The 110390-nt window shown below is 41.5% G+C and overlaps 2 protein-coding genes across 2 annotated transcripts; one reads left to right on the top strand and one right to left on the bottom strand.

The window, feature by feature from the left end:
- Positions 1-9778: 9778 nt before the first annotated feature.
- WDFY2 (WD repeat and FYVE domain containing 2) lies at positions 9779-75386 on the top strand. Its single transcript, XM_056498032.1, has 12 exons — positions 9779-10069; positions 41809-41876; positions 46930-47003; positions 53811-53865; positions 60853-61003; positions 62414-62526; positions 63423-63549; positions 65412-65517; positions 67604-67705; positions 68322-68452; positions 68784-68892; positions 69550-75386. Exons 1-12 carry the CDS (start codon positions 9933-9935, stop codon positions 69577-69579), a joined length of 1203 nt encoding a protein of 400 aa, XP_056354007.1. The 5' UTR covers positions 9779-9932; the 3' UTR covers positions 69580-75386.
- A 2949-nt stretch (positions 75387-78335) lies between these two features.
- On the bottom strand, positions 78336-105816 carry DHRS12 (dehydrogenase/reductase 12). Its single transcript, XM_056498071.1, has 10 exons — positions 105727-105816; positions 105001-105134; positions 102335-102417; positions 95962-96054; positions 95114-95195; positions 85750-85811; positions 84914-85018; positions 84273-84363; positions 82854-82991; positions 78336-80298 (listed from the first exon to the last, which is right to left on the bottom strand). Exons 1-10 carry the CDS (start codon positions 105780-105782, stop codon positions 80171-80173), a joined length of 972 nt encoding a protein of 323 aa, XP_056354046.1. The 5' UTR covers positions 105783-105816; the 3' UTR covers positions 78336-80170.
- Positions 105817-110390: the final 4574 nt, after the last annotated feature.

Below are 110390 nucleotides of genomic sequence, written 5' to 3'. Positions count from 1 at the left end.
TGAATTCCTTCCCAACTGGCAACAAGAAAGTCTTACACAGCTCTTTCTCTGCTTGAGTTCTCTGTTTTCTGGATTGTGAAATTATCCTCTGCATAATTCAAGAACAGCTTCATGATCTATGTTTGGCAGAATTTGTAACCCAACAGATGTCTGGACAGTTAATGACCTCTGTAAGTACAGCCCTGTGATTTCTTGCTACTGATGGTCCAAGAATTTTTAATCTATTCTGCTACAAGTCAGCACTTGAGCAGCATGTCATCTCTTATTATAAAAAAAAAAAAATGTAAAATGTGTATAAATTTTCTTTTCAGAAAGAAGTGGTATTTTGCCCTCACTTTCTTCTGAGTTCTTTGTTCATGTATGTGTACATGCAATGCATGTACACATAGCTCCATATTTTTCCTTGGCCAAAATCAACGGACATGAATGAAAACCCCTGAAATTAATCAAAATATAGTTTCAGAGAAAAAGTACTCCCATAAATACAAGTCAGAACTCACCTGACTTGCACATCTTTGAGTTGGGGAAAGGGCAGATACCTAAAAATGTCATGGCAGCAAAGTGGTTTTGACTGTCACATTTACACGTATGGCAAACGTAGTCTTACAAGAGAATTTGAAGGCACTGGAGTGATGTGTTCACACCATGAAATCATGCTGCAGCTGCACAACCATTCCTTCTTTCCTCTTCCCCATTCAGATCAGGTTCTAGCCCATCCCTGCACAGGAAAGTTGCCCTAGTTTCTCTTCTGGATAGTTTTATTTTCTGTTTGGTTATTGGCACTTGCAAGAGGAAAATTGTCAGGCAGGATTGTATCAAAGAGGAGGTAAGAGAGTCCCTAACATCTGGCACTCATCTCCCAGAGGAGGGAGTCAAGGAATTGAATGCTGATTGATACAGGTCCAGTCAGACATCCCTGTGGAAATATTCTGCAAGCCAGGTGCTGAAGTCCCTAGAACATAAATCTGCAGAGTGAAGTGCTTGAGAGGATGGTTTGTACTTCAATGTGTGCCACTGTGAAGGAGAGAAATTAGGCTGCCTGCATACAAGTGCTCCTCTAGCAGTCAGGGTCCTGGCAGCTGCCTGAGACACTCACCACATAGCTCCTGAAGTGCCAGGAAGTTTGCTAGATGCCTCACTGGTACCTGCTCCTGCAGCAGAAAGGTCTTTGTGGCCAAACTGCTGCATTGGAAGGTACCAAAACCCTGGAGAAAGGTTCATCAGATGGATTCACACCAGTAAGGTTCAGAAGCCAATGCTCTTGCATTCCATGCAGAGCTCTTGCAATTGATGTATAGGCAGATTACTTGGCAATTTTGGCATGAAACTCCTGGCAACCTCTCAGAGGGTACATGGATCTGGCTTGGAGGACAGCATGGAGCAGGAGTCATTTCCTCAAAAGCAATTTTACATTATCACTTTCAGGCAAAGAAGAAAATGTAATTCTGCAATGCAAGCTGGGACACACAGTTTGGCCTCAGAACTCAAAGAATAATGTCTGGTCTGTTTTTTGAGCTAGAGAGATGGAGCAGGTACCTGAATTTCTTGCTACAGTTTTGGTCCTGGTCTCTCTAGCTTTGGCAAAAGGTTTCTTTTTCAGTTTGGTGGCCGGTTTTTGTTTGGTTGGTTTTTTTGGTGGGGGAAATTTGAGGATGTTTGTTTGGTTGGTTGGTTGGTTGGTTGGTTATTTGTTTAATTTAAGTATGTGCCTACATGCATATCTACTTCTGCTTTTCTTCAGATGAAAAAACCTATTTCCAACACTCATTCAGTACAGTTTAAATGGTCTTTACATGTTCTTAATTACTACTGTCCTCTTCTCCAGTGTCTTTTCACTTGAACACTTTTGGAGACATGGCCATTTCTTATTGTTTCTTGTCATGGTTCACTGGCAAGTAAGTATTGCCCTAGTCCCCTCCTGTTACTGGGAACTGATCTAACGTGCCAAACAAGTTCTTTTGATTTCAAGAGCATCTCTTGCCCTCCTATGGAGTCTTTTGAGAACCTTTATCTTTTGGTTCTGATACCTGGTTTAGAGCCTTTATGTCCTGTGCTCATATTAAGCATACAATACAGAAGCTATTCTGGGGCTAGTTAGCCTGAATTTCAGGAGCTAATGAAAACTACTGAGAGTGTAACTTTTTTTTCTCCTCTCTCCCAGCTGGACTGACTCACAGGTTTCCTTTGCTTTCCCATTTGGAGTTTCCTCGTGCACTTTCAGAGGCACAAGATGTACACTCGTCAGTTCCTCAGTCTTCTCAGAAGTATTTCTACTATTTTGTCAGATGATATTTTTATACAAGGAGGCCACTGAGTTACAGATGAGGACATGACTGAATAATTGGTTTTGCCCTCCAAACACAAGTGGCCTCTTGTCTCTAGAGCATTTCCTATTTTACAATAAAGAATATTTCTCCCACTTTCATGAATTTTCACATTTGGTGGATGTTCTATGGTGGGCCAGTGCTTTTACACCCACTCTTGTCCCAAAGGAAGTCTCCCTAAAGCAGCTAAACTTGACTCAGATATGGTTCTCTCTTCAAAATCAAAGGGCACTCTGTACATTGTGATGATAAACATATGGGCCTACTACAGTGCAAGATGTTCAAAGCAATCAGACATTCTGGCTGCAATCTATCTAGAATAAAAATTATCAGGAGTGGCCAGGAGGTAATCAGAACGAAATGCTCTACAGCACCAGCCGTGATAGTGCCCATCTAAATGTGGCATCACTGGGATGTCTGTATGTGCTCACAGGCTGAGGAACCTCTTACCATGGTGATGGCCAGAAATGGTGACCTGCCTGCTAAAGAGAAGGTGGCACATAACGTTGGCACAGAATAAGACATTTAAAAGTTTGATTAGACAATCTGGGATGCTTCTTTAGCTCCAAACAGCCCTGCAGCAGTGAGTCATAAGTCCCTGGATACACTGAAACTTCTGCAATTCTGATCTCAAGCTGCTTCTTGGGACCTCTTTGCAAAAATCATTTTTTACAGGAGGGATGAGTTCAGCTGCCCTGCTTTAGGAATCACAAGCTTTTAAAACAATCTTTTGTCACTCAGGTTTGAGTTGACAAAACTGGTAGCTTAGCAAGGGTTCCACCTATTTTTTATGCTTTGACTCATGCTTTGTTTGTACAATATGGAGCATTCCGTGTAATTGCAGTAAGGGGTAAAAATGGCTTGAATGCAAGAAAACTGTGCAGGTCCAAAAACTTCCTATTTAAAAGTATGTATTAAAATGATGCCAGAGCACTAGCATTGCTAAGGTCTTTTGGCCATAAATTTATCAGACTTTTTGTATTTTTTAAGTTATTCCTTCGTTCCTTCTTCAAAGGTACTTTCAATATTAACAAGCAATTAACATTTTTTATATTTTTAATAATAGTTTATATTTAAATAGTAGTTTCCTTGTTTTTCTCTTTGTACACTCAGATCATAAATGGTTTAGGTTTGAAGGGACCTTAAGGATTATTGAGTTCCAGCCCCCCTGCCATGGGGAGAGACACCTTCCACTACACCAGGCTTCTCAGAGCCCTGTTCAACCTGGCCTTGAACACTTCCAGGGATGGAGCATCCCAAATTCTCTGAACAACATGTTTTTGTCTCACCACCTTCCTTGCTTAAAGTTTCTTCTTATGGCTAACCTATACCTACTTCCCTTCATTTTAAAACCCTTGCCATTTGTCCTGCTCCCAAAAGCCTTTGTAAAAAGTCTCTTTGTCTTTCTTGCAGGCTCTCTGTATATACTGAAAGACTGCAATAAGGTTTCCCTGGCATCTTCTCTTCTCTAGGCTGAACAACTCTCAGGCCCCCAACTCTCTTTGTCTTTCCTCATAGGGGAGGTGTTCAAGCCCTCTGGCCATTTTTGTTGGTCTCCTCTGGACCAGCTTTAAGAGGTCCATGTCCTTCCTGTGCTTGGGATGGCAAAGCTGGATGCAGCACTGCAGGTGGGGTCTCACAGAGGCAAAGCAGAGTGGCAGAATCACCTCCCTGGCCAAGCTGCTCTTGTTGCAGCCCAGGGTGTGACTGGTTTTCTGGGCTGTGAGTGCACATTGCTGGGTCATATCCAATTTTTCACTCACCAGTGTTCCCAAGATCTTCTCTGCAGGGCTGCTCTCAGTCTGTTCATCCCCTGGCTTGTGTTGGTAATACACTGATCTGGGTGTAGGACCTTGCACTTGGCTTTGTTGAACTTGGTGAGGTTTCAGATGGTTGAAGCATTTTGTCAGTCTAACAACATCTACTGTAGACTCATGTGTAAAGAAAGTGAGAAAAACTAAAAATTAAAGAAAAAAGCCAAATGTAAGAAAAGTTATTGTAAGAAGTTGTTCCTTGTTATTCACTGGATATGCTCTTAATTACACACTTTAGATGAAAAAAAGGAAATACTTCAAAGCTTTTGTATAGTTCATGCATCATGTAAGACAAATTTATTTACCTTTCATGAAGGTTACATAGGTGATTTTAATGCATTTTCCAGATACAAAACTGTGTTTGCTGATGATACTTTATGATTCTTCTATATCACAGAGGAAAGATTTAGGGAAGGAAAAAAAAAAAAAGATCTTAAGTCCTAAAGCCTAGAAAAATATGTGAATAATGAGCTTAGAAGAATCAGTGGTCAGAAAGTTCTACCAAAAAGGCAGTGAATTAAATTAAAGGTTTTTTTACAGAAAGTTGGGAGCCCAAAATGTGAATAATACCATAGCAGGATCAATGAGGACAAAGGAAACAGCAATAAGACTGCATACAATGCCAGAACTGCTTATGGGGCAAAATGTATGAGCCAGGAGTTCTCATTTGCAGCCCACACACTGACACAGCATCATTTTTTGTTCTCACATGTTTGCTGTCAGTTACAAAGCCAACAACAGTTGCATGGCAGCTAAAAATGAGTATATATTTTCTCGAGAAAATGCTGCACAGTGGTACTGCCATGTTTATCTTTTAATGCTAATCTTTCTCTCCATAACTTTGACCCAGAGCAGATTCAAACTCTGTTTCTCAAAAGTCCTCATTTTCTCAATGGTCACATAAATCAAAACTAATAAAATATAGAAGAAAACTGTCTCAGTAAGTATGTAGGGATTATTAATAGAAATGTGATAGGTGGTACACTATTAATTGTGTGACTAATAAATACCTGGAGCAAAATAAGGAGCAGTGATTAAATTTGAGGGTGCATTTTTGTAACAAGTTTCATATTTTAAAGCAAGGTGGACAAGCAAATTTTCCACAGAACATTTTGGTACTTTATGAAGTTTGCCTTCCTATATAAAGAGCTCATCTATATCTGTTTCCCACAGTCTTCCAAAAATGATGTAGCATCTGAAATGAAAAATACTTTTCAGTAACTATCTTATGAAGGCTGTCACTGATGACAAAATAGGAGAAGGAGAGAATTTTAAGCATGCATTTTTGCAGTTGCAAAGAAGTGCAGGTATAGAAGAAATTGTAAATACCATATATTGCAAAGCTGGAAAACATTTCATTTACAAACAAGCAGAGAAGAAAAGCAAAAGAGAGTAAAACACTGTATTCAATGACTATTGAGAGGCAACTCTACTTGTTGCCAAGTGGTTTTTCACCTTTTTTATGTGGTTATCTTTTGTGTATGTAAGTTCTTTGATTTTGTATGGGTGATTAAGGAAGAGGTCTCAGAAGCCAAAATCTGGTTTGCTGTCAACAGAGCAATTTTAAATTTAAGCACTGAATCAGTCAAAGTGCTGTTTTGCTCCCACACTAGCTCCCTTCTTACAGGGTGAGAGCAACTGGAATCAGATTACTTAATGGCTCAAAAGGACATGAATAGTTTGGGCCTAAAAATTAATTACCACAAAACAGGTTGTTTCTTTTTATTACAGACCTCTTTTCGTCACTTTTACTATTACTCTTATTATTGTTGAGCACTTTGTAAAAGGGCTGTTTTTCATAGCATCCACAAAAAGACCAATCTGTTTATTAAATTGTCCTATGCCTACTCAGCAGCCCCAGTGCTTGACAGTTTTAGTTGAAATGTACGAGAAATGTCACTTACATTGCCAGATCATGTAATGGTCCTAATTATCCAGAAAAGTACAATTACACCAAAACAGAACATGTCGCTGTGATTTTTGGTCAAAGGATTTCACCTCATTTTGTAACAGGAGTAACAACTTTGCAGAACAGGAGAATCTGTAAACACAGGGCTGACAGCAGAGCTGGAATTCCTCTCTGGGCCACTCTTTCTATCTGCAGGTCAGGATTCTCTCTGCTTTGTCTAAACTGTCACACAAGATGTGATTTACCTACTTCTTAAAACAACTTCAGTATGTAAAACAACTTTTAGTATGTAAAACTTAGAAGATCTCACCCCATATGTCAAAATAAATAAAGACTAAAAAACAATTCCATGCCCAACCAACCAAACAGAAGATGGAGCCAGAGAGCAGCTTTTAAAGCAAATTGCCAGAGAAGATGGGGAATTCACTTTGCCCCAACTCATGGATTCCAAACAAGACTGCAGATTTAGAATTCGAGGAAGCCCTTCAAGACTCTGGTGCAGTACGAGGGCATGGAAAGAGGCTCCACTGTGTGTGAACACATCAGTCCAAACCAGCACAGCTGCTTCCCTGGGGCCTTCTGTCCTCACACTGCACATGAATGACACGAGCCACCACTGCTGCTTACAGGCAGGGACCCTAATTCTGCTCTACCCCAAAAGAGGGAAAGTCAGCCTGCCCCAAGAATAGAACGGCCAAACTAACAGAAGGATGGATGTTTACTTTACTGTGGTGTCATACCAGGACACAGAGTAAGAGAAATGATGTTAAAAACCAAAGATGAGGTAATATTTATTTGATAGTAAGCTGCATTTTTCAGCTTGATTTTCATTCTGTCTTATTGGTGGACACACTCTTCCAAGAAAGTTTACATAATCCAAGCATACCTACTAGACAAAAAATAGGACCTTTAAATGATGTCATCATGTAATTTTTGCAATTTCCTGCAAAAAAAATGAAATATCAGAGCAGCATCTTATAAGTCTTAATACTATAACATTTTTGTAATGCAGAAAAATAACTGAATAAGCTTGTTTTTCTTGGCTTCAGATTCAGATACTGTTGTCCTTCTTTCAGTCCTAGCAATATTTCTAATCTATGCAATCTGATCTAAAATCTATGACAGAAAATGAAAAAATATATTCTAGGAAGTATTTATGAGATTTATTTGCTTGATTTTTCTTTTCAGCAATATGGGGAAACACTTTTCTAAAGTATCCTAGTTTTGCTTCTTTAATTCTCATTAAACTTGATGTCTACAGCAATTCTAACTTTGAATGGCCACACAAGACATGATTACCAACTTTCTGTCATTATAGGAAAATTGTTTTTGATTGTTTTGTGTGACCATGGTACACCTGGGAAAACACTCGGGTCTTGTTGGGAATTTCCACGTCTTTTCCATCATCACAATACTCTTTAAGCCTGTCGGGGAGAATGCAAGAGGAAGCTCCAGATTCTTACTTTGAAATCTTTGTATTTCTTCTCTGCCTCCCTTATTCCTCTCCCCAGGTTTCCAAACATTACTTTTTCTTCCATCAGTCATGTGTACCATAATTTCTCAACCCTATTTCCCCATCTCATCAAGGAGACTAGAGCACTGACCTCAAGTTTGCACACCTGGGAAAATGATGTAGTAGACCTCAGGACACCTTGTATTAATCAGGAACTTTCCTGGTTTTACAGAGAAAATCACCATTACAGATAAGCTTTAAAAGAATTTTAAAGCCCTTAAGAATTTTATCTTGAATAGCCACTGGAATTCTGGAATCTCTCTTGCATTGTGTTGTCTTTTTATTTTTTCCTCCTTCCTTTCTCCCCAAAGAGTAACTTATTTCCAAAGACTAACCATTTATATAAAGGATATATTTGATTTTATCACTTCACTTCAGTACAAAATGTATGCCTGCCTTTCAGTGTTTTGCTCCAAACAGTGTCTTAAACCTTGAAGGAGTAGTTGGACCTGGACAAGATAAATAGGGAAGAGTGATGTTTCAGTAGGCAACTGAGGATAATCTAGCTGCTTTGGGAGACATGTAAGACCTTCTTCCAGTCCTGTGACCTACATCTTTGCCTGTCAAGACACTCATTTCCTCAACTACTTTCTTCCTTAAAAGCCTTTTTGGGAAATGTATTCTGGGTCTCCCAAGAGCCTGCAGCCTGTCTCCAGCATCCACTCAGCCCCTGTTGATCTGTTAGTGATCCACAATGCCTAATCTTGAGAGCAAACTACTGCAAGGTCAGTACCAGTTACTAGACTTTCATTTAAAATACATTTTTAGATATATTCTGAAAACTAAGAAGTCTGTCAATCTTCAAAAAATACCTCACACCTCACCAAGTAGTGAGACAAGGATTTCTATCTGCAGGCCTAGCCTAGGACTGCAGGATCATCCATGGCATAAGAAGGTGGGTCTTTGACTCCTCAGTAGTAGCTCCCTTTTAAGAATTCTGAGGAAGATATACTAACTAGTCCAATCACATATCCTCAGGGAAATAGCCTGAGACTGCATGTTCATTTCATGTAATCCAGCTGTTGCTGACCAGACCTTTGCCTCTGCAGTACACATGTGGACCTGTCATGTTTAGTTGAGAAAGCTTAAATGTCTTGCTGTACTCCTACAGACACTGTTTGTTTGTTTAGCAGAACAGAGATTATTAAACAAGGTGAAATTTAATTTCTGTCACAAGGAATTGACTTTATTTTTCCTCTGTTGCCTCTGCCTACTACATAGGCGACAGAAGCGTGAGTGGGCAATCAGGATTTGTTCTGTTGTATATGCTGCTGTGTTCTACTCCTGGAGAAAGAATTAATTTGATCTTGGATTTTTTCATACCTTGGTTTTTTGTTTTTTGTTTTTTGTTTTTTGTTTTTTTTTTTTTTGTTTGTTTGTTTTTTTTTTTTTTTTTGTTTTTTTTTTTTTTTTTTACGAGAACTGCTGCTCAGTTCTGGGCTTAGTGTGGGTAAATTTAAAGTTACAGCTGAAATAGCGCTTTCCAATCTGCTGACAACTTCTGCAACGTAGGACAGCAGTTCAGACACTGAGCATGATTTTCCAGAATCTTTCGAGACAGATTATGAAAGTTTGGCATATGCCTCGGGAGGAAGCTGCCTGTTCACTGATTTCAGCACAGAGCTTTGGGCAAGTGATCTGACTTTCTTGGAGCTCAATGAATCTGTCAGGAAAAGTGAGTGAAAAGAAGCCGCTTGATGAAAACGAGCTGCTGGAAGTCTGCTGTGTTTCCCTTAGGAATAAGGGACAAGTCTCTTTCTGAAAGAGAACTGCTGCTGGCGCCGCGGCACAGCCCTGCCTGCCAGCGTCCCTGTCTAATGCAGCGGCAGACATCCCACGTTTACCTTCAGTCTCGGGAAAAACTAAGATAGGAAAATGCGAACAGAGGGATGCAGCTAGTTTCGCAGCAATTCTGTATAATCGTTACTCGCGCGGCGTTTTTCTGTCGGCGGGCGTCCACAGCGGTGCGGGACGGAGCCGGGCAGGGCTCGGAGAGGGACGCGCTGCCCGGGCTGGCGCTGGGCCGAGCCGGCGGCGCTGGGAGGGCGGCCCTGGCAGCAGAGGCGCGCTCGCACCTCCGCCGGACCGCAGGTTTCCCGTGGGGAAGGCGCGGCTCCACAGCCCCGCTCTGCGAGATGGCGGAGGGAGGCCGCCATTTCCCGCCCCTCAGAGCACCACGCCCCGCCCGGCCCCGCCCGGCCCCGCCCGGCCCTGCCCGCTCAGGGGCGGTGCCGCCGCCGCCGCGCTGTTCCTGCTTCCCGGGGAGCGCCCGGCTCCGGCAAGTCCCTCCTCCGGCTCGGCAGTGCGGGCCGCCTCCCTCCCTCCCCCGGCCGCAGCCTCCTCCGGCGGCAGCGGCGGTGCCCGCCGGCCCCATGGCGGCGGAGCCGCAGCCCAAGGCGCTGACTCGCAAGCCCCTCCTGCTCAACAAAGTGGAGGGCTCGCAGGAGGTGGTGAACATGGCAGCGATAGTGCCCAAGGAGGACGGGGTCATCAGCGTCTCCGAAGACAGGTACCGGGAGCGGGTGTGCGGCGCGGCCGCGGCGGTGGTCTGCCAGCTCCCGCCGCTGATGGAGGCAGTGCTGGGCCCGGGCGCGGGGTCCCGGCCGGTGCCTCCCATCGCCGGCATCACCGGCGGCGGGTGGTGGAGGCAGACCACCAGCATCCCCGTGCGACTGCAGACTCCGCCAGCCGGAGCCCGGCAAGCCTTCCAGGTGGGGTGGTGCAGCATGGGGACAGTGCTTTGGGCAGACACATCGCGTCCTGGAGGGGAAGGAGCCTGGGGCAGCGGTCTCCAGCATAGTGTCCACTCCTCCTCCTCCTCCTCCTCCTCCTCCTCCTCCTCCTCCTCCTCCCCTGCTCTGTGCATCAGGACAGTGACCGGGCTGGGGCGCCGATGAAACTTGCGGGACTTGAGTGACTTTTCTTAGCCTGGGTAAAATGGGATTTGAGATCCCCTTCATCACGAGGATTGCCGGGGGGTGTGTGGAGATCTTTGACCTTGCCTAAAGATTGTGGTGGCATTGGCTGAAACAGTAGTTTTGGTTCTCGTTTCCCCTCTCCAGACGTTTCTTGGTAATTGTTTAAAAATACCATGAATCAGTGATAAGATCTCGGAGTTAAATCCCGTGTTGAAAAGCTGCCAAGGAGGAGAATGCTTGCAGGCCCTTTTGCAGGGACTGAGGCTGCCCAGAGGCAACTCTGTCTCTTCCGAAATAGTTCAAACTTGATCAGTCTGCAGCTGGAGCTTCAAAATGCTATCTTAAAAATCTTTTATTTCAAAATAAGTGTTTATTTTTCTTGCGGTGTCCATAAATAGTTATTTTTAAGGGTTTCTTTGCAGCTCAGGTGTAACCTTTGTCCTAAGATTGAAAGACACATGTTGTTGATCATCACGTCAATATGTTTCGATACTCACGGGTATTTGGGTGGACTGCTTCTCATGGATGCCTGTTGTTCTGTTGTCTGCTTTTATGTCTCTGCAAGCTTTCTGAAAAACTGACATTATTTTCTTTCGTCTTTGTCCTCACTCCGACTTAGTTTTCACCTGTCAAATATGTGCAAATTTAAGATCATTTAAGTTCACCTAAGCTGAGGTCTCCAAGTGAACTCTCATATGCCTGGCAGCAAGAGGAGCTGAGCTACTTAAAACAAGTATACTGTCAAAGGAACTTTAAGTAGAGTTTTGCATTATTATGTGCTCAAAATGTTATTGTCTTCACATGTTTTATTTATTTAATGTGACATTGAATAAAGCTTCAGCTTGTTTTGGTTCATTGTAGCTTGTTAGGCTTACTTAGCCAATTGTTTTTACCTGTAAGAAGGTATTCCTGAAATTTATTTCCTCTCATATAGATGTCTCTCTCAATCTCGGCATCTTCCCTCACCTTTGTAAAAATAAGTAGCTTTAATCGTTGATAACAGGTTGATGCTCCAGGCTGATATTTCTACATAGGGAAAGGGATTGATGAGACACCTTTATTTTCACTAGTGACTGAGATTTCAGTTTCAAGAAACTGAAGAAGGAGCCAGGAGTTTCACACTAGGAAAGTCCAGGGTTCCCAGGCTGTTTTCTGTTCAAAGGAATTAACCAGGTAATGTGCCTGCTTTCGGGGCTTGTTTGCAGCATCCTTGACATGCTACAAGCCTGCCTTTTTTTATTTCTTTAGGCATGAAGATGTTGGTTGATGGGTCTTTCTTTCATTTTCTGGTTGCATTAGCATTTTTATTGTAATTAAAAGGTTAAGAGTCTAAAACTGACTTGGTAGGAATAGCACGTTTTAGGCTACCTGGGGTGAAAGCATAATTTGCCAGACATTCAATACCTGCATATTATGATTAGGCTTGTGCAGATCCTTATGGTACTTTTTCCTGTTTGGACCTGCCTTCCTCTGTCAGTGTTGACATGGTTGTTTAATAGCCTTGGAATGTGGAGGGCTTTTATAGCTTCATAGAAACTGTTAAGGATGATTATAGAGATGTTATCTGTTACTTTACTTGTTAAACAAATGAGTGAGTTTTGTCCACATTTCCCAGCCTATAGTATGCACTGCCCCTATGAGGAAAATGTTCTGAAACCTCCCCAGGGAACTTCAGCTGGAATGACTTGCCATCTCCAGCATTTGCTTCAGGCTGGGACATCTTCTGTAGGTGAAGGAGGAATTGCTTTGCTGATGAATGGCTGAACACATCATTATTGAAGTTGCTGGTAGTCTTTGCATACAAAACAGCTAGGTACCACTTTAAAGGTTTCCTTTGTTGCATGATATGGCTCTATACAACTAAATCTTTAAAAGCAGGAGCTAGCTTGGTCTCTGGTCTCAATTTTATATGGCACCAGTGTTGTTATCTGGTTTTAAAAGACACAAAAGTGGTTTTAGGTACAGCTTGCAGACATAGTGGTGGATTATATTAGCCCAGCATGTTTAGCACATACATGCATATATTGTAAGAAATAAAATGAAAACTATCTAATAATAGAGAGTGTGGTTATTCCTCATAAAGAAAGACAAAGCGGGGGAGGAAGGAATCTGGGGGTTGGGGGGGAAATGCGTCTACGTATTTAAATAAATTCTCAAAACTTTGTATACCCAACAAGGTTGGAGTTCCTTTTTAGTGTGTGTCATTTCTACAGAAGATTGACACAGATTTTTCTCTTATGAATCCTAGTCACTCATGGTAATTGAGTGATGTTCATTGTGTCCTAATCTTGGTGGGTTTTCTGATTCTATATGTGGGCAAAATAGACTGAGCCTGTATCTACAGTACAGCTGGTATGCGTTGGAAGGATGAGGTATTCTGTGTTTTTCTTCTAAAAGAAAAAAGGATGCACCTGTCTAGACAGCTGAGAGTTAAAGTACTGTCAAAATTTGATATCCAGGAATGTATAAGTCTAATGCAGAAGGACTTTAAGAAGTTACTAGCTTTCCTCCATGTTCTTTCCCTGCCAGCAAACATATTGAATCAACAGACATATATAGAAAAACATTTAGAGACTTGAGTGATCCACAGTATTGTATGCTCATGTGAAGCTATAGTGGGATTTTCCTAATGTGCACAGCTGATCCAAAGTTGTAATCAGCTTCCTCAGTATTAAAAGCATGTTCTACCGTTTCAAAATTATCTTTTGTTGCCTTCAGAAGGAGACGTGGATGTTGGGCATGTCTGAAAAGTAGGTCACTGGCATGTCAAGTTCAGACATATCTAACTCTGTGCTCCAGAGGAGATTTATTGTTATTAATCTTACCTGAGCATGGGATACAGTGGGACAAGTGCACTGAGTCACCCAGCTTTCAGTGCAAGCAGTTCTGCTCGCTGCTGGCACACCTGTGTGTTTCTCAAGAGGCTGCTGGTGCTGTGAGTGCTAACTCAGCTGGGTCTCCCGTGTGCTGACAGATTGTCTCACCCGAGACTGGCAGGAGGGGCTGGTTGTCCTCCTGCTAAACCTGCCCTTTGCCAATAGCCCTCTTTTTTTACCACTAGCTGGATTGCGAGGGAGGAAAACTTTCACAGGGGCTGGTAATTATTAAATATTAATTTCACAGCTTTCCTGGTAATTATGAGCTCTGGTCTGTGCCATCTTGTAGGTGGGAGTTCTGTGCTCATTTCCGTGCTACAGACCTTCTAAATGTTGGTGTTGCAGTCAAGAACTGTTCTCCGTGAAGTACTCACAAGAAGTAAAAGTTTTCACAGTCATCTGAAAATTGTCAAAATCCTTTTATTTTAAAAAATGGCCATTCTAGTCTCTTAGAAGGTGACAAGACTTAGGAAAAATATATTTATTCCTATATCCCATAGCTTTTAAAATTTTACTTAATTTTTTATATTAAGGTAGTAGAGACCTTTATCTTCTTCATTATCTTGTATTATCTTAAGTTCTTTTTAAACTCAGATGTCTCAGCTTCTTCATATGTATAAACAGTGAGCCCAGACAGCTTATCTTATTAGTGTCTTTATCTCACATAAAGAAAACTGTGCAGAGCTTGTATTGCTAAGTTTGGTTTACAGTGTGAGGGTTTTAAATACAGATGTGCACTTCAGCTGTTGTCCAAGGCTTATATTCTGGGTGTGCTAACTAGCAGGTGTTTTAGGGGGCATGACAACTTAACATGCATCTTGTATAAGTGAAAATCACTTTGCTAAACTAACAGTGTACTAGGAATGGGAATATGCATATGTGACAGAAATGTGGGAGCTGTCTTTGGCTTTGTGCTGACATGACTTCTAACATGGAGAACTGTGGTCTTTCCACCCTTAAGTATATCAGAAGCAATCTTTTTCTCCTTGTGATTTTTCTGTCCAGATCCAGAACACTGAGCATCCAGTGTCACAGTTCATGCCTGTGAAAAAGCTCTAGTGGAAAGGAGGGATTCTTCACACAGTGCTGTCTTGCTCATCTTCTCCAACAGTGCTGCATCAGGGCAGGATGCAAGGAACTGTGGCCCCATGGTAAACTGAGTTTCCTTTCTCCTGTGGTGGAGTGGTAGAAAGTGATTGCTTTGTCCAGCAGTGTGGTTGCAGTACAGGTCTGTAATTCTTATCTAAGCACAGGGTTACATCACTGATGTCTGCTCTGCCTTGCGTGTGGCTGTTGGCTGGCAGCAGAAGTGCAGGTGCTGTGAGAACTGATTTTGATGCTGTCTGTATATGTTTATCAGTCTAAGCCTGTAGGTTTCACACCCAGGTGATTGCAGCATGAGCAGTAGCTCAAGCAATGCAGAAGGTGTGGATGCTCTTCACAAGTGTAAAAGGACTTGTTCCTGCCTGGAGGTTCTTTAAATTTTGATAAAAACATCAGTCACCAGTGAAAGCGTTCATAGGAATTAAAGAGACCTAGTGCTGTAGATGCAGTTTGGTTGCTGGTTTTTTGTTTTTGTTTTTTTTTTTTTTTTTTGGTTGTTTGTTTGGTTTTTTTTTTAACTAAATTTTTTGGATATGTTGTCATTTGATGAGTGTGTGTTTGGAATAAAGGTCAGGGTGGAGGTTAGTGCTGGCTGTTTGCGAGGAAGAAGCGGATGCTGGCAGGAGGCTTAAGAGACAAGACAGAAGATCCAAAAGCACTTGGAATCAGACATTGTTGCAGAGTTGAAAAGTAATTGTTCCTGATTTGACTAACATGTATCCTGTTGAGATGCCAAAATCGGAGACAAGCACGTAAAACATGTTGCTGAGTGCTTGTTGGGAGTGATAAACTCCACTTAGTAACTTGTGGGAGACCTTGCAATGTTGTGCTTTTTTAACTCTCTGTGCCACTTTCTGCCGCTTGTTGAAGTTTGTCCAAGCTTGTGGATCCTTTGCCTTAAGATGCTCTCCTCCTGTGTGTCAGTTAAAGATTTAAAACACAAGCATTTAGTCACATCTCTCTGATTTGAGCTATCTTGAAACTACTAGGTCAATGCACAGATTGAGGAAGCTCCTGCAGTTGCATTAAGTTCATGTGTTAACTGCGAGGCGACAGCTGCATAAATGTGCTCAGATGTGACACTTGAACCACAGTTTGGATAGACCCAGCTTCAGCAGCACAGTTGGGCAGTGAAATAGAGTGGAACCTTAGGTGCTCGAGCCTTTTAAGTTAGAGGTGCAATGTCTTTTACTCCCCTCTGTGTTTTAGAGATTATTCCTTCTGTAAAAGATGTGGGTGAATATATCTTATCTTACTAGCTTTGTTTGGAATAAGAAGAGCTACTTAATACACCTTCTGTTTGCCTCCTGGTAGCCTCTTTTTCTGCCTGTTGCTGAACAGTGTTCTTGAGTTACAGCAAGTTTCGGGATGATGCATTGCTTCCCGTATTAACCAGTTCTCATTTTTCTGCTTGTCTTCCCTGACCCCATCTTAATTTCCCTGGCATCTGCTTACACAGAGACTGGTTCTCTCATCAGTGTGTCCGTCAGGCTTGGTGACTTTCCCCTGCAGTCTCTCCAGCTCTGCAGCTGAAGAGTGCTTCTCGCCAAGAGGGAACTGCACAATGCCACCTCTGTGTGTGGCCTGTGGACCCTGGAAGAAAAACAAAGGCCAGTTATGGAGTCCATGCAGTACAGAGATGGCATGTAACTAAAAATGCAGGAAACTTGCTGGTTTTTCTCCTCAAGATTGAGATGTCTAGAGGAGGCAGTGATGCTGCAACACAAAATGGCTGCAATATCTTAAACTGAAGGAATTGCAGCAGTTTTGAAGCTACTGAGCTATTTAAATAAGGCTGACCTTTCATTGTGGGTCACTTAGCAGACTGAAGGTCCTGAATAGCGTGTGACATTGTAGCACAATAGAAATATGTCAGTAGCTTGTTTGAGCTACTTTATAGTATTTTGTTTACTGAAACAGACTCTTTTCTTTCCCTCTCTCCAGCTGTGCTGGTGCCTGCATGGTATCTGCCAACACTGATCTGTGCATAGGTTTCCCAGCAACATCTTTTAACTGTGTGATACTATATGGGAGAGAATTGCTCAAAAGTGGCACAAGTTTTGTATAATGCTGTTTGTTACAGCCCTGAGAGAAGTCAGAAAATACTTGGCAGCTCAGAGATCAATGGAAAGAAGAGTAGGAGGGCATAATGCAGGCACTGTGTTGGTGCTTCTGTGCTCAGGAGCTGTAAAAGCTTCTTAAATGATGAGCAATGCCCTAAGGGGAGCAACTGGCTTTTGTACAAGTGTCTTCTGTGCATCACTGTGTTTTGTGCACTGTAACCTCTCAGGCTCTGAAAGATTATTCACACTGCTTTGCTCTTTTTGCTTCATCACACACTGCCCAAATATGAGTGGATTTGTATAAAACTTCTGGTATCTGTATGTATTTGCCCAGAGATTTGGTAAGAATTGCAGTAGTCCATAATGCAGTATATTGCAAGACCAGAAGCAAGTAAAAACACAGCTGTTTCCCTTCTAAATACAGTATGAGGAGTGATGGATGCAGCCATGCACTGCTGGATGTGGCAGGATGGGATGGGGCACCATGGGGAAGGAATAGGAGCAGCAGCCATGGAGTATTGAGAATAGGCACATACAGCAGGGCACATCCTGTTCAACAGAGATTTATCCTGCATGGGACATTTCAGGAAAGAGAAAATGAGGCTTCCTTATTTAAACTATATGAGGTAAAGAAATGATGTAAATGGGAAAATTGTAAAACAAACATCCATACAGGAATTGAAGGTACCCTTGCAAGCAGTTTGGGTGAGTGGCTGGAGCAAGCCTGGAGAAGGAAAGGGACAGTTTTGTGAAAGAAGCAGCAGAAGAGGGCAAGTTTACCAGGCAACCCTCCAGGCAGGGACCTTTGCATAATCACAAAGCCATCTGCCTCTCTTGGGGTTCTTCATGTGTCACAGTCTGCATGCCTGATGGCTCAAAATTGCCCATAAATAATAGCCAAAATTTATATTGGGCTATCAGAAAACAAATAATAAATTTTATAAATTAGACTGTGCCAAAATTTGAGATGGACAACATACTGCCTTCATCCTCATGAGAGGGAGAACAGTTGTGGAGGCTGGGCTAAAAAATGTGGTGTTTCAATTTTTCTCTTAGTCAGGCTGCAGGAAATAATGTTGTGTAACTAACCTTGGCCAGACTTCGAACATATGGGCTTTGCTTGTCACATCATGTGTATTCACCACTTAATTTAAGTTTTTCAGGGAACTCTTAAGGTTTTGAGCACTGAATCGAAGGCGCTGCCAAAGCACAGTTCTGGGTAGAAAGCACTCCTGTTCTGCTGCCAAGTTTACTGCAAAGTTTTGTCTAATGTTGTCTTTTCTTCTCCAAGTCCTGTACCATTTCCTCCTACTGTGAGGTGAAAGATCAATGTGATTAGCAGGTTTTTGCAATAACAGTAGTGATCGATTAGCCCCAGAAAGCAATGCTTTTGACCTTCACAGATCTGTAATCATGGTTTCCTTAGGAGTTGAGTCCTGTGGAGAGAAATCTGAGTAAAGGCTGTCCTAATGCGAAGTGGCCTATTTTGCCATCAGGTTGAATTATCTAGATTCAGGTGATAGAACAAGTACAGTGCTTTGTCTGGAAGGGGTATGGACAGAAAATCCTTGCCTATGTTGAGAACGTGACAGATAATGAGATTTTGCACCTCCAGCAGTGAGTGCAAATGTGGTAAATTTACCTTTGGCTTCAAATTCACTTATAATAGCAAATAAAGCTTTAATTGTATTCTTAAGCAGGAGGTGCATCTGCCTTGTGGAATACTTTGGGGCCTAAAAGTTTGCAGTCATTTTGCTTATGTGCCAAATTATCCCTACTTTATAATTTTCTCCTTGATCCTTAGTGTTATTAAGCTGTATTTTCTAATTCCCATACCCCATTCCTTTTTCCCATCAGATACAGAGAAACTCGGCCCCTCCTCTCAGCTCTGTGTTTTGCTAGAGCACATGAGTGGCTCAAATTGACATTTCAAAGGCTTCATGTTTTGCAGCACCATGTGCGTTCTGTTGGATAGAATGAAAGTAGATTTCCAAGGAGATGCTTTCAGCTTTGATGACAAGGGCATAGCCTGTTGTCCAGCCTAGCTTTTGCTGCATGCAGGGCTGGCTAAAGGCAGCTGCAGCATTTTGATGGCAGTGGAGGTCCTCTACATGTCTTATCTGGATTTAGGAATTATGCCTTGACTTCACTTGCTCTTTCAGAAGCTCCACCAACAATAAGCAGTTGTCAAGGGATGATTACCCTTCTGCAGCTACTGGAAGTCCAGCAGGAGAGGTCATGCCTGTGCTGTTCTCCAGCATCAGGTATACAGTCCTTGTGCCTGTTCTTGTCGTGTTGGTCCTGTTGCTTCAGACTCCTGTGGCACAGGAATCCTTAATCAGGCCTCAGAATAGCCTGCTTTCTCCTGGCCAGGAGCTTAGTGGGAGGTGAAAGGGTCTCTGCTGAATAGTGCTGTGTTTGTCTTGTAGAGATGAATGTTCTCTGTGCTTTTAATCTGCCATGGGAACAATTTACTTTAGCATAGGCAGAAGCAAATACTGATAAAAACTAGGGATCTAAGTAGGGCAGTGTGGTAGTACTAACATGGGGAAAAGAGGACTAAAGCAGTCTTAGTGTTAGTTGTGCTGAGGGCAGAGAGTGAAGAGAGAACATATCTGTCAAATCAAAATTGACACCTCTCACTTTGTCCCCTGATGTTATTTAATTACTGAAATTAAGAAGTTAATACTTTTTGCAGCAGTCAAGTGACGTGTTTTATTCTGTTCCGCTGAGACATATGTCCCATTCAGTCAGACCAACTGACTAAATTCAGCCTAAAAAGAGGTTTTTGGGTCTACCAAAGCCTTGCCCATGCTTGTGTGTGCAGCCTTAGCAGCCGAGACTTTCAGTGCTGTCTGATATTACCTCAAGTTTTCTAAGTTCTGTTACATCTGAAGTTTTTGAGACTGCATGAGTTGGCATTGGCAGCTAAGAATGGACCTCTGCTGGATTCCCTCAGGCAGGAGTAAGCAAGGAAATCAGCTCATGTAGGAAGATATCAGCTGCAATGGGTGGTAGACCACTACACTTAGCTCAGTGTATGACATACAGGGGTTGGTTACACAATGTATAGGCACTTATCCATTTCTGCAGAAGAATTTAGTCTCTTCCCTTCAGGAAATGAATCAGACTTCATAAACTAATCTCTTCTTGGTAACTTCTCTAACTGCCAGTAAATGAGTGGGAATAAATTAATCCATCATCATGCTTTGAAAATATTAACTGATAAATGATCCTGCCAGGTTTCCAGCAGGGACAGACTCATACAAACACTGAACTTCCAGCTTCACACTCTGATCCCTGTTGTTGCCAAGTTTATTTGTAGCCAAGAGGCCAAAGCACATAAACTTGCAGAGAGCTTGCTGTGATGCTTGGTGTACCATGGCAGTCTGAGCTGTGAAGCACCAGCAGATGAGGAGCCATGTTGGGATGGGCTGCTGTAGAGATCTTTTCTCAGTTGTTCTGCAGGCAGGATTTCTAAAGGCTGCCCAGCTGCAGGCTTTGCTCTGGGAGAATATTTGAGACCTCTGTTGTTTGGCATTTCATCTTCCCCTTTGCACACTCTTTATGGTTGCTAATATGGTTGGGGAGCACAAGACAGGGGGAAGGGAGGAAATCCCTCAGTAGCTTGTACCACTAATTCAGGTTCCAAAGTGTTGGTTTTGGAGTGGAAGATGAAAAGTAAGGGTAGGGGGTTTTTTGTTAAACAAGAAATGCTGTGAATGCTGTTGGTCACTGTCCTTTGGTTTCCAGCAATAAGCTCTTCCACAAATACTGTTGCTAACCTGTATTATATACCAGAGAAAGCAGTAGGGAAAGGGAGCTATGAATGTACTGATTGTTTAAAAAAATACATACTGTAGTGGCTGAAAAATGCATGAGTTTCAGCTGAATTCTGAAATTTCCTCTGTTCACAATCCCTCAGAACTGCGATTTTGCTCCTTCTTTCCCTCCTTTCTTCATTCTTTAGTAGATGAGAGAGAAGCCTGGTGAGGATTTCCTTAATAAGTTTTTGTGATCAGGAAACCAAGCCAAAAAGTCGCTATCCCCAACTAGTTTCGTCCACAGCACCCTTTTGATCACAGCTTGTATTTGTTCTTCTAAAAACCTTATGACCTAAGACCTCTTCTTCAAGGAAGCAGGCATGAACATTGTAGCCTGGTTTTTATGAAGTGTGAACACGCCTGAATGGATGGCCCAAAGATTGAAATTACTGAGGTCACCGAAGAGGAGCATGGGTAAACCTGACCAACAGCTTGATCTGCCTCAGTCGTTGTTTCCTGTGGTCTTTCCTGTGGTCTAAAATTGAACTTGTGTTCACATGCTCTTTATTGACACAGATATTTTTACATGGTTCTTAGGGTCAAATTCTTTTAGAAAGAAGTGTAACTGTTATACAGCTGTTAAGCACAAAACCTTGTGTAGGCAAATGTTTTGTATATAAAATGATATGGGAGAAGTAGATAAACAACCACTTTGATAAAAATCCTGGAGATAGGAAAAGCAAATGACATGGGTAATTGCTTAGTGATCTGTGTTTGTGTTTAGCATGTGGATTAAAAGGTGCAAACAGTGGTTTCAAAAAGTGATGTGTGTGCATGCATTGACACCTCAGACTCAATGGTATTTTTCCAGAAATAAATGATATTGCCTGTGTTTGAAGGCAAGCTCCTAATTTGCAAGCTGGTTGTTGTGATATTCTGAAGCCTTATCCTGGCAATGGTCATCTTTTTGTTTTGAGTTTCATTTCCCTTTATTGCTGTGTACAATAACTTCAAGCCAAAAAATGGTGTTCATTCAATTACTGACCAATGCCATTATATGGACCTCAGGCTAATAAAAATGAAGGAGGGGAAATGGGAAAATATGGACCACTTTGAGTTATTATTGTGCCATACAATGTCACAAGAAAGAAAAGCTGTTGTGAGGATAGGCAGCAAACCCCTTGTTGGTCTCACTTTCCTGTCTTTTAGACAAGCCCAGTATTGCACAAGATGGTTGGTGTATACAGGGATCAATACTGTCTGTTTCCTTTTTTTAATGCCTCCATGAACAGCTGTGAGAAACAGGCAGCTGAACCCATGGCCAGTAGCTATAGTGACTGTATTTCCAATAAATTAAGTAGTGCAAGAGTATATTTCAAGCACAGGGATCTGGCTGGCTGTGGTGTCTAGCTGTTGGTATCAGGCACTGTTTTTGCCATGAGCCAATTTGCACAGCATCAGACAGTGCCCATAATACAGAGTTTGGAAGTCAGTTTGTACCAGGGACCATTCCCAGTACATAGCTTGGATGCAGCTGCTGGTTTCCCTGCCAAGTGGCCTCTTTGCCAAAGGCTGGTCTCAGGCCTGTGCCACTTATTAGTGTAGGTGTGTTTCACATCTCTGGAGCACCCAGCTAATGTGGCTGTTCCTCCTGGTGAGAGGATTGCCTACAGCAAATTGGTTCTGTGATTTAAAGAAGAAAAACAAACCAACTAAGCCACTGATTTAAACAAGACACAGCAATTGAAACTGTCATGCCTGTAAACATTTCTGGTGGTTGGAGATCTGTAACAGTAAGTTTAAAAAAACTGAATTTGAGACCAAAGTAGTTTGAGATTCTTAAGATAACTTCAACCAGATGTCCAGAGGAGGACAGATCTCCCAGGGCCCCTGTGCTGAGCAGAAATGCATGTGCTTGCCAGATTTCTGTGTGTGACATTGGCCAGTGACCTGCAGGGCTGCAGCCAGGGCTGGAACCCAGCTGGAGCACTGAAGTTGCATTCATGGCCTCTGTGGCCAAGTTCTCCAGTTAGATATCTGTGTTCACTTCCTGCACCACAGGAGGCACAACCATCGTAGCTGTAACCAATGTGAATACATCTTCTGGCATTCCTCAGTAGCTGCCTAGGTATGTTTTCTCCATGAGCCTTTGTTTCTGACACCCAGAGATGTATCTTTGGCCAGTTTGAGCAGAGCATTGCATGTCCTGTAGGTCTAGGAGCTGGGACATGAATGCTTCCTTGCATGCCAGCTCCTTCCCTGCTTACACCATCCCAGGGTGGCATCCTTCCAGTGGGCCTGCCAATAAAAGTACCCAGCTTTGCTCTAGTAAGTGTGACAGTCCCTTCACCGTTTCAGGCCATATAGAATTTTTGGTCCTGTATTTTTGAAGCCATAGAACTGTGCTAAGCTGTAGTAATGACCAGTTCTAAAATACAAGTCACCAATCATCTGCATCTGAAACACAGACAGTTGGACGTTAGGTGCTGAAGAGAGAATTCTTCATCAGGGACATTCAAATCTAGAGCACAGCCTGAAGATCAGGGCAGTCCAGAGACCCTCTACTGTGAAGTTTTAGCTGAGCATTACATCTTCAAAAAGTCATAAAAATGACATTTGTGCTCCTTTCAAGTCTTAAAATGTGGAGAGCTAGGGCAGTGCAGGAGGGTATCTTCCCCAATAACTTGCAGCTGTGCTGATTACCAAAGAAGAAAAAACTGTGCCCTGCCAATCAGTCTAGAGAGTCTAAAGGAATAGGCCAGCCTTCTACCACACATATAGGCACTTGAGGCTGGAGATGCAGTGAGATCAGAAGGCTGCTGGCTGTGCTGTGAAGATCCAGGGGACACGTAGTGACTTAAGGGACGGATAAGGTAAGAATATGTTGTATGAGGGACGGTCCAGAGTTGGGAGGCTGAGACAGGGAGAGTTTGGACTAGCCAGCCATGCAGGAAGATAGAAGGAACCAGAGCCATGGAAACTACTCATAGGTAAAGGAATCAGTACAAGGTGCTAATAAGAGAATGGAGTCAGAATTAACAGAGAGGCCTAAAAGATAAGGAGACAGAGTTGTACAGAATTAACAGAGAGGCTTATGAGAAAAAGTGTTGTATAAGAAAAAGGTCTGTAGAAGAAAATGAGTTGAGTTCAGAGTTATATGAGAATAAGGTCTGAAGTTAAAAATATGTAGATTTTGTGTATGAGGACTGGTAAGGAATGCCAGTGAAAGGGCTGATGGTGTTTCTAGCCTATCTGTCTTGCCTTAGCCGTGACTTTAAAATACTTGAAATAAGTTGGATGTACAGTGGTCACAGACCTTACCCCAAGCAGTTTTCTGCCCATACATTTGGTATTGCTGCCAAATGATTATAGAAAACTCTAATATGTTTTGTAGGTTGTATTAAAACTTCAAGGAGGACAGAAAATAAGAAACTTCCATTTTCTAGTAAAACTGTTGATGGCACAAAGAAACTATGAAGAGTTTCTGCCTGAGGTAGTTGTGGGCTGCCTCAATAGCTTGTGAGCTCCTCTACCTTAAAAAAAGGCAAGGAAACTTCAGGCACAATAATTAAATTAATCTTCAAAGCCATTTTCAGTAGAAAGTACGTTATAGCTAGAGATCTTGTTCTGTATCTATCACATAGGTGTTTCTGCCTTGTCCAGTTTACCTTTAACAGAAGTTAAAGGTGTTGGTGGTGCAAAGTCTTGTGGAGAGTCTCTTCCATAATCTTACTGTTTTTGTACAAGCTGTTTCCATTTGAGTATCTGGTGGATGATTCACACAGTATTTCAGTCCTTCTCTTTTTTTCTTCTCCTTTACCCACTGTTTTGGGGACAGTGATGTGTCTCCTGTTAGGAAGAAATAGTAGTTTCCTTTTGCTTCAGTATGCAAACAAACAGCAAAATTGTCGTGACTGGTTTCATCCTGCTCCACTGTCACTTGAGAGTTTTGCTTCTGACCTTGTGAGTGGGATCAGCTGAGCATTTCAAAAGGACAGGTGATACTTGGATTACTGGAGGAGTGAGTGCAGGTATAGCTGCACAAGGATGATAGATTTCCCTTAGCTGTCGCTGCCACAGTAATTGGGATGGGGCAGCAACAGAGTCAGAAAATACTTGTTGGATGTAGCATCGTTATTCTGATACTCTTTGGCATGGTGCTGCCCTGTGGCAGTTGTGTTCTCTTTCTCTTCCTGAGCTTGGCCCAAGTTGCTAAGCTGGGTTTTGTGTCATGGAGCCAGGCTTTCCAGTGGCAAGGATTGTTGGACTTGACTTGTCCTCCACAGTATGTTATTGTTCCCTCTGGGATTGTGGAGGAATTTATATATTCTAGTTTTTTTTCCTTGTACAGAAAAGAAAACTTCTTAGTGTGGAGTGCCTTGTTGTAGGAGCCTTTTGTGTTTCCAATGAAACGTTTATTGTTTAATTTTTAATATTGCTTTAACTGTTCTCAAGATTGTTTTTCTGAAATGCTCTGATACAGGTCCTTTGATACTGAAGATATGGTGTCATAGTATTTTAACCCAATCCTGAGTTGTTATAAGATTATGATTGCTTTTTAAGGCACCAGAGGACTGAGAAAGCAACAAAATTTCCTTTAAATCATGTATGCCTGGAATACCCGGGGCATAAGAGTTGTTCAATAATCTTTATTGTATTTTTCTACAAACTCTGCTCCTTTTACTGTACCACAATGTTGCACTGTCTTACTTTGAACATACATAGAAATTCTACTTGGCCTTCATTTCATAAAATCTTGTAGAAACAGCAATTTTAACCATAGACTGAGAGAAGCATATTTTGAGTCAAAATTAAATTACAAATAGCTATCAATTATGTAGAGGTAACAAAAATAAGCAGAACAAGATATCTAACTTAGCTCTCTCCTTCATGTGAAACTAAATTGATATTCTTGAATCAAATCAGAGTGACACTGGTGTTGCTATTTGACAACATTATATGGTTATGTATTATCTGAAAAAATTAGGAAAAATCATCTGCTAAAGCTGAAAGTTGAAATGGAAGGACTTCTTTGTAGAGAGGAGGAATGGGATGAATGTGTGATTATCCATCCTGCCTTGCAGAGAAGTTTACTTCTTGTTCAGTCAGTGCATATTCAGTCTTGATGCTGTGAAAAAATGTAAATGCTATGAAAAAATGTAACTGCTGCATCTTTGAACTTGTCTAGTATGGGTTAGCTTGCATTGTGGTCTTTTGTGAGAATTCCATTTTTCATTACCTACCTCTATAGTGGAAGCAGAACTCTCACACCTGTGCTCTTACCTTAGACTTGTTGGTGTTTGGTATCATTGTCTTAAGCTCTCTTGTGGAACTGGGTTGTGGTGCTGCTTTCTCTACAGGTCCAGGACTGATTTAGAAGCATCTCAAACACATGGTTTTTATCTTTCACTAATTGTAATTTTTGTAAATATTTACTAAACAGGACAAAGTTTGATTCTGTGTGTTTGTTCAAAAACCAAGCTGCTTTGAACTGAAAAATATTTCATTACTGAGACCAAATAATAACTTGACCAAGTTGGAGAAGAAAAGAGAGTAGAAATTTAAGAGCCAGTGCTGAGACTTGAAATTTTCCATGAACACTGCAGAAGAAGACAACAGAAGTGGAGCTTTTTCTCTTCCTTAAAATATGTACACATTTTGCAGTATGTAGCTGGGGAAAAATACACTTGACGTTGAGTTCAGTGCAATGGTCATAACTTCCTTTTTCGAACTGTTATTTTTCTCTATGCTTATTTGACAGCAATAGATAATGAACCTTTGTTTGTCTTAAATGCAAATACCAATTCCTGTCTGTTAAAAGTAAACAGAGCCTAAAGGATTTTGTGTCCCAAGTGGCACAGCAAGAACTTTGTATGCCACCAGGCTGCTTCATAAATGCCCAATGTGGAGCTGGACTTCTCCCCTTTCTTCTGGTGAGAGATAATCAACATGCATAAAGCTGCCCTGATACCACAGTAATTGGGGTGGTGGGAGAGTCCTGGGGTTCAAAGGGTTTGTCTTCAGCCTGTTACCTCTATTTGGGCTAGAGCTGTTCTTACCAAAACACTGTGCTCTTTCAGTTTCCTTGTCTGAGTGTTACTGAAGCAGATATTTGCTGCCATCCTTACTGCAGGCTTTGTAGTGTTTGTACTTTATATTCTGTTCCCTACTGCTGTTCTTCCCATTCGTGGTCTGTCTCTAACTCCTCTCAACTCATTTTCTCATTTCCTCACCTTCCTGTTTATTAATTCTTTTAGTGACCCTCCTCTTATCAATTTGGAATTCAAAAAAGGCAGGCTGTCTCCTTCCTGCATGAACTTGGAGCAGCTGCACATCCTTGCTAATGCTGTTAAATATCAATATCCGAGTCAGCTAATATGAAAGTGAAATGGGGCAGCTTGGATCAGGAAAATTGTTGACACCAGAAAGTGGTAAAAACCACCTTGTGCATTGGTGATGTGGAAAGGCATTTAGTGTGTTTAGCTCTTTTATCTGCTGAATGTTGCCTTCTGAAAACCTGAAGAACCTCCTCTATGCTGTTGTGGTCCAGCAGCAATTCACAGTAATTCCCAGTTTATTACTAGGTTTTAAAAACCTGTTTAAATCTTATTAAAATGCATTGAATTGTTATGAGTAATTGAGAGACAGTGGATGTGTGATGCCTCCCAGGCATATGAGGGAGTGGGATGGGATGCTACAAGCAGTAGAGGAATGGAAATCAAATGGGAAAAGTTGCTTTCATTTGCAGTGGGTGGGGGGAATGGCAATATTTGCCTTTGCCTTGCTGCTTCAAAGCTGACTTGGTGAGGAAGGGAACATCAGCTGCTTGAGGAGGGATGTGGCTACCTCTGCAGTTGCTTGTGGAGGTGCAAATGCTGAAGACTTGCTTCTGCCAGGGAGAGGTGACCTTGGTAGCCTCGTACCTGCTGGTTTACAGGTGTTCCTGAAAACAGAAAAACAGGGATGCAAAGGGAGTATCTGCACCTTTCCCACAAACACATACACATCTGAAGCTTAAATTCCTGCCAATAGCATGAGTAATTTTAAAAGCCTAAGTCTAGCAGGACTTGTAAATCACTGTCAGCTCTTGTTGAACCAGATGCTGGAGGCAAAACTCTGGGGGGAGAAATAGCATGGTTGAAATGTGTGTGAAAATGAAGGGTGCCAGGGGAAGAGACAGTGTGGGAGAACTGATGGCAGTACAGAAAAATGTCTCTAAGCTTTCAACTGCATGGCTTGGAAGTAGGCTACTGGACTGTTTTCTTTGGTTCCTGTGATTTAAATAGAGTTAATGGTTGACCACTGGGAAAGGTAGAATATAGATCCTCAGCATTCACTGGCTTTTTAATTAGCATGAAGCTACCATACCATCAACCTTTATTTCCTTCTACAGAAATATTTTCCTTTCAAAAATTCATCAAACAAAACCATTAAATGCTGTGAAAAAAAGAAAAAGTGAGTAGGAAAAGCAAAGATGAATCTTGATGTTTCAGACTTAGGAGTGTGAGGCAAGTATTTTAAAGGTGCAGTGCCAGGGGACAAAGATGCATTTGTGATGTGGTTGTGCATTTCTAACAGCCTTTGTTTGTATTTATTTCCACTGTGCAATGTATATGAAGAATATGTTTGTACTTCCGAAGCAACCCATTCATACACTGCAGTGTTTGAGGTGATAACTGCTCTCAGTCTTTCTTGTAAACTTGCTGTTCCTGTCTGTTGGTGTTTTTTAGAGCAAACTGTCCATCTGATCTGTTTTAGGGACCAGATACTGTCCACAGAACAGCTCTGTCTAGTATTTTCTGCCTCCCCTCCTCCAAGTGGAATAAAAATTGATTCTTAATACCAGCCTCCATGTGCACTGCCTCCCTCTGCTCAGTAGTTGGGACATCTCTCAGTTAACTAAACTGCTTAACCTGCTGCAGATTGTTAATAATTTACATTTCTTGATAACTGCTCACAAATCAAATACATCCCTACAAAGCTCACCATGTGTACCTGATAAGAAGACACAATTTACTTCTATTAAATATGACATGTGGAAGAGACTTGCTGGACTGTCAGGTGATTGCAGCTGGTGTTTTCAGCATGTCTCAGATACCAGGACAGGAGAGTGGGAGGAGGAACTGCTTGACACAGCAGAGCATGCATGGATTTTGAAACCAACAGAGTGGGTTTTAGTCTGTGGGATATGTGTCTCGTGGCTTGAGGTAACTGGACATGTTGTCTCTTTGCATAGTCATTTAACTGTCTTTAAGAAAACCTGTTCCTCCTCTCCATGCCCTCTGTGTGAGAAGCAATCCTGTCTGACCTGTGAAAAAGTCGAGCCAGAATTACAAACATGATTTAGGTTTTCAGACAGTGCTGAGCCTGCAAGGTCACAGGGTCAGAAAGGACCCTTATTTACTGCCTTTACCCCATCTCAGCTCATTTTTTCCCCCGGCAGATGCTGTGAGCTGATTTTATGCTTTACCTAATAGCGCAAGGATTTACTAGCCCAGTGGTTTGTCTCTAGCTGTCTTCTATCTTGTATTGCCCTCTAAAATCTGGTGTCCTCTGCCAAGGTCAGCAATAAATCTGGTCTGTTTCACTCTGTTACCATTCTCTGCTTCCGATGGTCCTTGAATAGGCCACGTTATTACTTCAGACACCTTTCTTTGCACTACCCATGCCTATGCTAACTAGTAGCCTTCCACTGCAGTGCAACATCCATAGATGCAAATGCCCCATCCCTGAAAGTGTTCTAGACCAGATTGGATGGGTCCCTGAGTAGCCTGATCTAGTGGAAAGTGTCCCTGCCCATGGCAGGTGTGTTGGAAGTAGGTGGTCTGTAGCTCTCTGGTAAGGAACTTAATCTTTATTCAGGATGGGGAAAGTTGGTTATGTTTTTCCAGTGATCATGTAGAGTTGCCCACTATTTAAATCAGCAATGACTTTGCAAGTCCTTGCTTTGAAATTATTCTGTCCTGAATCCCTGTTTCCTGTAAATATATAAATACTGACACCTTTATTGTAATTACCATGTCCAGTAGCATGACCTAGTAAGTACTCACTATTTTTGAACCTGAGGTTGTTATATTTTATTTTAGCTTGAAATAAGATTTAAAAGTGAGAGGTATCAAGCAGAGGAGCAGGTCTTTAGAGAAAATTCTCACAACCTCAAATCTATTTCTTCCAAGATAATACTGATATTTCCTCTATGAATGGCCACAGTAAAAATCTGGAGGATGCATGCTGAGACAGCATCTGGTCAGGAATTGCCAAGGACTCTTCTTGTAACCCTCTAAAGAAAAATGCCAGTAAAGTAAGGTAGTAATAAAGTGCCAGAAAAGAGGTTTCTGTAATATTTCATGCTTTTGCCATGAACCAGAATTTGTCCCTTAGAGCAAAGAGGAAGTTACCTGTGAGACAGTGACCAGGTAATTGAAGTTGCTGCTTTATTGATTTGTCAGTCACCAAGGCAGTGGTATCCTATCAGGACACAGCTCCACCAGGCATCTTTACAAGACTGCACTGCAATATGTTGCACCATTTCACATATTTAGAGAATGTATTCTTTTGTACCTGAGGAGAGATGGTCTTGTGTCTTCCCTATGCTGCTGCAATAGACATGACTTTCCTGTCCTGTTTTCACAAGGAGAAAGTTTGATGCAAAGGGTCAAGGTTTTTCTTGGTATCTGATAGTCTCTGCCTATTTCTCTCCTGCCAGAGACATGTGGTTCTGGGATTGCCCTGAGAGCTGTGGCTGATGAATCCTCTGTTCCCTGCCCTTACAGTCTGGACTAGCTGTCTAACCCAAATTAGCAGATAAGCTGATTGGGTCTGGAGAGATGTGAACTGCAGGAGAACTTACTAAGTGGATAGCAGTGTATTGCAGAGAGAATCTTATATTGATAAGGGTATATTTTTTCTTTCATCCATAGTCTAAGTTTCTCAATCCTGCCAGCATGAATAAAAATTGTGTTATCACTGCTGCACACGAACACTGCTAGGGTACATACAGGAGGAAGATGCATAAAGAAAAGAATGATAATGCTCTTATAATTTAGCAGGTTTGTCTGTGTCTGGATTTAGTACAGAAGATGACTGTTCAGACAGGATATTTTCTCATTAGAGAGATTGGAAAGCAGGTAAGGGGAACAGAGCACAATAACAGTTTTTCCAAGAGACTGGAAGGATTGATTACCTTAAAGAGGAGGCATGTAAGAAATGATATGAAAATACACAGCAACTAACCAGTGGAGAAGGTAGAGACAACAGAATTTCTAGTCTTGTTAGAGGGGAGCAAGAGGGTGTTCATTGAAATTCGCTGTTTAAAATTTGAAATTTACTATTTTAAACATGATAGAATAAAATTGCTACAGTATGAAGTTGAATTGGAAAAGCTGCAACTAGGCCATATGAAAGAAGTAGCTGGATGTAAAGAGGTCCTACATGTTCGAGAGAGATATTTTTTAAAATAATAAAACTTAAAAGTTTAGGATGAAATAGTCAGTCTCGCAACACCGGTTTGAAGATGGTTTCTGTTCAACTATGCTGATTTCCATCTCCCCATACCACCCCCAGGGGAATGGAGAGGTGACAAACTGACTGGCTTTTAAGCCCTTGAAATGCCAGATCACCTCTAAATTAGTGAGTCTGAAGTTTGGGCTTTGCTGGCACCTCACAACACACTGCAGTATGCATGATAAGAAGAAATCTGAGAGCCCTTGGTAAAGTACTTCAGGGCTACAGTTCCTTTGCAGGTATTGTACAAGCCTTTCAGGAGAGGGTTTGGTTTGCATAGCTTTGTCCTGCTTTTTTCATCCTTTTTTGCTGGTGCTGATTCTGTCGACCTTGTTGGTTTCCCTCCCAGAGTGCTGAGACTCCTCAGCCAAAGTTGTCCTGCTGGGTCAGAGCACCAGAGTGGCTTCTTACCTTCTCTAGAAGAACAAAGCCTGTAAGAGTTTTCTGTTTGTGTGAGGACAGTGACAATATCTGAGTCTGGCTGCCCGGAAGGGAAAACAGCAATGAGCAGAAAAGCTGAGGGAACATTTTATCACTCATGAATCATTGTTCAAGTTCAGCTGGAGGAACTGGAAATTCCTCTGCAGAAGGTCCTTGATGCCTCAAGGAGAGCATTTGCAGAGACACCTTGGTGTGGCACAGAGCACACAAATACATTCCAAGTAGATATGTTTGCTGTCTCTGAAAAAGCAGTGTTGTAATTGTTCATCAGTGTTTAAAAACCAAAAGCCCATCTCTTCTTACAGAGGATGTTTCAATAAGCTTTCAGCATTTTCAGCTGCATGTGACAAGCTGATTGTCCTATTTATTGGCTAAGGAATTTAACTATACAGTATGGGTGTGGGAGTTGAGTTTTGGTTTGGATTTTTGTCATGTTTTACCTTCAGGCAGCAACTAGGCACCAGACAGCTGCTCACTCAGTCCCCCCATGGTGGAATGGAGGAGAGAATTGGGAGAGTAAAAGTGAGAACTCATGGCTAGAGATAAAGGTTTAACAGGCAAAGCAAAGGCACACAAGCAAAGATAAACAAGTAATTCAGACACTACTTCCCATCAGCAGGCAGGTGTTTAGCCATCTCCAGGAAGGTAGGGCTGCATTGTGTGTAGCCATTACTTGGAAGGACAAAATGTCATCACTCCAAATATCCCCCACTTCCTTTTTCCTTCCCCAGCTTTAAATGCTGAGCATGAAGCCATATAATATGGAATATCCCTTTAGTAAGATGAGGTCAGCTGTCCCAGCTGTGTCCCCCTCCCATCTTCTGGTTGACTCCCAGCCCACTCGCTGATGGGGTGGGATGAGAGGCAGGAAAAGCTTTGGCTCACTGGAAGCCCTGCTCAGCATTAACAAAAACATCTCAGTATTGTCAGCACTGTTTTCAGCACAAATCAAATCACAGTCCCATGCTAGCTACTGTGAAGAAAATTAATGCTATCCAGCAAAACCCAGTGCAGTTGTTTGGGTTTGGTTTTTTCCAAAAAGAACAAAATCAGAGAAACAATCAAAGTGATAGTTCATGTAGTAACAGAAATACATGTGCACATTGGGAGTTAATGACTTTATGGGGAATCTGTGGATGTTGAGCTGCTTGCTCCAAAAAGGGTTTATTTGCATTGGGATACAATGCTTTTTCTCAAAATCCAAGAAACCTGGGATTTCCCTTACAACTTTATTACATTAAATGTTACTTAAATGTTGACTGCTTTCTGACTGAATATGATAAATACACTGTCAAGACAAAATAACATTTTTAGAGTTTGTGCATGGTCTTCTGTCTTTGCATCTGGGAGCCTATTTTCCTCACACCAGGATTCTGAAATATCTTCAGTGAATGGTTATACTCTGTTTAATACATCAGATATCTTGCAAGAAGCAGTGAAGTAGTTAATGATTTAATTTAGCCTCTTGCAGTGAATGATGCAGATGACTTAGATCCAGAAATTAAAATGCTGAGAGAGGGCATCATCCTATACATGTGGAAATGTGGCTTCCTTCCTGTGCAGTAAAGGTATAATTTACAGGATGCTGCACTGGATAGTTAACCAAACATTTATATGAAAAATAAGTTGAGGTCTAAGGGTATGACTTAATTTAGTGCTTGGGATCAAATATCAATCTTTTCCTGTAAATTAGCCTTTATATGACTGTAATTTATTAGAAAATGCCATACTTGTGGCATGTATATTGAAAATGAGGTTGTTCAGCTTTCACTTCACAGACCCACTTTTTATCAGTTGAATAATGCATTTGTTTTTATGCAGAATGAAGCATGCATAACTTAAAAATTACTGCTAAGTTGATAGCCAATAGAAGTTGTAGAGGAAAAAAAAAATTATTTTGCTGGACAGATGTTCCAGCCAAGCAGCTGGAAGTAGGACGGTGGCCTGGTGGGTTCTCATTCTTCACCTTTGCTACATGGGCAATTTAGAGGGGTGTAGAGAGTTTCTTGCAAATTCTGGATCCACTGGGTATTTTTAGCATGGCTCCACTGAGTCACTTATTGCATAGCAGGTCTGTATTTTAATCTAATGAGGATCTTTCTAATAACTTCCATTACTGAAACATTTGAATGTGGGAAGGAGATGAAAGTAATTGGATTGCAATAATTAAATCATCCAATGCAATTATCTTCAAAAGGTTGTGTGTTTTATGGTTCCTGAATGCAAACAGGAATTGATCAGTGTAGGCAGCTCCAAAGCTGCATCCCTTCTGGAAGGGAAATCATTTGGTGGGATATGGGTGAAGGAGGTCTCTGGGTAAGGAGGAGATGAAGATCATTTTGTTACCCCAAAGATCTGTAAGGAAGACTGGTGCAGTTTTTAATGAGGGAGGTAATTTTGAAACTTTGCTTGAAAAAACTCCCAATGTGATGTAACACTTGTTTTTGAATTCTTTCCAAAGCTGTAGGTTGATGCTCATTGGGAATTACAGCCCTGCATTTACCTGCATTTGCAGAAAAAATTAGCTTCCCTACCGCTGGAATGTGATGTAGTCACTAGGCTGCTTCTTATGAAACATGGTGAAAACTGATTTTTGTGGAGCTGCTGAAGACCTGAGGCAGCTTGGTTCTCTGAACCTTGTTCTAGTAACCTCACCTTGACAGAGTATTTTTCTGTGCTTGTGACTTATGGTTCATTTTTTGGGTGTCTACTTGACCAAAGTTTCTGAAGTGGAAACTGGTCAGAATCTGGTTTTTTGCCCCGTGCCTGAGGAGCAGAGCTTGCACTGCTCTCAGGCATGTGTACTCAGGTATCTGTAAAAATCACTGAACTGCATTGCTCATTGTCCAGAAAACTGAAAAATGGCTGGAAACTGTTTAACAGCTAAGTAGTAAAGCTGTCATGTGACTATCTTTTTTTTTTAAGTAATTTAAAAAAAATTCATTTCTCCTGATATTGACTCCTGTGAATCATTGTTTTTAGTCACTTCCCACAAAATACCCAAAAAGCCTTCTATGTAAAACAAAACTGTGTTAAAATGGTATCACTTTCTCTGAGGTCTAAGCAAAACTGGTAGATATAACACCCTGAGAAGCCCATGCAATCTCCTAGCTGCATATAATCTACCAAAACTTTGGCGTTTTCCCTGTTATGCAGAGTGCATCTGCATTTAGTTACAGCAACATGAATTAAATGGGGAAACATCTTATTAAGCATGGGTTGACTGCTTAGTATGCTTTGTGTGAAAAAAACCCTGCCTTTCAGTCCATCTGCCTGCTTGCTTGGTACTCTGTTTTGTGCAATGTGATTTTTTTTCTGTCACTGGGTGGGGTTGACAGTGCACTTGAATGTTCAAGTGCTTATGGGACTCCTTCCTTCTTCACAGCTGGTGCCTGAGCTACTGCTGTGAGATCCAGCTGCCTCCATGTGGGTTTTGGTGTGCTCCCTGTGCTTTTCACATCCAGGACTGTGTGAAGTCCTTGCTTGGATCACCTCCCTTGCTGTGATCCTGTTTCTCTGCTGTTTCTGAGCTTTGTACATGAGGGTTTCTGGATTGGTGACAATAGCAGCAGCATTTTGGGTACAACAGCAGGATGTCAAAGGTGCTGGCTGTTGGGAACTGGCCCAGGTACCTCTTGAAGTCAGGTCTTACTGCTCCTATGGCTTTGTTGCAGGACTTGAGCGATATAGAGAATGCTATCATTATTCAAAATACTTTCATTTTATAGGAAGCCCTATGATGAGCTACAGACAAAGGTTACAATGAGGCTATTATATCTTCTAGAAATGCCTTTGTGTAATCACTGCTAAGAGAGAACCTCTCTAAAACAGCCCTGAAATAAAGTCTGTCATTCAGAGCTCTTAATCATTTCCCCACATATTTTGCCTCTTTCCTGAACTTGTAGTTATTGCACTTGATTTCAGAAACTGAACCTGTCCCTGCCCTTTTGTTATATCCAGATCTACAGTGGTCATAGAATCTATATCCTGGTATCCTGGCTTGGAAGGGACACACAAGGATTATCAAGTCAAACTCCTGGACCTGCAAAGGACGCTCCAAGAACTGCAACATGCCCGAGAGCTTTGTCTGAATGCTTTTTGAACTTAGGCAGGCTTGGTGGTGTGACCAGTTCCCTGGGGAGCCTGTTCCAGTGAACAACTGGAATATCCACCCTAAACTTCCTCTCACTCAGCTTTCTGTCATTCCCTCAGGTTCTGTTGCTGGCCACCTGAGAGAAGAGATCAGTACCTGCTCTTCCACTTCCCCCCAGCAGGAACCTGTAGACAGCATTATGGGCTCCCCTCAGTCTCCTCCAGGCTGAACAGGCTGAGTGACCTCAGCCACTCCTCATATGGCTTCCCCTCCAGACCCTTCACCATACTTGTGGCCCTCCATTGCATGCTCTCTAAATAGCTTTGCATCCTTCTTATACTGTGGCTCTATAGCCTCAGTCCCAGAAAGGGTCCAGTGAGTTCATCTTTGACTAGTTAAGCTTAACTCACACGTTTGTTCATCAAAACTGGGGGAAGCAAGGTAGTGCCTGGAATATGCATTTCAGGGTATATGCAGACCCCTCCATCACAGGTGTGTGATAGGCTTTGGGGGAACTGATATGGTTGAATCTGAGTGAGACAGTCATGCACTTCCCTGAGCCTTTGGTGTTGGGTTTGGTGGGGGTGCTGTGGAAGTATTGGTGTTTTGTCTTGACTTTTCTTTGGCTTTTCATTCAGGAAGACATAGGATAAGGACTGTTAGATGAAGTCATCTTGTTGCCTGAGGCTTTGACACTCTGCTATTACATTTCTGTTTGTTTTCCCTGAAACACAAGCTGGCCCAGAAACTAGTTCTGGTTTTGATTTTTGCTTTCATATACTTTCTTTCAAAATTTATTGGAGAGATTAGACTCCTCATCACTGGTTCCAGTACACTGGCAGGGTCCGTGAACTGCTACTAAGGCTCAAAGATTCTTTATTCACAGTAGGGTTCCATGTCACTAAGCAGTGGAAGTCAAAATCTCTTCCCATCTCTTGCCTGCAAAAGTCTCTGGAGACATTGGGGGATATATAGTACTGTATAAATCGGTTTAGCAGTTGATAAATAATTTTCCTTATCCTACTTCTAATGACAGTGTCGCTGCTAAAGGCAATAAAGCCATCAGTGCTGCACTTGGACTTCAAAGGCTGCTATTGTCACGTTTGGTTAATGACATCAGGTAGAGCTTTTGCTGTTGCAAATGCAGACATTTAGTTTCTAGAGAAACATGTCTTTTGAGTAATTCTGAATTTTCTGATATTGGATATTTAGGAATAGGTGGAGGTTCTTTTCAGCACTAAAGTTGTCTTCAGTGTATTGATGGTAAGAATAATGCTGATACTCCATTAGGTATGCCTGAAACCTCACTGATTGCACTAACACTTATATAATATTATCCTAATATCTTTTTGTTTCTTTTGTTAATGAGTAGGTGCAAGAGTGTTTTAAAGGACTTCCCAGAATAGGTTAGTGTACTCCTTTTCCTTTTTCAAAACTGTTCTGAACCTGTGTTAAATAATTTCTGTAGTTAGAACAGTGGACAGTAGGAAATGTTTATTTTTAACCATGTCTTTTGCACTGTAGACATATCCCCCTTTCCCAAGAAGCATTAATGTGCAAAGGGTCTCTGAATAAACCTCATGACTTTAGAAAGTGGCAGGTGAAAGTTTCTGTACCTCTGTAATTTGTGTCCTCACTACAAAGAAGAATGAAACTATAAAATAATAAAATGAAAACTTGAAAATAATTTCATGTTTCATTTGATGCTTACTGGTTTGGTCACCCAGCAAGACAATATGCACAAGACATATGCACTCTATGGTCCAAGATAGAAACAATAAGGAATACATTAAAATACCATTTAAAACAATTTCCTGAAGCCCAAGAATACCTATTAATTAATGTAGTAAATTGTATGTGTTGAGGGTTACCTCTGCTCTGTTATGCTCTGGTCCATGTCTGAGGCATGAAGGTGATAATATTACAGAAGTGCATCTCAGCAAAGAGAAACTTTTAAAAAGATAGGAGTGAGGAAGGAAAAAGTGAACAGGAGAGGAAGGGGTTTCCATTATGGGAAACAGATGTACGTATTAGATTTCCTCACTCAGACTGTGAAACTAGAACTGGTGCATTTGTGGATGTTCTGGAGAAGTGGAATGTTACAGGGATCTTGTTTCTTGAGGTACTGATCTCCCTACCACAGATTTCCCAGTATTGCAGCATACAAACATCTTGGACCAATGCTTTGACACATCAGTATGTCTGTTCTGTATTCAACACCAGTGTTTGTCTTTTGCCTTAATTTCATGCAAGGCACAAAGGAGAAAAGACAGGAGCTCTGGTATGGGTCACTCACAGAAACTCAACTCTGGCACTCCAAGGAACCCTGAGTTTTCCAGCAGTAAGGTGATTGCTCAGGCCAGAGTAGGGATAGAGTAGAGAATCTCATACAACTTGGCAGATTGTGCACATTTTCACTGCAGGCCTAAATGCACAAAATTGGGTTTGTATGAACAAATTGTTTCTATCATAATTGAGATACCAGTGAATGAATAAGTTTCTGTAGATGGTGGCACACAGAGCTGCCATGCTCTGAGCTGGCCATGCTGCAGTTGACAGGGGCACCTCCATGAGTAGTAGGTGCTCAAGTGAAGCCCACCTCCTGCACAGCCTGGCAGTGTGCTTGAGACCATCCACAGCCACCTGGACCTGTGGCAATTCTCTTCATCATAACAGAGAGAAGCAATTTTTCTTTTAAAATAGTAAATTTTCACATCCCCTTAATAGATGAAGACAGAGCCTGTCTCTTGTATGGCAGAATTATTTCTGTATAGCCTGTCTCATTTAGAAATAAATCATCTCTGTTATGAAAAGGCTAGGAGAATATCCATTGATTTGACAGCTTCTAAAAGTCTTTCCAAGTCAATTTGCTGGCAATAGAATGAAGGGACAACTCATTTCCATGATGATGCTGACTGAATCACTCTAGAGCAGCTAGAGAATGAATCCTGACCTGGGTGGATGCTGTTGAAGTCCAGTAGCCATGCAAGCAGCAAGTACTGCTCATGCTGGATATCCATTAAAAAAAGCTTATTTTCATTCATGCTTAGTTTTTTTTTCTTTGCATTCTTTAGAAGCTGCAACAGGTCTAGGTTTCACATCTAATAGTGGATAGTATTCTCTAAAGAAGTATACAGAAATGTGTGGAACTTAAGCTGAAGAAAGATGTGCTCTTCCAAGAACATCTGTCTTCTCCTAAATTGAGTAGTTGTGGTTTGTTCTTTAGCCCAAATCTACTTTGAGGAAGTGTTACCTAGAAAAGGTTACTGAACTAAAGTTGGTTTTCCTTCTTTCAATAAAATGTTTTATCTATTTCAGTGAACTTAAGAAATTTCTGTATCGTCATTTCATTTTTACAGGAGCTTATACACAGGTATTGGAATTCCATTTTAATTCTTAATATAAATTTTAAATGTTTGCTTTAAAGACATGCATAATAATCATTCTTGATTTTAAAACAAATTATTGACAAGATCTTTTATTTTCTTTTATTTCAAATCATTTACTTGGTCAATAGTTATTTCTCTAAATAGTTACATGAACTGACTTGCTGGTTATGTTCCTTTTCATACACTTTACAGTTAGATGACATCTTTTCATAGTAATTTTATTCTTAGACTGTTTTGTTTCTTATTTAGTTTTCATTTAGTCACATGATTAAGTCTTTGCATGGAAATATATTTGACTATCCAAAAAAATGAACACACTGTGTACCTATAGAAGAGGCTTATATTAGTAAAAGTAGTTTCACTCTTAACCTCCAGCAGTTTTTTTTCCTTGTTTGAGTAAAAGCTTTACTAGAAAATATGTTTTGCTTCATTATCATTCATCTAAATTGTTAAACAATTAAAATTGTTGCAATTGTCAAATTGATTAGTAATTCTGCAGAGGGTACAGTTTAATAAACAATGACAAAACCAACCCAAAGCATTCAAATTATTGCTATTTTTGCACATAAAATTCATTTTTATTTCCTGCAGCTTTTGAAAGATCTATGCAGTCCTTTCCTAGCAAGCTGAACTATTTGTAAGAAGTTGTACTGGATTTATTATTTGCCAAAGCCTCAGAGTGGAGAGGAAAGGCAATGTTGTTGAAGCCTGGGCATTTTGTAATGGATAGCACTCCAATACATAGATTGGGATGGTTAAGAAAGACAGGTCTCTCACAGGTGCATTTCCTCAGGGTAGTTTCAGATTCACTTGTTTTGGATCCCTGTGATTCATCCCATTATTTTTTTGTGCACACTCAGTCATTGCCCCAATAACCTCACTTGTCAAGGACATTTGGGAAACAGAGTGGTTGGTGTGCTTCTGGTCAACAGCTGTGGTCAGCTACAGGGAGAAATGACAAAGATTTGTCTGTCCCTCTCACAATCAAAGATATGTCAGCGTTGTTACTGGCTGGTGAATTGTGCCTTCTAAAAAGTTTTGGTGGCTTTGCTTCAGAGCTGCTGCTGTGTTCAACACAAAAAAGCCATTAGACTTTGGAGATAATTATAGTGAATGTTACATGTTTTGAGTAATTTGAGAGTGCTTTCTAACCTTGGGACTCTCTAACTCGGTGAAGTGTTAGTTTTTAGAGCAACATACCTGTCAAAGTGTGTGCTTGAGATAGTTCTACAATGATTCAGCTTGTGTAGTGCCCAAATATGTAAGGTTTCAGAATTATTTGATGTAAAAGGAGTTTGAGTGCAGGGTAAGATGAGCAGAAACCTGATTTTGGATATATGCAGTACAAGAAGACAAGATGGTGTAGCCTTTGGTTTTAAGTTTGAAGGCTAGATTACTAGTTCTTGAGTTGCTTTATTATGTATGACATCTCAAATCAGACTGTATTTGTGTATGTAATGCCTTAGATCAATTTATAATCTATTATTGTATATTTCTTGTATTTCTTATATTATGATATTGCTCTGAACTTGTACTGATTAAAGAGGGCTGCAATCTTATTTTTTAATAAAATGAAGTAACAGTAAAAATTATTATGCCATCTTTTCCATAAGCTGTATTGCCCTGCTTCATGTACTGGAAAGAGGATTGTTGCCTTTTTTTTTTTTTTTTTTTTTTTTTCCTTAATGTATCAAGTGCAAGTTATAGAACCTATAGTTTTTTAGATCCCTCCTGCATATGCTGTCGCATAATAATTTTGATGGAAAAGACTAAATGGAAGTGGGTGATGGGTCAAAATCTATTGTGCTATGCTAACATGGTGGATAACTATGGCTTATTGTTTTCTAGATAAGCTTAATAAATTCAGTATGAATCAATAAAACATGAATATAGTATTATATGAAGAGTTTTCTAGTTAGCATTAGATATAAGAATTAGTGGAACAGTAAGGGAAGTGGCAGTGGGTTATACAGGAACCAGCAAGAGGTTAATGCTGCTTTAACTGTTAACAGTGTTACTAGACATGTTTTGACAAAATTAACTGATTAACTGAAGTTAAGAAAAAGCTTCAATTACAAGGAGGCTTCAGAGACTGGGCTAAAACAAGCAATGACAATAAGGGCTGAAATGATAAATATTTAATGACCCAGATGACGCATCAGTCCAGATTCTCTGTTGTGGAAACAAGCAACAAATGTCTCAAATGTCTGAAGGGCATGGATTGAGTAACAGGGATCTGACAGTATAATTATATAATGATTATGAGAAAGCAAAAATAATCCTGAGATACATTGGGAAGATCTTCTAGTAGAGAGGAAACTGCTGATGTGTTTGTAGGGAGCACTGTGTGGTTCTAAGTGCCTCTATTCAAAGACATCAACTCCAAACTGATAAGGCAGGAGAGACTTGCAGGGCTGCTTGTCACACTGGTCATCCTCTTCAGGGAAGGATAAGAGTTTGGCTTCTTCTGTCTGGCACTTCTTGACTCAGTGGCTTCTTCTAATAGCACTCTGTGTGCATGGAGGAGAGGGAAAGGTCCTGAAGCTGAAGAGGTCATTTTTGGTACAAATGGTCATAATATTAGTAATAAGCAGCTGAAAATTTCAGACTCTCCTCCTTTTTCTTAGAGGTTTTCCTGAAGCAGAACAATGAACCACCAGGCAGCAGATGGGCCAAGGCCTGCCCTGAGAGCAGGGGGAAGATTTCTGCAGAGACTGGAAGTGCTGATACAGCAATGCTCTGCTGGGCTGCCTGTGGTGTCCCAAATTCTCCTGTGAAGTGTTGAATGAAGAGTCATGTTCAAGCCTTTGTAAAGGCAAAGAACTAAAAGCCATAGTAGTTTCCAAATACTGTTGAGATATGTTCAGCCAAGATGCTGAATACATGGAACCAAGGAGTGGTCTACCCTCATCATCTTATAGTGGTTAATCTGGGGCTGATGTATCAGGCTGGTGTAGGAGTTCACAGGTTTACTTTCCCAAAATAATTTAATTTTGAATAACATCGTGTACATTCATAATGACCACTTTGCTTTCATTCAGTCATGATTATTTTTTTAAGTCTTCCTCACATGTACATTGTATTTTTTCTTTTACAGAACAGTTCGTGTCTGGCTGAAGAGAGACAGTGGGCAATACTGGCCCAGCATATACCATGCAATGCCATGTAAGTATAAGAAGATGTTCAATATCCATATCTACTGTGGATTTGCAAAGCTATTTTGATGCAGCTTCATGCTTATTGACCATTTGCAAGCTTACTTCTCTGTATCAAATGTTATTCTTGAACAATCCTCTTGGTACCAGTGAAGCTTTATGAAGTTACATGTTAATGCTTCTGAGAGGCATCAGAGATTACAGCAGTAAAAGGATACAGACATGTTAGCAAGAGATGAACCTTTAATGCAAACATAGGTTTTAAAATGTGGGAACTCAAAATGTAGTCTTGCATTCTGCCCCTAATGGAGTCCATAAAGCTTTGTAAGTCTCTGGTATAAATCACTCTGTCCTTCCTACTGTGTGTGCTCAGTCCATTAGAGTGCAATGGTAAATGGTTTTTTTTGGTAAGAACTTAATATTCCATGGCATCTAATATGATAGAGAGGATACTAGACAGGGGGAAGGCAGCTCTTCCAGTTTAGAAGCAGAATCACTTTACCTCTGCAATTAAATGTGGAAAACCAAATTTCCCTGATGGATCCTTCCATTATGTCTCTTCTCCCAAAGAAGATGTTCATGCTTTGAGAAACTGCAGATCAATGTCCATTTTTCCAAGAGAGTTGAAGAAATTACAGCCCTTGCTGTTTGCTGTAACCCCTGTGTTGAGTGCAGGAATATAATTTTGTAGGTCATTCAGAAGCAGGCAAATGCTAATGCTCTGCAGTCAGCTTCAGTCAGATGTGCTGGGTTAGCCTGTCTTTGGAAAGCTTGTAAAGCTGACCTTAAATCCAGACTGGGGAGCACATATCAGGTCTCATGGAGGTATTCATACTGTCTGGAGAAAGGATTATTTTAAGCTAAGATAGGTAGATTTGGAAGAGACAACTGTCTGCACGATAACTAAAATATTTAATAGGTGTAAGTTTTAGTGCAAAAACATCAGTTTGGGACTTTAGGGCAGCCATGGTGTTTGCCTGCTTTAAGAAAACAATTTGGTAGAGAGGAGGACCCCTCGTCTTCCTTTGGTGATGGACTATCTCATAAGAACTGTCAATCCTCAAAGGTGCTTTCTGCTCAAGATTTTACCCAAGAAGGTATTGGGAACTAGCTAATGACATGGCAGTCTGTGGAGCTCTGTTGTGATCAACAGTGGCCTAAGTTCCTTTGACTTGTCCTAAGAGGTTTGCTTTTCCCAGCCAAACTGTTATGAAATGATATTTCTAGCTATTTGGCATTGATAATTCTCTTATTCCATGTGGTGTTTTTGCATGCATTTGCATTTTTGCATCTCATTAGGTTCTCCTCTGGTCTTAGCAATGCTGTGTTATTGCTAGTAATAACAGCTTCAGTGGAAATAATGGAGTAGATCCAGTTCCACTACAGGGGGACTATTTCAAAGCTCCTTCATGAATTTGAACACTTGACAGTGCTCCTTCACTTCAAAGGCTGATAAGCTTTTGAGGCATGAGATACTGAAATTATGTTGTGTTATTCAACAATTTCAAGAATCATCAGGTGTAATTAACAACTTTAAGCTTGGAAATAATAGAAAGGACTCTGAGTCAGAATCTGCACAAGCCTGCACTTGACTGGAAATGATGTTTTTGTCTGTTTCTGTGTTGATCACCTTTTTGATGGTGCTCTGCTTTAGGCTCATACTGGGTTTTGTTTAAAGGACAATGCTGAGAGTTTCTCTGTGTAAAATTGTAGTAGGCACAGTGGTGCTGTTGTGCTGCTTAGCAAGCTGTGAGTGGCAATCCTACCTATGGATATCCCATTAACATGACTTGTGACTGACTGTGATGATGTGTGACCCAATCAATTTTATGATTTGATATCCTTAGATAGTCTTAATAACTGAGTTTGAGACTAGGTCCTCTGGGAAATGAGAAGGATGAGGAGTTGGGTTTGTGCTTTTGTCAAGTTCTGCACCCAAACAGGGTCATCAATGCATTCTGAATGTGAAAGTCATTAAATACCTAATGGTAAAAAAGGGTCAAGATTATAGATCTCTTCTGAGTTTTAGAGGTAGGATTTCTTCTAACTGGGAAAGTTTTATGTCCTGCCTGTGGGTGATTCTATGGTCAAGAAATTCTGGGCAACACAGTGGCCATAATTTTGATCATCATCTCTAGCCCATGAGAGAGAAAAGAGCTCTAGCTGAAAACTTGCTAATCCATTTTCTTCACACCAGCATTGTCTCAACAGCTGATTAACAACAGACCTCTGTGAACATGTAACTCTGCTTAGATGTGTAACCTTGATTACACATGTAACCATGGTTAGATTTGTCACTTTGGGCACAGGATTAAAAAAACAACTTCACAGACACAAATTTATGAAAGGTAAAGAAATTTTAGTCAGGAGTCAAACAAACTTTTCCAATAAAAAAAATCAACAAAACTAAAACACACAAAAAGCTCCAAATACAACCAAAAATCCCTATTACAGATGTGGAAGGGAGTAAAGGATTTATTGTACTGGGGAACAATGGAGTATCCAGTCTTTGAGGCAGATAATACACTGCTTGTTTTATGATGGTTTTCATAACTAACACTTTGCTTTGAACAGGAGGGTAAAAAAACTGCAATGCAAAACATGTTGCTGTGGTCTTAAACTGTGTCAAGTTTAGGCCCTTCAGAATCTGCAGGGACAAAGTCTGTGTTTCTCTTCTGATTCTGTCAGCCTCTAATAAAAGTGACACACTTTTGAGAGTGTGAAATATGTAACTGGGATTTTCCTCCATGTTTCATTTTCTAAAGGCAAATATCAGTGTATATTTGCCCTATATTTAAGACAAAGACTGCAGCCAGACTTCTGCATCAGGAATATCCTGCTTGTCCTCTCTAATAGTTCAGATGAAGTTCAGTTCAGTAGTTCAAATTTTTTCAGTCTGAAATCCAAATCATAGCTAAGTACTAAAGTAGAGGGTCTTCACAGTGTTGTTTTTTCTCCTGGATATGTTTTCTAAAGGGTCTTAAGTATCTCAGAAGCGTAAAGTTTCAGGGGTTTATTTTTTGTTGGTTTTTTTCTTTTTCCCCCTCTTTTTAGTGTGTCTTAAGTGCTTAAGTACCTGAATATTGTCTTACTTTTATCAGACTAAACTGCTGCAGTCTTGTTACAAGTGACACAACTGGCTACATCAGTGTGGCTGGTACGGACATAATTTTAGTGCTGACATAATGATTTTTCCAAGTGCTCATGTTACTAAAGAGTTCCCTTGGGAAAATGATTATAGCAAAAAAAAGTATCTTTACAGTGCAGTGTACACATAGGTCTGGAATTCAGAAATTACTTCTTTTGTAATCAGATTGTGTCATGCAACTGCTTGCATCATTTGCTTCTGAAGTGTTTGGGAAAAGGAGACTTCAAATAATTAATTTGCCTGACACAACTTCTCTGTGAGCTGCTCATTGTCTTGAGAGATACTGGAAGCTCTTTCAATGTATGCACAGTGTCCAGTGTTTAAAAGCTGCTGTGTAATATGCCTGTTCTGGCATTAAGTGCTTTAAACTTATTTAGTGTTTATTATGCTTAGAAGTGGAGAGTTTTCTGTCAGTTTTTTTCCACAACTCTTATTCTGCTCTAGGCATAAAAACCTCAGTATAATAGTAATGCACCACCTTTGGAAGGGATGATTCCAGTTTGCCTTTTCTTAGGGAGAGGTGCAGAAAGGAGCAATTTTGTCACTGTTACTAGGCTTGATTTAATTGTTTCCTTTCTGTCAGTTTCCTTGAACTGAAGCCTTTTCATTGACTCAATTCAGTCAGCCCTTCCAGTAGAGGGATAAACTGAAGTGAATGCCTGTATGTGGATCTGATGGGCTTTCTGTTTATGCTTACTTGTCCTTCAGGAACCATTTCAAGAGGGAGTCAATACTGAAGGTGGAACAAGTTTTATTTGACAGTCAACATTGACTCTTTCTCTTTATATAGCTTTACTGCCAATTAAGCTATTAAGGAAGATTAGCTAAGCTCTGGGCTGTTTAGTCCTAAGAGAGACATTACACAAATTGAGAAGGTACTAGATTGCAGTACTGCAAAAGAGAGGACTTGTTAGTAACACAAACATGTGAGCAATCACAATGGAGAGTGGAAACCAAGAGGAGGGGGAAAAGTAGAACTAAAAGTGCATCTGACTGTACTCTATATTTATCATAAGAATATGGTTAATAAAACACTCTTACTGTTATCCTAGCTGCAGTTGGCAATTGCTCCTGAGAAATAATTCCTGAAGGTTTCTGCTGGGACAGCAGGATTTCCAGCTGCATGCTGCTGTGTTGGATAGTAAGAAGTAAAAGCAATTCCTGCTTTCTGAATGTAACTTCACAATTTTTCAATTAAACTAAGCACAGCTCTCAAGTACTTGCAAGAAAATCTGGTTTTACCCTTGATACAAGCTCTGCCATATTCTCGAGGGAGCACACTGTGACCATCTTGTGTGCAATTTCAGGGTAAATTCTGATATCTGTTAGAGTAATATCAATGTAATCAAGCAACGGCTAGTTTTAGATACAAACTTTTATTTTGCCCATAGTATATGATATTGTCATAATGCTGTCTGTGATGGAATTGGAGTAGGGGATAGTTGAACTCAGTCCTTAATATTAGCTGATGTGTTGATCCCTACTGGGAATTTTCTTAGTGCAGGTATAGGATGCAAGCCTTTGACATAACCTAGTGTTTTGATTTATTGTCAGCACAGTTCAGGCAAATGTGAAAAACTAAATTATTCAGCTAAGTAATCTCTGACTTAAAGTGAAATGTCAAGTGCTTCATATCAAAGCAGCACCATTGCTCTTATATGAAAGGCTTGTTTACAGATAGCTAGTAAGAAAAAAAAGGAAGGAACTGGAGCAAGAAATAGCTATTTTCCATGTCCTAATAGGATAGGGTTGAATGAATTGCAAGAACTCTTTTATTTTAATGCTTGTCTATTAGTAAGCTCAAAATGCTGCACAGCATCATAAAGCATGTTAGCTAATTTTAGGCTTTCCAGAACTTCCAAGAAAATGAGAGTCACAGTTTTGTTAACTTCATCAACATGTTCATTTTTTTCAGCTCCATGTTCATGCATGTCTTTTAACCCGGAAACCAGAAGGCTGTCCATAGGTCTAGACAATGGTACAATCTCAGTAAGTACATCTAAAGATTTCTAGTTGAAATTGCTTCCTTTTTGAGAAGTATGTGTGTGATGATGTGGTGAGAATACTTTTGCTAGTGTTTGGGAGACAGACTTTTTCATGACAGTGGAACTAAATCTGTAGTGCAGAAAATATTAGATTATTAAAAATTTTATTCCAGCTGCCACAAGGGGATTGGGTGGGGTTTACAGTATTTATTAGGTAATTTAACAAAGTGTCTTAATTTGCATATCTCTTAAAAAATAACACTAAAAACAGCTGTTGTTTTATTAAATTTAAGTGACTTGTTAATTACATGATGCCAGAGTTTTCTGAAAGCAGCAATTAGGAGGAAGAATCATCATCTTAGAGGAAAAAGGTAGATTTCTGCTCTGTGTCTATCTATCTGCTGTTCCAAACTTCAGAGTTCAGAATTTGTTTTCTTCTCTCTTCAGAGGAGTTGCTTCTAATTGCAATGAGGTTGCTGAGAGATTTGGTTCATTAACATCTGCGATGTGTGGAAAGGAAGTAGGGTATTAAAAGAGGAGTGTATTTGTTAGATCTATGATAAAGGGGAGCATCTGACATTATTAATTGGATTTTTCTTGTGGGATGATGAATAAAAAGCTGTATCACTTGGAAGTGTGGAAGAGTCATGGGTCAGAGGTATTTTTTCACCTATGCCTTATAAATAGATTCCTCTTCCAGTTCAAGGTCAGTTTACCATCACTTCAGATTTTTCTGCTGTTCTCTGTGCCTTGTGGGCCTTATAACTGGATGAGTGTTTTCAGGCTGATATAAGGGCAGCTGTCTGCACTAAAGCCAGTATGGTGTTTGGGAATGTGACCCTTTTAGCTGTTGCATGTAAGCTCTATCAAAGATGTGAAGGTTTTGACCTATAAAGCTATTAATGCCTACTAGCAGAGATTTTTTGTGTGTGTGTGCCTGTAGGACATTTTTCCTTTTGTATCTAGGAGATGGGACAGATTCCAGAGAATTCACTGCACCTCTGAAATTCTCTCCTTCCCACTCTGAAATAGCTGAAATTTGCCAGTCCTACTAGGCACTTTTGTTTTCATCAGGCCTTTGAGGAATGTGAAGGCAACTGTAAATAAGGTATTTAAATACTCTGGCATGATGGGAGATGTGTCCTTTGACTTAAGGGCATTTTATTTTGAAGAGTCAGAGGATGCTTCAGAGTAAATGGGGTCAAATACTTTCCATTCTGAAGCTAAAAAAGGTAAATGAGATATGCAGGTGATAAACCTACATGTGACTTTGGATATTTATAGGTTTATACTGCCATGTCTAAGGCAGATTCTATTTGTTGCTAAGCTGGGTTTTTCTTTTCCTAGTCTTCTGGTTACAAGTATATGGGAAGAGGGAAGTGCATGTCTGTGTTGCTTGATTTAGTCCTCTGTAGCTGCAAGCACTTGTGTGGTTGGGGAAAATGCACTCCACAGATTCGTACAAAGGATGAAATGTTTTCAACTGTAGCAAACCTAAGACTTACTTGTAAGAGAATCCAGAACTGTAATGTGCTGCAAGAAGTGGTGAAGGTGGGAATGGAAGAGAAAGGGAAGCCCCATTGTCTAATCCCAGCAATACTGGGGTGTAGAGAACATCCCCAGGTACTTGGATGTGGGTTACAACCATGTTCTGGAGGAAGGGATACATTTTCTTTCCTGGGCCCAGCTGTGATGATTAGTTTAGCACAGAAATACATAAGCAGGGGCACATTGGCCACAAAATAACAGAACTTACTGCAGCAAGGTAACCTTAGTACCCTTATTTTAATTTCCTCAAAGGGAAAGTACAGGCAATTTGCTTGAGCAGCTTGAAATATTTGGGAACTAGTCAGCTGTTCCACATTAGCACTTCTGTAATGCCCAGCACACTTGTGTATGCTGGGTGCAGGGCCAAAAAAAACACAAATAAAACCATCCAGTCATATCAATAAAACCCTGACAATTATTCTTCACCTTCACTTGTGGTAGAAAGAAAGGATTCTTGGTAAGGGCTGTGAGCTGATAGTTCATGAGAATGGCGTATAATCTCAAATGATTTTTTTTTACAGTGCAAGGAAGTACTTTCAGGTCTAAATGGAGATAAGAAAATGGAATTGGCTTTTTCTATACTGTGTGAAATTTCTATTCTGTGTGGATTTTGGCTATAAGCATGGCACTTCAGGAATGCATATGCTGCATTTTGAGCAACACTATTGGCACAGAAAGAAGTTCCAGCAAAGCCACCTGAGATGAGCTTGCATGGCCACCTCTTGTGTGAAACAAGGCAGCAACTTCTGCTTCTACAGAGGAAGAGATTTTTAATCTTTTGTCACTTCTCAGCATGAGGGCTGCACAAACATTTGTACAGCACAGCACACCATTATCTTGAGTAAAGATTGTCTAGCATCTTGCTTGAAGAGTGGTGGCTTCTAATGTAAAAAAAAAAAATTCTGCAATTTACTTCTTTTACACTTTACAAATCTCTTTTTGAGAAGAAATGACATCTTGGGAACTGCTTGAAATCCCCTTTGGGAGCCAAAAGCCTTTATCCTGGACATAAACTCCTTGCTCAGAAGTGGAAAAAGCCATACACTAATGGCTGCAAGGCTCTTGAGATATACCACAAGAAACAGAAGAAAGGTCTTCCACTTGCAATAAACAGGAGACTACCACTGCCAGGATGAGACTACTCACCTCATTTCATCCATATGAAAGCTAATTTCCTAGGTAAAGTTAAGCCTTTGGTTCTGCAGCCAGTAAAGGAGAGATGAATTGTCTTTGGATGCACCTATGTTATTTTTTCTAGAAACTGTTAAGAAATGGCATAAATATCTCTCATCATTTCTGAGGAGATTGAAACGAAGATTTTAGTTTTTAGGTAGCTGAAGATGAATTAAATTTATCTTTTTTTGCTGACCATGCCCCATGCCTAAGTCTATATGAAGCTGTTGCATACTTTGAGCAGAGCCACAAGGACAACAGGGCATCAGACTAATCCCTTCAGAATTTTTCCTTGGAGTTTGTGCTTATTAAGATGAATTAATCTTCCATCTCATCTGATCTTGCAGCTGTCTACAAGTTTGGCCATTAACAGTATTTTGAATACCTGAGACTGAGTCAGGCTCTACCTGCTGATTTACAACATTCCTCTCTGCTGAGGGGAGTTTAGTACTTTTTACCTCAAGAAACAAAATGAAATTATATAATAAATAAAGTGAAAATGTTGTCATTAGTTTAGAGGTTTGTTTTTTCTCCCAACAGATATAGATGTAGTGTCTGACAGAAGATTTAAGAGTTGTCATTCTCTTCCATTTCTGAAGCAGGTTTGTTGTTCTCTAAAAGGCCTGAGAATGCACTCAGTCACTTGTGTTAACAGGATAAAATCATTCCTATAAGGAGATTCCTAGTATGTTGTCAAAATAGCATAATCTGTCAAAGAGCAGACTGTAAATTCCCTGGGGTGGGAGCTGGCCTGTGCATGGGTAACATATAACTAATATATATAAGATTTTTAACTCAGAAGTGGATTCAGTTGCTTAAGGAGCATTCTCAATTTTGTAATACATCAGTTGGCATATACATGAAGCTCTGGGAAGGCATGGATCTTCCTTAGTTCCTGGACCATGCCACCCAGCCCCATGGCCAAGGACTCTGAATTATTTAAACTAAGATGCTGATTCTATTTCTAGGATAAGGTTTTACAGAAGTCTTTTGCTCAAGAGAAGTTTGTGGTGGATGTATGTGCTTCAGTGTGAGGGAGGTATGCTGCACAAAGGAATAGTTGGGACTCTTTGTACATCAGTGGACAGCTAGGTTTTGACAGCCTTCAAGAATTTGTGCTTTGAAGACTTTCATGGTACTGAGTTACTCTTGTAATAATAAGCTTACCTAAAACAGGCAGGACTGAGCATTAATATTAAGTATGACAAAAAGGTAGTAAAGTAGCTCCAAAACCACCTCTGAAGGATAAGGAGTGATCTTGCAAGAAAAGTTATTTTTAATCCCTGCAAGGAGGGTGTTCATCCTGAGTGCTCTGATGTGTCCCAACCCCTCCTGTGCAAAAGGGCTTACACAGGACTCAGAAGTCTCTCTCTGTTCTTTTAACAAGCACTGACTGAGCTGTGTAGGTGACCCTAGCTTTTCCAGCTCATTAAGAAGAGCCAGAAGCTGCCTAATGAGAACTGAATGTCAGCAGCTCTGAAGGAGCAAAACATCTACGTAGGCAAGGATAAAAAAAAAAAACAGCTTCTGCTGGTACAATGTTAAAGAGATGTAGTTGGTGTTTTTGTAGTGCAGATGACACACTGTATGTGCAATAGGGCATGAATTGCTTGAGCAAGATGCCCTGTGCTAAAATACCTGTCTAGGGACAAAACTAATGCATTTGGCCTGAAAGAGGGAAAGGGCCATAAGTGCAATGGAAGAACACGACAGAGTGTAAAGGGGGCAGGGAGACCTGCAGAAAGATAAGAAAATGCATCACAAATGCATTTCAAAGAAGAAAATTATATTCAAGGAGTCTTCGGGGGGGAAAAAAATTATATCCAATATTTAGGTTCATTGAAACTGTGTTTATCTTGTACTACATTTGTTTTTATTTTGGATGGAGCAGTGTATTGGTAGTAAATAGCTGTGGTCTATGTTAAAGAATACAATGGTAATCAATACTTTGATACACCTTACAAACCACACTTGTGTGATTTATTATATTATAGTGGAGATATTCAAAAGCCTTTCAGTCTTCCACTGAAACTGTGCTCTTTGGAGCACAAAACAGAACGGCCCCATCAAATTTGTTAAGAGAAAAATGCAAATAAAAGTGAGAATGCAATCCACTCTCTGCATCCCACCTGAAGTCACCAGCATCTGTGCATCACTGCAATCAGAGACAAGGACAGCCAAATTGGTGGGAAATGCAGGCATATCTTCCCATCACATGTTGCAGCAATTAGAGCAATTTCTCTTCAGGTAGCAATAGCAGAAAGTCAGCATTCTAGCACAGGGTCCTGCTTCAAATAGGCTTTGTAGTGAAGCATTTCATATGGTGATGTAGTATTCTTCAGGCCCTGGTTAACGAAAACAAGTTCCCATGTTAGTAGCTGGAAAGGTGTAACAGATTTTAAACTTTCTGTGGTTTGTAGAGCTAAGGTGACCCTGGTATAGAAATCCAGCTGACTTAATTTATTTGTTACTGCTGTTTAAATAACACTCCCCACTGTAGTCCTCAGCTGCCAGGGAAACCTACTGGGAGCTGGAGCAGATTAAGGAGAGGAAGATGAAGTAGAGCAGTTTAAGAGAGCGTATTTATAACAAATTTAGGGATAGAAACAGAGAGAAGAATACATAGCTGCCTCAAATCACTCCCAGTTGTTTTCTGGAAGCTGTGGTCTGTAGATGTTCCACAGATGAGTACTCTCCACCTTGGTGCCAAGCAGATGTGATGTGTTTGAGTAATTCTGGTGCTGAAGGCCAGGCAGATTACCTGCAGTGACTGAACCAAAAATGCAGAGTGACTTATTTTTAAATTGTGGTTTTTGGGGGGGAAATACTGGCTTGTTGGAGATTAGAATGTCTTTTGCTTTAAATGTTTTATTTGCCTTAAACAGTCGGTAGGCTTCTGAAGTCCAGTCCTCTCCAGTGCTTTTGGCATGTGCACAAGAACATTTCACAATCATATGTTTATCAAATTCACTTAGCTTGTGTTTGTAATGTTTATTTTAGTTTTCCATCCTATTTCAGGTTAAATGAGTTAGGTTTTACTTTTTCTGTCCTCCATGCAGATCAGCACAGGGAGCTTCTGTGTAGTTTGCTGTAAATTATTAAAATGATGTGGTTTACATGCCTTCATTTTTCTTTTTTTTTGTGTTTCTCTGCATATGTGATGTATGTGCATAGATACCTGATAGCTCTCTGAAAGTTAATTCATGTGGTGCTGCCACAAAGCCTACCCTTTGCTTGGGTGTTTCCTCTGAAGAGATGCTGCAGGAGTTTGGTTGTGGCCATTTCATTTCCCCAGTTTTGAGTAACTTTGCTCTTCAAAACAATCTGCAGGAGCACCTGGGTGGTCAGTGAGTTTAACCATCTGGGACTTTTCCAGAAGTCAAGGCTGCCATGCAGACTCTTAGCTGCCCATGCTCAACATTTCCCCATGCAAAAGCCACATTGGAAATTAAACAGCAGCACCAAGACAACAGAGCCTGTCCCTATAGGTGCCTGGGCACAGAAAAGTTTGGGTTTCTGTTTGTCTGAAGCACTGAGAGGCTTTTTAACAGAAACCTGAAATGCATTCCATTCCCATCATGTATTGTTGATACCTAGTCTGGGCTAAGCAATTTGGAGGGTCTCTTACATATTTATATTGCGTTTCCTGAGCATTCAGGCTGGGGTGTAGTTAGTGTGCACACACACATGGGTACATGTGTATGCACAAATGTACATGTGGGCACACAATTGCTGTGCACACATGCAGGTTTCTGCCCAGGCAGTCCTGAGCAGCTGGTGTTCACCAGATCTCAGGTTCCTTATTTTGTGGCAACTCAGCTCGCAGCCAGCCATTTCTATCCGATTATTGACTTCTTTTTTTAATGACTCCTCTTTTATCCATTCCATTCAGAAGCACTCATAATATTGTCTGAGGCAGCTTTAAAAATGAAATAATTTAGGTTTTTAGGTACTCAAAATTATTAAAAGTGTAGATAGGTGTGTGGTTGTGAAGAAGGGAGAGCTTACCTTGGTAAAGCATTCAAATGTAAATAGTCTCACTTTACATCTCTAAGCCCTGTTTCTTTTGTTTTTTCTTTCTCTCCCTCAGGAATTCATTTTATCAGAAGATTACAACAAGATGACACTAGTGAAAAGTTACCAGGGTAAGAACCATAATCCATGTTAATTGGTTTGTATTATCATTAATTTTTGTTAATGCTTTTTTAAGGAGTATGAATGGAAAACTTTTCCTTATAATTATAGATTTTTTTTTCACTAGTGTAAATCCTGGTTTTATCAATAGATCTATAATATACTTTGTTCTGAGATTACAAGATTTTTTAAAGAGCTGTTTCATGTTCTGTTTTTCCTTTCAAATGTTCCTTTGGAGTATCACAGTAGACAGCATGTTTGGGGAATAGGAGTTTTAATTTTCAATCTCCAGTAATCCAGTGTATCTATTGAAACAACTTAGGAATCTAACTCATCTTTTAAGACAAACTAACCCATCTTCTAAGACTGAACCTTTTGGGGTTAGTCTGGTTATATTTCAGTAACTGTCAGTTCTAATAACCCTAAGATTATCAGTCAATACCTCTTCTAGTAAAAGGTCAAGAAATGTCAGTCCATACTTTTTCTAATTAGAGTCTGGTGTTCACTAATGTGATGTTTTCAGAAACCTAGTTATTTATCCTTTTCAAACCTCTAAAGGACACTGTTATGGACAGGTATTCTTATAAAAGTAACAAAAACATGTGGCAATTTATTCTTATACATTTTTTTGCTGTTAGACTAAGAGGTTATATGATATTATATGGTATCATATATTATATACTATGCATTATGCTTCTGTATAAAAGCCTCTGACATGTTGGCTTGACATTTCTCACATACATTTTAAAATATATTCTTACTCATGTATTTTGAGTTTTATACCTTGAAAAATTGAGAGGATAATTTAAATCTCTAAATGGAGGTTCTGGGGACCACTTTGTATCATTTAAATTTTAAGATATGAAGAGAATCTTGATTTTTGCAGAGGATGGCTAACATGTGAGTGTTTCATGAATGTCTGGTGTGTTGTAAAATTAAGCTAGAATGCCTGCATTTTTTCTTAGCTTATAAAGAACTGAAAAAAAAATCCAATGATGGTAAAATATATATATGTGAATCTTAAATAAGATTGCTACAGTCTGACTGTACAGGTGTTAAGTATCCAAATTTGTAATTGCTCTGTAGTCACCAAAGTTTAATGCAACTAAGTTTCATATTTAAATGTTGTGGCACTAAAGAGGGTGAGCTGAGGTCTTTTCTTCTGTATATGCAGAACAACATATGCATGAGAACAACTTTCTTGATGAGTTCTTCAGGGAAAACACTAAAAATTTGGGAAAAGGGGAAATGGATTTCTTGGCAGTATTTCAGAAAAGCCAGTTGGCTGTGACAGCCCACTGAAGGTCTGGGGAAAAGCTCTCATAAAATTAAAAAAGAAAAGAAAATATGAAAATGAAAGCTGTGCTTGTGGTTTTTTGTAATGTGCCAGATGTGTTGCAAACATTAGAGGAGGCCTTTGGATAGGAAGATGTCATAGGAAGAGAACCTCCATGGGTTGTTCTGGTGGGAAACCCAAGAGCTCAGATTCCCCAAATATTGGAGAGCCAAAGATTCTAGTGAGTGTCCACTGACATCAGTGGAGAGGTGGTGCAGCTGACCACACTCCTAACTAGAGTCACCTTCTTCCTAGCCTACCTGTCCCCCCATGGGAAGGTTTTCCATAGGATCATAGAATGGTTTGGGTTGAAAGGGACCATAAAGATCAGTAAGTTCCAGCCCACCTGCCATGGGCAGGGACACCTTCCACTAGACCAGGTTCTCAAAGCTCCATCCAACCTGGCCTTGAACACTTCCAGAAATGGGACATCCACAGCTTCTCTGGACAACTTGTGCCAGTGTTTCACTGCACACACCTGCACAATCAGAATGAACAGTTTTCTGACACTGTAAGGCAGAAAAAGGAATAAAAACAAAGAGATATCCCACTGTTTTCAGGTCACCAATGACCTGGGGATGCCTGCTGCTCCACAGCACAGTGCCTCTCACCACCCCCTTCCAAAAAGACATGCTCCTGGATTCTCCACTCTTCACACAGGTGTTGGTGAAGGAGTGTAGTGCCCCATCTGCTTGGTCCTTGGGCTTGGCTGGACCCATGCTGGAGGCCTGGAGTGCTGGGGAAACATTGCAGAAGTGAGGTGCTCTGTGGGCTGCTGTCAGTCACAGGGTCCTGTAGTTCCATTGGTCCCCACAGTGTTGGGCACTTTCCTGCTCCTCTTGCTACATTTCCCTCCAACCAGAACACTGGATCTGGGCTTACCAGCAGTCTCACTGGCTCCAAAGTCCAGCTGGAACACAGCAAGGAGGAAAGAGCCCCGTTTTCAACATGCTGTCTGGGAGAATATGCAGGGAAGAGCATTGTAGTAGGTATATCAAGATCCAAAAGAGATGGACCTTCCTCACATGGCTATGCTGAGTTTTGGGGTTGACATAAGCCAAAATCTTGGTAAAACCCTTGGTAAAAAGGAAAAATTAAGAAGGAACGGGTGGTTTTGTTGGGTATGGTGACCTTCTAGTGGTTCATATGTTAAAGGTCTTACTTTTAAAAAGTTTTGCTTAAAGTTTTCAAGTAAGACCTTTATGTTCTTCAAAAGTATTTTAGGGGAGTAAATAATTTTATTTAGCCTACGAAGTGGCTTTAGCTGAATCATGCTGGCTGGTTTTGTGTTTGCTAGCTTTGTAAATAGTCAGCAGTGCTCTTGCCCAGTGGCTGGTGAGCTATTGATCATCTGCAACTACAAGGTATTATAAATAGCTGAAACTGCTGGAGTGATTAAAGAACATTTATTATGTCTTGAAAGGCTGTGACTATATTGGTGAAATGATATTCTGGTGATAAAGAACAACAGCGCATGGATAGGCTGTGCTTTGTCCTTGCTAGGAGTGTGCAGCCAGGGCTGGCTTACGGAGCCTGGCCTTGGCAGTGTACATGGCTGGACGTGCTCTGTGGAGGTTTTGAAGCAGCACTGTGTCTAGAGTTGTGAAATCTTGTTTTTTGAAAGGGATCTGAATGCAGAGATGGGGGATGTGACACAGGATTAGTCAGGACTCCGGGGTGGGTCTTGTGGCATCGGCCTCCTGCAGGCACTGACTCATTCCCTTGCATAAGGAGGAGTAGCGCAAGCATTTGATCAGTGCCATTTGGCATGCTCTGGGAAATTCATTTTTTTTCATTGTGTGTTTGTCTGTCATATCATCATCCCTTTTCTTCAGTCACAGCACCAGCTGAAGGTGTAGACAATCTCTGCTCTCTCCCTGGGCAACTCCTCCCACATTCCTGCAAGAAACCTTTCCCCCTCCATCAGCAGCCTTGGCTTCCAGCCCCTCACAGGCTGGTCCATATGGCTGTTGCTACTTCCCATTCTTTATGGCCTCCTCTACCCTGCTTCTTGCAATTGGACCATCTCACTGTGCTCCCTCTGGATGAGATAACAGCTCCTCATTTAGTGTTTTGGTTTATTTATTTATTTGACACATTTTTTCTGCCTAGCCAGATTTGTAGACCTGCTCCTGCCCCATATTTGTGCAGCCTGCCTGTTTCAAGAGTGTCCCCCTGGCCCTCTGCTTTCAGGCCAGCTCATGTCATGCCCTTCCTTCTGCTTTTCTCTAAGCACAGCCTCTTCACTTGTGCTTTTCTTGTTCATGCTAAGCTTTTTTTTCTCCCTGGCAATTTCCTCTGTTTTGGTTTTTGCTGATACTTTTTATTGTTGTAACCCCTCAGAGCAGCTTCTTACCCAGCACTGTGTGGCTGTGCACTGGCCATGCTTCTCAGACTTTTGCCTTTGTGCACAGCACTGACTCTTCACTTCCTTTGCTGACATCTTGCTGTGCACCTCCTGGCTGCAGCTTCTTTTCTTTGGGCTCAGCCTTTCCATCCTCTCCCCAACCTGCTCTTTGCATGGTGCTCACTGCTGCTTTCTCATAGAGGAGAGCAGCCACCCTGCTCCCTCCTGCCCTGCAGCTGCACATGGACCTGTCCCCTTCTCCTCCCTGCTGCTTCTCTCCCTTCTGTACATAATGATCTTTCCCCACAAATGGCTCTCTTCTCATTCTGGCTTACACAGATCTGCTCTTGCCAGGTGCCTGTTGAGAGTTTTCCTGTGCTGTGACCACATTCACACTTCATCCCCCCCTATCTCCATCCTGCTGTTATTACAAATTAGCAGCTTTGGAACTGTTTGCTCCACATTTTTTCTGCGCACAAATGGTGATCAAGTCTTCAGTAGGTGAAGGACTAGTGTTTTGTTTGGTGCTTCAAGACACTGACCCTATGTTAATCCTAGGGCCCAGACCCCTTCCTTGCTCTTCTATCAGCTTCTAATCTTCTGATATTTTGCTTCTTTAAGACTTACATGAGTCAAATTTCCTCTTAACAACAAGTGAGTTTCTATTTGCATTTGTCTTCTCTTTGCTTCTTTACTTAGATGATCTACACTGGACACTTTTACTTGTTTCAGATATATCTGCCATCAGCATGTGTGTGGTGGCACCAGCTAATATGTGCAGGTAGATAACAGAGTGCTGAATTGAAAGCTCTTTTTGGGGAGGGAGGATAAACAAAGCTGTCATACACACCCATCCACCTCTTGGCAAGTACCATTTTTTAATGTCTACTCCTTACTTGCCAGAAAGAGCTGCCTCAGCATCCACAGGCAGTACTTCTACCAAAAATTACAAACCCCATCTTTTAGAAGTTTTAGGAGGTAGAAGAAAATTTAGGAGAGCTGGGTGGTGCCAGCTAACCTCATAACCAATTCAAACCATAAGAAGCTGTCACTAGCAGTAGCATTTGCCACATTCTGAGAAAACATTCCTGGACAGGCCTTGAGCAGTCAGATCTCAGCCAGCTTTGCACATCCAATGGAAATGCATGGACGTGTCTGTGGCATTGGGGGTTCACACAAGCTCCTGGAGCATGTTTGTGAGCCCATGAGGTGCTTGTGGCAGCAGTTGTGTCCCTCTCTAAGTGCAGCACTCCACTGGCTGGTGTAGGTGTCCCAGAGGGACCAGCAGATGGGTAAAGATAAGCATGAGCCAACTAGGGGGCCGTTGAATTTCTTCCCAGAGAAAGCAAGAGTAGAGAGGAGATGGGGTCTATTTGTAAGAGTTCAGGTGACTCCTAGATGGTCCCCATTCTTTATCTGGAATGTAAAGGTGTGTGGAAATGACAGCCAAAAGCTGAGCTTTTCTAATGAGCAAGGGTGAAACATCTGGGCACAGTTCACACCTAACACTTTGGTTTAGCTGTCAATCCCCATTATGAAAAGTTGTGTCAATACATCTATTGACTTTCCTGGCTCAGGGAATCTCAGTCTGAAAAAGCAGTGTATCAGGGTTGCTGTTGGCTCTTGGGAGCCAACTTTTTTCCTACAGGTAGTTCCCCCTTGTGGGGTTTGAACACAGCTCCCATATATGCTGCATATTTGTATAGGGCAGACAGCAATCTTCCTGTAATGTTCTGAGGAGATTCTCTGCATTTCAGGAGGCTTGGGGCTGGTTTTTAAGCTTCTTAACATATTTAATCTCTTTTTGTGTCATCTTTTACACAAACAAATACAAGCAGTCTTTTTTTGTGCAACACATGTTGCTGCATCTTAGAATGGTAATAAACCAGTAGGGCTGTAGATTGAGGAATGTAGCATTCACCATTAAGTTACAGCTGGGAATAGCTCTGTATGTTTTTCCAGTCACTTGTTTTATTAAAATATCAGTTCAATCAGTACTTCATGACCAAGCCCACTGGTCATTCATGCAAAAAACAAGCATATGTTCCCTTGTTTTAATAAAAACCCTTTTTTATTGGCTTTATTTTGGTAGTTTATTCCTTCAGCTGTTTTATTCATCTACTACAGCTGTGTTTTTTTCTTCTATGTAAATTTTATTCCAGTAACCTTTTAATGCTGAAACTTCCCTTTGGTGCAGCATTAGGCCTGTGCTGTAACTCATCATTCTGTTGGAGTACCACAGCCCAGATCCACAAAACTTCACAGCAAGAGGAGCAGCAGTGTAGGCATTTTCACTGCTGTCAAAAAACTAGCTCAAAGGAGGTTTAAATAGAACCCAAAGTCCATTCCACAGTTTTGTTGGTGATGATACAATGATGGAGGGAAGATTTGTGCTGCTGTAGAAGACAAATGACTGCAATAGGCATCGAAGGAATTAAGTCTTGCTTCCAGTCTTTCTCATGCAAACGTTGAACATGCAGAGCAGGGACCTTACAAGCTTCCATGGAAGCTGATGTCAACAGGATTATTAAACACCAGCTGCTTCTGTAGGGAGAGTGGGAGAGTTGGGTGCAGTTGGTATTTGCAATGGTTGTTGTGGAAGCCCAGGGCATACCCCTGGCCTCCTTGGGGGTCTCAAAACCCCGCTGGCGAGGGTCTCTGAACCTCAGAACTCAGGGACCCCTGAGTGAGACCCTGGTGTCTCAGGCGCTGAATTCAAACCCCTGGGGGAAATTATCAACGCAGAGGGGATGGAAACAAGCCACCAAAATTAGTAAAGTGTAAATTAGGTTGTTAGAACATAGATAAATAGACTTTTGGGAATGTTTGTGATAAGGAACATGTGGCCAAGATGGAGAATTTGGGGGTGTGGATACCTCTTCCTCCTTCTTCTCCGAGTCATCCATGCTGGGTGACACGCTGGCACTTTTAGATTGGATGGGGACAGAGCTGGACCGTTTAACAAGACTGTATTGTATTGGAAAATTGTTATAAACACATAGCACGTAATTTAGACTATGTAAGATAAGCCCTGCCCTCACCAGGCAGATTCCACCCTGGATGCCCAGCTGAACAGACCGCTGTTAGCTAGGCAAAGAGTTCCTGAGACAAGAAACAATAAACAACCCTTGAAGCCTCTGAAAACCATCTCCTGCAGTCTCTCATCGGTGGCTTGGGGAAAAGTCAGGATTTACACCACTGCACGTCCTCCTGAGGTGATCTCGGGTCTAAGGAGAAACCTCGGGGAGTGACAGGTTGTCTGCCCCCATGTTCTTCTCTGCAATGTGATTGTATGTCTGTCTGCTTAACTTTCAGCTCATCAAAGCAGGGTGATCATGGTTCTGTTTGTGCTGGAGATGGAGTGGGTGCTGAGCACGGGCCAGGACAAGCACTTCACGTGGCACTGTTCGGAGAGCGGCCAGCGGCTGGGGGGGTACCGCACCAGCGCCGGCGCCTGCGGCCTGCAGTATCCTCTGCTCGGCTCTCCTGCTGCTGCTGCCCTTGGGCACGCCAACAGCCCCCCAGTTTGCTTGCCTAGCTGGCCTCCACATTTTGTGCCCTCTATGGATTCACTGCTTCGTGAGAGAAACTCTTGTTTAAAGCCAATTTAAAAAACTGTCAGTTCTCCTTGCTTTGTCTCCTTAATGTGTTGTGGCATATTTAGGTCTAACCATTTTTGAGCTCTACAATGGGCAATCTGCAACCCATTGTGGTCTGCTATTGTAATAAATATGGATAGGGCCTTCATTTAAGCATGCAGTGCATGCTTTCTTCAGAGAATTAATGGTAGCAAAAGTAGGTTGGTGATCAGGTCAGAGTGCCTGTGTGTATGCATGGTAAAAATTAAAATACTTTAATATAAAATAATGAGCACTTGTCCTTCACTCTGGAGCTGCTCACTATGTATTGGGAATTTGGGTTAACTAAAGAGTAAATGACTGCAGAAATGGCACTCAGGTGGCTTATCCATGTAGACCTGCCCCAGCTGCCTGATAATAAAAGAAATATTAATTCAGCTTTATTGAAAATGAAAAGGGAAATGGAAAGATATGAGCTCTTAAGCTGAGAACAGGGGTTAGCATAAACAGACATTTTAATGCCCCTGAGTGGATGTGGTATAGATGTGTGTTTTCCTAGTTCATGAGAAGTGATACTGACTCAAAATTATTGTTTCAAGATGGACTTGCTATATATTAGCTGGTAATTCAGTCAATCTAAATGGCAGAAAGACTGAATTTACTTTTTAATTAATTGATAAATATTTTTGAAAACATGATTTAAGAATTTTCCCTGTGTTCCCTAAATCTCTTTAGAGAACAGCCAATTTTGACTGATAAAAACTTTTGGAGGACAATTTAATTTGGGTCATCTGATTATTATGGTGGAGGGCAGTGGAAGGGAGAATCACTGGCAAATACTGAAAAAATATCTGACATAGCCAGGAACAGGTTTGGGGTTTTTATTTTGTTCTGCAGTGTCCTATGTGATTAAAATCAGTACTCCTTTGTATTTTGTATAATTTTGGGAAGGGAGAGAGTGGATACCATCCAACTCTAGCACTTAAATTACAAAGCCTGAGGAGACAATTCTTATGTTCATGGCAAAGGGCTACTTCAGTGGTGTTTCATAACAAAACCACAAATTGTGTTCTGGAATAGTCTTGTTTTTTCTCACCCAGGGATACTGCACTGTTAGTATGAACAGGTAGGAGCATTATTAAGATGAACAGGTGCCTTAAAGTATGTTCTGAATACCTCCTTGAGACTGGAGCACTGTTCACAAGATTGCAGGATACTCATGTCAAAAGAGTTAGCAAGCCATGAAAGAATGTAAAGCTTGTGTAAATAATATGTTTTCCTCAGCATCTATCCTTCAGATTTGATGTGGAAACCCGGCATGTGTTTGTTGGTGACCATTCTGGGCAAGTGACCATCCTCAAACTAGAGCAAGAGTCCTGCAGCCTTGTTACCACATTTAAGGGACACACAGGTAAGGCCTCAGGAGGAGACCCAGAAAGGTGCTCAGGGGAGTCTTCATCTGTGCTCAGCATCAAGATGGTTTACTGTCCTGTGAGACACTAGGTTGGCTTGTGTCAGTGCTTAGCATGGAAGGGACATTGCTCTTAGGCTGTCCCAGCAGTTCAGGGAAGCTGTATTGGTAAAAAGAAGAGTGATCAGAGCTCTGAGCAGAACACATCTGTAGCAGAAAATGGCACTATCAGTAGCTGTTAATTAAATCAGAGTGAGACTTGAACAAGTTGCGGTAGTTCTGGGAGGGAGAAAGGATGCTGCTAAAAGCAAGATCTGTATTGGTAGTTACTTTATCCCAAGTGGAATGGGCACAGCCTGGAGGCACTAAATGCTTGTTTCACTGCTGGCACTTGTGCCCCATCACCCTTCGAAAAGAGCAACCCTGGATATGATCCTAACATTTAACAGAAGAAATGCTGTCATTCCTCAGCAGTTTTTTTCATGTCCCTCCTCTCTAGCTAAGTGGTAATAACTCAAGATAGCACAGTGTAGTTCAGTCCTTGTGCTAGGATACTGAGAAGATGCCCATAGCATTCCACACTTTCTTCTTTTTTAATGTTCTAGAAATTATGGAGATGGAAAGTTGTGTAGCTCCCACTGTGACCATTTTTCTTCCACACTTTACTGCTCAGTGGATTCCCCCATGCAAACAGCAGTGAAGCCCTGTGCCCACAGAGGAGCAGGATTTGGTTTCAGTAGTTTTTCCAGACTATTATTTTTCCACTGGAAGGCACATGGTTGAATAGTCTTTGCTAAAGAGTTCTGCATTTTAATCACTCCATATTTTTTGTGATATCACCTTCCAATCTTCCACTTTCTGTAATAAAATTACTGTTGTGTGTGCTCCTGTTGTAGGTGGTGTGACTGCTCTCTGCTGGGACCCAATACAGCGAGTTTTATTCTCAGGCAGTTCTGATCATTCCATTATAATGTGGGATATTGGAGGAAGAAAAGGAACAGCCATTGAGCTGCAAGGACATAAGTATGTTCAAAGCCTTTCCTCCTGCTTTTATAGGAGAAAAGTTAAATGCAGAAGCCACATCTGGAAACAAGCAGCCCAAAGGTTACAGTTTTCACTAGCCTGAAGCTTGTATGTGGGACTCCCTGTGGTCTGTATCAACAACAGGGATAATTTGCTTATATTTTTCCAGTGCTGAGCCCTCAGGCTGTTTTAAGAGTCTGCAGAGGGTGGTGAAGAGGGTGCACAACATCTGTAGTCCTGAATGTGTTATGCCAGAGCCTGTGCTTTGTTGGAAAGGGGAGGCTCCTCAAATGAGAACAGCTGAAGGGAAATTCTGGGGTTTTAGGTGTCAAGATCTTTTCTTCCCCTAGAGGGAGCATCGGGCTTGGACAAATAATCCCTTTTTCCTCCATGCTCTTTCACCTACAGCCTGAATTCTAAGTGATGTGCTTTAACCTTTAACTGTAGCAGCCTTCACATCTCAGTGCAAAGAGGCATCATCTTTGCAAGTACATTTGCACAGCCACAGATGTTTTTGAAGATGGGTAAGCCCCTGCTGGGCATTGATTGTACATCAGAATGTCTCTAGGGGCAATGGCTCCTCACCTTTTAACACTGGCAATGCAACAGGTTGGTGTCAGAGTATTGGGACTGCATATATGTGGGATCTGCATGCCAGGCTCAGGTCTGGAAAGACAAAATCCCATGGTGGTTTTGAGTTAGCAGTTTCTTGCATATTCATGCATTTCTTTTGAGTGATGCTGCACTCTGCTGAGTGATTTGGTTGCCTCTGGGATTTCAGAGCACTGCAGAGCTCTAGCTGAAATTACCAGATCACCCTTATATCCTACCAGTGATGCTTGCTAATGCATCACTGCTTGATTTATTGCTGTGGAAATTAGTTCTAATATGAAGTTAGCCTCTGGACCTCAATCTGTGTGATGGCTGTCAGCTGGAACTGTGCAACACAGCATCCTACACATCCTGAGGGTGCCTCTGCTGTCAGCAGGCAGGCACTGTGAAGGGTGTCAGTGTTGTCCCAAACTATCCTGTGAATGCTTTCCCCTCTTCAGGTTCAGCCATAGGTACAAATAAATGTGTTAGCATGCATGTCCTTTTGGCAGACAAGACCAGTGGTGGTAGCAAAGGAAATCCAATGTTGTGCATGATTTCCAGTCACAGTATGTTCAGTTTCTGTGTCTTCACAACTTTGTTTTTTCCATAATGGTGTTGCACAGTCATTGTTTCCCTGGTTGTAAATAGCCTGAGATGAGGCCTGAATTTCTTTCTTTTATGAAAGACTGAGCCCTTTGAGGAGTTAAGCTGAATTGTTCCTCCCATATTTTTTTTTCATTAAAAGAAGAAACAGAAGCACCTAGCACCTTACTGTGAGAAGGCTTAGGAACAACTTAGTGATTCCTACATTATTTTTGAAACTCTTCTGCTTGTTACTGCCAAAAAAAAAACTCCAGTATTTTCTCAGTGATTCATTTCTAGATGTTGCAGAGATTTACAAAACAAAGTTGTTACTGACATTCTGCCAAGAAGGTATCTTACCAGGGCTGCATTTATGCATCCAGATGTGCCTTCAGAAGCTGCAGCCCTGTTGAGGCTTCCCATGCAGCTGGGACCTCCTATCCCAAGAGCAGCAGAAACAATTATCAGAACAGGTCTTTGCTCTTGTGCCCAGATGAGCAACACTCTCATTGTGGTCCCAGTCTGACAGCAAAGACTGATTTGCTTCTGATGAATGCCATGTGCAATGAGTGGTGGAGGGGAACATATGGGCAAACAAATGGTTTGCACTGCTTTATTGATATTCTGTGCTCACTTGTGCAGTAGCCATAGGTGGTTGATTGCTAACTGTCTTGTTTCTTTTTCAGTGATAAAGTTCAGTCTCTCTCCTATGCTCACCACACTCGGCAGCTCATCTCCTGTGGTGCAGATGGGGGAATCGTCGTCTGGAACATGGATGTTGAGAGGCAGGAGGTAAATGCTTAGTTCTTGTCAGTTTGGTCTGAAGCAGTCCTGGGAAGAAGGGGCCTTTCTAAAATGTGCAGCTATCTACCTAAACAAGATCATTCCAAGCTTTAAAAACATTTTTGGACATGCTCCAGTTGTTATACAGCAATTATGCCGTGCCTTTGATAATATGGTACAGGGGAAATTGCCTGGCAGAAAATTTGTATTAAATAGGCTGCTAAATGGCTCTTGCTCATTACATTACTGCTCTGAAAGATATTCTGTAAGGAGGGTATTGAGATGCTCTGCTGTGTTTTTCAGCATGTCATGAGATAAATCAGTTCAGATGTAAATAGATGAACTGATTGATTTATTTTAGTTTTAAAAAAGTAAAACAAGAAGGCTCTTGGTCATCTCTGGAAAAACACAACCCAGCATTTTCTTTTCCATGATAAGAAGCCATTTAACTAAGGCTTCAATCTCACCTGCTGCTCAGTCTCGCTTCTCTCTGGTGTAACCACGTAGAAGTGGGTTAAATGATGGCTTTGGCAATGCAGACAGTAAGATTTCACCCACACATTCCTGATTGCCTTTGTGCTTTGTCACCAACGAATGCGAGCGGGTGCAGAAATGCTGCCCAGGTCTTTGGCACTGCGGGAGCAGCCCCCGCTTGGCAATTTCTGAGTCCTGACTCAGAGAGGGGGGAGTGAACTCAGTGCTGGCTGAGTCAGGCACCAGCCCTGCTCAGGGGCTTGGCAAATCCTGGTGCCATGAGTCACAGCAAACCTGTGCCCTCTTCCTGCAGGGGGCAGGTCAGAGGAAGGTTTTGGCATCATGGGCTTTCACCAGCTTTGCTGGTTGTCACAAGTCGTGGCCTGCATGGATTGAGTGTGTCTCCCTTGAGGAAGAAGAAACGCTAAGTGGAAAACTTGATTTAAAAAAACTACTGAAGTTGGCAGAGGCAGAAACTGAGCTCCCTTTCTACTGGGAATTAGCATTCCAGTTGACTCTCTGTAATTGCAAATCCAGGGGCCAAGTGTGTCATCAGCTCCTAAACTGAAATGAAAGCAGAGTGGTTTCCTCCTTCCCAACAGATGTTTCCTTTTTGCTGCAACTCGAATATTCAGAAATGAAAACCTTTATTTATTTGCTGCCTTCAAAAGGCTACAGTAAGGGTTAAGATTGGCTTGTCATCAAATAGGCAGGAATGCTGTGAGAAGGCTAATTTAAAAAATAGAGGAGAAATGTTATTAGCTAAATAAAGGCCAAGCAGCAGGTGCTAATGGTGCACAGCTTTCCCAGACTATGGCTATGTGGGCTTGTTCTTGTTACCAGCAGCACAACAGGGTGTTCTTGGTGCTAAACCACCCCCAAAACATGAATCTTTGAGATGTTAATACCAAGCCTTGGGTTTGGGTCCTAGATCACTTTCTTTTGGATTTTGGATTTAGTTTCTTTGCCATTATTTAAGGATTTTTTTTTTTCTATGTGATACATGCTCAGTACTCATTTTGTTGCAATAAAACTTCCCCACATCACTGAAATTGTGTTAGAATCACTTAAGCCATTTTAGCTGTTGATTCTTTATTTTCAACTCAATTTTTAAAAAGTTGTAAGAGGACATTTGAAAGATGCTATAAATTGTCTTTCTGTTTGACTAAAAAGTGGTTACTTGCCACAAAGAAAATGTTGTCTTCATCTATAGTTTTGGGCTATTGGAAATACTAATTGACCCCAGCTCCCATCAGAAGCAATATTAGATGGTAAATACTGTCCAGACAGAACAGAACAAAATATTTTTATGTGTTTAATTTCAGAATTGGGTTGTTTCTATGGTCTTATTATCAAACTCTTCTTCATGATTTCTGTGAGAACTGTTCCTCCCACGTCCTTCAAAGCTAAGCCAAAAAAGACATCCCATGGAACACATATCATCTTGTCATCATCATCAACAATCAAAATGGCATCTTGTAAAAATGGAGATGTTAAATCAAGCTTAGCTGGACATATTGCCACACCACACCACATCTTTTTTGTCCTGCCTCTAGGCTCCATTGGAAATTTTTCTGCTTGTTGCTCACTTCCATTTTGTATTTATGTGTGTGTGTTGCAGACCCCAGAGTGGCTGGATAGTGACTCCTGTCAAAAATGTGACCAGCCCTTCTTCTGGAACTTCAAGCAAATGTGGGACAGTAAGAAAATAGGCCTCAGGCAGGTTTGTATGTGCCCTTTGGTGTGTTACCATGGTGCCATTAGGCTTTTCTCTCACAATGGATTCTGGTAACCTTTTTCCCCCTGAAGCTTTGAGAATTTGCTCAAAGAACTTTGTTCTTCCACTAATCCCTCAAGGGTTGGACAGTGGGTTCCCCTCTGTGGCTTGATTTTGTGATTGAAAGGAACACTTTTCCCAGTCAATCCCAATAGCAAATGCATGTAATAGGCCTTGGGCTGAGTAGATCTGGGGCCTTTCATGACTTAAGCCATGTAGGACTTTGCTCATTATTAGTCAAATAAGTTCCACAAAGAAATTTGCAGCTGATTTTTTGGAGATTGTGCTGGAACCAAAGCTGTTTCCAATGAGATTGGATAAACACCTGTAGCTGCTCAGGCTGCACTGGGATAGGCTGCCAGCTCTGCTTGAAACACGCTGCTGTGTTTTCCTGCCTAGCAGCAGAGGGCTGAGGTGGCAGACTTTTACTAAAGGGGTGTGGAAGTGTGTCTGGGCAGAGCTGACTGTGTCCTGCTGGAGTGAGGTGGTCGAGCCAGCGCAGCTGAGCAGTGAGCTGGTGTGGGTTTGTGCCTGAGGTGTTTTACGGCGCTGTGTCCTGCAGCACCACTGCCGGAAGTGCGGGAAAGCCGTGTGCGGGAAGTGCAGCTCCAAGCGCTCCTCCATCCCGCTGATGGGCTTCGAGTTCGAGGTCAGGGTCTGCGACAGCTGCCACGAGTCCATCACCGAGGAGGAGTAAGTGTGCTCACTCAGCTGCCTTGCACTGCCGTGGGAAAGGCTCCTGCAGCTGCACGGGCCCGGGTGGGTGCAGGGCTCCAGGAGGGAGCACTGTGGGCCCTGGGCTGTCTCAGCAGGATAAGGAGGAGATCAAGCCAGGAGGGATAGAGAGCCCCCCCACCCCTGTTCCTTTCATGCCAGAAAGGTCTCAAAGTGCAGTTTGCAGAGTGGTTGCTGAATTAATGGCTTACAGCAGCAGTCAAATACTTTTTTCCTCAATAAGAGAGCATTTTGGAGGGGGAGGAATCCTGCAGTTACAGTTCTTGCTGATTTTTGGATTTTTCTTCAGGCGGGCGCCCACAGCTACTTTCCATGACAGCAAGCACAACATTGTTCACGTGCACTTCGATGCCACCAGGGGATGGCTGCTGACCTCGGGGACAGACAAGGTTATTAAGGTAGGAGCCAGGAATGTACTCTAGCTCTCCTGCACTTCATTTCCCTTCCCCCTCCCATGTGGCTGCAGGATGTCATACCTGCCTTCTTCCACCCAGAAACTTCTCACCTGGGATTTGGATTAAGATTTCTGCCCAATAAGAACCAAGGAGGTCTTGATCTGTGAAGTTATTGCCTGAAGGGGCTGGGACAAGTGCACAGTGTAGCCTTCCCTTGAGGAAAACTAACTGTTTTTCAACATACCAAATCTCAGTGTAGCTAAATAAAGAAATAGGTAAAATACTGACTGAGTTACAACAGTTGGAATAATTTTAAAAAAACCCAAAACTCTCACAATGTGTTATGATTGTTCGGATAATTTAAGTTAGTAATGTAGTGGGAGTTTTTTTGGTTTCTTTTAAGGCCAGCTGTGAGCCTGTCTTATACAGGTGAAAGCTAGTGACATACAGAATGTCATTTCATCAACATCCACCACTCTGACAATAAGTGCTGGAAAATTAAATCAAGCTTCTTCAGACTTGTTGCATCCACCTCTAACCATATAGCCCCTCTTAATTAAAGAAAAAATGTGTAAATTATTTAAAGATTATATTTTTTTCTGTATTTGATTGTCTTTTACTATTATTCATTATGTTGTTTTATTTTATTGTATTTAACAGCTGTGGGATATGACACCAGTAGTGTCTTGATGTTACATCAGTGGAACTTGAAAGGTGATATTTACAGAAGAAACTGATTTCCTAACCCTCATTATACTGCAGAAGATAGATAACACTGGGTGCATACAGCAGATGAGAAAGGAACTAATGTGTTTACAACAACTTTATGTCCTCTGCTTGATCCAGGCTGAACATTTGCACGAAGACTCTTTCCACTTCTCAAAATATACAAGAAGGTATTTTTTTAACTAACGGTTTGTACGATCTGACTTTGGTTGTTCTGAGTTTATTTGGAAAAACCTGTGTGCAGTGCAATTTTTAGTTTTTATATTTCACTGTGTCAAGATACTTGCTGCTTTGTACAGAGAGTTCTTGGGTTGTGTCTTCCTCTGTGAGTTTTTGGTGTCAACAGACTGTGTAAGGCAATCGGCTCTCCCTGCAGCCAGCCCCTGTTGGTTTGGGATATTTCTGCTGGCCATGCTCTCGCCAGAGGAGGAAATCCAGGCACAGTCTCTGGGTGCATCACCAAGGAGCTGATGGACTATTGCAATTCCTAAAAGGGCTCTACCATCCACTTGTCCTAGTGGGCATCATCCAGAGTGCATCTATTGGTCTGTATAATCTTCCCGCCTCTTCCTTTGCTGCACAAGTCGCAGAACCAGGGGTCAGGTTATTCAGCAACTGATTTCTACACAAAACTGAAACAGTTTTCCAGCTCAGAGCATTACAAGGAGCACACAGACTTGTTTGAGTTTGATGATGCTGACAGTCTGATTCAAATGAAATTATTGGCAACAGGAACTTTTGGGAGTGTGTGGATGGAGGGGGGCAGATCTAAAACTGGTCTAGGTCTGAAAAGTCTGGTTTATCTCTACCTCTACCTTGCACAGCAACATTTCAGCATTTATGTCTATGTTGTTGAAAATTGATTTAGTTTTTCCTGTTTTCCATATGGTTAATCATATTTATTTTTTAAAACGATGATGGTTTTTATTAATTTCCTCTATAGACCCAAAAGTGATATTGCTGAATGATGCCCATTGTCCTGTTGTCATACTTTACAGTTTCTCTTAAAAATAAACAGTATTTAAAAACATGGATTGACCAAAATTACCTTTTTAGAATGACATTGTCAAGGTGAATAAACTAAAAAAGCCCTTTTTTCCAAAGGGACCATCTCTGAAAAGCCAACTCTCCATTCCATTAATCCACGGATTTTACTTTTTAGCATGGCATTACTCACACACTTCAAATAAACTGGTGTTCAGAATTGAACTGCAGACCAGACCAAAGGCTTTCCTGCATCTTCTGTTTCAGCAGGCCTTGTGGCACATTGATGGTGCTCAGTCTTGTCCTGTTTTGGACTTACCTTCTTCCCTCTGTAGTGGGGACGCCATGACATTTGCCCCTTCAGAGCACATTGCTACCTGGAGAAGCATTGTGTTCTCTCCTGAGAGAAAATGCCAGAAGAAAATAAAGCTTCTCCTTTGTTTGCCCAGCAGCAATTCACTTTTGAGGGGAAAAAAATGGTTAACTCAATCCATGGCATTAATTCTGTCCAGTGAGCTGCTGCAGTAAAAGGTGAGGGTACTTCTGTGTGCACACCACAGGACTGCTATGTATTTTCTAGGAAAAAATCTCTTTTTAAACATCCTATAACCTGTGATGAAGCATTTGCAGTCAGGTTCTGTGAAATAACATCACCTTCAGTTTCCTGATCGTACAGCCTATTGTTGGTTCCCCTCTAGACAGCATATTTTAAAGCCTATTTTCAAACATAATTCATACATTATTTTTCCAGCTTGAAAGTTGTTTTCTCAGTCCTCCCACTATCTCTCCTGGAAACTAGATGTTTGTTTCCTCTTGGAATGCTTTTCATTACACCTTGTGCATGTTTTCTGATGACTGAAGTGTTCTTGGCTGTCAAAGCTATGCAAGATGAGCAAGTGGCCTGTCATATTTCATTCCAGCTGGAGAATATGTACAAAGCTTTGCTGGACTCTGGTGTTCCATGTTCCCTTGGGCTCAGGGCCTTTTGGCCAAAGACCTGAGTTGTGCTGTGCAGGGAGTGCATCTCACAGTGACAGAAACACAGAAGTGAATTTAAATTGCTGTTTAGTGCTCGGTTTCTGAGGAGACAGCAGTGGCACCAAGCTGGGACTCCAGCATGGATTGTGCTCACACTGATGGAGTCAGCAAGCTGAGGATCTGCCCTGAATCAATACCTACTCCTGAACATGTAATGTGCAAACAAAGGTGAAGAACTGATTCCAAGGGAGACTACATTTGAGAATGACTTGTTTGGACTGTTCTGCAATGAACTCGTGGCCACTCCCCCCTTGTCTTCCAAGGAGTCATGGTTTCAGTGTTGCTTATGTGTGGGTGTGGGATATGCAAAACTGTTTTGCAGAATTTTCCTGTTCTTTCTGACTGAATGACCTGCAGGGTTACCTGGATTTAAGCTAAACATCTCCTTATCTTGCAGTCTCAGGACAAACTGCTCTGGGCTTAGAAAATTATATAAACTGCAAGTGAAGCTGAGGCAGGAAGGAAAATCTGCCCCTTTGCAATGCCCTCAAGAGCTGGAATGTAGAGATATTAAGGGAAAATAGATGTATCTAATTCAATAATTATTTTACTTTCCACAAGAAACAAGAAGGATTTGACACTGGGAGAGTTAAAATGCCTGCCTTCTTCTTCTGCTGTGTTAAGAGTAGTAATCTCAGTGTCTTCTGTCTGCTAGATCCATTTGAAAAGAGATCTCTGATGATGCCTGGTCCTTTTTTTTTCTCCATTTAACTTGCTGAATAAGAAACCTGAGCTATTTTTATGAATTGCATTATTGTAGGAAGGGAGGAGGGTGTGTTTTGATACAGATGTAAACTATACAGTGCCATATACCTACACACATCTCAAATGAAGCCAAGCCCCTCTTCCCTAGGGCTGCTGAAGGGCAGTAGCTTTCAGTGATACCTGGTGCTGTGACAAGGGGCACACAAACATTGCTGGTTTCCCTCTGCTCTGCACATCAGGAAAGGTGCTTTTACATCTCCCCCCTAGCTGGTGCTTCCTTGTGGGAAGAGGCATTGTTCTCCAGAGCATCTGCCTGCTATTCTCAGCTTTAAAATGAGCAGAGTCTGCAGGGCTTAGGCAGGTGATGGGGTCACATACACAGTGCCTGAGCAGCTTGCTAGGGTCACTTGTGTCCCAGGTGGGGCAACCTGAGCATCAAATTTCAGTCTTTTTAAGCTGAAAATATTTAAGTGATGGGAAAAGAATATAGACATCAGCTTTAATGTAGCATTGATGTTCCTCCCATCAACCAGAAAACTTAACACCATGGTTAGATGTTGAAACTGTGGTGATAGGGCTACAAGTCAGCCAGTGTGACAGGATGATCCTGAACAGTGACACAGGTGTGCTCAGCTGTGAGCACCCTTTTCTGCAGCTACTTTTTGCAGCCAAGCCCAGGTGACTCCCTGCTCTGTCCTCCAGAACTTGAGGCCATCACCTGAATGTCAGCATGTAGGCTCTTAGTACCTCAGAAGTGGTTACTGCACTTTGCCTGAGAGGGTGCATGAGTATCAGTCCTGGGAAAGGGAGGGAGGGATGTGTTCCCTCTGAGTGGGGGTTGGCTGCTGATAAGAAGGTGGATGGCTGGATGTGCAAAAAGGATGATCCAAAACAGTTGTAAGGAAAAAAAAATTGCCTTATGCCTGCTGAGGAAATAATTGCTAGAAAGGAATATTCGACTTTTTTTATTATTATTTTTTCCTGTATCTGGTTCTGTGCTTCCCAGTACAAGAGAGAAATGAAACTACTAAATGGAGTCCAGCAAAGGGCCACTGAGATTGTGAAAGGTACTGGAGCATATCTGGGAGACCTGGGACTGTTCATCTTGGAGAAAAGAAGGCTCAGAGGGATCTCATCAGTGTGTATAAATGCCTGAAGGGAGGGTGCAGAGAGAATGCAGTAGTGTCCAGTGACAGAACCAGAGGCAATGGACACAAACTGAAGCACAGATTTCCTCTGAACATCAGGAAACAATTTTTACTGTGAGGGTGACTGAGCATGGGCACAGACTGGCCAGGCAGTTAGTTTGTGGGTTCTCCATCCTTGCTTGAGCAGGACCAGATAATCTTTGAAGGTTCTCTCCCACCTCAGCCATTCTGTGATTCAAAGTCCACTTAATGCCTGTTTCTACTCTATTGTTTAGAGAAGGAAAAAAAAAAAAAAAAAGTATCTTTCCTTAAATCTAAACTGCTACCAAAATAGTCACTAACAAATTAGCAAATATTACCATATCTGTCCTTGCTGTTCCAAATAGGATTTGTGTAGCAAAAACCAAAGTTCTGTTTTGTAGCACATAGGAAATAGAGCTACAATGTGTGGTTTTACAGGCCATGTCCTTTCCAGGAGATCACACTGAGCACATGGGATGTTTCCAGTTGGGACTTAGAAGACTTTTTTCTATGTGTGGCAATTGTATGCAACAGTAACTACAAACTTGTTCCTTTTTTCAGAGTGCGCTGATGTTCTGAGTCCCTTCTGTAATGACCTTTTATGTAATGTTGAAGAAGACAGAGGTTTTTCCCTTCAAAATTGCATCTTGTGAATGTTGGCAGGAAATCTTTGCTCCTCAGATGGAAAAATGTAGTCCTGAACTTCTGGGATTTGAGATGAACTTTGTGTGATCAAATGTGACTTTTCATTGCATTTTCCCAGTTTGGGGATTTTCCCTTGTGACCAGTCTTTGGCCATCTCTGAAATTTTGTTTGCTGCAGGACACATTGTACTGATCAGAAGAGAAAGAGATTGAGTTCAATTGAAACTGCTGCCAAGCAGGGACATTGAACTCAAACCAAAATGAAAACAAGACAGCAAAGTCTGTACAAAGAGGGGATACCAAGAAAGAATGGTATCAGCATACAAACAAAACCTAAAAAAACCAAGCCAAAACAAAAAGCACTTCCAGTATAGAAATGAGTATTCATCAGAACTGTATAAAGCCAAACCATCCCCCCATGCCAGTACTGTAAGCTAGCCAGCAGCCATGGTCCAGATCCAGAAGCCACAAGGAACATAGAGTTTTTCCAGTCTACGAAGATTCGACTTCCATTTCTTGTTCTTTGGTTCAATTGCCAAATAATATTTATCTACCTCAAGTAGTTTTTTCAGAACTGTATTAAATGCATAAGCACTTCAACACTGAAAGGACAGGGAAGAGACACATCACTACTGAGATGGTACAGAAGTGTCAGGCCTTATGAAGATAGTTTTGCCTCCGATTATTTGTTCTTTAGACAATAAATAATCTGAATTTATTAAAGGGTTTATCACCTTTATACTTACATTTTGTAACAGGTCAGGGCTTCCTTCCGATGTGAAAGACCCACTGCTAACACCCCTATTTTGTCCTGTCCCAAGGAGATTCTTGGGATTGCCATGGCCAAGTAATTAAGAAATTTTCACAAATAAACAAGTACACAAACTTCCTTGCTACATCTTTGTCGTTAGCCCTAGTTTTAGCTGTGATTTTGCTTTCCAAAGGCTGAACTTTGTCAGTTCTGACTGTTCAGTAAGTTAAGTTTGTCATACTGACCAATATCTTGTGGATTTTGCTGTCTTTTTAATTAGAGGGACTTTATATGAAAAAAAAAAACGGATCTTACTGGCTCCTGTTCAGGTCAGAGTTTTGCAGGAATGCTGCTCAGCAATTTGACCACCTTTTCTACCAACTACATTGTAACATTTTCAGGTACTGTTCCATTATGTAAATAAGTATTTCTGATGTAGCTGAATAAATTGTGGTATCTTAACCCCACTAAATTAATTTCTATCAGCTTTTGGCCATTTCTTTTCTTTCTCTATGTGTGTAATGAGGAATTTGGTTTATTGAGTTGTGACTGGACCCATTCACCTGCCTGTTCTGTGAATTGCCGTAAAACTGATAGCTGTTGTATGGATGTGTCCTTTGCCAGGACAAATTCTTGCCCTGAGTGCCTGGCAGAGTGTGAGCAGCCCAAAGGAAATGGTGTGTGGGCAGTGGAGGAATTGCACTATTCTGTGCATCACTCCAAGGCTCCCTGTGGATTCTGAACTGGAAAGTAAAGGGAAGATGCTCACGATTTTTAACCATCAAAGAAAACGGCAGTTCCTGGGACTTCTCTCCCTGAAGTTTGTGCAATGCAGGTTTTACCACTCTTCCTCTGTTTGGAAAATATTATTATTTGTGAAATGGCACTGGCACTGCCAGTACAGCAAAGATTTGAGTTGTTTCTCCTGTCCTCCTGAAGACCTTTGGCCAGACTGACACTGTGTCCCTTTGTAAAGCTGAGCATTAGCTTTTGTTTTGAGAGAGCACAAACTTCCTTCAGAGGAATACATCATTTTTCTTTATGTTTGTGTAATGGCTCCCTCTAGAGAGAGGAAGATAAATACTGACATACTTCACAAATTGAAGTTCTTGGATTTGATCACTTTTAGTCCCAGAAATGTTTTTGTTGCACTTGCTCCCTATCAGATTCGGTGCCTTTTCAAAGGCTTCTTTCTCTCATTGTCTAGATCACTGCTTTCAGTGACTGCAGGCATACAGAGTTTTCGAGTCATCTAAGGTGCATTTCAAAATTATCTCCTGTAATCAGTTGCTGGCTCTGCCCAAATGTCTCCAGAACTCTCTCTCCCAACAAAGCGAGAGGTGGAAGCCTGACAGCCAAACAGGGAAATACTGTGAGCTGAGCTAGGGAGGATTTGAAGCTTTGTGCTGCCAGAGTGGAAACTGCCTATTTAAAATGACAGTGGGTGGATGTTGACCAGCACTAGTTTTAGGTAAGTATGATCCAGTGTCATGAGATGGGGTGCTGGGTTCTTTATTTTCACAGGGAGGGTGAGACAGTAACATACAGAGGAGCTTACAGATTAAACAGCTTGATAGCTGCCCCCTCCACTGTTCCATCAGGCTGTTCCCTGAAAAAATAACTCCATGAGCACTCTCCACTCACCAAGTTCAGCACTGCTTAATGAAAAGTAGTACTGCTCCAAGTGCCATGACTTTTAGAAAGGCTCTGTCATTACAAAAATACAAATTAGTGCTTGAAATTGCTGGGACTGCCCTACCAAATAAATTTATTTGGTAAATTTATTGCATTGAGGTTTGCAGGACTGACTTATCAGACTATAATGAAGGATATAGCAGAACTCCCTTTGAGCACAGGCAGTGCATGTTCAACATCCTTGTTTAACAGGAAGGGGTGGCCCTGCTCACACCTAGTTCCCACTGAGTGGAACACAGAAGCTGGAGTGTGTGTGTTACTGCAAATGCCAACAACTGGTATTTGCAGTTTACTCCAAATTTGTGAGGTATGTATGGGAGCACCCTCATTCAAAGGCAAACAATTTTTTACACCTTTACTCAATAGCAGGTTGATTTAGTTTATTGGGTTGTTTTCCTTTTTAACAATGAATAAAGATGACCCAGAAATGAAACTTAAGACAAAATGCAGTTTACAAAATTGTTTGGTATCTGTTACAGTGATCTCCTAAAATTTTCATCCAAGACAAAAAGAGAAGTTGCAGTGGCCCCTGCATCACTGCAGTCAGTCCTGCTGCACTGATGATAGGCTCTCTTTCCACTAGGATGTAGGGAAATTACCAACTCCACATGTGCTCTGTGGTGCTACATTCCTGTGCAAGATCCCTGAGAGCAAAAACTTCCCAACTAGGTGACTTCATGACATGAAGAAAATTGTGAAGCCATGTGTGAGGTCAGAGTCATAAAAGCCTCAAAGCTGCCACAAGAAGAGTTGGGCTGCACATGTGCTGTGTGCTGCGCATGTCATTCCCATGAACCAGGTGTGCTCTCGAGTTCCCCAGTGTCCACTGCACTGTGGACCTGTGCCACCTTCATTTTCTGGTCATCTGTCACTGGATGCTGTTTTTATTTTGCTCATAAAGGTTTAAAAGTGGAAGAGGAGACTGAGGGGAAACCTAATCACAGTCTACAACTTCCTTGCGAGGGGAAGAGGAGAGGCAGACACTGATTTCTTCTCTCTGGTGACCAGTGACAGGACCCAAAGCAATGGCCTGAGGCTGTCTGGGGAGGTTTAGGTTGAATATTAGAAAAAGGTTCTTCACCCAGAGAGTGATTAAGCACTGGAACAGCTCCCCAGGGAAGTGGTCACAGCACCAACCTGACAGAGTTCAAGAAGTGTTTGGACAATTCTCTCGGGCACATGGTGTGACTCTTGGGGTGTCCTGTGCAGGGCCAGGAGTTGGACTCCATGATCCTTGTAGGTCCCTTCTGACTCAGCATAATCTGGGAGTCTGTAAATGTATTCACTTACATGAAGGTGCAAGTCATTCTGGATTGCATTAACACAAATCCTCTCACTGGCTTGCAGCCACATGCCATGTTTGCTCTTGTGGAATTGGGCTGAAATAAAGCATCAACAGGACCATAATACCAAAGTGTCTGAGACTCTGGACTTTGCTTCTGGCTGCTGTTCCTGTGGTTTAGTTCTTTTTAAGTCATAAGTGCTCTTAAGCCATAGCATATTGCTCTTTGACACTGTGACCAAACTTTGATTAAAGCAGTTTTGTTAACTTTGGTTTCATTTTTAAGCTGTGAGACAAAATGAAAAATATAGGCTATTCAAACACACTAGTGCAGAATGTGGAGTAAAATGTGTTAGATATATACATATATAGTGCACTGTTTTTACTTTTATGAGCTACTTAAATACCAGTCATTAAACTTTTCTTCTGTACTACAGAGTTGAGAAGCAAACTGATATTAATATGCAAATGTTTTTCTTAGCCTTGCAGCTATTTGGTTAAGAAATGTAGTTACTATATATGCTTCCAGCCATGCTCTTGTTTTGGGTAACTGCATTTAACAGTTTAAACCATAGAAAACGTTAGTACCAGATTTGCAGGAACTAAACCTCTGTACAGTCCCTGCTGTTGTTTTCTTTCACTGTAGTGCAAGAAGGAGTTAAGTTTATAAATGAAGCAATAGTTTGAATGTTGACCCAGCCTCTTCAGGAGGAGCTGTGACAGCCTGACTTGTCTCAGCACTGCTTATCATGGGAAAATTTTTCTCAGGGCCTCTCTGACAGTAAAGTCTTTATGTCTAAGGAGATTGACACTAGGCTGAAAAAAACAGGTTTTTCTTAAACTGATAGTTAAAAAGAGATCTTTGAATAATGAGGAAATGCTATCAGCCAGGAGGAAATTAAATTACATGAAGCAGATATAAGGAGCTCTCCTCTGTCCACCAGCAGTCTTTAGCTGCCAGTCACTGCAGAGACTCAAGGACTGTGTTATATTTGTGTTTAGGTCCTTGGTCCTACCACACTGGTGTGAGCCACATGTGAAACAGTGCAGCAACCTGGCTGGTTCTGGAGGCAGTTGGTTAATAAACAAACTCAGATCAGGAGAAAAGGTGTTACCTTTGTTAACAACAGTCTTGGCTTTGCAGTAAATCTGAAATAATCAAGACAAAATGAGTCCCACTAGAATGTCTTAGTCTGAGCTGATTGTCTTCAGCACTATTAGAAAGATGCAGCACTGTAGGTGGTATTTCTTAAACTAGATCCAGTTGATCCCTGTAAAAAAGCCTGTTTTCCCCTCTACCAGTTTACAGTGAGAAACTCAGTAACTCAAATCTGCACAGATCAGGTAAGATAAATCATGTTCTCTGTGTCTGAAGTAAAGAGATCCAGACAAAATACAAGCCTCTCATCAGGAGAGGATTCTCCTCTAAAACCTGTGCCCCACCAGTGTTCCCTTCCCCTCTTAATCCATTAGCAATGATAGAACAATTCCCTTTATCTCTCACAGAAATGGCAAGCAGGTACAGCTTAGTGTGTTGTTTCTTCTTGTGCTTACAGTCATGCAGCCATTTGTCTGCTGGATCCAGCCATGTCTGGGTGTGTTGTGTTGAAACCTCCTACTTCATGATATTTTGACATAAATGGGATAATATTTAGCCCTGGCTCCATAAAGTAATGCAGAAGGCATTTGGCAGTGTTCCTAAATTCTTGCTGTTTAAACATGAGGAAGCAGATCACTTCTGCATTCCAGGACCAATTTACAGAAACTGAAGGCCATGAGGATTCCTTCACTTTAAACTAAGCAGGCTCTGCAAGAGAGTTTCTGCATTCCCAGTTACATGTTTGAGCCAAATCACCCTCATGCAATGAAGGAAACCACCAACCTGTCAAATGCAGCAGTTAAAAGTTGTTTAAAACATTCCCACTTCTTTCCTGAAGTCCTTCACAAGGACTACTGAAAGTACACTCCTCTGCATTTCTCTGTGTTGAGTGGTTTAAATTATTCTAGGTAACTTTGCAAACTTAAACAGGTTTTATTTTAATGTCTTTTGATTTTTCTTCCAATCCAAAGAGCACAACCTTAGTGTGTCTTGAGGCAGAAGCTGCATATTCACTTTGGGAGAGACTTGGCAGCAGAAAAAAATTACACAGGTGCCACTCAACCACCTCATTTTGAGAACACCTGAATCTAATTCATTTTTAACAGGCCTATGGTATCCTACTTCCCTTCAACAGCAGTGTTACTGTGTAATTAGAAGACTTGTGGTGACACTGTGTCAGCAGAGACACTAAACTCCAGGAGAAACAGATTTAAACTTCTGGGAGAACTCTTCCAGCACCTCCATTAGTTTCTCTTCATCCTCTGGTGGACTGTGGGTGTATGCTAGGGGTAAGTGTGTAGGGACTGGTTGCCTGTCTGAAAGAAAAGAAGGAAAAAAAAAAAAACAGAAAACACTTATGGGTACATTTAACTTTCTTATAGCAGAAAGGAGGTTTTTCTGATGGACTCTATACTGCCAAAATATACCTCATGAAGCCAGGAAACTTAACCCTCTAGGTACCTGTAAATAATGCTAGTTAAGCATATATTCTAAACCAAAAATTAAACCAATTCAATTTGTATTTTGGAGCTAGATTGATTCTTCTGTTGCACAATACTGTGGAGCATGCTCTCATTTGCAGCTGGGGACAGTTTAGGAAAAGGAAGGCTTCCTTGAGGGGTTATGCCTGTCACTAGTACAACACCTGCAGGCAAAGAGCAATAGCTGGAGTTTTTGCTGCAGGCAGAGGATGCTTTTGCACTTGAAGAAACCTTTTTCTTGCCTCCTGGACAATGTTTCTAATACTGTACAAATCCTCAACTGGGACTTTGTAGTTAGGATTATTTTCAATCTTAAAATGCTTACTTTCATCCTTAGAAACAATGGTTAAATTCTAAATGCAAAGGAACTTGAGCTTATTGCTCAATCGCCGTAAGTGACACGTATCCAACAAAGTTTGCTCAGTTTGATGCTTTGCTGGATTTTCCATATCTCATGCCTGTCACTCACTCTGTAAATACAGCTGTTACCTCCATCCACTCCAAGGGATTTTTCTCTCCAAAAACATGGTATCTAGAGCCTGGGAGCCTTGTGACAGTGCTGTCAGGTGTCTGTGGAACAACAGACAGAGCACTGGTGCACCACTGCTAAGTCTATTTAACGAGCCCAACTTCTGCAGCAGCCAGCTGAGACAAAAAGAACAAACTGTTGCAACCCTTGGTAGCAGATTTCCCTGAAAACCTATCAGGTTCCCACTAGGCTTCCCAGGAGAGCAGAGATATTTGCTCTCTTAAGAGCAAATGTTTACCTGACTGCACACACCACATAACTTCTGCTTATGGAAAACTGAGGAGAGAGAAGCATGCAGAGAACATTCCCTTCTCCATTATTATGAATGGCTCCCCACCCAGCCACAGTGCTTCCAGTAGCCTGTGCTAAAGTTTGGGAACTAGGTATGAAAGCCAAGTTCAGCATCACAGAGAAGATGCTTCTAATCTTTGGAAAGCAGGTCTCTGTTAAATATTTTTTATATATTTTAGCAGATATAGAGAATTCTGGTAGTACTAGTTGTGTTCTCACTTCCCTTTATTTTTTTCTCAGAAAAAGAAAAGAAGCTGGCTTTGGTTTGCTCTTGGAGGGAACAGTAAAAGAGAATGCAGAAAATGGAGGGAAACTGTAATTGTGCTGGATTTGGAAAATGGCTGCTAAGGACCAGAAGCATGGGGTTTGTGGCAAAGTGCTCCCACACCCCAAACCCTTCACTGAAAGGGCCTGAAGAGTGCCCATGGCAAGCTGTGGTCTCCAAAAGGCCATAGGAGCAAGAAATAACTGACTTCACCACTATTTGATAAGCACAAGACACAGACTCAGAACTTCTCCTGCAGCTTTAAGAGCAGTCATGCCAGAACCAAAGCTCTCTCAAGTAAGTAGCTTTAGCTAAAGAGCCAGGGCATGCTCCCCATTTACCAAAGCTGGGAGTAGACAAAGGCCAAAGGGAAGAACTTGGTGGAATTATGAAAGAAACAGAACAACTGAGCAGAAGCATTTGGACCAAAAGAAAGTGATTGGAGTAGGAAAAAGGCAAAGTCTGGTTCTACAAAGGCTGACCAGCTGGGGTGAGGGGTTTCCACATGCTGACATGAAAAATGTCGATTTAAATATCTGTCAGCCAGCCCTGTGTGACTGTCTGTGTGACAGAAGGGACAAAGTCAACCCAAATGTGGAAGTCTGAGCTTCCTGCATTCTCTGTATAGAAATTCAGTGCATCAGGATTTGAGTGCCACATCCAACAGAAACACTGAGCTTCTGTAGGAAATTACCCTGAGCTTTCTCTTTCTGGACTGACCTGCATCACCACTGAGGCATCCCTGCTTCCAGCTGCTCCTACAAAGATGCCTGTCATTTGCCTGGGAGACAAGAAAGGCTCTGCCCTACTTTTCCATTCCCTAAGCTCACAGTGCCAAAAATGCCACTGTGCTCAAGTCTCTGCCCAGTGTTATAGAAATGGAGAATTGGCAGTTTTAGCTAGCATGGAACAGTAGGAAGAAGAACCTGTCAAAGCAGAGCCAACTCCCAGTGCTCTGTAAGAAAGATGCTCCTTTCCTAGCATCATAAAAAATGCTGTTTGCTGTGATTCACCTTCCCTTGGCACAGTCCTACATGCAGCATTTTCATTACAAAAATCGCCAACCCTTCATAAAGAAATGCTTTGTAAATCTCTATCAGCTACTTTAAAGGACAAAAGCAGGAATAAAACATTCAACACAGTGTTCACTCAAACATTTAGACTTGAAACAACTTTGAGGAATGCTTTATCCTTTGCACAAGCTGCCTGGTGCAGCCTTCATCCCCTTCCAGGCCAGACAAGGATCCTAAGCTCAGGCAGGCTGGGGAATCTCCAGTCTGTGCACTGTGAGACACTGCTCCTTACCTTGGAAGAACAAGCCACTGGGCAGCTTTGTTGCTTCAGCTGACACTGCCAACCACAGGACAGTGTCAGCCCCCTGGGCCTCTGTGCGCAGCGAGTTCTTCATCCTCTCATAGAAATCAGGCATGGATGATCTCACAGCTGGAAAGGATAACAATGGAATGGTGGCCTGCCATGCCAGGCTTTTTTGATACACAAAAAAAAAAGCAAAAACCAAAACAAAAATCAAAACAAAACAAAACAGCTTCAAATTGCCATTTTGTGTGTAGGAGGCATCTCTGGAGCTTACGGAAGAAAATGAGGATTTCCTCATATCTGGGAGTAGGATGGCTTGTTGGAGAATAGCACTAAGCTGCCAGATGATCCACCACTAGTTTGTTTGGGTCAAATTACAGGGACTAAACTGACAACAGGATCTGTAAGAGGTTCCTCTGCCAATTCCATTCTAAACCATAAAGATGACAAACACAGAGGAAACACAAATTCGAAAAAATAGTATTCTAATGGGATTTTTTAGCTCTTATTTTCTCACCAGTTTTAGGAAACTGATTGCAGCACTGTATTTAAAAACTGCTTACTTCTGTCTAAATTCTGGCTTCATTTTATTTTGTCCAACAGATGATGACTGTGGACCCATCCACTGTAGGTATTTATTTCTGGAGGTTGGAGAGTCTTTGAACTTTAAGATGGGATAACTTTATGGTTCATTAAGTTTGAAATCCATAAAGGAAGTGCAAAAATAAACGTATTTTAGAGAAAAATAAATACCAGGATATTTAGGAAAGGGCTATTTTCAAGCATAAGTAGACAGGCTAAATAGTCCTGTTGTCAGAAGCAAATTTTGGAAACTGCATCCCTATAAAGACCTAGAGACATCCTAAGCTTGGGTACTAGGGCATGGAAACATTGGGGAATGCAACATGCATAGTGCATGACTGATGCTGGCCCACCTGCTCAGTCCCTGAAGAACAGCTGCAGCTCAGACAAAGGGCTGAATGGCCAAACTGCTTCTCAAGAGCAGTAAGTGCTTAGAGGAAGAGTAGAGGGCTTGCACAGTGGTGCATGCTCCTACATGTCCTCACAGATTCCCAGTGGTACTTACAGGGGCAGAAGCTCCATCTGTGTGTTAAACAATTCCACCACAAATGGAACTTAAAGGTTACCTTAAAGAACTGTGTCTCTGCTGTGCATTTGTGCAGGGCTGGAAGCATTCACTGCCCATTATTATTCTCTAGATATACACAGCTAGCAGACAGTGTGCAGAATAGAGCCACCAAGGGGATATAAAACTACTTCAAGCACTAGTCTGGAGAAACTACTGCACCTGTTGGAAAAAATATACTAGGAAGTTTCATTTCTCTTTGCTTTCAGACTAATCCTGAAAAGAAAAACATTATTGTCAGAGTGTGAAGCAGATGTTACCTGGAGTGTCTGCCCAGCCAGGGTGCATCACAGAGAAATGGATGTTTCTGTGAGCCTTTGCCCACTGTTCTGTCAGGACAACTTGCTGTCTCTAGGATAGAGCAGTAAGAGCCACACTAGCACCAAGTTCAACAGCCTGTCCACCAAATTAGTTCCCAGGGAAATAAACTACATCAAATGTGCCATAAATACCAGAGCATTTCTGTACAGAAATATTCCCTTGCTCATCCTGACTGGATTTATTGGATAATTTCATAAGAGGCTTCCACAGTCATTGCCATCCATACCCTGGCCACAAATTTACTTTGAAAGCAGCTGCACTGCTTTTATTGACCACGTCTACTTGCTGCAGACAGTGGGCAAGAACTAAGCAGGCAGACAGGGTTCATCAGCTAAAGACAGTGTTCCCCCTTGAGACTTCTCTCATACCAAAAGAAAGTCTAGCCATGCTCTCCTCCATGCAAGATGTATGCACTCCTAAGGGCATGCCATCATACTCCTGAAGATTATTGCCTGTGCATCTGAATATGGTTGGATGCAATGAGAAAGCAACAGTGACCAACAGGCTTTTTGCAAAGCAGATGGTATGAGCTAGCTAGCAAAGAAGGGCTGGGCTTTGTTTTCAATGCCATGGACTGTACCTTGTTCTGTGCATACACCATAGTTCCATCAAATGGCCCACTTCCCGACTGCAAGTCAGATATGTTTAATTTTTGAACTAGCATGCCCCCAGAAGAAACAGTTATCTGTAATTAAATGAATGAAAAACAAATGAATGAAAAACAAATGAAAAGCAAAACCAGGAACTCCCCAGAGATGCACTCATGCATGCAATGTAGTCTTCAGGCCACAGCTGGAAGTCCCAACGGAGCAGGATTCCTCTGCATACCCTTTGCATTATGCTTATGCTCATGAGTAGAGCATACCTGGAGATGAGGTGGAAGATACATAAGTTTTTAAGAAGTGATTTTCATTCAAAGTGATGTTGGGTCATTTCAGGAATTTTGTGCTTCTTCCTTTTAAAAGTAATAGGGAAAAAGAAAACAGCAGAATAGCACTATTTGCAGTTTGTATGTTTAGCATTTACTGAAGCTAATTAGAAACCATACAAAAATTGGAAAATTTCATTTTTAAAAATGTACCTGCTGTCTTATTTTACACCAAGATCTGAAAAATTCTTTTAAGCCTATATTCCTGTTGTACGTATTTTACACTCCTCTGCAGGAGCTAACTTGCCCTAGGGAATCTAAGAGGGTAATTCCCAAATGAAGTGTTTTACTCTGATTTCCAAGGAAGGGTTGAGAGCAGCAGGCAGGAGCTTTGCCTTAGAGGAGGAGGCTGTTGTTAGCAAAATCCAAGAGGATTTTAGAGATCCTTACAGTATTATAAGTAATCCCAACACAGTCAGGGAACTGCTGTCACAAGCCAGAAGGTAAAAATAGTAAAACACCCTTTTTAAACAGCATCAAAGACTCACCACTCTGGCATCAGCTGCTTTTTCCAGGAGAGGCACCAGGGCAGTTGTCATGATGTATGTACCTGGAAGACAGACAGGCACCACCATTAACTTTTCCTTTTAAAAAAAGCTTTCTTCTCTCTCCACCATCCTTAACAACCCAAAACCCAAAGTCTCTTTATCTCTGAAATCCAATCTGAATTTGACAATGAGTTTTTGTTGCTGCTTCATTTGCAGTGTGCCAACTCAACTTGTAGTGGTTCACATTGCCATATACTTAGGAAAAGGCATATATTATTTTAAGATTTTCATGCTTGTTTTACCTATAGAGAAAACAGGATCCAAAGGCAAAATGGATCAGGTATGGAATTCCTGAGTGGGGGAAGGTGATGGCAGTGAAGAAATGGGGAATGCATTTCCCCTGCAAGTCTAGCATACACACACAGATCTGAGCTGGGTCATAAGCAAGAGAAGAATACTGTGCTTCATACTTAAAGTTCTTAAGGCACTGCATATGCACTTAAGACTTGTCCATTTTTCCCTTCTCGCTATGAAATTACTCAGAGTACACTGACACTTTGTGTTGCACATAAAACCCACCCCTTAAATCCCTAGCATGACCATTATGGAAGATAAGAAATCCTTGGGGGAAAAAATATTAATGTTGCCTGCCCAAGGCTGAGCTAAGATTACTTAAAGAAACTTGATTGTGTCCTTCCCTGCTTTAATCATGTTCATTTAGCAAGGATTTTTACACACCATACAAATATATTCCATTACCATGACCAGCAAAGTTTGTTATTACAAACACTGTTCAACTGTCAGTGTATTTGATTCAGACACACAGACACGCCTAGTGATGTTTCATGCAACTGAGTGCAACACAGAGATTTTTATCTTTTCAGAGATTTTTTTTTTCTGTTTAAAATGTATTTGTAAGAAATTCCATTTAATTCAAAATTAATCTAGCCCCATTTAGTCTAGTGTTTCTGCATCTACCTTCCTCTCATGTCTTTACAAATGGCTCTAGTTCAACAGTTCTATCAGTGATAAACACATTTTTTTCCTTGAGCTACCAAGGCCATGTTTTTCACTAGACATGAAGACTTCAGCATGTCTTTATAACCTCTCTTCCACAGAGGCAATGAGATCACCCAGTTAAAGTACAGCATGTTTATAAATATGGTACCAAAATCAAACATGTTACATGCTTGGTGAACAAACTATTCAGTTCCCCTGGCAGATACAGCAGCCTTCACTTTCTCCATATAATCAGAGGTATGCCCATACACACACAATATATTTAAAGCCCTGGCAGATCAAACAAGGCAAATGCACCGCAGATGAGTAAATGCAGCCTGTCTTCAGCAGAAAATGTGAGCAAAGGCAGTTGCCAGCGAATAACGAGAGCCCGGTCGCGTCCCCTGGTAGCGGCGGGGAGACTGAGCGATGACATCATCGGTACAAGAGCTCCCGCTGACTGTCAGGGGAGGCTCCCACCATGAGGGGGAAAAAAAATCTAAAAATCACTTCAGTACAAGCTGCAAGCCTGGTTTTAATGTTGTCAGGCTGCGGATTCTTCTAAAAAAGTAACATCATGTCTTGGTTAAATAAGCTGCATCTCCTAAAGGAAAAACTGCAATGCACCAGCTCTGACGATGCTCCATTTTACTGTCCTGCAGATTAATTTACACTTTTAAGGGGCTTCATGTTGATTTGTTAATTCTAAAGAGCTGCAAAGATGAATGTACTAACGTTGCCTCATTAACAACTGAGCTTTGTTTTGTTTTCCAGCAGAATAAGAGAAATGTTCAATGCCAAAAATCCTGCTTAGAGCAACTACAGCTTGTCAGAAGTTTATGTGCTTATTTAGAACCACGAACTAACTGCAAAGCTCACATTTCCTCTATTCCTCAAGTTTATTAAGAATTCAGTAAATCCCACAAAGCCAGAGCATTCCATCTTTTTGCCCCACAAAACCACTTGCTCGTTTGCTTTGAGAAAGAGCACAAACAGCAGTTTTGATTACAGCTTCCTATGGTAAGCAACAGTATCTGAAAACACACACAGGCACAATGCATCAGGCATTAAGGTTGCAGCATTTAATTTCTCCCACTGCTAAATATTCCACCAACTACTGTCCCCATTTTAAGTGTTTGAACACAAACTCCTCATTCCTTTGACAAAAATACTTGGATATTATACATTCTTATTTTCCTGAGCTGGTCCGTCAGGCAAAACAGCCTGGAAAAGAAATTTAGAAGGTAACAGTAGAACAGATATACTTTCTTAACAATGTTTATTGCTGGTTAGAATACATCACAATCCCCATTTTTATTAGTGCAAAAGCTGGCAGTTTGATGGTGACATTCAAACAGCTTGGGAGAATGCTCAGTATGGTCACTGCAGGGCTTGGCTCAGCCATGCACCTCATGGCAGGTACTTTGTCCAGCACAGCTGTATCACAGCAAGCACTAACACAGAAATTCATTTCTGAATAAAAAGGCAAGCAGCAAATGAAGGCATTGCCTGCCACCGTCCTTATGAAGAAAAAAAAAAATAAAAAAAAAAAAGGCAAATTTTTCTTGTTGAAAAAAAACTTTACGAAGAAAACCAAGACTGATTCAGCAGAAGAAACTACATTAATCTCTGCTTCTACATAAGGAAATCAAGGCAACATCCAAACTGTATGTCCCTTTGCCAATACCTGATTATTAATACCAATGTACTGGGTATCAGCTTTTCAAAAATGGGCACTTGAGTATTCTAACACATTTACTTGACACAAAAAAAAATTTGTCTGTTAAAGGAGAAACTTCCTCACATAGAGCTGAGTTTAAAAAGGTAAAGCATATCAAATGTGGTTAATGCTTAATTATCACTGTGTTTGAACTGTACAGATTGAGTTGTTCTGGGTTTTTTTAATGGTTTAACACAGAAGTAGATGAAAGGAAAGGCAGCATTCAATAGTGTTGTGCCTTGCACTGAAAGCAGCAATTATTGTATGTTGAACATACAGCTGGTACTACCTGCATTTAGGACTGTGTGACATGGGCCAGATTTGTGCATCCCCATTTCCTGTCACTGGAAGGTACATTGTCCACATGGTCTGAAAGCTTGTCTCCCACGGGTGTAACAGGGAAAAAAAACCACAGTGAAATAAATGGTGTTTCCCTTTGATGAGAAGTATTTGCTGTGACACAATGGAGCCCAGCAAGATGAATTTGGGAGTTTGCTCAGGAGCAGCAGGAATGCAGAAGGTGAGCCCAGTCTATCACACCCATATGAAGGATTTCATCTTGCCCTCACTGAACTCTGCCAAGGTGAAGAGTTGACTTGCAAAACCTTCTGGACAAGCTACAGCCCTGTTCATTGTAATGAGGTTTGACACAGTACTGGCTGGCCATGTTTTCTCTAGTTAAAAAGGCTCCTGGGATAGATGTACAATTTATTTTAAATACAAACATTAGCTTTCTTCGGAAAAACTTCTGTAGGCTTTATGCCTTGAAGTTGATCTCCCATAATAGGAAATTGCACACCATAAACCAACTTTATCATATGGTAAAGTAGGCAGGGTAGGTTGCCAATCTGTGCATTAAACATGGTCATTCCAGTAAAAGTAATGAGCGTGGCATTTATTGAGAACATACTTTGCTCAGGCACATTAATATTTAAGTTTCATGTTAGCTTGAAAAATATAAAAACAAAACCCACAAAAAATATTGAATCACCATGCATTCCCTTGTGGCCTGTCTGGTAATTGCTTCACCTGCTCTGAGATCTTCTCAATTTAGTTGAATAATCTGATACTGTGCTTTAACTAACAACTCAAATTTTTTACTCCATACAGTGAACTCCTCTGTCAACCTGGATAAACACTAATTCAGTGGTTTCACAATCACAGAGCGAAATAGTAATGATGTATGCGTAGAAAATGAGGCATCATTATGGAGATAAACATTTGATTCATACAGTAAGTTGTTTAAAAAAAAAAAAAAAAAAAAAAGCCCAAGACCTACAAAAATCATCCTAACTGCCTCAAACTCCTAAATAAAGTTATGTTACCTTTCCCATGACATGATGCAGAAGCTGAGGGGACTCATGCATGCATGCATGTAGCTCTGCATGTTCTTGCAGCAGTTATTCCACTGTGAGTCCCATGACATGAACAAAATGAAAGCTATCCTAGCGCACAGGACAGCAGTCTCCAGTGTATTAGGCACTGGTCTTTCTCACAGAAAACTGCAAGTCTGGCTGTAGTAAAACATGAAAGCAATCAAAACACAGGATAGCCCTAACAGAAAATATAAATAAACACTGTGCATGCAGATTTTCAAACTGCTAGAGGTGTAGATCAATCTGCCAGAACCTGGAAGACTCCTTAGGATTCATATATTTCAGGCTGAAAATTAACAGGATATCACATAAACTAAAAGTACACAAACACATACTCTGATTTACTTTAGGATTTAATGTGACTTTAAAATATGTACTTTATAAATTAATTTTGAAGAAAATTATGGTTTCAGCAGAAGTAAAATTGTAAACCTACCACCTGCTTATAACAAATTAATTGATGATACAATTACTGTGAACTCGAGTGTCTTGGTGGATTCCAGAATGTTTTTTGCTTGACATTCTATCTGGCAATTAGTGGCACACTGCTGGTGAGGTTTTTGCCCTGCTAACATTTGGATAAAGGCAGGCAGCCAGGACAATACCCAGTGAAGGTTTTCATCTATCTGAGCTTTGCAGAATTATTAGAAGCAGTGTTATTTCAACTGTGAAAAAACTGAGAGCAAAAAAACCTAAACAAACAAATAAAAAAACCCAACACCACCAAAAAACCATGACTGTACAGATTCCAATAGCTCATTCATCTGGTAGAAATCAGTTAAACTGGCTCACTTTTCTTGAGTCCAAGTAAAAATAAACCACAGAAAAAAATGAAACAAAACCACCCAACAAACAAAGTGACATTCTTCATTGGCTGGATTATCTTTTCAAACTCGCAGTTTATGCAGTTCAAGTAAGATACATCCCTGAGTCTCTTTTCCTGAGTAAGAGATCAGAAGTGAAGATTTAGTATGCTGTCTCTGAGGGCCAATTCCACTGCACTAGCAATAACTGAAAGTGTATGGGGAAAGTTAATGAACATGAAACACAAAGGTTTACATTTCCCTCAAATGACAAAGCTCATCTCAATAAGGGTCCCTCTGTCTCCTGGGAACCAGGCTTCAGTACAGTTATTGCATGTGCAATTATATTCAACATTATCCTTTTATGTACCACCTCTGATCCATAGGTCTCAAAGCTCCTTAGAAAGAAAATTGGAACCACAGCCTCCTTGTCACAGATGAGGTTGTCTTGCCAAAGATCAGGCATTGAACTTACGGCAGACTGACAGCTGATAAAGTTGTTTGACTTCCAAGTAATTCAGAACACCAGGCTGCACTGTCTTCTGTGAAACACCAGCTAGATACAGTTCATGTGTAAGGAGACTGACAAACATCCACTCAGGTTAGGCAGTTTGCCACAGCTGGGCTATAGCGTCACTATGACAGATAAACATCTTATTTCTTCTGGCTCTAACTCTTGTACAAAGTGGAAGTGTATGTCTATATATTATTAAAACATGAGAGCACATTAGATTGAGGAAAAGATGCATACTGGGAGCATCATTTATCTCTTTGTGTTTTAGCATCCCCTTGGCTGGTAAGTAGAAATAAAAAAGTAACATATATGCCATTTTTCCATGTCAAGCAGCAAGATACATTGAGTAAAAGCAAAGTGAGGCAGGCGATAAAACAGAGGAAAAAGGATTGTTTCAGCTAAATGTCTAGAGTTTCAATAAGAACATGCTGATTTTGCCTTCACTTGCTTATCAATGCTGAAGCTTTTTTCCACAATGACTAAACACCATCAGCTTTGGTGGTGAGTTATACTAAAACAAGTAAAATAAAATTACATTTTAAAAAAGTTTTGACTCAGAAGTCTGCAAGACTCATCAGAAGAAATGATTGCTTGTTGCTGCCCAGCTCCTGGGTACTACCCTGAGTACATGGTCAGCCCACAAGAAGAAATATAAAGGCAATATCACACAAACTAGAGAAGAGAGAAAAAAAAGTCTGCCCATAAGGATTGGCAGGTATGCAGGAAATCTGCTCACATTACCCCAAGCAAGTCACTCAATTGGTTTATTTGAAAGAGTGTTTCAATCAGCAAAGTGCTATTCCAGACTCATGCCTGGCCAGTGCTCCCACATTACAGTCTAAGTGTTCCATTCTGCTCTCTACATTCACTGAGCTCCAGCAATCAGACAACAATCCTTGAGCATCTAGCAGGGAAAAAAGGCAAGGTGTCTCATTTGACAGCAACAACAGAACCATAATGAGCCATGCAGCACTTGTGCCTCAGACTCATTTCAAGGGTGCTACAGGCACCAGCACAGATGCAGCTGCTACCACCTGCTCAAAGCACTTTACAGTTTGAACTTGAGTATTAAACAAACCATACAAAGCCTTAACTATCAACCTGCATTTTACATTTTCCTGAACTTCATCCACATGCATATTCTGACAGCACCAGAGAGGAGGATGCACCTCTTGCTTCAGTTACCATCCTCTGAATTAGCCAGTAAGCTGTGTTTTACATTAAGGGAACTTTACTTTCTATTCTAAGTGCTGTTATTTTTGTACATATTCATACAAGAGGACTTATGCAGTCATTTTTGTCCATGTATGTCCAAGAAAAGATCAGGATATAAAGTATGATTCACAAGTCAGATCATCAATTAGAACTGAACACTGACATCCATTATGCTCAAATAATGGACTAACAGATCAGTCAAGAGGAAAATATTCCTAGACTAGATTTAAAAGCTCCACAGCATTTCAGACACATAAATGAGCAACTTTACAGCTTATAGAAATGTTAATCAGATATCAGATTCAGAATTCAAAAACTGTGTGATGCATTTAAAGCATGTTATATTTCAGTCTTGCATTTTTAGATAGTTACAACCTACACACTCCTTTACTAGACCAGAGATCCAGGGTAGGAAAAAAAAGTGAAAGAAACATGGAAGGAACACCCTACATGTAAAGACCTGCAAAAGATACTGATATTATTCTATCTTGTTAGTCAAATGAGGGGCATCTGCACATTTTCCAAACAAGGGCTTTGAGCCCATGTCACCCTTCAGGCTTTAGCATTACTGAGGCAGAGAGGGGAATTTAGTTTGTTCTTTCAGACCACATTTGAGTTTACAGCCAACCTATATACCAGCCATATCTAATTTAGCCAGGTTTTTCTCTGGGAACCTATAATCACAGGTAGTTACTGATTATCTCAAGTAAAACACACCCAAAGGCACCTAGTACTTAGGGAAATAACACAGCATTTACTCTGACAGGTGTTTCTCCACACAGCTTTCTCCTACTGTGATGCTATCATTTATTATCCTATCCCCAACTTTCAAGAAAAAAACTGTGGTTTGTAGCCTTGGTCCTTCAGGCACTTCTTGTTGCACTGCCAGCTCCTTCCAGCTCAATCAAGTCCCATTCTTTTCTAAAAGATTCAAAATTCAATCTTCATTTTTGTCTAGAGAGAAGCAATCTAAGCAAACAACCCAGTCCTTGTCTGAACTCTGAAGTTGGACAACAGAGGATGATTTACCTCCTTGAACTTCTTATACAATCATGCAGCAAGTGATACACGAATGAATAAAGGAGATCTATAAGTAACATCCACAAAAGATAATACAGGCATTTTCCTATTTGCTACAACCATAATTCAGCTTTCTCTGTGCAGCTGAATACCTCTAGTAAGGCTGATTTACAGCTGGAAAAGCAGAATTTGCTGGTTCTACTTGTGCAATAAAATATAATTCAAGTGATGCACTAGTACAGTTGCTCAGCACTTAATATCCTTAATGTATAAACTAAACCAAAACATGCCTTTGCATTCAGACTGTTGTGTTTGTTTCACTTTGCTTCTCTCTGGAAGAACTGAACCTTTGCACATTGCTGGGTTTTTGTCTGAAAGACCACAAGAGGATAAAAGCCAATTTAAGGTGAATAGATCCCTCAAGGTAGAAGTTATTGTACTTGTGCAGCCAAGAGAAATTTGATGGCCAAGTAAAACTCTTCTTGAATTTTTTGACCATGAGAAACAGAAGAATGTTAGCAGATTAGTCTGAAGCAACTTCATCTGTGCCTTTATACTTGATTTAATTGTCAGTTTAATGTATTCAGACTTGCAGAAAAAATGAGCTGTATGCACAATAACAGTGAAGTGACTTTCCACTAAAGATTTATACTAAAAATGTTGGTTTTTAAACATAAATAGAATTTAAGGAAGCAACACAGGAAAAGGCTAAGAATAAAAACCAACGATGATTTCCAGGTTGTACTAGTTCTATAAATGCTTATCTTTATAGACTAGGTTTTCCCCTTCCTCACTCCAGATACTGATGAACAGGAGGAAAACAGAAACAAAGCACCACAGCTCTTCCCTAATGTGTCACTTTTGAATATATTAAAGACAGTCTCTTGAGAAATCCACCTACCCTGCACAGAGGCAGAGGGGGAAGAGTGTCAGGACTGTTGGGTTGATGCAAGCACCATGTGCCTCTTTTCAAGAGGTGCAGCCTTACAGATATCAGCAGTATCAGACAGCTCTTCTCTGCTGGCTGGCTGTTTACTCTTTCCACTCTTTTCCTCTTTTCCACTGCTTGTGTGGGGAAACCTTTCACTTGGCTCACCATTTTCCTTGCCCTTCCACATCTCCACTTTCCCTTTTGAATTGCTTCCCATCATTTGTCCCTCTTACACCACTGCCACACAGTCCACACACAATGCCCTTTCATGTGGAGTGCCCAAGACTTGCCCATTGCTGCTCAATCCCTTTACTAGAGATTGCATCTGTTTGAGTGTCCAGGGCACCACATGCAGCGCAGGCTTCCTCCACAGCACCTCTGTCACACAGAACTGTCACATAGGGCAAGCCCACTCAAACATCTGAATGTCTCTTTAACGTGCTCCAAGCTCCATCCAAACCCCAGAAACACAATTATTACAAAGAGCATCATTAGCAGCAATGCTCAGAACAAAATTCCCAAGCATATTTCAGAATCAACCTGCAATTTTCTACTTCTGCTGTGATAAATAAAGATGCTGATATCAAAACAACTGAAAAATGGAGACATTTAAAAATGGCATTCCAAACAAGCTGTAATACTTCTTCTCCTTCCAGGCTCCTTCCCTGGCATGGCAATGCTATGATCCTTCTTCAAGCAGGAATACATACCTTACAAACTCAGCTATAAAAACACACTTCTGTGAGCAAAATAAGTATGTTCCAGAACTAAACCTTCAATACTCACCCAAAGTGTTTGTTGCAAAGTTTTTTTCAAGTCCATCTTCAGTTAACTCTCTGTTATTCACCATACATCCCGCATTGTTGATCTGTAAAACAACTCCTTTAAACAAAAACAATCTACACAAATATCTACAAGGGAATCCACACATATGAGCAGTTCATGTTAATTTGCTGTTTTCTGACACTGCAAAACAAAGATACACACTGTAGCTTTTATTTGTTCAATAACACATGATTGCAAGCTGTGTGCAGCTAGCATCATCTCTGACATTTCTTTCACTGCCAGAAAGAGCTCAGACTTTTCTTTCCCATATCAAAAAAAGAACCCCTACACACTTCATGCATGTTCACTGCCACCCCTCCAAAGTTATTTCCCCATTTTTATCAGATGTTCCTCACCCAGGTGCCTCAGTTGTAGTACAGCCCCTAAGAAAATTTTCACTGCTAAATAAAGTGGGAACTGCACTGAGCCCCTTGCCAACCATGATGATTAACTGTTTCCTCTCCCCTGGGCTCTGTTTTAATCTTTGGACTTTTTGCAAAAGTTTAATCTTTCAGAAGGTCTAGCTTTAAGAGGCACAATGTTATTAGCAATCAAAGTCAAAGAGAAGCTGTATGATGTCTCCAAAAATGCAGCTGTAAAATTAACTGCTTTTCTCTTTTTTTTGTAGCATCTGTGTTAACTGAGAAGGGAAAGAGCGAGCATATGATGGTGACACCTGAAAAAAACATTTAGAGAAAATTAAAGAGAGAATTGTGGGCCAAACTGTCAAGTCTACATGACCTGTCAGACAAATACATAAACTACACATTCCCGAGACTGACATACATGATTAAAGTACATGAACTTACCAACACATTTAATTTATGTTCATTTTGGAATTTTTCAGCAAACTTCCATATTTCCTTGGGATTAGACAGATCCACAATATGCAAGAAGATATTCTAAAGGAAAAGAAACTAAGTCACAATCAACAGGGAAAGTGAATAGAAACCCTGTTGAGGCCTGTCTATGTGAAAAGTTATTTAAGCAATGTGAAAAAAATAGTCTACAGAACACAAGTAATACAGGTTAACATGCACAATTGCAAAATTTAACTCTAGTCTTTAAAACATGTTTAGTCATCGATTCAGCTGCTTCTGAGACAGATTTTTAATGCCAAAGTTATCAAGAGAGTCCCACTTAGATAAATATATATAGATATATATGTGACAGACAGGCATAGCAGTGAACTAGAAAAGTATTGCAAAGCTTGCAAAATTTCACTTTAAACAATTTAGCAGCTTTCTCTTTGGCTGAACTTTCCAAGGAAATGTACAAGGTCACAGCATTAGAGAATAATCTGGGAAGAGACCTCTGGAGGCTGCTTGGCAAACATGGAGATTCACCAATCTGCCTGAGTCCCCTACTCTAAGCCTCCAGCATTTGGTCACCCTCATGGTACAAATATTATTCCTCCTGCCTTCTCAGAATTCCCGTTCCAATCTGTGTCAGCTGCCTCTTGTCTTTCCACTGCAGACCCCCAAGAGAAGCATGGTAGTGCCTTCCCTACACACTCCCAGCACATCTCAGCCTTCTCAACACTCAGCAAAATCAGCCTTCTCAGAGTCACTTCGTCCATGACATGTCCCATCTCCCTAGTCACCCTCTGCTGGACTCACTCCAGGACACTGATGACTTCCTCATCCTGGGGAGTCCAAAGCCAGGCACAGGACTCCTGCTGTGGCTTCACAAAGGCTTAATAGAGAGGAAGATGCACTTCCCTCAGCCCACTGGTTAGACTCATGTTCATACAACCTGGGGTATGGTTGACCTCCCTTGCCCCAGGAGGGACAACTCACAGAGGGACAACTTGTCACTCCCAGATCCCTTTCTGCCATCTGATTTCCATCCAGCTAGGCAAAGACTGCACTTCATTCTGTCACCTGTGCTCTTAAAAAGATGTCATCACGTTTTGCCCCTCTATTGACTCATGGGGGATGCCACTAAAAGTCATTAACAGATCAGCTCTGTTCTGCTGATTGTTACTTTTGAAGCCACATCTTCTGGACAGTTTTCCACCACCTTCTCATCCACCAGTGCAAACCATATCTCTCCAAACTGGACAAGGATTTCATTTCAAATCATGTAAAAGGCCTTGTCAAAGTTAAGGAGAGCACTGCCCCCTCTTGTCCACAGGCAGAGTCATCTCACCAAAGGGATCAGGGAGAGAAGGATAAAGACAGAGAACTTAACTTGTTGGCTGAGATAAAGACAGATTAATAGGGAAAGCAAAAGTCACACACAAAAGCAAAAAACCCCAAGCCTATGAGCATACCACTCTGAGAACACCCAAACATGTCTTATCTCAGAAACTAATCAGGGTTGGGCCTGGTTAGCTGGGAAACTGCCTTGGAATACCAGGTGCTTTAGGCTTTTTACAAGGAATTAATTGACTGCCTCCGATAGGCAGACAGGTATTCAGCCATCTCCAGGAGAGCAAGGCTCCATCACACATAATAGTTACATAGGAAGCCACCACTCCAAACATCTTCCCATTCCTTTTTCTTTCCCCCAGCTTCATACACTGAGCATGATGTCATATGGTCATATGGAAATATCCCTTTGGCCAGTTAGTCAACCTGTCCTGGCTGCATCTCCTCGCAACCTCCCATGCAACCCCAAATTCTTCTCCAGAGTGTCAGTACACAAAGTAGAAAAGGCCTTGGCACTATGTAAACCCTATTCAGCAATTGCAAAGGCGTCTCTGTATTATCAACCCTGTGTTTAGAACAAATTCCAAACACAGCCCCACACCAGCCACTGTGAAGAAAATTAACTCTACTCCATCCAAAACCAATACAACAAACAAGGGTATACATCCACTCTAGTCATAGCAACTATTTCTGTCTAATCCCAGTGAGATCACAGCTCTGCAGTCATGCATGGATTCCTGTGTTTCCTAGGCTATGTATACTCATGAACAGGCATCTGAAATGGGCTCCCAGACAGGCTGCTTTCTTATGAAAACTGTAAGGGCCTCCTCCATTTTCCTGTCCCATAGACACATACTCACTGCTTCCATGACTCTACTACTCTTCTGGTTTTGGTCACTACAAATCAATGAAACCACTTTAAAGCCTCCTTACTAGGCTTAGCAAACCTGTTGGCAAAGACTCTCTTGCTCCAGTTTGTCATTGCTGCTCAGCAAAGCTCATTTAACAGAGAAGGTCCAAGAGCATATAAGCTCCTACTCAAGCCCTTCCCTTTCACTGATGGATATGCCCTTGACTCTTGATGAACTCCAGGTCACCCCTCACAATGTCATGGGTGCCCTTGCGGCTGGGCAACAAGAGGTATTAGGCCAAGGTCCAGATCAGCCTCAGCAGACTCTCTGCAATACCTTACATCTGAGTCCCCAGCAAGTGACAAACCTCTCAAGTCATCAAGCCAAGACTGCAGACGGGTGCCTCCATCCCCCACAGGAAGGAGCCTTCAGCCATCATCACCCACGACTTCCTCCCACTGTCAACTACTGTTCAGGATCATCTGTCTCCAACACCTCCCCTGACAGAGCTTGCTTTTCCTCATCTGTTACCATGGCACTATACCTATCCTAAAAATGCACATCTGCAGGCAGAGAAGGAGCTGCCTTCTGTTGCCAGCATTCACAAGCTCCCATTCCCCCCCATCTTAGAAGTCTCTATCTGCCACTTACTCAAATGCATCTTCCAGCCATCCCTCCTTCCATGCAATGTGCTCTTCTACTTTCTGTAGAGACCCTGTCAATCTCCTGTTTCTATTCCCTATGGTTGTGCAGCCTGCTCATCTCCTGCTGTCACATCCTGATATCCTGTGCATCCTGAGCACAGCAGAACCCAGCAGTTGAAGCCACCATCATGTGCTGCCCCAGGCTCAGGGAAAAGTACCAGTCACTCCCTGCAATCCAACATCTGCCACATTATCCCTCTGGAGCTCTGTCTGGGCTAGTGTCCCATGTGCCAGGCACAGTTGCTCCAGCCAGGGTGGTAAAGCATGCTTTCAGGAGCATCACTGCACCCACCCCAGCTGTCTCCGAGTGCTGGGTGCTTTTTCCATCCCCTTGCACACTAACTGCTCCATTAACTGCTAAACCCTGGTCAGTCACTCCATGTCACAACACCCTTGCAATGTTTTGCAATTCTGTAGTCAGCAATGTAGATGCAATAGAAGGAGAAAAAAAAAAAAAAAAAAAGGCTTGACATGTAGCAAAGTTATCACTTTCTAAACCACTAAAGTCAGAAATAATTCCTTCCTCCAAAACATCAAAAACTTTTTGCTGTTAGCTACAGACAGTTCTTTTGCTTTTTGAAGATTTGTGTTCTAGAGTACAAGCACAGTGGCATTTACCAGCACACAAAGGCATGTCAACTCCTACTCTTCTCCCAGATAGCACTTACTCTCAAAGACACACCACAGATAGTTTTGTGACGTATGCCATGAAAAGGCAGTTCTAAAATAATTATGCAGAGGATGTGTTCTCTTGCAAAACAACAAATAATCATTAAAGGGCCTCCTCTCTTTCCAAGTTGTTTCTTTAAATACTCATTATACAAGCAAATGAGAAAAGTGGAGAAGCTGAAGAAATGATATGGCACTATTCCCTGCCTGTAATTCTGCTTTCCTGTAGATAAAAAGCACATGACTTTATTTCTAGTCATTTGATTTCAGCTCCTTAGTTGAGTTTGGGTCAGAATTTTTTCATTGTAATACTGTGCTCTAGGATGACCCTGCTTGATCAAGGAGACTGAACCAGATGACCCACTGTGGTCCCTTCCAATCATATCCATTTTGAGAATCATTTCTGACCAAAACTTTGACACTGCTCTACCGGTTCAAGATGGATACCTCTTTAAAACTTTCTACTTTTAAAACTAATATCATTATCTACTGGTACAGAAGAGTTAAAGTTTTTTGGGCAGATGATAAGCAATACATGGGATTTCAGAGACTGAAAAAGATCTAAATCAACACTTATCTGCTGAAGACTGTCACGTTGACTCAGGAAAGGGATATTCAGGCCTGTTCCCTATAAAAGTCCTCAGTGGTAGCAGAGCCATTTTCAAAGTAAACCTTATCTCTGTGACTTGATCTATTGTAACAGATTAGGAGAACTTTCCAGTATCCAGATCTAGGGGCAGGTGACTGCCAAATAACTCCCACAGTAAATGCTAGAGTGGAGTGCTGAAATGAAGATGGAAAAAATCTTTGGTGTATACTAAAACAGGATCTCCATCCAAATTATCAGGAAGAGCAAGTTCAGTCTGGATACAGCTTGTCAAGTTGCAGATAAAGCATTTTATTATCTCTCTGGATTGCTTCTGAATGAGCACTTATAAAGAAGGATGTTCTTGTGGACTCCTTATTAAAATGCTCTTCCCAGTGCAGTCACGTGTCCCACAGGGCCTCTCGTACAGCTCATCTAACACTTCACTGAAAGCTGCTCTGCACAAGTGCCCTGTCCCCAGGGTTACAAACAAGTTCTGCAGTGCCCTTGCACTATCTCATGACTACAGAAATTACTGGTAAGCAGCCTACCAAAAAGTGGGAATTGCAGTTACAATTATGCTGCCTTTAGAGGAAGAATATTATTTGCCTTAAGTTTTTTTCACCAGGTGACAGAAAACAAAACATGAAGGAACCTTCAGAGGTCAAACTCACCTCTCCTTCCAGGCAGCCTGACTGCAGTTAGAGAAGGAGGTAACACAGATAATCATCAGCCTTACTATAGCCATGGGATTGCACAGCTATAGACAGCTGGAAAGTATTTATTTCTACATAAAGACTGATCCAATTCACTTCCATTAAAGAACTAAGAGTAATGCTGGTTGTGTCACACTAGGGAGCTGAAATCAAAGCACAGAAATGTAGTCAATATGACATCTCTAACCATAAAAAAGTCTTCAGAATTTTTGATCCATCTTAGAGTCTATTACTGGGATCAAAAAAACTGTGTACAAGAGGCAAGTCATTATTTAAAATGAAGAGAGGTCTCCATCCAAATGCTGCAGATTAACCCTGGTAGGTACTTCAACCCTATTTATTCACTCCATTCCCAGTGGGATTGGGGAGACAATCACAAGGACAAAACAGGTGAAATTCGTGGGCTGAGCTAAAAGCATCACAAAGTGAAGCAGAATTGTGTGTGCACACAAAGTAAAACAAGGAATTATTCATTATTTCCATTGTCAGGCAGGCATCTAGCAATCCCCAGGAAAGCAGGACTTCATCCCATGCAACAGTGATTTGGAAAGCTAAATACCTTATCTGTGAATGGCTCCTTTTGCCTCACAGATTTTACAGCTGAGCAAGATGTCATATGGTCTGCGGTGTCCCTTTGGTCAGCTGGAGTCAGCTGTCCCAGCCCTCCCCTCTTGTGCACCCCAGCCTGCTCACTTGGTGAGGGCAGTGTGAGAATGAGAACAGGCTTTGATGCTGTGTCAGCACTGCTCAGCAATAACTAAAATGTGGGTTTTCAACACTGGTTTGGTCATAAATCCAACGCATAGCACCAGTGGAACTGCTAGAAAGGAAATTAACTCTATCCCAGCCAAAACCAGGGCACAGGATAGAAAGATAATGACTAGTGAACTTCTCCATAAGCACATCCTCCTGTACAATTAAAAAAGCAACAGTGACAGACACAGGGGTGGATTGCAGAATGATACATACAGAAACAAAAAGAATGTGTAACAGACAGAAGGAAGAGATATTATAAGAGATCAAAAGGCATGTAGAGCACAGAATTAGGACCACACACAGGACTTCACAGAGAAGCCAACCTCAGCAAATCAAGAGCCTGTTATTCAGACACATAAAACCTTCAGCTCCAATGCTGTGTAATCATAAATGTTGTTGCAAGAGTGTTGCAAAGCATTAACTTTTAAAAGCCTCAGCCACGTAGTTAGGAATAGTAAGTAGGACGTCAAAAAGCAAATCAACAACAAACATTAAATAAAACAGCATGCATGCTGATAATGTTACTAATCACAGAATACATCACCTAATGAAGTTGGGTGATTCAAATGGTTTGAAGTTAATCACTTCAAATCATTTGAATTATAAACTGCTAGATGTTTCCATGTCTGTATGAAAATACTATTAAAAACACAACAGCAGGATGTTGGAAGAGTATCTCAAGGCCTCTGGGGTCTTCAAAACTAATAACTTTTCTAAGAGTAAACAGAAGACTAAAAAACAACTCACCTGGTTGCCCGTTTCTGTCACTATTTCCTCTTTGGCAACTTCAGCCCGTTCCTTATTTCTGCAAACCAGATGAACTGTGCCACCTGGTGGATTGCAACAAGAAAAGCATTTGATAATTAATTATTGCATTTGGGGGAGACATCAGCATTTTAATTAGGTGAGATACTGGATATAAGAAAAAAGCTGGAATATTTCTGGTTGGCTCTGGTTCCTGTGAAGGCAGGCAGGGCCATCACACAAGCCTACACATTTGGAAAAGGCCACTGCACTCTTAGTACTGTGCTCAAACCATTTCTGTCAAGTCTGTACATCCTGTTTAATGGGTGAAATACCAGAGCTAAACGGGGAATTGAAGCTAAGGCATCTGTATCATAGATGGTCTTTTTGATATACACCTTAGGAAGTTCAGTAAAGGGCTTGAACGACACAAGAGACTAGAATTGCTCTCTGAGAAGGAAACAAAACCGGTATCAGAATTCTCAGCAGTGGGAGATACGAGAAGGACTGTGGCTTCAGTTGCAGCTTGGGAGGCTCAGGTCATCAGAATTACTTTTCAACAGAAAAACAATTTTCTGTGGTTTTCTTCTCAATAGACCAGGATGCCTCAAAAGGATGCATAATTTGCATCCTTGTGGGTATCAAGCAGTGAGACACAGCAATGACTGATTTGATCTACTGCTGCCAACAGTCCTGCTTCAAGTGAGATGCTGGACAAGGAGACAAGGACAAGGTGACCTCTAGAGGTCTCTTCCAACCAACTTTTCCATGAAAGGAAGACACAAGGCAAGGCTCTTCTCAGAGACCTGGATACTTAACACAACCTCATCACTTAGCCATACTAAAGAAAGCCTTCAAACACAAAGCTAAAGTACAGCTAGGCAACTTTTTTTTTTTTTTTCATCATATTCTCTAATTGTTACAATCATGTGTTTATTTCAGTCATAGGAATACCTATACTCTTTACTTTTGCCTTAAACAACTTTTCAAAGGTGTTTTAGGGATTGCTAGCAGTTCATCTCTAGAAAGGTCAAGGAATTAATCCCTAAGAGAAACATAATTAATTCATAATAGAAACAACTGTGTCAGGTCACACTTTTAGTGCCCATAACCCAAATGCAAAACACCAAGTCTACCTTGGGATGATACAGTCAGACACTGCACAACCCAGTCTGGGGTCTGATAATGAAACTTTTTGTCTACAAGAGAGGTTTCCCTACTGAGCACCAGGACAGGGGGGAAGTTTAGGTGTGTATTAGTCCAATACACTAGGAAAGGAATTTAAATCTGTTTTCTTGGGCAAAGATTGAAAATATTTGAACTTAACACACGGAAACAGTCAGAGTAGATGGGAGAAGACTATATCAACTGGAAGTGCAGTTCACAAGACACAGAGGAAAGCCCAGATCCAAACATCCATAAGACATCAATTCAGGGAAAAGCTGAACTCAGATTACAGAGATTGTCAGCAAGATCATCATTAGTTAGAAACATCTGAGTGTTTGAAGGTAAAGCCAACACAGCTTGATTACTCTCCTGCTGAGTCAGAATTCCTTATTTTCTTGTCGAGGCATACTTGAAGCCTTAGCTTCAACTACAAGCCTTAGCCCCAACAGCTGACACTGAGTTTCAAAGTGAGATGTTCGAGGATGGGACCAGGAACTCATTTTAACTTCATATGAACAGCAATGCCCATACAACATATCAGACATGCAGTCTGAGCCCAAGGTTGTTCTGCTAAGCATGGTAACCAAATCCCATCCAGATCCAGCCAGCTTTCCAGCTTGCAAAACCTGGTGGAGATATCCATTTGTGAGCAAAACAGTCACCTGACAAAGCAATACTTACATAAAGTGATTATGTACAATAGCAGTAGTGGGAACCTGAAATCAATCACATGCTGGCACTGATGGAGATCTTTAACCCAAAGACTCTTTGATGCTAACAGCTTTGAATTAGTTTCATTTAACTGAGTAGCCACTTTCCTTCATCAGATAGTTACGAAACCCAAGCATACAAAAAGAGCCACAAGCTCCTCCCATTCATTCTACGTGCCAAAACTCCTGCCACTCTTGCACAACAGGAATTATTTTGTCAACTCTGTAAGGGATTAGGTTTATCCTTTAGCAGCTAGGCCTATTCATACTATGTCCTTGCTTACAGAGAGCAACATAAAAAAATAATTACATGTAATCAGTCAAAGGGCACAGACTCCAGAGTATTATCATTAATATCAAGAACAGCTACATTGGTTTTTTTTTTATGTTCTCCCATCTCATTTTTCTAAAGACAATTGTTTTCTTATTGTTATCACATGATGATATGATACATTTGCAGATTCCTCAGTTCAAATTCAGCCAGGCTATTACTTGTACTGAATTAGCCTTAAACAGACAATGATTGTCACCAACATTCTTAGATGCCACTGTAACACAGATAGTTTTGGTAAACATGCACTTGAACAACAATTTGCAGCTCCTCTCTGCTAATGTGGTTTCCTTATCCCACTTCTCACCACACTGATTGTGCTTAAACCTCTAACCCACACTACAAGCCCTGGGAAATGACCCCACATCCGAGGGATTTGTGTGTCAGTGCTGGAAGGTCAAACCTGCTTCCTTCCATCTTCTCTGCAAACCTCCTGGGAGCTCCATGGCAGCCCTGCTCACCTCTCCTCGCTATCTCCTTGGCCGTGGCCTTGCCAATGCCACTGTTTGCACCAGTGACCAGGAAGGATCTTCCAGCCACATCCACCTCCACATCAGCTGGGTTGAAGTGCTTGGAAGCAGACTCGTAACCACCTCTGAACAAATCAAGAGACACCTGTGAGAAACTAGAAGAGAGCCCTTCCAAAATAAACACGCGCGTGGGTTGAAAAGCACTTTCACAGCTCAGTATCCAGTAATTGCCCTGTTTACTGGGCAATTTATCCCATGGGACAGGCCACGAATACTGTGATCAGCGATGTATCATACAATCGCTAAGGTAGGAAAAAGGCCTTTAGGACCATCAAGCCCACCACCACCACCACGTTCACCCATGTCCTCAAGTGCGGTATCCAGATGTTTTTCCAACACTCCCAGGGATGATGTCTGCATCACGCCCCGGGGCAGCCTGTTGCAGCGCTTTGCAATGAAAGCGACAACTCGCGGTGGCGTTGGCCCGCCCAGGCCACCCCGCCCTGCCCTCGGGGGAAGCGCGGCGGGCCCGGGCCCAGGGCGGGGCGGGCAGGGCCGGGCGGCCTCACCGAGCGGGGCTGGGCTCCGCCGCCTTGGCGGGGGCGGGCAGCCGCCCATGAAAACCCCAAACAACCACGGCCCCGCCGCGGGGAAGGGCCCGCGCACAGGCGGGAGCGGCCCAGCCCGGGCGCTGCGCTCGCCCCACGCCGCCCGTACCTCGTGTACTCCCGCAGCCCCTTCACGAACCACACGGTGTTGCGGTACCAGGACATGGCGCTGCCGCCCTCGCTGCCCTGCCGGCCCCGCCTCTGCCCTTACATAAGGCGCCGGGCCAGCCCTGCCGCGTTAGGTAAGGGCTGAGGGGCGGCTGAGGGCAGCGCAGCGAGTGTGACATGGGGGTAGCGCTGTCACCTTCCTCAGCAGCAGTTCGTGGGCTGGGTGTCCTTATCCTTGCTGTGTCCTCCCCTTCTTCCTTGGCCATGGTAGACACCTGCAGCCAGCCCCTACCCTGCTGCAGACGGCTGTGCCTGGCGAAGGTGGCGGCAGACGGAGGATGGAGAATTTCCATCTTGGCTCCAGCTTGGGGCAGGTGCTGTCGCCAGCTCAGCCGGGACTGCAGATGGGATGTTGTGCTTTGGGAACATCCTCTGCCTTGGAAAACTGTGAAAGGGATGCTCCCAGAGAAACATAAAAATGATGTCACACCACATGAAGTAGCATTTTACATGACAAATCCATATTTACGTACATACCTAGCTCCTACTGATGGAGTGAAGAATAGCTGTTGCAGTAAGGGGAGTGAAATTCAAAATGCTTTCAGTTTTATGCTCCTTGGGCCTGTGAAGCCCAAGAGAAGCACTTGGAGTTGTATATCTCAACAGTCCATGTTAGCCATAAGGAAATTTTCATTATAGGTATTATTATACTTTTAATTACACAGAAAGTCTATGTGCTTAGAAAGTTCAGTGTGCAAGTTGGATAAATTCATGTATTTCATGGGGTATGCAGGGCCACATGCAGAGAAGCTCATTTGGGAGCCCTATCTAAGTTTTCAGAGCTTAAGTTACCTGATTTCAATAGCACAGATAGTGGAGAAATGGGAATATTCTCTCTTTTTTGATCTTGCATTATAGCCTGATATTTCTTTTTCTAAATCTCTGCTCCAGCAAAGGCTTTGTATTAAAGTCTTCCACTTTCTCAGCACGATATGTGAGTATTAGGGTCATACAAAAGGTACTTCCCACCATGAAGTTACAACTTTTGAACTCAGCCCTGTCTGCTTGTACTGTGCATTACATGTGAAGTAACAGTTTCTAGAGGGCAAAGAGACACATTTTCACAGTGATATTTTCTTCCATGCAGAGGCCATCCGGCTCGGTGTTGTACCTTTTCATGAAATCTAAAAATGCTTGTCCTTAAAACAATTGAGAGACTCTATTAAAAAATGTAAATGCAGTAAGGCAGATTGTGCTTTATTCCCTTGTCATTTCTGTGCTTACCATATTTATTTCTTAAGAACTGTGATTATGGATTAGTACAAGCAAAATGGGATGATGGCTCTGGTATATTTTGTTTGTGGTTTCAGCCTGTGTTCTCATAAATTGGGAAGTTCATCCCTGCAGTCTGCCAGCCTCTGAAAGTAAATGGGTGCATGCAGACACAGAGAACTCCTCACAGGCTGAACCATTTGGACTGTGATCAGCATGATGCTGGATGATGCAGCCCTGAGGTGCTAACCAATGTGAGTATGCCTGGCAGAAGCTGTCCATGAGTCAGACACAAAAAGAGATTATGGCAGGCAGAGAATGGGAGCAGCTCATAATATTTTGGGGGTTAGGCAGTAATGGGCAATTACAGCACATTACTCATATTGAGATTACAGAAGATATTTGAATGTTATGTTTGCTACCAGTGTCATCCTGGTACATACACAATTTTCTCGGAGAATATTATATAAGTACAACACCACTACTGTGATGTTAGCTGTTCCCTTCTAGCAAATGGCATTTTAAGGAGATTTTGTAAATGCCCAGAAATTATGCCCTTGCCAGAGTGCACCAATTCCTGAGCACATTCAGCTGAGAGATTTCTGCTTAGAAACATTTGCTTTTTCTGTACTGAGGGGCTAAGCTTGCACCCAGAAATGAACTGTCACAGCATTCTGTCTGTCTGAGCAGCTTCATAGAATCAATCATTAAGGTTGGGAAAGACCTCCAAGATCATCCAGCCCAACCTTTACATCAAAAGCAAGCTGTTGCACACTGTCCTAACACCACTTAGATGTTTCTGTTGCCTCATTTCATCCCCTGTGGTGTTTTGCTTCTGTACTGTTGTTCCAGAGGCTGTAGAGATTGTGTAAGTGCTCTCTGCTAACCCAGTCATCACAGTGATGAAGAGCTGTGCAGGAGAAAGGCAAGATGTACTTTTGCCAAGAGCTGGGTGGTGCTAATGAAGGACCTGCACCTCAGTCTTCTCACAGGCAAAATTTCTGTCCTCTTCAAAAGTTTTTACCACATATCTTACCTTCTGTACTGAATTCTAGGTTGAAACATCTTGTTAGCTGTGTTAGAACCTATTCTGGAGCTTTGGAGATTTGAAAAGTTAGAGCTTCTGGTTTCATTCTTGACTGCTAGTAGCTTAGCAATTAATTCCATCAGGACACTGCTCTGAACATGAGGGATTTTTTTAGATAATTCTTCTCAAGGATTTGCATCTCAGACCCCTATCATAGCCAGCAGCTAGTATGTTTGTTTCATATATAGCTGAAAGTGGGAGAGCCAGTGGGAGAGTCTCTTGAGCTCTCAATATTTCCCTCGTTTGAGCACAGAACAAAATGGCTTCACCCAGGCTGATAAACACAACTCAGTGTTTATCCCTGATAAAACATATACAAGTTAATTCTTACCCTTTATCTATGCTCTCAAATACTCCATTGCATATTCTTAGGCTCTGATCCTCTTTTTGCCTATAGGCAAATGATTGTTGATGCCCAGGTCACAGTAGATATTAAGCAGATACTTCCGTCCAAAACAAGCTGAAATATCATCAAGGGAACAGTTTGCTCAAAGGGTAATTTGTTCCCAAACACCTCAGATGAGGGTGCACCAGGGTTAACACTGCACAGTTTGGCTTGGCACTGGTGGTCCTGCATTCTGGTGTGTGCATTTACCAGGGTACAAATTTCCCCCAAGCCCTCCATGACTGCAGGTAATCCTCCAAGCACATAAAAATTCTGGAGTGTTGTGGCTGTAAGTCTCCAGACATCAGGATTTTTCACGGAGTAATGAGTTGAGAATCTCAATTTTCTTAAAACACAAGAGCTGATGAAAAATACCTCTCTGGCACTCAGCTGGACTAACATGAAAAACACACCTTAGACTTGATCCGTCTTTGTACCTGTCAAATAGCAAGGAGTTTTAAGCAAAGTTTTAATTATTTCCAGTACAAAGGAAAGTTGAAAATGCTGATTGCTGTTAAGGACTGTGCATTTCAGTGTGTTTCATATTTTCTTCCCAGGGGACAGATCTAAAAGTAGAGTACTCAAGAGCTGAAAAGCAATTATATATTATACAAGATGTTTAAAACAGCTTCAAGGCCATTCTGCCAATCTCTTTTATGATCCTTTTTTTTTGTTGTTGTTGTTGAGAGGCTAAAATCTTGGACTTAAGGACAACCAGCTCCTTTGCTTGCTTGCTTCCTTCCAGAGATCTGGCAGGCTGTTGTGCATTCTCTCCTTTCCTTGCAGTTACTAATTTTCTAATTAAGTCTCTGTGCCTGCCCCCATTAAATCAATCAGGACTGATTCAGTCGCCACCGATTGCAGTGGAAACGGGCACAGGCTTTGAGGGCCAGGTTTGCAGGAAAGCTCAGCATCTATAATTGGGACCAGGTTTGCAGAGGAAGTGGCAACTGTGTGCAAGCCACTGCTGTGGGAGCTGCTCCCAACCCTGTTTTTACCATGCTGGCCTCAGTTCTGGATGTAGAACACTTGAAAACACTGCTTTAGAAACTTGCACTGCCTCAGTCAGTGTAATAGCAATCAAGAGCTGTCAGCAGCCTGGGGAGAGGCAGTTGACACTTGTCTGTTGTCTGGATGAAGCAGAGGGTTTGGTGAGTTGTTGAAGAGGAACATAAAGTCCCTGAGGTCTCAGAGCCATGTCTGAAGTGCCTGTGGTAGTAGCGGGGGGAGAGAAGCTAAAAGCTGCTTATCCTGAATCCAGGGAGGGGCTGAAATTCTGGCCTGTGTTATGTTTTTGGGAACAGTAGGGTATTTTCTTTGTTGTGTACCCAAGTCATCACCAAGTCTGCCAGCTGCTGTCATCAACAGTGTTGTTTCCAGTGAAGAGTCAGGCTTTCCCCAGACCAAATAGCCTTTTATTATTGAGGAACAAGTGTGGCAGTATGTAATTAGATCTATCACTCATTGCTCAGGGGCCAGTAAAAGGAATCTCATGCTGTGCCTTATCAGAATTATAGGTATGCTTTATCAACTGCTGAGGGCCCTGGTCTTTGGGGGCCTGCAGGTCTTCCCAGGGTTAGGCATGTCCTGGCGAAGAGAGGGGCTGCTTAGTGTCCTCCCAAAGTGGAAAAAATTGGCTGGGAGCAGCAGCTAGACCTGCTGCTAACCTAGTTAATCTCCTATATCAGATAATTTATGCAAGATGAAGTGTATATAATTGCTTTAAAAATAATAATATGGCTTAGGATATTTTAAAAATAATAAAACAAAAACATTATATTAATATTCATCCTAGAGAATAATTTTTTTAGTCAGTAAAAGATAATTTTGTGATTCCATGACTGAAAAATTCTTTATGTTCTTACAGCCAACAACATACTTGAATGCATACATGTTTGTTGCTAGGCTGTGGCAGTAATGT

This window comes from Oenanthe melanoleuca, chromosome 1 (assembly GCF_029582105.1).
Source record: "Oenanthe melanoleuca isolate GR-GAL-2019-014 chromosome 1, OMel1.0, whole genome shotgun sequence".
Classification (NCBI taxonomy): Eukaryota; Metazoa; Chordata; class Aves; order Passeriformes; family Muscicapidae; genus Oenanthe; species Oenanthe melanoleuca.
This window is presented reverse-complemented; position numbering and strand designations above follow the sequence as displayed.

Bases quoted from the DNA above. Each gene is read 5' to 3' on its own strand.
- WDFY2 (XM_056498032.1), top strand. From the start codon at position 9,933: ATGGCGGCGGAGCCGCAGCCCAAGGCGCTGACTCGCAAGCCCCTCCTG. The intron at 65,518-67,603 runs GTAAATGCTTAG...TGTGTGTTGCAG, and splicing joins TGGATGTTGAGAGGCAGGAG to ACCCCAGAGTGGCTGGATAG. The intron at 68,893-69,549 runs GTAGGAGCCAGG...TGTATTTAACAG, and splicing joins GGACAGACAAGGTTATTAAG to CTGTGGGATATGACACCAGT.
- DHRS12 (XM_056498071.1), bottom strand. From the start codon at position 105,782: ATGTCCTGGTACCGCAACACCGTGTGGTTCGTGAAGGGGCTGCGGGAG. The intron at 96,055-102,334 runs GTGAGTTGTTTT...CTTTTCCTTTAG, and splicing joins TGACAGAAACGGGCAACCAG to AATATCTTCTTGCATATTGT. The intron at 85,812-95,113 runs GTGAGTATTGAA...TCTGTCTTCCAG, and splicing joins CTTTGCAACAAACACTTTGG to GTACATACATCATGACAACT.